The sequence below is a fragment of the Perissodus microlepis genome, chromosome 23 (assembly GCF_051167445.1).
Source record: "Perissodus microlepis isolate ML-2025 ecotype Zambia chromosome 23, ASM5116744v1, whole genome shotgun sequence".
Lineage (NCBI taxonomy): Eukaryota > Metazoa > Chordata > Actinopteri > Cichliformes > Cichlidae > Perissodus > Perissodus microlepis.
In genome coordinates this window covers 41,915,881-42,060,059 of record NC_140482.1, presented here as the reverse complement: position 1 = coordinate 42,060,059, position 144,179 = coordinate 41,915,881, and the positions used below count along the sequence as shown (strand labels likewise).

The 144,179-nt window shown below is 44.7% G+C and overlaps 4 protein-coding genes across 15 annotated transcripts in view; 1 reads left to right on the top strand and 3 right to left on the bottom strand.

The window, feature by feature from the left end:
• insrb (insulin receptor b) overlaps positions 1-44,190 on the bottom strand; it is an 82,214-nt gene extending 38,024 nt beyond the window's left edge. The window contains exons 1-2 of one of the 2 annotated variants that reach the window (XM_084921902.1): positions 42,820-44,190; positions 22,080-22,628 (exon numbers count right to left, since the gene is read on the bottom strand). In XM_084921902.1, coding sequence (XP_084778028.1) covers positions 22,080-22,628; positions 42,820-42,913 — 643 coding nt within the window. In that variant the 5' untranslated portion in view covers positions 42,914-44,190. Of the gene's footprint in view, positions 1-1,613; positions 17,501-22,079; positions 22,629-42,819 lie in introns of those variants that run through there. The other variant, XM_084921904.1, reaches the window with a different exon arrangement.
• Positions 44,191-64,886: 20,696 nt separating this feature from the next.
• use1 (unconventional SNARE in the ER 1 homolog (S. cerevisiae)) lies at positions 64,887-74,049 on the bottom strand. 2 transcript variants are annotated; one of them, XM_084922048.1, is made up of 8 exons: positions 73,899-74,049; positions 69,423-69,472; positions 69,121-69,199; positions 68,868-69,020; positions 68,704-68,719; positions 68,551-68,572; positions 68,304-68,466; positions 64,887-66,289 (listed from the first exon to the last, which is right to left on the bottom strand). In XM_084922048.1, exons 1-8 carry the CDS (start codon positions 73,995-73,997, stop codon positions 66,107-66,109), a joined length of 765 nt encoding a protein of 254 aa, XP_084778174.1. In that variant the 5' UTR covers positions 73,998-74,049; the 3' UTR covers positions 64,887-66,106. The 2 variants fall into 2 exon arrangements, with proteins under 2 accessions (XP_084778174.1, XP_084778175.1); XM_084922049.1 differs by lacking the exons at positions 68,551-68,572; positions 68,704-68,719 and having other exon boundaries at positions 68,304-68,492; positions 68,841-69,020; positions 73,899-74,048.
• Positions 74,050-76,842: 2,793 nt separating this feature from the next.
• Positions 76,843-131,136, bottom strand: myo9bl (myosin IXb-like). Of its 10 annotated transcripts, XM_084920555.1 has the most exons (45): positions 130,692-131,135; positions 110,965-111,185; positions 110,608-110,827; positions 109,724-110,233; positions 96,622-96,716; positions 94,788-94,850; positions 93,668-93,767; positions 92,329-92,429; positions 91,888-92,017; positions 91,712-91,801; positions 91,448-91,564; positions 91,198-91,332; positions 90,748-90,869; positions 90,504-90,645; positions 90,221-90,416; positions 89,688-89,763; positions 89,174-89,266; positions 87,754-87,867; positions 86,956-86,995; positions 86,733-86,855; positions 86,561-86,641; positions 86,303-86,413; positions 86,027-86,152; positions 85,785-85,934; positions 85,543-85,703; positions 84,348-85,448; positions 84,188-84,254; positions 83,959-84,074; positions 83,715-83,827; positions 83,440-83,624; positions 83,250-83,357; positions 82,979-83,149; positions 82,845-82,886; positions 82,660-82,771; positions 82,492-82,565; positions 81,168-81,360; positions 80,962-81,090; positions 80,764-80,869; positions 80,495-80,626; positions 80,063-80,186; positions 79,843-79,893; positions 79,118-79,233; positions 78,884-79,020; positions 78,719-78,773; positions 78,327-78,440 (listed from the first exon to the last, which is right to left on the bottom strand). In XM_084920555.1, exons 2-44 carry the CDS (start codon positions 111,120-111,122, stop codon positions 78,760-78,762), a joined length of 6,345 nt encoding a protein of 2,114 aa, XP_084776681.1. In that variant the 5' UTR covers positions 111,123-111,185; positions 130,692-131,135; the 3' UTR covers positions 78,327-78,440; positions 78,719-78,759. The 10 variants fall into 10 exon arrangements, with proteins under 10 accessions (XP_084776675.1, XP_084776676.1, XP_084776677.1 ...); XM_084920549.1 differs by lacking the exon at positions 78,719-78,773 and having other exon boundaries at positions 76,843-78,440; positions 130,692-131,133; XM_084920550.1 differs by lacking the exons at positions 78,719-78,773; positions 130,692-131,135 and adding an exon at positions 122,290-124,815 and having other exon boundaries at positions 76,843-78,440.
• Positions 131,137-141,301: 10,165 nt separating this feature from the next.
• s1pr4 (sphingosine-1-phosphate receptor 4) lies at positions 141,302-143,804 on the top strand. Its single transcript, XM_084922706.1, has 2 exons — positions 141,302-141,432; positions 142,085-143,804. Exon 2 carries the CDS (start codon positions 142,237-142,239, stop codon positions 143,479-143,481), a length of 1,245 nt encoding a protein of 414 aa, XP_084778832.1. The 5' UTR covers positions 141,302-141,432; positions 142,085-142,236; the 3' UTR covers positions 143,482-143,804.
• Positions 143,805-144,179: the final 375 nt, after the last annotated feature.

The window sequence follows — 144,179 nt, the reverse complement described above, 5'->3', positions numbered from 1 at the left end:
CTCGGCCGCCACAGAAAAAAAGAGTTTTTCAAAGGCCCGATTGTCACAGTTCTCCCTTCCTCCTGTCCTCTTTCCTCACTCCGTCCTTCTTTCTTCCCTGCCTCCTTTCCTCTTTCAGGCTTTCTTGTATTTCAGGGGCGTTGAGTTCGCGTAGACCTTCTGACCGAGGCGAGGGCTGCGTGTATTCCAGGATGCCAAGAAACTGGACTTTTTAACAAAGCCTTGAAAGGACATCAATAAATTGTATAAGTAATAAAAAGATTATCTGATTAAATTCTTGTTATTAAGACACAAATGAACCACTTAAACTTTTGCTTGTTGTGTTTTTCTCTGGTTGATAATATTTCATGTACAAACCAATAATGAAACTGGACCGTGTGGTCTTTATTCAGCGACACGATGAAAGCTGAAGCCAAGTTTCTGTTTTCCTTTAACTGGGTTACACTCGGCAGCACGGATGCTGCGTGTAGATTAAAAGGTAGCAGCGAGCATGCGGGCAAACGTGAAGACAAACACGCACAGAGCGTCTGCAGGTAAACACGACGTCTGCCTGAAACCAAAAGCAGGACAAACAAGGAAATGATTTCACACAAACAAATGAACAGACAAGAAAACACGAGCGCGCACGCAAAGCTCCGTGCTGGTGTGTTTGTGCAGGCCGGCCAGCTGCAGCGAGCAGTCACAGTGTGAGGCCGGGGCGGGATGGCTGCAGTGCAGATGCCGGCTGTCCTATTTCATATTCACAGCATAGCACTACACAGAGCCACGGTGCATGGGGAGAGGTGTGCGCACGTGCGTGCACGCCCAGAGAAGAGCACAATGTGGACGCACATGTCAATCGTGCAGCTTCAGAAAAGATGGGAGGGCTTCTAAATACTTGAGGAATTTCAAGGGAACGCTTCGTTCCGACAGATGGAAAAATATAGGCGGCAAAAAACCAAAACAGCTAAAGTTAAAGAGCTCTCAGTTAAAAACATGCCCCCTCTGCTCTTTTTGCAAAAATCGGAAGACTCCCATCCTGCCCGTCTCCTCCTTCCACTCGCTTCCCACAGGGCCTCAGGAAGAACCTTTTAGTCTGGGAGGAAGGAGGGAAACTCTTCATCACGACTCGGAGAAACAGGCCTGTCACATTCCCAAACTGAAAATACAGCACACGGGTCACGTGTTGCAAACATGTTCTAATAACGTTCCTTTGTTGGAAGAAAACAGACCCTTCCTTCGTGCCCTTTAACCCCTGACCCGACACAACAATGGTGGTGCTGTTGCTGCTTGACTAAAGTCTGGAAGAATTACATTAGATAAAGGGCACAAATGTGTTTAAAGCTTTGTAACGTAACAGGCTGACAGTAAATAAGATCAGGTGCACAACGTTGTGTAGAGAGCAGCCACCGACCTGAAACGTACCTGGTTCCTAACTGTAACATATACAGATCATAACATTTTTCCCAAGGAAAAATAAAGCTGTGGTTATCAAACGGCGAGAGCCATCTTTCCATCAGCGCAGCGAGCAGCCAATGAAAACAGCTGAGACAACCGACCGTGGTGTCTCCGGGGGCCGGTGTGGCTCGTCATGGAGGGTGTTAGTCATAATCACAACAGTGACTCAGACTCACATGGATCAGAAGACTTTGGGAAATATCGAGACATCCCGTACTCTGGCGTTTCATCACGTTCCCGTTTCTTTTGTCCTGATGACACCAGTCAAACCTCAGGACTGAATCCACCAGGAGAGAAATGCCTCTCTCCCACCAGCACCGACTCTGCTCCAGTCCCACCTCACTGTGAGTGGCGGCCGTGATGTCATTTCTATGCGACACAAACAGAAGCCAACGATGGAGGCGATGCTACACCGGCTTGTAAACGTCTGCACGGTGTTGATTTAGGTGCAGCCGTTACCCTCGTTGCCAGGTTTCAAAAAATGGCGGATTCAAGTCTTGCGAAGGAGTCGCTCTCCTGACTCATCCTACCACGTCACTTCCCGGCCAATCAGTGGCATGCAGTCTGCTGATGTGACATTTTTGGCCCAAGTCATCTCGCTTCAAACCTCAAAAACCTAGCACGGTCGAGTCGAGATAACTGCGACTGGAAAAGAGCGTTGGACGGGCACTGACGGGATTCCAACTACCGGCTACATGTCTGGGAACAAGCTGTGCGATCAGGTGACCAACAAACGGTTCAACTAAATCCAAGTGTCCCAAAAACATCCTGTTCCTGTGTGAACAGGAATAAAATGCATACCACAGAGTTACATGTTCAACAGGACCCTAACGTCAGCTGACTGGGATGATAACTGCTCGCCGATCCACCACTGCAACATTAATGCCGCGCACGCCGCTCTGAAACCTCCCCTAATTAAAATCTTAGTTTCAATAACTGCCAGAATGAAGAGATTTGCCATAAGCACACAATTAACTGCCAAACAGAGAACCGGGGGATTACACGCGTGTGCATGCATATAACGACAAGCTTTACATATGGAGGGGAGGAGATGCATCACTACAGCTTACCAGGAGCCACGCGTATCATGCAGCAGCACCTAGAGTGATATGGACGTGCTATGATAAGATCTGACTCCCTGTGCCCTGGCATGACGACGGCGCTGACGAGCGCCAGGAAGGAAAAGCAGAGGCCAATGCAGTCTGCGCGAAATGCATCTGCACGCAGCGATACGGACACACGGGAGAGGCGACGGGTGAACGGAAGGTGGAGGGCGAGGCGGAAGGGTGAAGCTCAAAGGGAGGAAAACGCGCTGAAAGGAAAGATCCAGAAAAAAGCCTGGGGTGCGAGCAGGCGGCGCAGGCACGCGGCCACTGCGGGGGAAACACTTAGCAAACACTTAGCGGCAGGACTGTGTCCCCTCCCCCAGGCTCGTTTTCCTCTCCTCGTACAGGAATTTGTGGGGCGTCTCCTCAAAAGCAAGATTAAGTAGCTGACATATTCACTTACAGAGTCATTACGATGATTCGTGACTCTTTGCTTTTGTTTTGCAGCTTAAATCAAAATCAATTACCAACAAACATGTTCTTGCATTTATATGGACACCTGGAAACCATAATTAATACATTCACTCACTCTGGTTTACAAGCTGTTATCTAAGTAAACGCCCTCAGATGTAGCAACACAGCTGTTTGAACAAATTAGCAAAACAAATAAAACTTTGCTTCAGCGTAAAAACACTATTTGTAAGGAGCACGACATGAAATATTGAAGCCCGTCATATATCCAGGTTAGTGCCACCCTCACCGTTTCTGTCAGGAAACCTGCCGAAGCTGCTTTTTCACCGTTGGCAGCAGAAGACAAAGAAACAAAACCTACCCTGAGTAATCCTGAATTCTGCGTTTGAAAATTCCCTCAAAGTATCCAAAAAACAAACATCCTCATGTTTATGGCCCACTTTCATGTCATAAATAAAGGAAACGGTATCCTCTCTTCTGTAAAATCAGAGTGAAATAAGAGTTGCACAATCAAAATAAGTGAGTCTTTGGAAATGACAGAAAGTGTTTTCAACTAATCTACATGTGCGTGTCGGACACCTGCAAACGAGCTCTTTAATTCGTCTACGACTTTATTCCAAAAGATCCTCCAACAACACTGGAGGTGCTCGCCTCTATTATAGCTGGAGTCTGGGCCTAACGTGGATCTTAAGCCAGACTGAGGCACATGGTGTCCCTTCGGGGGCCTGGGCTGGGGGAACAAAATCAAGCTGAGGGATTTTCCCAGCAGGCGACTTCTGGAGGAGAACCATCCAACCACAAAGGAGTACCTGTTTGTGTCATAACACCATACGTGTGTGCGTGTGTGCATGCACAGAAATAATGCATTCATACCAGCGTGAAGGACAAAAGAATAAAGAACACAGCACATACAATGTGAAGGGGAGGGGGGGGCTGAAGAGGCCCTGCTCATCCTTGGAGGTGCAGGTGTTGTCAGCAGAGGCCCCCTCCAACCGTCAGTCGGAATGAGTGGGTGGGTGTGTGGGTGGTGCACAGAGAAACACAGCAGCCAGAGGTAAACAGGGAGAAGCCGAGCTGACATTGTTATTTATCCCTGTTGTTACCAAGAGACGAAGACGGCTCTGAAAACTCAACACTGCAGTTTAAACACACCAGTTTATTTCTCTGTAGCACAAACTGGTGAACTGGGCCTAATTTCTGAGGCAACAGCAGCCTGTTTATCCCAGCGATTCTCACTCAAGCATGGATTTGACCTCAATGTTACTGCAGCCTCGTGTTCCAGCGTACACCGACTACTTTACTGGTTTCCATCCTCTCATCGTGCCGGATGCTGAGAGACCGTCACCCGAATGGCAAACACTGCATTCGGTGTAAGAAACGTGCTTCACAGGATCCTATTATTATAACACGGCACATTGTAGTCATACAGCGAGAGCATTTCTAAGAAATAAGCACCAGAGTCCACGCTTGAGCTCCTAAACTAGGCTCTGTGTCTTTTCCCTGTGATAGACTGAAAACGACAGCTTACGTACTTCAGCCAGACTCCATCCAACCAACGATCCTCGAGCCCCAACTGGCTCAGAATTTACCGCACCAAGGCCAGCGGCGTGATTAACATCACGCTCCTAAGTGGAGGTGTGAGCGTAACATCACACATTAGAGTAACTGAACCATAAAGCAGATTTACACACAAACGTAGCAAACAATGAAAGACAAGAATTTTCTCTCGAGCTGCTGCCAAAACAAACACGATGAGAGAAAACAGAGGAGCCCGGCTCCCTGCAGCTCCGCTGGCTGCTGCACCGCTGTTATTCTAAGAAATGCTGCTGGTGTGCAGATCCGTGTGAGCGGGAGGAGGAACGTTTGCATGTGATGCGCGGGGAGAAGTTTGTGGAAGTGCACTTTTTATATAAACCGCTCCAGCGCCCGTCGCCGGGGAGCGATGGGAAAAACGTGAACACGCAGCTCGCTCGGCTGCTCGCAGCGTAACAAAATAAGCAAGAACAAAGCGTTCAATGAGTTTTTAGTGTGCAGTAAAACCCGAGCTTCTGCGGCCAGCTTCTAAATATGATACTTGCTTCGACACCACAACGCCGCTGTACAACAGATGTGATTCTCCGCCGCAGAACATTGGACAGGCAGAGGTAAACAGCCGTGGATGTGTGCGTCTTGGTAATGAGATTGTAAAAAGTAGAATGAGGACTAAATTAAATCAGCACAGAGGGGAGCGTCTGAGCGGTCGAGGGGAGACGGTAAACAGGCGCCGCTGATTGATGGCGTCAGCAGCCGCGGCCGAGTTCACCTGTGGACAGGCCAAACGTAACAAAGAGGAGGCCGTCCTGTATCATCCTCGCCGGACACAGAACTGTGAGACCAGAAGAAAAGCCGACGCTCATTTCTTTATATTTTACTAGGAAAATAGGTGCAGCCACTTATTCAAACCTGCATGTAAAGACAGGATATAAGCGTGAACTCTGGGAGACGAGCTCTCTTTGCCTTTCTGTGAGAAGAGTTCGGCCTTCTTGAAGGACGTTCAGAGCTCTTTGTTGGATGCTGGCCGCCTTTCGTTCTCGTCTCTCGAGATGATCTCACACTGCTTCAGTAATGTTGAGGTCCGGGCTCTGTGGAGGTCATGGCTGATTTATTTACTTATTTTGGATCCAGGTTTGTCTGTTTTACTGCGTTAACAATGTTGCCGCCCTCCCTCGTAGCACATTTCTGATGCTGGATGTTTTTCCTGTGACCTTCAGATACTCTTCTGCCCTTCATTTGTGCTGCTTCCTTGAATCTGAGATATGGTTAGTGCAAAAATATTGCTTTGTGTCTTTTAAACTGTTATCTTTGGCAGAAATGGAACAAATTATTAGGTTACAATTAAAAACTTTGCGAAATTATCGGTTATGTGCGGACACAACACTGGTTCATCGCTTAGGTGTCTTTTTATGCTTGAGAGATTCATAAGCGAGTGCATAAGCATTTCTATGAAAACGGTCAGGTACAAGGACTAGACTGAACATGAATGGAAAAGCAGCCAACGTACAAAGAAAAACTTTATAAAACCTCGTGAAAGTCTGGCTCCTCTGACGCAAAATACTAAGAAATGGGAGCTGGCTCTAAAACAAGAGTAAAAAGATTTACAATGAGCTGAAACTTAATGTTGACATGAATCACAGTTCAGCTGGTAGCTGAACGAACATCACAGTTTGGTTTGCTTTACAATTCAGCCATAAAGGCTTTAATGGAAACAGGAAACATAATTATTAGTGTTATTATAAGTTTCAGTCAAATTAAATCAACTTTACCCTGTAAAAAAATGATTTCAACTCCAATAAAGATCAATTTCAATATTTTTCCTAAAGATCAAATGAACAGCCACCATGCAGATACGATCATCTTGAACTGGCGAGACGCTCCATGTGTCGTAGCTACTGACTCATTTATCTCTGTCAGTGGTATACGTGAGACAAAGAGCCGAGAGCATCTGTCTCAATCAGCACGTACAGTATAGCGCCAGACAGTGCCTCCTACAGACATACGTCCAGTCGAAGACAACTAGGAGCTGAGTTTGTCATCCAAGCTGTTCTCCACATCCATCACTGCTATCCAATAAGGAGAGGGGTCGCAACCGCAGAGGCGACCTTGAAGGCGCACAGACTCCGAGCTGCATCAGAGGGACCGTTGATGTTCAGAAGGACGCTGGTGGACGTCCATGCAGTCGCAGGCTGCTCCACTGACGCAGCATCATCTTCAATATTAAACAACCAGTGTACAAAGTTTCATGAGGTAAAATATTTATCGCAGGTGCAACAGATTATTTTCTGCTTTAACCAGCAAACAGGAACCCGTCCCAATGCTTCCACCTCCTTTTTGGTAATGGTGACCATCGCCCTCTTTCTAGCCCCGGCCCAGTACCTCAGTGTTCCCTTTCTTGCCTCCTGGGAGTAAAAGAGGCACAAAAACAGCCAATGGGACGCAGCTCTGGCCTTGCTCGCATATTTGCACATGGACATTAAAACTCAGCTCGCAAACTTGCATCCTTGTCCCCCATGAGCTCAGTGGAACCAGCCCCCCCTCGCTCTGCTGTTATTGGTCGAGGCAGGCAGCAGGAAGAGAGATGGTTGGCGATAAAGGCGACTTAACCCAGCATTCCTCCTGGGGGCTTATATTTTATGTGGGAAACAAGCAAAGCCATTTGTCAAAGGAACAGCTTGAACTTCACACTCATTTTGCAATTCCAGCACAGTGTATGGTGTAAAAACAGCAGCAGTATAAACTACAGAAGGATTCACTGGAGAGCTTTTTCCCCTCCTGGGTTTCTTATTTTAGAAGCAGCCACACTGAGGAAACAGCAGCTCCAAAATGGTGGTTTGTGTACTGGATTCGCTGGCTCGTGGCCTGCTGACGGACCGGTGTTGTTGTTGTCATGTGTCCGCTAATGTGCGCCGCTCCTCGCTCATGATTGATATGATTTACAGGATCACGTGCTTGTTGTCCACACACTGGAAATACTGGTTCCACCTGGTTCTCATTAACCTAAACTCAGAGTCTATAGGTCAGATGTTGCTACACATCACACACTAAAAGTGGAAAACTGACAGCGCGTGACGGCAAATTCCACACGAGAAAAAAAAAAAAAAAATCCTCATTCCACTCTGTTTATGTCAAGACGCAAATCACACGAGGACAGATGATATACAGGCTCAGTGCACGCACAGGAACACAGGTGCACCGCTCTTCATCCAAAATACCAGCAAACCACAGGTGTGTGCGGCGCACTGCGGACTGCAGCATGCATGAGTGACAGGCTGCGAGCAGCGCCACAGAGCACAACCTTTTTTAGTTGCAACAATGCCTTCACGAGGCTAAGAGCACGCTGAACATTAGCTGGGCCGGACGTCACTCTGCGGGTGATACGCGCACATTCATCGTAAGAGACTAGCTCACTAGTTCATAATCTAAATTAAGCAGCAAGCAACGAGCACTACTCAATGTCATCTTCAGTATATACAAGTGCAGAGGCTGTTTAAAAAGTGGCTTTGCTGCTTTGACAGAACTAATCCAGCAACACAACAGATGGTGGAAAAGCTGGTTTTTGCTTACGTTTGACTTTGGAGGCAATAAGGGAAAACCTACAACATATGAAGACATGACAGCAGCTCTTTTCTCCAGGGTGTCCAATGGGGCTGCTCGATTATGGCAAAAATGATCATCACGAGTATTTTCACTGAAATTGAGATCTCGATTATTTGACGATATTTATTTAACAATAACAATGTTTTGAATAATGACTTTAAAGATTGTCAAAAAATAATATAAAATAGTGCAAATACTGATAACAGTGCAAATGTTTGCAATATAAAAAACAAATGAAAAATGTAAACATCTGTGTTTAGTGAACTTTGCAGTGTTGCTCTGTGGTGCAGCTACGACACCGTAGCAAAGTTTACACACTGTGTCTACTTGATCCACGTCTGACTCCGCCAACCCATAATGTTTCCAACCACTGAAGTTTTTTTACCTCTCTTTTCAACCAACAGCAGTCACGCTCCTCTCCAAATAACTTCTGCTTAGCTTTCCGAGCTTCCCTCGGGTCCTCTTAATCAGCGGTCCCCAACCCCCGGGCCTCGGACCGGTACCGGTCCGTGAGTCGTTTGGTACCGGGCCGCGAGAGTTGAGGCTCAGGTGTGAAATGTCTGGTTTTCAGGGTTTTTATCGGTTTTCAGCGTTATTTTGTTATCGTTTTTATCGTTAACTCGGTTTTCCTGGGTCTTTTCACGTGTGTTATGAATAAATCTTCTTTTTTTCGGTACCGGTACTAGTTTTATTTTGTTGTATTTATCCGCGACACCTTAAAGGCCGGTCCATGAAAATATTGTCGGGCATAAACCGGTCCGTGGCGCAAAAAAGGTTGGGGACCGCTGCTCTTAATTGTTGTGACGCATGTTCGAAATGCAGAGAGGTGCACTCGATTTGCCACACGGAGCAGCACGAGGGTAAAGCACGAGGGAGGGGCTAATAATCGGCTCAGTCATTTTTAATGATCGTTGAAAGCCCAGATCGTAATCGTGATTAAAATTCGATTAATTGAGCAGCCCTAGTGTCCAAATTTCAAAGCATGTGTACACAGTGTCATGCAGATTAGGGCTGCCACGATTAGTCGACTAGTCACGATTACGTCGACTATCAAAATCGTCGACGACTGATTTAATAGTCGACGCATCGTTTGAAGCTTTGTAAGATCCCAAAAGACGCAGGAATAAGTAGTAGGATTTAAGAGTGTAATAACGGACTGAAACAGAAGATGGCAGCACTGCATGTACAAGGATGCCAGCTGCCGTTAAACCCCGAAGAAGAAGAAGTAGCTCTGTCCCAGAATTCATAGCGCGGCCCAGCTCAGTTTCCAACAATGGCGGCAGCTAGTTAGTTTTAATATTACTCTTATTATTCTTTCTGGGTCACAAAATAAACGTTTAACATATTTTCAGGCGAGAATGTAGCTGTGTAAACCTCAAATATCTGCTCAGTTTATCAAGACACCACATATTTTCAAAAGCGCTCCGACGTTTTCGGAGACGTCTGTTACCCACTAGCTCGATAGCTAGCCGGGGGCTAGGCTCACTAGAGCCGTGAGAACACCGGACTCCCGGCAAATCGTTTTCAAACCCACCGCCGTCTTTCGCTACTCAGGTTAAACATATATAAGTCACTTAGATAACTTAACAATGTTACTGTTTGGCTTTTTTTTAGTATTTTATTTGTTCCTGAGTAAATCGGTTTGGCTGAGATTAAAGTTATAGTTTTTACACAGCTGAATAAACGTCAAGCAGACAGCTGATTATCAGAAATGTGAGATGCTCCAGAATTTACTCCGGTGTCCTGTTATATTTTAGATAGCAAGGAGTTTATTAAACTTCAATGAAACAATCTGCAAATTTCATTAAAATTTAATAAACTATCATCTTGTCTTTATTTTTAGTTAGCACATACCTTAAACACTTAAAGCTGTAAGCTAATGATAGTTATATAAGAGCAGATGCTGCTGGTGCAATAATCTATATGTTTTACGTCCAATGGATGATGATCTGATTAGTCGACTAATCGCAAAAATAATCGGTGACTAGTCGACTATCAAAATAATCGTTTGTGGCAGCCCTAATGCAGATGTGCAGAGAGAGCATAGACCGGGTCGAAGCTGAAATCTACAGATGTTCCTGAAGGCCTCACAAACACACAATGTTAGGTGGTAATAGTGTATACAAGCTGCTGCTGTCACACATTTCATCATAAATAAATCCCTGAACATGACTCAAGTTTTTTTCACAGCCATCTAAACAAAAGAAACAAGATTTTGTATCATTTTTTTAGTTGATTTAACTCAACACATGACGACAGGTCAAACTCTTCACACTGGCCTCCCACTTTAAGATGCTGGTTTGGACTTTTACAGCTTTACATGTCCAATCATCCCCACAGGTCCCTGAGGTCTTGTGGTCAAGGCTTACACCCAATGGAGACGCAGCATTTTGCCACAGCGGACTCTGATCTGCCTCCCACCGACTCGGAGATCTGTGGCTGTTCTGTTAAAAAGCTGCTAAAACACAACTTTATCTCTCACAGTGGCTCTGAGGTGCTATATAAATACAACTTTTCTTACTTTGTTAGACTACTGTTAAATGTATCTTGAGAATGTCATTAAGTGATGGCTACATGATGCATGTGCGTCACTGTATTTGCTGATAAAACTGCACAAAAACTAAAAATGTACGTTTCTAAAATCCAGTATTTTTCTCATCTTTGTACAGAAACTCAATGGGGTCATTTTATTATAGGTATAACTGACACGACCTTTACACTACACCTAAACCCAGCGGTGAGATGCTCTACCCTGTGCAAGAACACACAGCAGCACATGTGATCCTAAATCACACACGCAACTGAGCCGCAGAGAAAGCAGAAGAAAAGGCTTTCAGCCACCGAGCGCTCGCAAACTGCTTCTGCCAACAACACATGAACTGTGGACAAACACGTTACAGCCAATCACATGGGGAGTAACTCAGACGCGCACCAATCGCCGGCAAACACATTGCCAAGCAGCCATCTTTAGTAACAGGAGCCAGGGCTGACAAGTTTGGTCTATCATTTTGAGGCCCAGAAATTCCTGCATGTCTGCATACCACAGCGTGCAAGGAGAGAGGGAGGGGAGAGGGAGGGAGAGGAGGGAGAGTACAAAGTAAAAGAACAGGGGACAGAAAGGAGAAGAAAGGGAAAAGGGAGGAGGTGCAGAGGGAGGATCCTGGCCATAAGGTGGAGCATCAGAAACAGTGAAGAGAAATGGAGAGAAAGCAAAAACATATTTTTGTCCTCTTTAGTGCTCCGTCTCAGCTGTTATCTCTTATACAGACCAGATATCTGGACACTGCTTTCACTCGTCTCGAGGGCAGAGGGGCCATCAGAGTGTAGCAAGAGCTCGAGGAGAGATGGTCAAGTGCAATGCATACGACAGCAACTACTCGCACTTCTGAGATAACAGGGAGACAGCAGCAGCCATTGTTACTGTCACCACTCTGCTATCGACAGAAGAAACGTGGTTATCAAAGCATAGTTATATTTGAAAAGCAAATTTATATTGCTGTTCAAGCTATCAGGCTGGCAGTAAAGATGACAAAAGGCGCCAAGCGGCCTCACGGACAGGACTACTTTTATTCTACCGGAGCCGTATGACATCACCAGGACTGACAAGTCAGAAGGAAGCAGGCCCAACACTAAAGCGCGGCGTGACGACACAAACACCGGTGCTACCGAAGTTTATCTTACAGGTTGCGTTCACTCACATGTGAACGTTAAAGCGTGTCACCCACTTTTGTTTCTGCGTAAACATTTCTTATCAGACGTGTTACGCGATAACTCGGGCAGATGGCCTCTACGAGCTCCCGATGCTACAAGTCTCAACAGAAAAGTGGTAGAAGGTGCAGGCCAGAGGAAAGCCTGCACATTGGACCCGTGCCAGTCGACGTACTCATCACCCAAAGAGCAGGGCTGATGAAGCCACCGCAAACTGGACGAGGTGGTGGGTTTCTAAATATGGAAAACTTTACTACAACCTTTAATGGCACAGCTTCCTCTGGAGCTCTGCTCATCTGAATAATGTAAGGATGACAGTGAAATCAGGAAGTTTACACTGCGTCATAAATCATCCTGGAAAAATATGACTAAGTTTAGATATGAAAAGTGCAGGAAGTCACTGTGGTTATGAAGAGGAGGATGACAAAAAGAACATTTGCATTTAAGCGACGCAGCCGGGAACATGTGTACCGCTCCACACTGGCACCTCCCGTCTTTGCGAGTCACACTGCAGTGTGCGCATGAACATATGCACCCATTTATGTGTCCGTGTTGTTGCCTCTATATATGCTCACCCCCAACCTCGGTGGTCCCAAATTCTCCCAGTGATCCTCCCCTGCAGTTACTAACTCATCTGAAGTTACAGAAGTATCACCTTTGACCTCAGACACAGAGGCCTAAAGACCGGTCAGCAAACACATGGCAACGATCGGTCGACGGGGAAAAATGTGTTTTCTTTGACTGGTTGGCAAACGATTGCTGGACGCTGCTGACAGATTGACTGCTAAAGCCCAATCACCCAGGCCGGGAGACCGGTCACTGACCGTCCGGCAACTCCGGGTCACTATGGAAACAGTTGACGAAAAGCTGGCGGATGGTTTCTGACAGTCACCAGATGAAATTGGTCACAAAGAGGTTTACGGTGGAACCCACTTTCAGCTTGCTTTGGTTGCTAGCAGGTTGCTGCTCACCTGCAGTTGAAATCTGTAGCACAGAAGGTGTGTCTGCAAACACTTGCCAACTAGCTGTAGCGAGTGTGAAAAGTATGACACAAACAGGAAACAGAAAACGTTCTCCTTCAAAATAAAAGTTGTCCCTTTTGAAACGTGTTGGGTGCAGCGAGGAGGCACCAGTTTGACCACACTTCAAGTTTCCACTTTGCGTGGATTTCTGTGCAAACACTAACCACAAGCAAACTGCGGGTGAACAGAGCAATCTGCTACCAGCCAATCAGAGGCTTTTGGCGCACTTTGCAACCTATTTCGCCTAGCAACAGCCAGCCACTTCTAGGAACCACTCAGCATTTGTCGGTCGCGGAATACAAATTTTTAATTTGTGACCAGTTGTTGCCAATTATCTGCTGATAGCCTCCAAGCCTGAGCGACCGGGGTCTTTAATAGGCTGACCGTCAACGCTCCCTTCACAGACACTTAACACATCCTGGGTACGGCAGGACTCTAAAGGACACTCTGGGTTTTTCTGCCCTAACAGAAAGCTGTTAAACAGTTTAAAGGAAAGAGGCATTTCTTTAAGGCCAAGGACATGAGAAGTGACTGATCCGAGTCTGGACAGAGCAAAGTGGAAAGAGTTGGGTTTGGAAGGAACTTCGAGGATGGCGAGGTCACATGAGGACAAACGAGTTCAGCTTAGGAGAAACAAAGTTTCATTTCCAGCACTGACTTTTGAGGTTTCTTTTTTTTTGCTACAGCGAATCAAGGCGCATGTATTTATTATCAAACAGAGTTCTCAAACTGTGGGAAACGGTACTTTCCCAAGGAGGTGATAAAAGGAAAAAAAAAACTCGGGAATTTTGAATGTCCAAACATTTCACCCGACCCCTTCAGTCGAGCCACTCTACCACCTCAAAGCAAGGCATGAAATTCCAAGTACTTAACAGAGCATAACCATCACGTATCGCAAACGCAGCACGCACTAATAGCCCCTAACAGGACTTTCTCAGATCACGTATGCATGAACACAGAGGATCTATGCTCCACTGAAGCCAGCAGTGTTTGTTTTTACAGCGAGTTAATGAATGTACAGGTAGGTGCTGCATCTGCTGCGGCTGAGGAACCCGGGACTTCTTCGAAAGCCGTCGATGGCGTAGGGAGGAACTGACTGTTATCAGGACCCGATTATATAAAAATACTTCAGATTTAATGTTGCACGTCTGTTTGGAAATACGAGAATCAAAACTGCAATTCTGCATGTATTTGTATCCAAGCAGTGCAGAACAAAATGACCACGTTTGTCTTGTCGGTGCAGTAACACTAAATGTATTTCTTTTTAACAGCTGCAGCAGCAACCAGGGCAGCCTGTCATGTGTTTTACTGCTGTCACCCTGGTTTCTGTCCTCAGCTCTGTTTCACTGACACTGAGCAAAACCCAAAGATGAGCCTGACATGTTAGCCTGACATGTTAGCCTGACATGTTAGCCTGACATGTTAGCCTGACATGTTAGCCTGACATGTCTGCTGCGTCATGACTGGAAAATGTAAAAAAAGGACAAAAGTCCTTCAGACATAAATATGAATAAAGTCGTCTCTCATGGTCGTTGCAATCAGAATTTTCCAAAGTTGCATCAAAAGCAAACCGCTAATGCATGAAAACAGAACAAAGTTGGTTTCAGCAATCATTTAGTACCAATACACTTAAGGTTAAAGGTCAAAGCAGCCTTCACTGAGCAGAAGGAAATGTCAGTGCCATGTTAATTGTTACAATGTACTGCGGTTATATTTGTCACCTGTCAGCACGTTGGGACAACTCTATGACGGCGGGCTACTGTTGATCACGGCGAGTTTTTACTGCTGCCAGTATTTATACGGTTCTATTTATGACGGCCAACGTGAGTTTTAGATATTTGGAACGAAGACATGGTGTGTGTGAGGATGTCAGGAGGGTGGCCTCGTTTTCTGGACCAGCTCTGCGAACCTGTTTGGGGTTTAAAGGCAGAACATTTAGCAGTGACGTGAAAGCTCAGAGCGAGGGGATGGATGGTGGCCCTGAAAGGTCAAACTCCAAGCAGAGAAAAGTGCTGCAAAAAGCAGACAAAACACAACGGAAAAGAAAATCTCACAGAGCACAATAGAAGTGTTTCTGGGGGCACATTAACGTGACGGACCAGATGACAGAAACCTAAAGACCAAAACACACTCTGAAGAGGCTGAAGGTTCATCGGTACAAGTCTCAATGATGATTTATAAAATACTGCAGACACACGTTTACTGTTAGCATGTTAGCATCTCCCCAAAAACGCTTTCGATACGTTTTTTTCCTGCTTATGTATTTGTGATATATTCATCATCTGCTGTGTTTTCTATGCTTTTGCAGCCTTTTTCCCCGTTTGACCCCTCAGGACCACCGTAGAATAGAGAATACTCACTAACAAATGTGTTTCTGATGTCAGAGCTAGAAGCAGCTGTCACCTGATCAGCCAAAACACAGCAAATGCAGCATTTCTCTGCAGGGCTATGATCATGTGACTGATCTTCCCTTTCCATCCACCACCCTCACAAGTACATAACCCTTCCTTCAATTCTCCAGCTTTTCCCCGGAGCTGTACAGCAGTAGGAAGTACTTCAGGACAAAGGCAGGAAGTAATGAGGAAGTCCCTTCAGACGCTCAGGCTGCAACAACTGTTTGCTTGCCAGCAGGCTTTCCTACACAGGGAAACACATTCGAGTGACACATTACACGCGGATAAACCACTGTTGTCCTTAAAGATGACGTCAAGTTCCTTCTCGGTCTCCAGCTGCACTGATTTAACAAATGATAAACGTGAGTTTAAAAACAAAACAAGAAAACAGTAGCCATGAAGGCTCGTATCCTCAGAAGCCCCGCCCTCTCCTCACTATATGAGCTACTACCATTTCTGCTAGCAGCCAGGCTCATGACGTGGGCAGCGGTGTCAGTGTGCTTAGTCTGCAGCCACGTATTTTTTGTGCATGTGTCTATGGGAATTGTACCATTACACAGTGTGTGTGTGTGTGTGTGTGTGTGTGTGTGTGTGTGTGTGTAGCAGGATGTGGAAGTGCCAATGATGAGCAAGCGGAGAGAGGAGAGAGAGGAGAGGGAGGAGTTTTCCTGATCCCCCGGGGCGCTCAGCTAGTGCTACTCTGTACTCATGAATGCACAAATGAAGGCTGGGACACACACACACACACACACACACACACACACACACACACACACACACACACAACTGATGCCAGCTTATCAAAGTTAATTTGGATTTGTTAACAAGGATGCAAGCTGCCGGGAAGGAAAGCAGGAGCCCGACTGCTACCTCTCCCATCTGTCTGTTTCTGTGCTTCCCTCTTCCTCCTCTCTTAGTGTTGCCTCTTGCACTCTTTGTCCCTTATAAGATATTAATGGTAATCCATCACTACAGCGAGTGAGTGCGTGTACTGATGTAATGCAAGCCACTACAGGGAAGCTTTAACTATCGCAAACAGAGAGCGTCGGAGAGAAGCGTTCCCGTTTCTATGGCAACAAACGAGAGAAAAACGAGAACACGTGCGAAGCGCTCCGATTTGTTTCGCTATCAGGACGGCCTCAGTCGTGCTTTAATCGAGAACTGATTATTATTTGTGTCCCATCGTTGGCGATGAACAAAACACCATCTTCGATTGAATCATTGGAGTCGCAGCGAGTCGGGACTCAGAACTAAAGAGAGCGTCTAGAAAACTGGACATTTGGCTGTAATCTTCTGTAAAGCAAATAAACGAAACCTTCAGAAACTCTCGGCGTTTGAGATTAACCATTTAGAGCTCGGCAAGATGCATAAAACAGCGCATTACGCAAATACCACCGCATGTTACAAGCGCAGGCAAATCCTCCACTTTCTGCTTCGTCTTACTGTGTACAAGTTATTTATTTAACCACTTCCAGGCAGCCGAGCTAATTCCAGTGAGGGAGAGGAGGAGAAAACATCTGGGTCACAGTTCAAGTCGCCCGGGGGACTCCTGACTGATTATTTGGTTGCATTTCCCAAACAGTTTTAACACAAATACGGCCTTCGGGTATTTACTCCATACATTTGTTCTTTTCCCTCCTCGTGGTACACCCAACTGTTGTTGACAGAGGGAAAGCAAACCTGTGTGTGTGTGTGTGTGTGTGTGTGTGTGTGTGTGTGTGTGTGTGTGTGTGTGTGTGTGTGTGTGAGCTCGACAGGTGACTGGAACGCGGCAGGCATATAAGACAAACAACCCGCCTCCTCCTCCAGATGGAGGCTTGTGTGTTGAGAGCAGTGACTCAGTAAATGTGCAAAGGTTGTCGCTTCGCAGATCGGCGACGCGTCCAATTTAACGAAGCATCTGAACGCACGTAAGAGTTGTAACAGTTTGCATTGAATCCACACGGGAAGGTTATAAACTGATACTTCAGCAGGGCAGCAGCTTTCTGCTGCACAGCTCCATAATGACCTGAAATGATATGCACCACTGACACTGTAGGACATGTGTCAACACAAACCATTGAAATATAGATAAAAACACACACACCTTGTTCCCTTAGAGCTTTTAACAGAACTGACACTCAGTCCCTGTGTGTTTGTATCCACGTCGCCTCCGTGTCACTGACTTTAATAGCTAATTACGAACAGCAGCTGCAGGAAAACTCCTTCGTTTACCTTTCATTAGAAACAACTGCGGAAACTAAATCAACTGAAAACAGCTGAGAAGGATCGAGAGAGACAGAGAGGAGAGTCAGGCAGAGACGCTTTCACAAAGGCCGGCGAGCAGAGCGCAGGCCAGCGGCGAGCAGAGCGCAGGCGAGCAGAGCGCAGGCCAGCGGCGCTCGGTTGAGCCCCTCCATCCTTAATACCGTCATTTCTGTCTCTCTGTAGCCGCCTGTAACTGGGCCGCTCACCTCTTTGGCAAAAGTGTGTTTGTGGCTTTCGAGTGTGTGTTTGTGCGTGTACCTGGGAGCCACACTTGAAATGCCCCGCCATGTTTGCTTTGCTCTGTTTATTTTGCCCCCCCCCCCCGATCTGGACCGTGTCTTATCCCGACCGACGCTCCGGCTTCATTTGATCGCATGAGAAGTAAAACACTGATGGAAATATCAGATGAAAAGGCCCACGAGCCGCAGCTAAGACAGCGATCACAGACACTCATATGCTCAGTGCACGTAAAACACTTCACATGAATTCAATATAACACACTCATTTTTTAAAAAGAAACACTGTGACACATGAGGAAACATTCGTACTCATTCTTATCTGTATGTGCAAAGATTTCTGCAGGATCGGGTTTCTTGGCCGTGCAAAGTAACTTCTGAAGTCTTTAAGTACAAAAATACCTGGTGCACTGTTGCCAGGACACCACTCTGGCAATAAACACACACAAACAGAAAAATGACACCAACTTGGTTAACTCTGAAACCTCACACTGGCTTTTTCCCCCTTTTGCAAAGAACAAAGCGTACAGCTTACACATGCCTACAGCGGCATGCTAAAATCCCCTCTACACTGTTTTACTACCAGTGAGAACACCTGCGTGCACAGTGCTTCAGCTGCTTCTCTCACAGCTTTTTGCTGGTTTTTAGACGTCTGTGTCACAAAGTTGAAAGCACCGCTGCTGGGCGATGTCCAACTTGAATTCGACTGTGGTCAGGAGGACCACAAGGTCATTTCAGATGACGCAGTCGGATCCATTTAGAAACACCGTTACGGGTTTAACCTGCGGTGGCCTCGAAGCGGCACGGGTAATCAGTTTGTCGCTACGAGATGAAGCCGTGACTAGCTGCGTGTATCTGAAAACAATGGCAGCAAACAACAAAGCGTGGGCAGAGTGAACTTTGACCCAAAAAGCTTTCCATCCTCCTGGTTGTGTGGATGTTTTTGTGTGTGCGAGTTGTGCAAGCAGAGCGCAGGCTGGTGTGGTTGAACACAGCGTGCCAGGCCTCTCTTTAGATAGAGCTTATCTAAACAGGAGATCGACTGTTTGCTCCTGTTCCCTCGTTCGCTCGTCGCTGACTGTTTCCCTTCCTTTACCTCCTTTTCCTTACTCACTTCAGACACCTGTAAATATCTGTGTCTCCTCTCAGTCAAACAGCTTTCTTCCGACTTTTCTGGGTGAATTTAAACCACTTTCGAGTGATATTTATTCTACAGTTCTGTGCAAAAGTCTTGAGTCGCCCCTTTCGTGTCATTTCTTTTTTTAAAGGTGGTCTTGAGGAGTAGTTCTCCAGGCCTCGTGGAGCTCCTTCAACATTTTCCTTTGGACATTTTCAGCTTTTCTACCCATTTTCAGTCCAGTCCTGACTATTTTCCACGGAATCACAGAAAGGCGCCCGACTCGAGGCATGAAACGGTGTCATGTCCACGCATAACAGAAAACTTAGCAAAGAACCGTTTTTTTAAATTATATTGTCACAAAAATGAAACTACAGAACAACAGTGTGCGATTCTGAATCTGAGGTAGGGCACATCTTAGCATTTAAGTGTCCTTAAAAAAAATCTGAGGAAACTGGAGCACAAAAGTAAAAATGGCAGGTTTAAAAATAAAAATCTATACTAACAGGATTCGACAGGCACGTCGCTTGTCTAACAAAGTTCAAGTGGTGTAAAAAATACTGCATTTTCACACATTTTGCATGTTTCAATAAATCAACAAAGCTCAGATGAAAACGTTCCAAATCAAAGCAGGTCCGTGTACGTCGGCACTTTACTTATCTTGGGTGAAACATGTGGGTGCACAGATTATCATCACACCTACACACCTTGTCACAGATGCACAAGCACCACTGATCCGACACCCTTTCCGTTTCCTTTCCAGAGGTGTGTTTGTGAGCTGCATTCGTCTTCCTGCCAATCCCATACTTGAGCACTGTCAGAGATTTTTTTGTCTTTACTTAAAAACCCTCAGCAGAGACACAGTTACTCTGACTTTCTGGTTTATAGCGCAGGGTCCTGCACGGAGCTGCAGGTAGAAACTAGGTGCAGAAAACCTGCCAATCGCTGCAGGACTCCAGAGCATCAGCTGGAAACGCAGACTGTTCATGCTACCGTTGGTCAGAAAGCAACCGACTGAGAAACTACTGTAGCAGAGCTCCACATCTGAAGCTGCACATACAAACAAACAAACTAAAGACGCACACCAGAAACACACAAACAGTACTGGGCTACGAACCTCAGAGGTCATACATGCGGTTTGAACAGGTTATTTAGGGGCTCTGCACGGCTCAAAGTTCCATGTCTCGAGGTGCGAACTCTCCCATACGCATCCACACACTCGCAGCAGTGTAAGATCAGAGGAATGCAGGCTCTCTCTGGCTCTTACCTAAGGCCACTGCAACCCTATAAAAACACAACAAAAACAACCCCACAGTTTCCACTCACACGTAAACTTTAATGCCCCGTCTAATGTTCCTCTGCTCCGCACCCGTGCATGTGTCTACGCTCACACATGTCCAAGTTCGTAAACTGCCGGTGTTCATTCACAGAAGCCCTCATTAGTTTCTCCGTCACGCTGCGGATCTGCAGCTACATCTGCATCAGTATCGAACGGATACAAAACGCACTGCTGATACTGCGCTGCTGTTATCGTTACGGCTGCAGATGCACGTCGGCTTATAATATTTAAGAGAACAGACGAGCACGTGTTTGCAGCTCCTGGAGGCTGAAAACACGCCTGTGGCGATGTAGCGCTCGTTTAGAGCAGAGCAGCATATCAGCCATACATCAGCGTTCACGTATCACCCCTGTGTGTGACACACACGCTGCTGCGGGGCAGCGCTGCAGGCAGGCACTGCATCATATTCTAGAAATGGCTCCAGCTTTGACACCCAGCTCTTCACTAAACTGGTGTCGGTCACGCAGCGTCAGACCTGCGCCCTGAAGCAACAGATGTGCTCACGTCTGTGTCAGTGAGCTTTTTGTCTGTGCTGTTTTTAATGGACACAGCTGTTTGACTTTTATTTAGGGTATACAGGGTAAACCTAATCAGCTGTGCAGTAAATATGGATTCTACTGGACTGATCACATGACTCACAGTGCATTAAAAAAACAAACAGTCCTTATTTATTTCATCCTGGACCCTCACGTCAACATTTTGAGTACCTCCTCCTCCTCCTTTAGAGACAGCCCTTCGTCTTTTTGAACAGCAGGTGGGCTGTTTATAAATCTGTGCGTCAGCACTTATGTACCTCCAAACTCGGATGTCGGGAGTGATGTCACGTTAGCGTCTCCCAAAAAATCCAGGAAACAGAATTCCTTTTGGCTCTTGGCGAGGTGGAGCCATTCGGGCATCACTAACAACAAAACACTTCAGAAACACATTCATGGATCAAACCTACTCGCTGCTGTGCACGTGACGTCTTTAATGAGTCAAAGAGTTTACAGTTTTCATTTCCTTTAGATTCAGCGCCACCATCTTGGATTGGAACGACGTTGGTCTGCTGAGAGTGGCGTTCCACAAAATTTCTGACTGGAAACTCGGAATTTCTGACTTCCAGCTTATTCAGGAAAGCACCGTTAGGGCAGCTCTGGGATTACTTGGGCACAGGCCAACATCATCATCTCAAACCTTTGCCACAGTAAAAAGCTGCACTGTGAGTTTAAATAAAACTGATAGCAGCCACGTCCCATTTCTTTTAAACATCCAGCGTCGTGAACGATCTGCACTCAGCTCAAGTCAAACTATCATGTTTGAGAGGAAGACTGAGACGTGGAGAAAGGCACTTCCTGTCTTATTTTCCTGACAGTAAGACCTGGCACACAATCGAGGAGGCGGGACTACAGGCCAGCTGCAGCGGTCGATGTTGGAGTACAAACACGGCCGAGGCTGGCACGCTTTGAAGGCTAGCCTGTCTGTCAGACACGAGACAGAAAAGAAAAATGTTTAAAAAAATAAAAAACAACACAGGCTATAATCGCCTTCAAAAATAATAAGCATCCTCTCAGTGAGTCTTACAATAGAGGACGATCTCTGTGTTTATGGCAGGAAAGAGCGAGCGGCTGCAGCGCTGAGCAAACCCACAGATGTTTTTTTGGTTTTGTTACTTTTTTACTAAACATTAAAACAAAACAATTTTATAACAAACGTTCACCTCAGCTCTAAAAGGGCATTTCATCCCATAACGCCTGCTTTAGAGGTTCCTGTTTTCTGACTCAGCATCTCACTCGAGTCCCTCCGCACATGAAGCAGATCCCGATCCTGTAATTACGGATCACTCGAATGCTAATCAGAGGGCGTGGCCACGACCCCTGGCTGCTTACACTAAGAACGCAGGAATCATCAGGAAGCATGTGCGCACGTTTAAAGACTGACCACAAACACTTACTTCTCTGGCAGTGATTCTGTGACCAGCATCGTCCCCTGAAGTGTCCGTTGATGGTGCTCTGAGGGCAGATGGTCTGACCTTGGGCTATGCCTGGACACACGTCTCCACACTCTCTCTCATTCTTATTGGCCACGATGAAGTTGTCCTCCACCGAGTCCAGGATCTTGGACCAGTCCAGAGTGGCCAGGTAACACAGGTCCGGATTCTTCTCTATCCTCACGGCGCCCCGGGTGATGTTCATGAGGCTGTACAGGCCCATCTCCTTCATCTGCAGCATCTCGTAAAGCACGAAAGCGTAGTTGAAGAAGAGGTTGTTGCCGCGGATCACCGTCAGGTTGGGGAACAGATCGCTGAGCGTCTCGAGGCCGTAGACCCTGAACAGCAGCACGTAGTCCGTCACCACTCGCAGTTTCGGGTAGCTCAGGCCGCGGAAGTCCTCCGTCCTGGTCTTAAACATGAGCAGGATTTTTAGGTGGCCCTCGATGATGGTGCAGTTCTCCAACGACTGGAGGTTGGTCACGTTATTCCGGATGTCCTTGCTCGAGCAGACTGAAAGGACAGACAGAGGGAAGCGCATAAGAATCAAGCAAGTTCAATTAATATAAGCTTATTACTTCTTTATTAATCTTCTTTTAAAAAGAAATGTTCAAATGTACTTTTGATACAGAACAATCAGTTTTCACAGATGACTGAAAATCTTCCATGGATGTCGTTTCTCACACACTGCAGCAGCAGCGGGTCATTTGTGACTTTATACTGGAAATGCTGTGTTTGTGACTGAAGCGAGGGTGCTGCACAGGTCAGGTGAATGCAGCACAATATTTGCCTATTATATTCATCCCTGTCATCACGGCGACGATGAAAACCTGTCCGCAGGACATTTGCATCCTTCAGAGAGCTGTTCATCTGGAAAATGTTGCTTTGGCTTTAATTCACATCAATTAGCCCGACTGTGGCAGGCTGAACAGACAAAAGGGCCTCAGTTTGCAGCTGCATTACAACAACTGGATGTGAACATCAGTACAAACTTCTTTCTCCCAGTTTCAGCCACAAAACCAGCGCCGATTTGCATCAAGGTGAAGAAAGACATTCATGAAGCGGCCACTCAAGTCCGAAAATCAGACTCTCCGCAATTGCCTTTCACACACACACACACACACACACACTCTCATTGGCTATAGCAGTATTATTGTACAGCAACGTTAGATCGAGCGCAGCAGCCACGAGGAGGTTAACAGAAACAATCCACTCTTCAGCTGGTGCACAATTCATCAGCAGACAGTAACTTTGGGAGAGAAGTGCAGAGAGTTTCTCGCTCCACATAATAACACATTAAAGGCAAATTACAGGAGGAAGAAACACTTCGTCGTTCTGATTATGCAAGACAGGTGTAACGATGAAAACAGTATTTCTGGTGTTGACGTGACAAAGCAGGTTTCGAACTCCAGGTCGGCAAAGCGGCCACAAAAACAACAACACTGACATTTGCAAACCTGCGGATCCAAACCAACAGCTGTCACACGACAGAAACCAGCTCGCACACATTTACTGGAAAGAAAGCTTTGCCATCCATAGCATCATATTTACACCCCAGCCTCATAAACACAGCCAGTTCTCCTTAAACGTCCTGTTTCTTTGAACTGCCTGCAGCACAAATGCCAGGAATAAGCACAGAGCGTGGATGTTTCTCCACCAGAGCAGGTGTTTGGTTCACATGAACAGACTTGCTGCATAAAGTGGAAGAGATGTGATTTACTGGGTCACACGGCGACACAGAGGACGACGGCTGACCGCAGATTCTGCCCTGTTGCCACACCCATTTACATTTCACGAGCACGCCCATTAAACTCAGTAGTTGTGAGACATAAAATCCTAATTTGCTCCCTCGATTTAACTATGCATGGACTGTATCAGCCATAACAGCAGCCATCACGGCCTAAAAACAGATGGTCGTGGACATAAACAGCACCGACTGATTCAAAGGCAGCCGTCTGACAGACGATAAAAAATCCTTTAAACACTTTAGTGACAGAAAAAAAAGAAAGCACAAAAAACTCTTCCCCATACTCAGAATAAAGGAAGCTCGTAGTAATTCATCTAATTATTCACTCTGTTAATGTTTCAGTTAATGTAGACTTTTCCTTTAGGAGAACGTGAACCTCACAGCCAGGCTCGAGCTTGTGCGCACCACGCCGCTCCCAGTCGCTCATCAGGCTCAGAGCTCCATGCAGCTAAATGCGTGAACCCTCATCACAACGCACGCACATGCACACACCATTTAAAAAAAAGACGTCAATAACACTGAACCCTGAATCCCAAAATAGGGAAGATTTATTGGAAACTGACTTCTCACCTGAGCACGCCATTTCCCCAGGTGTGAGCTATCCATTAACTCACCATTTGGTTAATGGTTAGCATGAAAAACATGTCAATAATTCAGGTTCAACCTACGACCAGAATCACACATCAACAAAGTGGCTGCTTATAACACAGAGCCGCCTATAAAACCAGTAAACTACTGAACCACATTTACTACAGAGTCACGCTGCTGAGAGGGGCAGGTCGAGTTAAACTTTGACTTGTAATCACAGGAACACACTTCCCTTCCTCCGAAAACATAAAGACTGAACAGTAAAAGTATCTGATGCCATATCTGCAGTGGCGTTACGCTTGTTTGCAGAAAAATATCCTTCCTTCCAGGCGAGACTCGAGTAAGACAAACGTCAGTGCAGCAGGAGAGAAAGAACATGTGTCGAGCTTTAAAAGAAACAAGTAAAAGCAAAATAGAATCTGTAACATTCAATAATTCATCTCCATGTATCCACTGGCCAGTACGCACATTTGTGCTTCACCTATAAATCACATCCTTCACTGTCTTTAGCTCAGTGCTGAGATTGCTTCCAGTGAGAAGACGCACAACAAGCTCAGAGAACAACACAAACTGTGCAGCTACATGTACCCACATTTGTGTGGACGCAGCCTCCACCAGCTCAACTTTGTACTTCCCCCTGCGGCGAGCCTGCAGCCGGCAGCCAAAAACAACTCATAAAAGTAGTCAATAAATCCATTTTAACTGTTAAGCATCTCATCAGATAACACTCGAGTTTGAAACAACAACAGTAACTCAATCAGCGAACCGGTGTGCCTTGACCACGCCTCGGCGCAACCTGCATCGCAAAACACCAAAACAGGCTACTTCCTCGGCCGTGCGGCGGTTGCTGTAAGTCGCAGTGATAACAGCAACCTTACACCTCTCTCTGCCCCTCCTGCCTTATCTCACGGACACATCGAACAGACCCACAGGTCACCCGCTCGCTGTCAGCCTGCAGCACTCACCGGATACCTATTGTGAAACACAACAACATAACTGTTACGCAACTGCACAGGGGCCAGGGTGCAACTCACCCCTGCCCAAAGTTATCTTCAAGTCACACCAAGAGGACTCGAGCCCTTTACACATGGAGGGCTCTCTTTATAAACAGCGCAGGTAAGAAATACGTGAGAGGCAGTGAGGCCTTTCTGGTCGCCCGGCATGCTGACATGCTTCCTGTTAGAGAAGCTTCACTGACACAAAGAAATGTTAGAGGGCCATGAGGGCAAGCAGCACATGGACGTGCACAGAGCCTCTACTGCAAAATGGAGTCTTGCTTTCAACTGACAGGAGTGAATGCTGGGGGGGGGGGGGGCGTCGGGGGTCGAGGAGACAAGAGGGAGGAACAGCAGGGCTGGTTGTTAGAGCCCCTGTGTCTGTAGAGTCTTCTCCTCCCAGGTTTGGTAGCAAGGAGATCCAGGAGTGAGCCAGCAGGGAGAGGAGGGGGCGTGGCTAGAAGGAAAGGGGGTCGCATGGAAAAAAAAACAAGGGGTGAAGGGGGGGCAGAAAAACGGTGGGAGGGAAAGGGGGGGGGGGGGTAACCTGAGCCCAGACAGGAACGCAGAGTGACGTAAGAGACCTACAGGACGGTTGGTGATCACATGCATGAATGAAGAGCCGCTATGCGCACACGCACACACGCACTAGGGCTGCCACAAACGATTATTTTGATAGTCGACTAGTCACCGATTATTTTTGCGATTAGTCGACTAATCAGATCATCATCCATTGGACGTACAGCGTACAGCTTATTGCACCAGCAGCATCTGCTCTTATATAACTATCATTAGCTTACAGCTTTAATTGTTTAAGGTATGTGCTTATTTATTAAACTTTAATGAAATTTGCAGATTGTTTCGGTGAAGTTTAATAAACTCCTTGCTATCTAAAATATAACAGGACACCGGAGTAAATTCTCGAGCATCTCACACTTCTGATGATCAGCTGTCTGCTTGATGTTTATTCAGCTGTGTAAAAACTTTAATCTCATAGTGGCGGCTAGCTATCGAGCTAGTGGGTAACAGACGTCTCCGAAAACGTCGGAGCGCTTTTGAAAATATGTGGTGTCTTGATAAACTGAGCAGATATTTGAGGTTTACACAGCTACATTCTCGCCTGAAAATATGATAAACGTTTATTTTGTGACCCAGAAAGAATAATAAGAGTAATATTAAAACTAACTAGCTGCCGCCATTGTTGGAAACTGAGCTGGGCCGCGCTATTCTTCTTCGGGGTTTAACGTCAGCTGGCATCCTTGTACATGCAGTGCTGCCATCTCCTGTTTCAGTCCGTTATTACACTCTTAAATCCTACTACTTATTCCTGCGTCTTTTGGGATCTTACAAAGCTTCAAACGACGTGTCGAGTCGTCGACGATTTTGATAGTCGACGCAGCCCTAACACGCACGCACGCGCGCACGAGAGCCCTACCCAAGTTCATCTACAACACATAAAAACATCACAAAGGTTTTAAAATATTTAAATATTTATTTCTATTTAAAGTATAAATAAAAGGATTCAACAGGTTCAATAAATCCACATTTTAATTTAACATTTGGACGCCAGCTTCTGGTGTTAAAGAACACAACAAATAAAACCCAATAAAACGAATGCAGGAGGGACAATGGCCGTGATCCCTCTACAGCCCACACAGACACAGAGGACCACCCACCAGGGAACAGCCTGGTGCCCTCAATACACGTACAGCATCTCATAATTACAATAACAACCCAATCAGCCGCTAATGAACAGGGGGGAGATAACAGAGCGCTTGCTGAAATGCTCTGCACCACACTGCAGACCTCTATAGGAGTCATGTGGGCCATCCACCCGCCTGCCTTGTCTGTTTGACACTTAATTTGGCAGCAGGAATGAAGAGGAGGAGGGAGGTATATTTGAGGGGGGGGGGGGGGGGTCAAACAAACAGAAAGAGCAGAGAGAAGCTTGGATTTTAAGTGAAGTTGGTGCGTTAGAGCCTTTAAAAGGAGATTAAAGGATGAATCAGAAAAGTCCTCTTGTTGCTTGAACAGTTATGAGGCTTATCAAAGTGAATAAACTGTTGCAGTTTAGTCGGTGGTTTCTGTTGCTTTAATGATAGTTTGGGAGCATCAGGAAGAAGCAGAGGATTATCTAGGAACAGCTTCAGAGGTTCTGATATTCCCATGTTGGTGTTAGTGTCCAGGATTAACGTCGCAACCAACCAATGACGTGTGACTATTCAGTTAGCATGAGCCTAGCTAATAGCTAATGCTGTGATGAGTGAGCCAAGTTTGGCTAACAACAAACCTAATTTGATACATTTACATTCATTGTATTCTATAAATTAACATAGAAAACACCGTTTTTACCTACATCGCAGACCTATGACATCACAGCAACATGCTGATCCTGGATTAACACCAAACACACCACAATCCTGCCTCAATACAAAAAACCTGATTTTTCTTTAGCTAAACACCAAATGTATAACTCAATATGCAAGTTATGAAGGATAACATATGACCTGTGCTGAATCACAGTAAACTCTGACAGCTTTAAATCAGCACGAACTGTTTTAATAAGTGTGAAAAAGTGCGCTCTGTGATTAACTGTCACCCTAAATCAGTCGTTCTCAAACTGAGGGCCCGAGAAAGATCAGGCGACTTCTAAATTGGGACATGCACGCTGCTCTGTTTCGTTACTGCCTCTTCACCTCAGACGTGAAGCAGAACGAGCCCAACATCCTCTGTCCAGCTCGGCGTGAGCTCGGCGTGCTCGGGTACGTCTGGTGCAGCCGAGGTCGTGTACCCGCTCTCTCGGACAGAAACTGCCGTCGCCGCTATTCGGCGAGCTCTCACAGCTGCGACCTGCATTATAGCGTAGCTACGGTTTCAGGCAGATTCTTCTCTTATTTTTAGAATTGTGCCCCCTGCAGAAAATGTAATATGCAGCAGCTAACGGTGATGAAAGCGTATCACGGTGGCGTGCAGGCTGCCCTCTATCGCCCGTGGACTGCAGCCTGAGTCCAGAGTGACGGAGGGCAGCCTGCACTTAAAGTGAAACCAGATCGGTCGAGCATGAAACCAGGTGGCAGCTAACTCTGGACTGTGAGAAGTTTCCTCTCGCTGTCAGCTTAGGCACATGCTGCCCCTGATGAGGTGATCTGCTGATTATAGATATGTCAGCAGCTCAGTTGCTGAACAAACCCCAGGGGAGGGAACGTGCGGTCGCGGTGCCAAGTGGACTGCCAGTGGAAAAATGCGTTTGTTTGTTAATACAACTGTGGAAAGTCCTGAGAAGTAAAGCCAGCTCCCCGTGCGCCCACTGCCAAGCTGTGGCTTCACAGTGAAAAACGATGCCGAGAAATTGCATGAAAGGCATTTTGATTAGCGTGTACCAACATGTACCTCCAAAACAAAGAGAACTGAGGACCAGAATAACAGTACGTGAGCCAGGGAGGGAGGGGGGCATTTGAATAGTGGAAATAGGCTCAGAGCCACCAATAACAAAAACACACACAGAAAAATATTCAAATCTATTTTCTATTAAGAAAAAGTGGGAACGAAACGAGAAAGCGGAGCTAACGCGTGCACGGAGACCGTCCTGTACTCAAGACAGCCGAGGACATCAGATAAAGGTGGAGCGAGGGGGAGGGCAGGGTGGAGGCAGTGTGTGGGTTGGAGCACCTGTTCCTCTATTGCCTCAGCTTCCCATTGAGGAACATGGCAGAAAGGAGTCGGCCTATTTATACACAACGCTGGGTCCCGTTACAGCTGTGGCGCGGGGCCAGGCTGTGGCAGATTGAAGCGGGTGGAAAAGAGCAACATGCGCTGCCCTGCGCTGTCAGATGGTCTGCCAACAGAAGAGGCCCAAATCAGATCGCACTGGTGACTCTGGCTCGCCTCCTTCCCTTTTACCTTCCAGCACTGGCAAAGAGTAGAGAAGGAAAAAAGGAGAGCGGGCGAAGAGGCGCAGACAGAGGGAGACAAAGAAGCGAGGTGCTGTGTGACGGCGAGCCGCCGTTTTCAAAACCAGCGGCGACTGCGTGAAATCAGCCACACGTGAGAGTGAATCCCGTCCTGTTGCTACCGTGTCAAAGAAACAAACGTTTCTGCCCGTGTGCGCAGCTTTTTCCAAAACGTTCAGTTTTACATCGCACTAAAAAGCAAACTGCACCTGCGAGCACACGTTAACAGCCACATACAATCACATGGATCTGCAGTCAGTTGAAAGTCGACCACACCAGGTGACACTGCAACATATAAAAAGCATCGTGGGCAATCCTGACATAGTCAAAGCATTTTGGAGCCGACGCAGGACCGACTGTGGAACGGGAGCAGGTAATCAACTGCAGGCCGGCCTCAGCTGAAGACACAGACAACACACAACACACACAGACACACACACACAGACTGAGTAATGCAAGAAACATCTGATGATCCTTTTCATCTTCCTACGTTAGCGAGCTCAGCGTCTTAGTGCGGTGAGCCTCGGCCTGAGAGGGAGGCAGCCGGGGCTCAGTTACCCTGTTTGACTTGCAGCCACAACGGCAGCAGCTGCAGGGCTCGGCCCCACCAGCCCCACCAACGCTTTGACCCACAAACCAGAGCTACACATGAGGCTGGAGGAGCTACGCCTGCCTGGTGGCCCTGCCAAATCTGCTCCTTCTATCCCCGTACGGCTCCCTCTCTCTCTTTCTTCTTCGACCCGTCTGCTGCCTCAGCAGCTGAAAAAAAGGTTGTGATGAGACATTTCCAACACTAAACTCCTTCATTAAGCACTGTTTATGCTTCAGCATTAGGAAACAAAAAAGAAAGACAATGCAATAGCTGTGATTACACAGCTGCCCGCGCCGTAGCTCAGCGTGGAAATGGCTCTTCTACACGCTGAGCTTCTAATGTCCGGCTCTGACAGTTTAGGGGTTTTAGCTGAGGTATTCCCCGTGTGGTGAATGGATGAGTAAGCTCATCCCAGGCATGGCAAATCCTATCGATTTGACTGGATTGCTGCTTGTCTGCCAACTCCAAGCTCCAGCTGAATCCAGCATTTGTTCCAAGCAAAGAGCAGGCGGGGGAAAGGCAAAAAGCAACACACAGACACAGAGAGGGGAAGAAATGATTTGACTCTAACTGCACTGAAATGAAACTCCAGCTGCTCGCGTAACGGGTGTGTGTGTGTGTGTGTGTGTGGCTGAAACTATGAGGGGGGACGAGTCAAGTTAAAACGCAGGACGTGGGAACGGAAGGACGAAAGGAAAGAAGCAGACAGAAGACGGAGAGCGCAACGACTACCAAGACATCAGATTTGATGTCCGAAGGGTCGATAAACACGGACGGAAAACGGTAGAAAGCAGAGGCCGGAGGGACGGCGAGCAGAGCGGCCGGCGTCCGTGTAATGGTCCGTTTGTCTGCACCGTAGGACCACCAGCTCTCACTGGCTGCTGCAGGAAAACCTTGAAGCACACGGACATTTGCACAAATATGCAGACACACATCCTTGCCTCCCTCCTTCACTTCTTTCCATATCTCTCCCTCCCTCCCCCTTTTCCATTGCTCGGGCCTGTGCCCGCAGTCTTGGTGCCTCCTTCCATTTACCGAAGCGCAAACACGCCGCCAATCTGCAGAAACCCAGCCTCCCACCTTTAAACGTCACGTTCATATCGGTACACACTGAGCAGCGGTGTGATCAATAAACTTTTCATTTATCAGAAATATCCCCTCGTCCTGTTTGTTTTTCCATACGGAACATCTACGAGCGTGCTATATATATATTTCTGGGATTTAATACTGACATCATGTTAATGTTCAAACAGCCCAACCAGCCAACAAATCACTGGCTGTTACCTAGCCTCTGACAGACAGGCCCCTGGAGTGGAGCGTCTGTGGCCACGGCGGTATTGTAAAACGACTTCCATTCATTACGCTGTCATTTAACAGCGAGGCATAATTCAATATGGCCTCCTTTAACTATAACGGAATTAGGAACGCTTGATGCGGCCTCATAAACTGGTCGCAGGCACTCCATCTCTATGTCCCCTTTCACAGCGTCTTGGCATCGGCCTCTGGCCCGTCTACAGCCTCAGCTCCTCTCAGCCGCTCCTTTTACTCCGTGCTGTTTACGGGGGGAGACTGTGTGGCCCTCTGTACTAACCAGATTTAATTTATTCACACCAAAAATCTGAATTCCTTTCGTTCCTTTCGGTCTGACTGGACCTCGTCTCTACAGGGAAATAACGCCCGTCCACGGGTCGGTTTGTGCAGTCGTGCTGTGACAGTTTCGATGAGGGAGACGCCGCCGGGTTTGCTCCGCAGGCCCAACTAATCAATGTTAAAGCTTAAGCGCGAGACTTAGAAATAAAAGTCTGCTCCGATTGGCTTATTCAGCATGAAGGAGCAGAGTTGTAAATCTGGGGCCCGTGGACTCACCTCCACGCTGACACACTAGCAGGGGTGTGTTTAACATGAGGAAGCAATGAGAGCTGAAGGTTACCGCTTTAAGGGTAACCTTCTCTTGAGGGAAACCTCATAGAAGTGGTGCATACGTATAAATATCTTGGCTTTTTAATTGATGATTCTTTGACCTTTAAATCTCACATAGACAATCTTGTGAAAAAACTCAAACTAAAATTGGGATTTTTCTTTCGAAACAAATTTTGCTTTTCTTTTGAGACAAAAAAGCGTCTTGTAAATGCCACATTTTTATCTGTTTTAGATTATGGTGATCTGCTGTACATGAATGCTTCCGCCCAGTGTCTTCATAAGATTGACTCAGTATATCATGCCTCTTTACGGTTTATTACAAACTGTAGGGCCTTGACCCATTGTAGTGATCTGTACGCTCGAGTGGGATGGCCTTCGTTGTCCTCCAGGAGGTTTGTTCACTGGTGCATCTTTATTTATAAGGCCCTGCTTGGACAAATGCCCACCTACATTTGCGATCTCAGGGCTCGCAAAATTTCAAAATCCCTGGTAGCCCTTCGGGCAGGGACTCTTCAGTTTTTGGTAGCCCAAAATAAATTTAAGCAGCCCGAATAAAAAAAGAGAGCAATTTTTTGATTGATGTTTTGTTTCCTGTTTTGTTTCTGTTACAATATTATACATTAAAGTATAATATTGTAACGGAAACAAAACATTAATCAAAAAATTGTTGAAACACAAATTACAACATTGTATAAAAATTACAATCATCAACTCAAATACTTGGTTCTAATTGAACAGAAATTTCTATGAACTTGTAAGAACTGTGTAGGACATGAATCAGTCTGTGTCAGATCCTGAATTTGAAATTTCCACTGAAGTCACGGTTAAGAGGCAAGTGGAACCAAGATCGAGGCCGTTTGCTTTTTGAAGTTTGCAAAGACTGCTAAATTTTGCCAGTGGTAGTTCACTCTTTGCAACATAGTAGCTGTTTTAAACTGATTTTTCAGGTTTATTTTTAGTATGTTATTTGCAATTGGTGTTTGTTCTGGGAAAGATATTGCAGACTGAGCAATAATGCATTTCTTGCATTTCTCATGGGTTCTAATGGGGGTCTTTCTTAAAATTACTGGTCCCAGTAACAAAGGCTTGTCGACTCAGAAATCGAGGGAAAACCAACAACACACCCGGCAGAACATTATGTTATTTACACGGGTGCACATAAGTGGTCCGCATGTGCGCATTCGCTGTCAAAATAAAAGACGCGCACCAGATAAGAAGTTGCAACGCGCGTTTGCGTCCATATAAAAGGCAGTGTTTTTGTCCGCTAGAGTGGGATTTTCACAGCACATTCTGCACCACATCTCTGTGCGTTCATCATTTGTTTGAAGCCAGCTCACCTCCTGCAAACACTTTTCCGAGAATACGCGCTTCTTTTGTGGTTCGGACTCCTTCTGACATTTCTTTGGAGGTGGAGGAAAACCAAAGTAATTGCTTAAAGGAGCTTCTTCGACATCTTTAAGAGTTCTAAACAAATGTCTGTCCTCCTCCAGAAAATCTTATGTACGCAAACACGCGTTGCAACTTCTTATCTTGTGCGCCTTTTTTTATTTTGACAGCGAATGCGCACCTGCGGACCACTTATGTGCAGCCCTGGTTATTTAGCTCGTCATATTGCAGCCACAGAAATTCTTTTGTCCATGAAACCATAAAGCTGCACTTTCTTTTTGCCTTATAGTCTGATTTGTCATAACTTTTCCGTTTTGTGGTAAGCTTTTCTTTGGCTGTCACTTCTTCACCCTGACCTGTCTTATTTGACTCAGCAGAACTAAAATATATATCCTGCTGCTTTTACACAGGCACTCACTTAACGCTCAGCGATTCTCTGCGCGATCAACCTCTCACATGTTTAAGCTGCGGGAGATTTCACTTGTCATGTTTGCGTAGTAAGCTAACGATTGATAAGACGACGTCAGAGGAATTGGTGCGCAAATTATCGTCACTCACCAATCAGTGCTGTCGCTCTCTATACACAGTTCCTGCGATTGCAAAGTGAAAGCAAAAAACAAGCAAATTCAAACGAAATTTCCGAAAGAATGCAAAAGCATTGACATATATTTTCCCTTCCTACGATAGCCCGACGGGCAGGGCAGAGATAGATTTTGGTAGCCCGACTGGAAAAATCGCTAGCCCCGGGACGTCGGGCTAGCGATTTTGCGAGCCCTGGATCTGCTCACACGGAGAAGTACTGTTTCTTACAGCCTGCGTTCAAGCGATCTTTTCTTGCTCAATGTTCCATTTGTCAGAACTGAACTGGGAAAGAGGGCTTTTATTTATGCTGCCCCTTTCACATGGAACATGATGCAAAAAGACTGGAAGATAGCAGATCTTATTTCATTAAATGCTTTTAAGTCCAGATTGAGAGAGCCAGAGAAAAATGTTTTTAAAATGTAATTGTTATTTATAATATGTATGTAACTTTGTAATTTTAACATGTTGTCGCCTCTTGGCCAGGACTCCCTTGAAAAAGAGGTTTTTAATCTCAATGGGACTTTTCCTGGTTAAATAAAGGTTTAAAAAAAAAAAAAAAAAAAGAACATGCAGGCCGAGCAAGCAAGAAAGTTTCTGATGCTCTGGATAAAAGAAGAGTGCAGCCAAAAAAGAAAAGACTGAAACAAATTCGGCGCCGACAGTGTTTCACGTACATCACTGTCACACACTCTGCAGACACTTTTATTAGATACTCCTTGGTAGTACCAGACCTTGGAGGTTGGTACACTGTGGGCATAAATGAATGTCCGTTCCAACACATAACAACCATCAGCCCGAATCGTGGCTGCAAGGCAGCATGGACGCACGCTTCCTTCTCGTTATGCCAAATTGAGACCCTACCAGCCAACTGCAGCCGCAAAAACAGACTCATCAGATCAGTGAGCCTATATGAATCAAACAATCTCATGTTCTTGGCTGACAGAGTGCTACCTGCTGTGGTCTTCTGCTGCTGTAGCCGACCTGCTCCAAGGCTGAACGGTGCTGCGAGTTCAGAGATGCTCTTCTACAGTATCAGGTCATCTCTGATCTCTGACATCAACAAGGCATTTTCACCCAGACTGCACACTATGGTTTAAATAAAAGTGAGCCAGGATAAGCAAATTACGTGTGCAATAAAAGGACCGCTTCAGTTGTTTTTGCACATTCAGTTCAGCTAAACTGCAGCCTGTCTGCACGTTCAATTAAGGATCTCATTTTCTTTTCTTTTCTACAGCCCAGCATCAGCAGGGCTGAACCTACAGCTGTTTTCTAATAACTCTCGTCAGTTTCCCTTAAATCCTCTGACAATATCGGTTTCTACAGGTCGAGAGTCATGACTCACTTATGTCTGTAGCTCAGCAGCTGTGAGTCATGTATCTATACACTCCCCACGGTTGGTCGTTTGATCCAGAACAAATCTGAGGAGGCTCAACTGATTAGCTGTAAATGTTCTCCAGATTTAACAAAAACGTCCCGAGCAAACGTATTCTGGTGTTAGGTATTACACACTGCACGTGTGACTGCCTGAAGGTCACCTGTTACCCAATGAAATCATCGACACTCCTAAAACGCAGAAACAGTTCACGGTTCAGCCGGTAGTCTTGTGAAGCGAGGCCAGATTCTGACTTTGGCTTCATGAAGTGGTGCAGAGGTGGAGCGAACAGAGGAGGGGATGTAATCAATTCATCCAGACAATCAAGATCAAACAGCTGTTGCCCTGCATTGTGTTATAAACCCAGCATGTTCTTTTGATTTCCACCATAAAAGCACAAACTCGCTCACTGATCAGTTCAGCTTCAGCCAACATGACAAAGAGAACCTTTGGTCGAAAAGGTCCATCTGGAAAATGGCTGTGACCTCCTCTGCTGGAGGTGGTGCAGGTGGTGCAGGTGGTAGTCTCCACCTCTGTTTCCAGCTGTTGTAACGCTGCTGCAGAGAAGTGGCTGCGCACTGCAGCAGCGGTGCCCAACCCCCGGGCCGCGGGCCAGTGCGTGAGTCGTTTGGTGCCGGGCCGCGAGAATTGAGCCTTCGGTGTTAAATTTACGGTTTTCAGGGTTTTTATCGTTAACTCTGTTTCTCTGGGTCTTTCCCGTGTTGTAGTTGTGCGTCTTATTTTGAAAGAAATATTTACCTGTTACCATAGCAACCAGAGAGGGGACGCTGCTAATAAACTTACACAGTGAATTCTCATTTATTATTATATTTACAAAATGCCAAAGTTTTTGTCTCGGCCGTATCATTTTGTTTTGTTGTATTTATCCACAACACCTTAACGGCCGGTCCGTGACAACAGTGTCCGTCCGTGGCCGCTGCGGTACAGAACGTTATCAAAGAAGATCTGCTGCAGCTGAGGAACCGCAGTCTTTAAGCAGGACTCCTGTGGGTGTTTGTGATCATGCAAAACTGAAGAGTGAATCACAGTCTGCATTTATCACAGGATTATTAATCAATTGCATCACTTCTTTTACTGCAGCAAGCCTGAGACAGAATTTAGCTTTAAGGTGCTGTTATTGACAGACCGTGGGCGAGTTAGGGCCCGATCAGTACAGGGCTGGTTGTGGAAGGAGACAAGATGCTCACACTTCAAGTGCTTTTAAATATAAAACAATCACAAACGATTAGGTTGCTTATGGTAGACATCTACCTTGGGTTAGAAGAGGGGGAAAAGCCACGGCTGGCACCTTAAATCATCAGTCTCCACAATCACACATTAAAATGTATAACCGGGTTCAGTGCAGTGGGGCTAGACGTGTCTTTAGACAGGAAGAGGCTGGGTCTGGAGGGCTCTGTCACTTACTGCCAGCACAGCTAGTGCTGTCACCATAGCAACGCATCTCATGCTACTTGATCAGGACAAAAACAGAGACCCCAACCCGGCACACGGAGTCGGCGAACACTAAACGTGTACGCGTGAGCTCTCGTAAAAAGGACACTCAAACATGTGCAGACACACGTAGCCACAACGCAGCAAACAACATCATCTTAGGAGGGCCACGTGATGCGGCGCACAACCTGCAGGTGAACACGTTAAGCATCACTTAGACCCAGCTGGAGCAGGCGGGGTTAATAAGAGAAAGCAAATAAAAAGAGAGGCGTCAAATGGATGCTGTTCACACCTTTAAGAGGCCTGAAAGAGGAGGCTTTCCCACAGCGCAGAGCAGGTGTGTGCATGCGTGGAAGAAAGGTCTGCAGGCTGTGTGCATCTGCAGTGTGAAGGAAAACAAACGAGCCCAGGACGGCGAACCCGCTTACCCCTGAACGGAAAACGAAGGGAAGGACGGGGCTCGAGTTTAAAGGAGGAGAGGAAGGAGGGATGGAGGGAGCTGTCGTGGAGGAAACATGAAAAGCTGCATCACTTTTTAACATCTTCGATTGTTTCACATGATATTTAAAAGGCTGAAGTATCCACATCACCCAGAAATGTCAAACTCATATGGCAACAGTTCATCTGTGTCACTTTAACCCAGACACTGGAATTAATAAAGGATTCAACTAGAAATGTGGCCCATACACACACTGCAGGAAAACATTTAATGAGGTCATATATTAACTGTAACGGTTGAACAGAAGAGTCTTTTCCCGCCTTTTCTTTTCAAACTCAGAAGCTTTGTTCATCTTTTATATACAGTCTATGCAGCTGTCATTCAAATGACCACAGATGTGATTCGTTGCCTGAAATCTGTAAAAACATTGGCTGCTAATGTTGTTGGCAATCAGATAATGTCCACCATTGATTTCTCTCTGCAACACTCGTCACCTTCGTTTATCATTTGGTCCCTCAGCTCAGTAACTGATCTGACAGCACGACTGTGTGCTTGCATTAACTGCCAGCAGCCTCACTGGGCGCCAAACAGGCACTTTTCAGTCACATGACAGGCCTCCATGTTCTGTCCATATCGCTCCAATGGCCTAAAGCGGGGACGTGACAGTAAATCCAGACGTGTGTCACAAACTGGAAAGATTTTTGATAAACGCTTCGTCTCCTGCTGGGCTTCATGTCGTCTCTGATGCAGACGTTACCAGTACTTTATAAACTGGCCCAAACAGTATTGCAGATGTACAAATCTGTAACTGGGATCAATTAAGCTGCTACGCTTTTTTTGAAAGCCAAAGAATGAGAAATCAGTTGCACGGCCTTATTCGGTTTATTGTCTCATCTGCAAAACATCCCTTTGTTGATCCCTGCGTTACGGGACTGGCTCAGCTTGGAGTTTACAGTGTGAAGTCCCCAACGGTTAAAATAGGGCAGATCCAAACAGCAACAAGGACTATCAAATCAGATTGTTGCAGCATGGCGTAACGGCGCTCTGCGTGTTCATGTGTGTGTGGGTGTGACCCCATCCCTCCCCTCTCAGCTAGACCACATTTCTGTGCAGTGAGCAGGGGTTTACATAAACGGTCACACTCCTCTATCTAGGAATGGGAGTCAGGGAGGAGGGCATGGCTAGGCTTTGTGTTTAAAAACAACAACCTATCACGGAGCTGGCAGCCTGTGATGGGCTGGAAACACGTCACCTGATCACGCCGACGGCCGTTAGATGTTACAGCGTGGTTTTCTCTTCATAATGAAAGGTTTATGTCGGGATCAACGTGTTTTGACTGTTTGCTTATTTTGCAAGGTGACAGCAGCGGGAGCAGCAGCAACATTTGCCTCCTAGCATGTTACGACTGGCTAAAATTAAGATTAGGGATGATTTTTCTGACATCTGGCACTTCTGAGCAAATTCCCAGGAAATCAGTGTGGTGAGCTATCGTCCCTGAAGTCACAGTGAGCGTAAAATCATTCAGAAAGTCCGCCTAAGACTCATTTACCAAATACTTTCATGCTTTGTTCTGTTTGGAGACAGCATCTTTAAAAGCAACCTGTTTTTAGTGTGGACACTAATACAGTTTTGTTAAACACACCACAGCAGCCGTTATGTTATTTTCAGTGTTTAACATCCAATAAAATCTGCTGCTCTGCTTTGGGAGGACTTTGGCTGAAGACTGAAACCCATCGACTGTATCGATATCAACACTGGTATCGGTATCGGATACCAGTGGTACGAGGTACGAGTGCACTTGTTGCCAAATCCAGTGATCTGATTGGTCAGATCTGTTTATTCAGATGTGCAACACCTGCATTACAGACAGGGGAGTCTTTTTACGCATGAAATATTCACACAGATTTTACAGGCCTCTCTCTGGGAGAGACACCTGTCAGAGGAAACTCATTCCCACTGTTCATATCAGCAAGCTCCTCCTTTCAGTTACTACCCACCCACCCTCGTGACCACAGGTGACAGTGGGAACGTAGCTCGACAGGTAAAGCGACAGCCTTGATTTCACGCTCAGCTCTCCCCTCTCTCGTGAGCAACACCCTAAAATTCTCCTAAACTTCTCTAATCGAGGTAGCAACTCGGTCCCAACTCAGAGTGGGCACTCCACCTCTGACCACCTACTACCTGCAGGTGTCTGAGGCTACCAACCATAGCCTCAGACAGCTGCAGGTATGTAGTGCCAATCAGGCTTTATGTTTATTGCATTTGAAAAGTAAATCAGACATGTTAGCACAGTAATGATGTGCTGCAGAAATGCATTTACTTGCTGGCTCATCAAGCTGTGAATTTGTGGGAGTCAGAAGAGTCGGCTCGTGTTTTCCATCCCCCACTTGTTCTGCTGTTGATAAAAACTGCCGGGAACATGCACACAGTGGCAAGTTAGGAGAAGTTGAAAGGGATACTTGGAAAGATAAGAGCAAAGGAGGAAGCACTTAGCAAAGGCACCCCAACAGTTAATTTCCTGTAGCAGTACATATCGCCTTCCTGGCCAACACTCAGGACCCAGTACACAGCCGGTGGAGGCTCAGTTCATGACCCCGATTGTCCACTGCCTCTGTGAACGAGGAACCGTGCGAAATGAACGGCAGCAACTTGCAAGCAACGTCGGGCCGCGATATGAAAGCCTTAAAGATTCTGTGTGTTGCCAATGAAACAGGCAGCACAGGCTGTTCCAGCAGCAAGCTATGGTGAAGTGCAGGTGAATGCTAATGCTAAATTAGCCTGTACATACAGCTTTCTGTGTTTACACTTCTGTCTGACCACCTCAGACGTGAAGATTTCCTCTTCTTTCTTATCCAGAAGTCCGAGGACGTCCACACACCTGCGGTGTTTAGTCCCTTAAAATCAAACTCTTCTTTCTTTTCACTCGTAAAGATGTGAAAGCAGTAATCGCACCCGGGTGCCGACCAAACAACCATACTGAGACCCTGTGGAGGACGTGGTCTCAGCAGCGGCTGTTTACCAACGTGAACCGACCTCAATCCGAACCGACGAGCAGGTTTACGCTGCAGGTTTGAGGAGAAATAACATTTCATAAGGATGAAGGTACTTTTAACAGGTTTGCAACCAGCCGTGAAATGAATGGAAATTATCCATGTTGCTCCCGCCTCAGACACGCAAACTGAACGTTCTCGTGTGGTGACGTAGTGATGCATTTGGGTTCACTTGGATTTTTCTGCGTCAGGAAAAAAGCCACAAGTTTCACTTATTAACTGATGCGGACCAGAGGAAACGACCTCCGAGCGTGAAAACACGCCAACTCAGGCTTTTGTCAAAACAAACTGCCCATTTAAAAATGAAAAGAAACACCCATAAACATGTGGATGAAGCCTAATACAGTGTTCTCATCAACGCACACACACACACACACACACACACAAATAAATATAAATAGAAGACATACATTGCTCGGAAGTAGGCTGGTCAGTAGCTGAAAAATGAGATCCTGCAGACAGCAAAGGGCGGCTGGGGCACATACTCGTAGTGAAACACACACACACACCTACATGGTGGGCCACTTCAAAGACATTCCACAACGTGCACAGCATTGTCGGAAAATGCCAATGTGCACTTCACTGAAGAGTGCCTGAGTGTCCAAAAGGGGCTACAGACAAACTCGCAGACAAATGGAGGCCGAGCCTCGATTTTTACAACAGCACACGGTTCTCCATTAGCTGAGCTGTCAGAGCAACTCTTCAACCGCTCCTCCTGAATAAATGACACCGCTCTGGAGATTTGATTGAGACCGCAAGAGGGGAAGAGCCAATCTGTGCGACCACGCTGGTTAAAGAAATACAGACGTGCACGTATGTATATTCATGCATGCTCACAAGCAGCACAGCCGTGCCTGACGGGAGCCAGAAGTGGGCAGTTGCACAACTTGTTTTTCACAAGTCAGACCAGGAGACAGCTCAGCAGCAACATCTGAACAACCTTCCCTGATTAACTGTGACAAATGGGCCAATCACAATCAAATAACAGCCTGTGAAAGCTGATTTGTTACATGTTTTCTGAGGTGCAGTCAGCTACGGCGTGGGTTATTTATCAGGACAGCTTCTTCTCGTTCTTGTGTCTGAGATGGAGGTATCAGGCAGCGTGTGGATCCAGAATGAAATATTCAAAGTATTTTGGTTGTTGCCCCGACCCCACCCCCTTTTTTTGGCGTAAACATCTCAAAAGTGCCAAATATGGTCACTTCCCAGAGTCCTCACAGCCAATGACATGTACCCCATTCCCTGAGAGAGAGATGGCGAGAGAGGGGAAAAAAAATAAAAAAGACCAGGAAGGAGGGGGTACCAGCAGCCCGTCTCATAAGACCCCCTTTCAGGGGCCTCTGTTCTGTCTGCATACATGACCTGTGTAAAGTAGCCAGATCGTTTCCTTTGAACCTGGCCGCCGGGAGCCATTTTAAGCAACACAACCTGAAGCTTGGAGAGTCCCACCATTGCTGACAAAAAGAAAAACAACAGGTTCCACTTTATGAATGGGTGCCCACACATTTACATAACACTCAGGCTTGGGCAACACATCGTCCAAAAATCACTGAACACAAATCTCACAAGGATTAATGTGGGCCAAAGGTTAAACCGCTGACAAACACGCAAAATGTTCAATAATTGATTTCAGAGCCGCTCCAGACTTTGTTTGTTTCACAACGACTCGTTCATTCATTTAATTTGAGATATAAGACACAAGTGACCTGTTAGACAGTGAAATGTATCATCTAATGCCGGCCTCAGAGCTGGCCCTGCAATTCTCATTTCACTGAGATCACCCTTAAAAAATAAGAAATAACACAAATAAGAAATACCAGCGTGGGTAACAGTGCTCGTTAACTTCATTCGGCCCATGAAATGTGGGCTCAAGTATGGTGCACTGTGTCCCTGTGTTAAAGCACCAGCTGAAAACAAAACAGCGCACAGCTGGATCGTGATTATTCTGTGGCAATGCACATCTGTATAGCCGTAATCACCCTCCGCGCTAATTCATTGATAAAAAGAAATAAAACCGAGGCGCAGACTCTGGGGAGGAAGATCTGGAGCGGAAGGCAGATGGAGGCTGTCCCGCCACCTATGCAGACACTTCTCAGCGGCTAATTTGTTTACATTCAGGCTGCGTGTGCGCGTGAGAGGCCTAGCAAGCCTCGCAGGGCCAATCCTGCCGCCCCCAGTTTAGACTCGCTGCCGCGGACCACCCTCGTCCAGTGACAGCCACTAATCTGACCCTCGGGTGGCGCATTTAGCGCGGGCCGCTAAAATATGTAGCTTTAAGAGCCGGCACGAGAGGGGCGGGGTTTATTAGCCGATAATTAATATTTGTGCGCCAAGTTATCAGCCACACGCACAAAGCTGAAATTACGAGCCCCTTAATTAGACCTGGAGGAGAATCTGAGCATGCGCCAAAATGAAAGCAACAGTCCCGTGACTCACATTATCACGCTGATTGATACAAAGAAGAATATGCCCCTCCAGCAGTGACTGCAAGGTTCAAGAAAAACACACTATTGTTCATGTTATAATGCAAACATCTGCGCTTAGGACAGAGTCATTTCCCGCGAACACACACTTCACACTCACGTGAAGTCATAAGTTATAAGAAGTCATTAAAAATGAAATAATACTCACTTTCTCCTTTTATTAGTCCACACTGGCATATAATGCAGGTACACATGATAAACAACACCATCTGTGCTCGCAGTTTAAGCGTCAGCCGCCTCATTTTGGCTGGAGGATAAGTTGTACTCTCTTCTTGAAGTCGTTCAAAAAAACAAAAAAACTTCCAATCTTCAGGGAGAAATGTTTAAAGTGAACTAAGAAATTGCTAAAAACTTAAAAAGGTCCAATAAAGCCAGCCGATTTGAGGTTTCCTCCCCCTGTCAGGGGGGTTATAAATTGATAATTGTCTTCTGTGCCAAATTTGTTATGTGCGTGAGACACTAAATAACGTGATCCTGGGTTCTGGCGACACATGTGCGAGTAAAAAATTTCATTTTCCAGAAGTGAAGTCGACAGTCCACGTTCATCTGTTTGATTTGGTGCCCCGCTAAATCAAGGGGGGAAATCGCTATTATTATTATTAATAATAATAATATCCCACACACAGACAGAGCTAGTTTGGAGATCCCCTACGAAGGTCCGCTGGCCCCGGGCTCATTTCCCTGTAATGTGCTGCTCCAGTGAGGGAGGACCCCGGGAGGTATTTCAAAAACAAAACGCTGTGTTTTCCTCACGCAGACACGGGCTGGAGTTATGAATAGCACCCCCCAAAAAACACAGGCAGCCTTTGAGCTCTCGTTTTCTTTCAGAAGTCTTTATATCACCTCCTGCGTCCTGGTGTCTTCACACAAGCTCGTCTCCCTTTTCTTTGAGCAGGGAGCACATCCCAGGAAACTCCGGCAGGAAAAACGTGCAGCTTTCCTCGCTTCGACCTTCCTCTGAACTCCTTCACCCCCGCTGACCACCGCAAGCCCGTAAAAACGACAAAACGGCGGAGAGGGGAAAAAACTAACTTGGAAAGGTTTGAAAAAACGTCACTTTGCTCTCACATTCCCCGCGAGGAGTAAAAGAAGCCAGAAAATAACAACAACAATGCCCGCATTCACCGTGCACGCTGCCGCCGTGAGGTGAGGAAAGTCGCCACACCACGCCGCCCGTTTCTTCCCTCAGATTAACGTTAGCTGGAGGGGGCTAAACGGCTAACGTTAGCTAGCTAATCCAAAACAAACGAGGTTTCGGTGTCGGCGATGAGAGTTCAAAATCAGAATAAAATCAAAAGCACGCTTAAAGTGAACAGTCCGAGTCCGCCAGCCCAGAAGAAAAGGAGAGGAGAAAAAACCGATGAGGTAACGAAACGTAAAAAAGACTTAAAAAGACGGGTCAAGTGTAAAAACTTGGATTCCCGTTTAGCGATCGCTCTCCCTCAGGTTCCCCCTCTTTCCGTCTCTCTTTCTGCGAGCCTCCCCACCAGTAAACAAGTCCTGCCAGTCACCTCAGCTGGGCCACGCAGGGTCTGCGGGAAAACCCGGAACGGAGCGCTCTGTGACACTGCGCTGCTCACTGCGCTCGCCGTCCTCGCATAGCAACACGTTTTTATTACAAAAGCAGACACAGCACAGGGAAATAATTAAAAAATATATAATTAATGTGGAATAAAATCTGATGAAGCAGAGCGAAGAGTCTGTGGACAAAATAATAGGAACACACTAACCCAGACCAGTTTTACAGCTGCAGCAAATTATTTTCAAATTCTCTGCCTTTTATTTTATTAATAAACTGTTAATTAGCCCATCGGGGAAAAAAACAAAAACATAGGAAATACAAATAAACGCACTATTTTCTGTAACATAAATGAATAGAGCTGATATTTAGATTAAATTTAGGGTTTTCTTCTAAAATGAGAGATAGCCACCAAAAGAAAACACGGTGTGTTGTGTCAGTATCTTACCCACTATTCACTATATTTTCCCAACATGCCCTTTAGACAGACAGATAGATAAGAAAAGATCACTTTATCTTTTTATTGAAGTAATATTTTGTACTTTAAATTACCAAAATAGCTTTCCTATACTGCAGGTAATCCCTTATACAAACATACTCTACACTCACCGGCCCCTTCGGTAATTACACCTGTTTAGCTGCTCAATAACGCAAATATCTAATCGGGGCTAGCAACTCCTGATGACCTGCTGAAGTTCAACGTGAGCAACAGAATGGGGGAAAAGGTGATTGTTGGTGCCAGACGGGCGAGTCTGAATATTTAAGAAACTGCTGATTTGGGATTTTCCTGCACGATCATCTCTAGGGTTTACAGAGAATATGCTTAAAATGCCTTGTTGTTTTCTGAAGTCAGAGGAGAATGGCCCGACTGCTTGGAGCTGATAACAAGGCAACAGTAAATCACATAAGCACTTGCTACAACTAAGGCATGCAGAAGAGCATCTCTGAATGCACAATATGAAGCAGATGGACTACAGCAGCAGAAGACCACACCGGGTCATTCTTGTCAGCTGAGAACAGGAAACTACAGTCCACACAGGCTCACTCAAACTGGACAACAGAAGATTTGTAAAATGTTTCCTGGTCTGATGAGTCTTCACATCTGCTGCGACATTTGGATGGCAGTGTGGGAATTTGGTGTGAGCAACATTAAATCTTGGATTCGTCCTGCCTTCAATCATTAGCTCAGGCTGGCTGTGTTCGTGTAATGGTGTGGGAGATCATTTTTTGGCACACTTTGGATCTCTGAGCATAATTTAAACACCACATCCTACCAGAGTATAGTTGGTGACCAGGTCCATCTCTTTCTGACCTCAGTATACCCATCACCTGGTTGTACTTCTATCAGGATAAGATGCCATGTCAGTTCATCAAGTTCAAATAATCTCACACTGTTTTCTTGAACGTGACTGTACTCAAAAGACTTCCACAGTCACCAGACATCAATCTGGTAGAGCAGGATGTGGTGGAAATTCCCACTGTGGATGTACAGCTGACAGACCTCAGCAGGACCGACCAAAATCTCTGAGGAACATTTCCAGCAACTCGTTGAAGGCAATCCTGAAGACAAAGGGTGGTCTGGAGAACGTGTACCTAAAGAAGTGGCCACCAATAATACACTGTACATGATGATTGTTATTACATCTATACCATTCTGATAGAGATGATCAGGAACCCCTCCACCTCACTCACGAAAGCCACTGCTCAAGCAAACACTCACATTTATATTTGATTACCTGAGATGGACCAGCGCTTAAAGACATCACACAACAGGATCGTACGCAAGTGCCTGATGGGAACATTGGTCCCATTGTCATACACCAGTGACACTGTGGGCTAAACAAAGTGGGTCAGCGTCACCGAGGAGTGTAAACATTACACGCTGCCCAGGTTTTGGCAACCAGAACATACCTGCAGTAAGAAAGCTAACATTGTTCCCTCAGATTTGCATAGCAAATATCCTTATAATGAAACCAGCACTATTGACGAGGCTTATCCTCACACAATACCTGGAAGTTTTTTTGTTTTTCCTTTTCCTCCTACGGGATAGCCGACTTCTGCCACAGTTTTTATCCACCTGAAACCGAGGCTGATATTTGTATAGAGCAGAACAACGGCTTCTTATTTATCACGCAGAGGTGCAGTGTGTGTGCTTGGATGGGTACATACTGCTCTGCTCCACTAAAGGCTTGTGGCGCGGGCTCGTTGTTAATCTTAGGAATGTTGTTACCCGGTGAACAGAGTAAACGAGGTCTTAGTGAGATTAAATGTCACAGGTCTGAAGGACTAAGTTTGTGGAATCTACTCCAAACAGATCTCTTTGTGGTGGTCACGCTGTCTGACGCCAGCTGGAGGCACACACATGCCTCCTCTCCTCACGCTTGTCCCGCTCGCTCTCAGGTGCTGTGCGTAGCGCCAGTTCATTTTCTTTTTCAGTGGGAGCAGAATAGGTTGAGTGAATGGCTTTTTATCCCACTAACCTACCTAGAGTGCTGTTAGATGAGTCTACACATGCAGCTCCTGCTCTGTACTATGAATTCATTTGAGTAGCACCAAAAATAACCGCCAACTGCAAATGTCAAACAAGGACAAAGGGACACAACGTTGTGAACAAACAGGATTAAATCTGACCCGAGAGGCCAAGTGAACGGAGCTTTGTGCTACATCGGATGAACGTAACACACTTCTGAGGTCGTAAGGCTTTTTTCCGAGCTTTTGAAATTCCTGCTTATTTTCTCACCTCTCGCTCACAGTCAGTGCTCTCCACTGAGATATTGTGAAGCAGTAGCGCCTGCCGTGAATGGATTGACATTTCTCTTTTTATCACAATGTCAGGGAAAAATTGAGTTTCCACCTGTCATTCAGACTAGATGACATGCAGTCATGGCTGAACCTCGACTCCCACTGCATCAGAAACACTATTCCCCAAGCCTCCTTCTTTATTTTATTGTATTTCTTCCTCTGGAAACCCGGCTCCCATATCCACATAGAAAACTGTCAGTGTTGCCACAACAAAAGATAAGAATTTCCTTTCTTTCTTTCTTTTTTTTTTTTATCAAGGTCTGTTTTGTTCACTCATGTTCTAAAACAGTATCTGAAGTATAAACAAGTCAAGTGTTATTTTCAGCCAGACAGAGTCTTCTTTGTAAAACCCAAAACAGAAATGTCCTAAAGCAGGAGGCGACTGTGCCGAAGTTCAGCACGAAGGCCAGAGCTCCGGTTTGCCAACGACTCCTGCAAAGCTTCTCATTCGATAAGCCAGTTGGAAAGTTGTTGCTGACTAATTTGTACCCAGCAGTGGACATTCTGGTTTTGTGCAACGATACCTTGCTCACCGTATGTTTACAAAAAAGATGACTCTCTGTGTAAAATAAGTACAAAGAAGGACAAAAACAAGCCTGTGGCAAATGCAAGAACTCACTGTGGAAACTGCAACATTTCAAGCTCGCCTCCTCATTGTCAGACGGCAGCACACGTAGCATCTCTGTCTGATCTATCAGCACGATGTCCAACGGGAAACTGTGGATCCACCGTGTATCGAATAAAGAATTTACAAAGAAAAGAAAAATAGCATATAAGGAAATAGGAAATGATGTTACATGTGGGAAATCTGCTGGTTCTTATACAGCACTTTTATACTCTGGCCCTTTATACAACATGTGTCATTCACACAAGCACTTTTCATCTCAGGACTTTCTGTCTAATATTCGCGCACACTTACTCACCAATAAACTCAGATTTCCTGAGGATACTTTGGCACACAGAAAACCAACTTTCTGATTAGTAGATAACCTGTTTTGCCCGATCATATGGGATCAATCTTATCTTTTGTGCCACAAAATGTCTTTTTTTTTTTTTTTTGAAAACTGGAGAAAAAATTGCTGCAGTTTTCAAAGCCACCGCCTGGATTTAACTAAACAAACAAATGAGGGCCTTTCATTGGATAATTAATGCATTCATTAATGTGTTTCAGCTGTGTTATGTAACTCCAACTGATGCAGTGAATAGTTTCTCAAACAACCACGTTGGAAGACATGGTCGTGGACAAAAACAGCTTCACGTGGGGCAAATTATTGACCTGAGTCAAGCAAAGAAAACAACTGTGATGATTTAACAACTAAAACTGGGCTAAGAACTATCCAAGTCATTACTAACACCTGAATGATGGTGATGAACCACAGGTTCAGGTAATAATTGTGGTCAGAATAAAGTTTTGAGTGACTGTCATTAGAGAAATCACAGAAACTCAACAGCAGAACTCACGGCCATGTTTGACAGTAAAACCATTTCCACACACACACATCGAGGAGCTGGGACTAAACAGCTGTGTAGCCTTAAGAAAACCATCAGTGACACTTATTGAAAAAAATCTTCAGTGTTTGCAATGGAGAAGGTTATGTGGCCTGGTGCAAGCTGTACAAGCTTGTGGAAGCAGGTTGGTCAGCTTAGGTTCAGCAACATTATGTTTCCAAAAACTGAGGCCAGCTGACCGCCTGAAAACACTGAATGGCAGGTTTTTCTATCAACTGATGTTTTTCCCCCTGATGGCATGGCCATATTTGAAGTTGACAATACCTCGGTTCACTGGGCTCAAATTGCATAACAGTGGTTCAAGGTCCTTTTTACATACAGGATTCAGGTCAGTTTTATTTATACAGCGCCAAATCACAACCACAGCCGCCTCAAGGGGCTTTATACTGTAAGGCAGACCCTACAATAACACAGAGAAACCCCAACAATCAAATGACCCCCTGTCGCAATTGGTTAGGGGTGATGAGAGAAACACGACTGATAATGGACGACTGCAAAACCTCCCGCACTATACTTATAGTCCTCTTTCTTACTAATTTACCAAAATCTTTTTAATCTATGACAATAAAAACTGAACTGGGCTGTCAGTTGGTCACAGATGCAGATGAAGAAGGCAAAACAAACTTCCTCTTATTCTGGCAGCAGCCGCCTCTGCTGCAGCATGTAAACAGAGTGGTTAATATGTTTGAATGGAGAGCGATTTTTCTTTTTGTTGGCGTGGAGGGCTCAGTAATCGGCTACATAAGGAGCCAGGAAGCATCAGCCTCCATTCAGCCTCTGCGTGTCAGAGTGTTTATGCAAAAGGGCATCTGGGTGTGCGTGTGAGATAGGCTGTGACCGCAAAGGAGAGGGGTCATGAGCTTAAATGGACAAAGTGTTCCCAGAGAATCGTCTTCGAATGGCTCCCTGCTCTAGTTATTTATTCGGAGTGTTTAGTTTTTCAGGCCTTGCAGCTTGCAACCAACACAAAACAGACAAACAGCAGGATTTCTCACCATCTGATTCACATGTCGTTTCACACAAACACAGCATAATCACACACAGTTTACTATCATTCAAGCCAAATAGTCCACACCTTTTCCTCTTATGTCCACTTCACACGAGAAAACTCCTGTGATGTGGAGAGAGTGTGCTTCCAAAAGTAAATACAACATAATATATGCCTGACACCGTGCATGCTTATCAGTTCAAATAGGATGCGGTGGGTTTTCATGCATCTGCAGAACAGATGTGCATCAAACGAGTGGATTTCCATTTGTTTCATAGCACAAGTGAAGAAACTGAGGTTCAGCTGTTCTCAGCACGTAAAAACAATGAGCTGTGTTATTACACTCATGTTGGAGAATACATAATCAGCTCTACACTACAGAGGTTGCGCAGGTAGTCCAACTTCTCCAGAATGGCAGAAGGTTTCCCAGCACAGTCTGAAGAGCATGGAGTTGATTCCAGGAGACAGGCAGGTCCTCTAGAACAGCGGTCCCCAACCCCCGGGCCTCGGCCCGGTACCGGTCCGTGAGTCGTTTGGTACCGGGCCGCGAGAGTTGAGGCTCAGGTGTGAAATGTCTGGTTTTCAGGGTTTTTATCGGTTTTCAGCGTTATTTTGTTATCGTTTTTATCGTTAACTCGGTTTTCCTGGGTCTTTTCACGTGTGTTATGAATAAATCTTCTTTTTTTCGGTACCGGTACTAGTTTTATTTTGTTGTATTTATCCGCGACACCTTAAAGGCCGGTCCGTGAAAATATTGTTGGGCATAAACCGGTCCGTGGCGCAAAAAAGGTTGGAGACCGCTGCTCTAGAAGAGCTGAACAGGAGAGCTAACCCATCAGCAGGACCTGTATCTGCTCCTTTGTCCAAAAAGGAACAGGACGACCACTGCCAGTCCTAACAAATGACCTCCAGCATGTGAATGTCTCTGACAAAACAATCAGAAACTAGTGGGCCCTGTGCTCACTGCCAAGCACTGTGGACCCTGATTGGTATTTGCCATATAATGCCAGAAGTGGCAGGTCCACCACTGGCACCGTGGGCTTTCCACAGATGAGAGCAGGTTCACCAGAGCCCACGTGACAGATCTGAGAACGTCGTGCTGGGTCAGTGATTGTCCGGGGAGGCACAGACCTGTACAGGTTAAGCAAATCTCCAGAGGTTAAGATGGAATTATCACTGGGTCGAATGGCCAACCGCTTTCATCCAGACTGAAATATCTTTGCTGTACTTTGAATAGATCCTGACTTTTGTGACTGTAAACTTCCCATTCATTCATGTTTTGCTCAGAATCAATACTGACCTCGATCACCTCTTACTGGTGCCATCGTGAGGCTGAAAATTAGTCCAATGTCTGGGTGTATAACCTACAAAACCATTCCCATCACCCTCGGCTGTGCTTCAGTCCGAACGTTTGCCAAATTTATGATGGACGTCGGTTTACAACATGGTAACTGGAGACCTTCTTGGACCCGAATGAGATTACACCGTTTGTTAAGTTAAGCCTAGATTGTGGTGTCAGCTACACACCCGCGAAGTGTCGTCAATGTATCTCGCACAGGTGTGACACCAACCCGATGCCAAAATCTGTCCGCAGACAAACACGTGCATTAGCGCCACATTTTGCCACGATGACACACACGAAGACTCACAAGATGAAAACAATGTCTGCTATGCCGCTGCGGTTGGTAAGAGTGAACATACTTTATATGGGAAGTCACAAATACACCCTTTATTTAGTACTCGTGGCTTAGACTGGATTCACACTGGTGAGGTTTAGTGACTGTTCCAGAGTTGTGACACTATCACACCCAAAACTGTCTTTGTGGTTATTCCGGCTTCAGTAGGTTCTCCGGGATCGGGATAATTTGAAATTAGTCCCAACCTCCCATTGCTCAACGTGTCATGCTGAACAAGTGAATTGTCAAATCCCTCTGGAGGTCAGAAAAGAAGAGTTTTATTTTCTAAAGCAAAGCCTTTACTTCCTGTTTCACACAGCTGTCTCTGACAGTGTCACCGGCCTCACTCTTATTATAACCTGCTCCATCATGTGTGTTGCATGTTCCTGTGTCTATAGAGGCCCGTCTGTGTGTAAGACACTTAACCCTGGGTCACGCGCTTGTTCCAGAGTGCCTTGTTTTCCCACACATGCATCACAACACACTTATCTATAAACAGATTAGACTGTCAAGGTCACTTCTGCTGTCCACTCCTCTGCAATTCCCCATTCCAGCTCTTATCACCTGCTCTTTCCGGTCATACTGCCAAGACTGAATTATTTTTTGTCTTCTGTTTTTTTCTTTTGCTCCTTCATCTCTCTTCTTTGTCTCTTCGCTCCCTCCTCCTACTCACAAGAGGAAAAAACGGTCTCACACTGACGGGCAGTTCAGCAGTGCGCAGGCTTGAACATAGATAAGGAACTGGGGAACAGCGCCTCGATGCCTTTCCTTAGAGGATGTGTCAGCGACAGCTTTATCCAGGTATTGTCACAGTGACATTAAGAGCAGCACATCCAGGGTAAGAGGCAGAGAAAATGCGTAGCGGAGTCAAGGTCAGTTCAGAGTTACAGGTCCAGCATAGGCTTGAGTGGAAAATGTGTGTTGGCTGCAGGAAACTAGTATGTGCTGCACAACATCAACGTATGGCCATGTACTTCCTCTCGCACTGGGAATCTGTGGACAGTGTTGTTTTGTTACTTCCTTGCCACGTGTGAATATGCATGCAAGCTCAGTTCTTGGAAACGTTTCCTCCGGAAAGAGTTGAGATAGAAGAGGCACAAAGAGGTGAAGAGGAGCGTTGTCTGTGATGAAAAAGAAAATGAGACGGTCATGTGAAAATGAAGGTTTACACAGGACTCTATGCACGCATGTGAAAAACCTCGTACACCCCAGGATTCAGTCAGTATTAGAACCACATTAGCAGCACTGTTTCCTGTTTGACTTCATCAGTGGACACATTTTGTCTCGCTCTTCTTTTAATGAAGTTCGCAGACATTTGTTTATGCACAGCCCTCTGAAGGTCCGGGACTTTTTCTGGCCGTTGAAGCATCTTGACTCTTTTGTCTTTCCTCCATATTGACTCTAGAATACTTTGGCACACAGAGCAGTTCATGGTTGACTCAGTGGCTCCAAAATATCCACGTCCTGTGGCTGAAAAACAAGCCCAAATCATCAGCCCTTCACCAGAGTGCTTGACAGCTGCTGTGAGGTGTTTTGTTTTCACCAGATATCTGAGATGGAGCTCTTCTCTTCACACAGCACAATGATGGACTTCAGATTGTTTGGAAAGGGGTTTATAACCCTTCCCACCAGGGTCCAGGCATTATGTTAACAAACACGTGACAAAACCTCAATTTTTATAGAGATCCTCACACTTGCTGATAATTGGTTAATAAAGAGCATTTGATTAACAGCACCTGGTTGCTGCTTGTGCTGCTTACCCTCTTATAATCTCTATGTATGCAGGAAGCGTGCAGTGGGTTTTTCACACACTAGTTGTGTCCAAATTCATAGGCTGCATCCTCCTCAGGCCGCATTTGTAGGCCGATTACTACAGAGGCCAAACAGCTCGATAGCTAGCCGGGGTTCAAGGCTCACTAGAGCCGGTGTTCTGGGAATCCATCCTACCTGAAAAAACCTCCTACCCAATGTTTCTGCGCAGACGCGGCGCATGCGCACAAAACCAGCGCCGAATTAACTTCTTTTTCTCTCACCCATCCGGAATACTTCTTAAGGTTAAGGTTATGGTTAGGTTTAGTCGCAAGTCACCGTCAAATTATAATACGGGTAGGACGTTTTGTCAGAGTAGGATGGTTCCTCAGAACACCAGTGAGAACAGCGAACTCCCGGCAAATCGTTTTCCGCGGTCTTTCGCTACTCAGGTTAAACATGATGTATAAGTCACTTAGATAACTTAAAATGTTATTGTTTGGCTTTTTTCAGTGTTTTATTTGTTCCTGAGTAAATCGGTTTGGCTGAGATTAAAGTTATAGTTTTTACACAGCTGAATAAACATCAAACAGAAAACTGATTATCAGAAGTGTGAGACGGTCGAGAGTCCTGTTATATTTTAGATAGCAAGGAGCAGACGGCCGAGTTTATTAAACTCCACCGAGACAGCGGTGACGCTAATCTGAAGGCTAGTCCCATTTCACGCCGCTCACTTCCAGCCTACCCGGCCTTCGGAGGACCTGGCCCACATAGACCGCAAAGGCCGGGTCCTCAGGAGGGTGCAGCCTATGAATTTGGACACAGCTGCCTTGAGCCTGGTTCTACCAGACTTTTCATCCTGTTCCTGTTCTTCAGAAAAGGGAGTTTTTCCTTCCCACTGTCACCAAATGCTTGCTCAGAGGCTGTTGTCTGCTTGTTGGGGTTTCCCTGTATTATTGTAGGGTCTTTTCCTTATAATACAAAGCTCCTTGGGGTGACTGCTGTTGTGATTTGGTGCTGTATAATTAAAATTGAATTGAATTGATTTTCATTAAATAAGTCCAGTGATCAAAAGTCTGTTGTGTCATTTCCCCTCTCAGTCTCTTTCCTCAACTGCATTTGAAATCAGCAGTGTGGAGACTTGTGAGTGCAGATCAGAGTGGGGATAAAAATTCCCAGGATTCCAGTGACGTGGGGACCTGACAATGACCCACTGTCTCCTCGCTAAATGGACAGATCCTGCACTTCAAGGTCTTAAATAAATGTCTTAGCATGCAAACGCAAATTGAAGCTGGTGTTTATTTGCAGAAAGGAATCTCAAACCAAAAAAATGAACACATCGTGCTCATTTCCAGCACCAAGTAGCTTTGCATGATTCACAGTTTTAAAAAAATCCTTATTTACCTTATATTGAGCCTTGGTGCAAACACCATTTTTGTTCCTCTTCCTTTTTTGTGATTGGTTGCTTCGTACAAACAGGAGATATGAACATGGGTGTGCTGGAAGTGACCATGTTAAGGATACCTGTTCTCGATGACATCTAAGAGGACACAAAACCTCTGAGTTTGTGTGTTTGGAGCAGTTTGACATCTGAGCTTTGCTAAAGACATACACCGACCTTATCATACAAAACTTTTGCCATTGTTATGTATGAGCATCCACTACGATAAGAGTATATATGACGTTAGAAAATACAACAAGTCCCTGATGATCAGGGTAGGAATTTCATTTCCATGTCCAACACCTTTTCAGCTTTTCCAGAATTTCACTGGTCGCCAGGGAAAAATGTGTACTCCTTGACTGACTGGTCGCTAGAGGTTGGTGGCAATCATTAGGTGAAACTGGTCACAACAAGGTATACGACCAGACTGACACCACTGCCTAAAGTTAGTAGTTAGTTAGTAGTTAGGATGTTGACTTGTCTGCCAACCTGCACCAATCTGTGAAGTCTGTCACACAAACTGGAAATAGAGACCATGTGCCTTCAAAGTAAAAGCTTTTTGAAGTACATTTCAGCTCCAAGGGACAACTTTTACTTTGAAAGTGAACATTCTGTTTCCAGTTTGTGTTGCACTTTTTCCAAGTTATCACTTGGTGACTAGTTGGTGAATGTTTGCAGACAAGTCGGCATTATCTGTGGCCACCAGCACGCTCCAAGCAGCCAAACCAATGAGAAAGAGGTTTTTGGGGGAGCACATTCTTTGCAACCGATTTCAGTCTATGACTGCCAGCAGCCACTCGCAAATCAGTTTTCCCCTCACAAGAGATTCCCAAGGGGCCGCAGACCAGTCTAGGCCTGTGTGGCTGACGTCTTAAGCAGCACACGGCTACCTGTAGTATTTCAGGAAGTACCAAGAGACAGATTCCAGGGTTGAGACTCCAAAAGTCAGTCCCCACAGACGGACAGCTAAACCAGCTTAAAAAGTTTATAGTGTGTTATTTCTGGATAATTTAAAATATCTCTTTGTAACATCTGTTCAGTCGTTGATTTTTTGGTTTGGGTGATAGGTGTACCAATATATCCTCTAATTCAATTCACTGAACTACAACCTCTGGTTGGGTACTCTTTGGACTCTTCCGACAACCTCCTGGGACTGACGACTACTGGTTGCTTGGTCAACCACTTCCTCAGCTTTCCATTTCCTCCCTGTTCATACCTGGCTGCTAGATGCTCTTACCAACTGGTCTGTGGTTTCCCTACACTCCAGGCCAACGCCAGACACTTCTGGATGTAACAGCCCATCTTCTGTACTACAGAGAGGGGGACTTTGCTCATCTTCAGAGGCCACATCCCTCTTTGAACGAGGATGAACTTGTAGCTCCATAACTTGTACTTGCCGGTGAGCTGGCTCTGGTCTATCTTGGCCAGTCCATCTGAGAGCTCCTTCTCTTGACTTCTCTCCCCGTGTGTCTGTGTGAGAGCTCTGTGTTATACACTCTCCCCAGGCTTTGGGGGGTTTGCTATGACAGCGAGGGGCTGTCCTCCCTTACATGTCCGTTACATATGTCTGTGAACTGGAATCATGCAGTGTGCATACACAGTGCTAGCTTTGAGTTTTCAGAACACAGAGACTAAAACCAGTGGGCTATCTGTGGCCATCTTCCATGTACAGTCTATGGGCAGCTGCTGTCATGTGGCAGCAGTTTTCTGTTTTCTTCTAATCACTTCATGCAGCAGCAACAACACTGACAAAGATCTAAATATTCATTAAAAAGCATTTTGTGTGTTTTCCTGATCCACGACCTGAGTAGGAAGTTAAGAAGATCTTTTAAAATCCTTCATCTAATAATAATAAAAGGAATATAGCACAGTTTGCTCCTGACAGCAAACGGCACTGTGTACTGCAGAGATGTGTCGTGAAAGAACTATAATAACAATAATACAAAAAGTCAAGTTTCAAGTTTTCCTTGAAATGTATTTACAAAAACAAAGCCGGCGGGCGTTTGCAGGTCTGAGCACGGTGGGAGTTTTCTCTCACACGATCGAGTCCAAATGAGAGAAAGGGGAAACACTTAATTGCTTCCTGAGTGACAGAGGCATGGTTATGGGATAAATGCAGCAGCATTGTATTAGTGTTTACAGAGGAAACAGACCCAGTGCACACCACCCATCTTGGACGTTGCAAACGCCACATCGAAGGTGAGAACTTGTACTTCTCCGAGGATCAAAGACAGATTGCAGCGTTCACGACAGCATCAATTACAGGGCAGCGGGAGACTAACTGCTACTCTTGATTGTAACATGGGCCCAGTGGCTGCAAAGCTACTTCCTCCACGGACTCTGTTCCACAAACAGAGTTAGAAGAAACACAATCACCAAACTATCGGCCAAAGTCTTTGATTAGTTTCTCCAGTTTGCCTTTTACTGTTGTTACTGACATTGAGGAATGAAGCCTAAGTGCTGGCCCTGAGCTCACGTCACATGTTTGACGGAGAGGTTTGTGTGTGGGGGGGTCTGTTATTCTCTGACCCACAGAAGTGGTGAAGCCAGGCATCGAGGCTTTAACTGTTCACTTTTCTCAGGTCCTATTTGTAGACACAGCCTGGAGGCAACTTACTTCAACATCCTGCGACTCAGGCCTGACTGACCACAGCGCTGCTCTATGACCCCAAGGGCCGGCACGCCGCACACTGGGAACAGGGAGGGACCACGGTACGGATGGGGGGGGGCAGGGGTGTCTTGAAACTTCCAAGAATGACTATAATAAAAACACTGTTTGTTTATGTTCTCACAAGGGGAGAAAGAGACGTGAGGAAGTTGGGGATCAGGGAAGTAGGGTGAGTGTAAAAGTTCAGCGAGAGGTCTGAGAGTCAACAAACAAACTGCGGCTGCAGACTTACGCAAGCTGGAATTATTGTAATGCAATGGCAGTGGTGCTCGCGTGCCTGAAAGAGGCCGCCTGCGTGAGTATAGTGTGTCTGCTCAACTATAAATAAACCTCAGTTTGAAAACATTAGAGAAAAATAGCTCGAATTAGGACATAAATATTCAGAGTGTGCAAAAATGAGCACTTTGACCAAGCGTGCGGGCTGAGGAGCACGCTGTTACGACACGAGTGTGGCATGTCGCTGCATTCATTAAATACTGACGTGTTAGGCAACTTTTTTCTGTGACACTGTGATTGTGAAATTCACTTATTTGTCTGAAACAAAATGCACCCTGATTACGCCCAAAGGTCACACCTCCCTGCAGTGCTCCCGACGCATACGACACACAAGTCCAAATTCTAAGGTTACATTTTAGCCAGAGTGCTATCAAATAACACCCAAATGGCTTTTGCAGTGGCAAAAATAGAGTCACCGTCACAAAAACATTGACTACTCCCCATAGACTGTATAGAAAAGATGGATGTAGCCACCACGACTTCACCTGTTGGTTTGTGAAACCTGAATATCCTGAATATTAACATTTTGGCTTTTTGGAGCCCAAACTGACAGCAAGAAGGCTGTGTTAGCCAGTAATTCTACCAAACTCGGTCAGAAAGGTGCTTTCTTCAGGTTTAAGAGTCCAGTGCACGGACACGTATCGGCACGAGGTTGGACATAGCTACCACCCGCAGGTTTGGGACTCGTTTTTGGAACTTGGTGTTTGGAAACTGGGCGTGGCAACGAGGCGTGGGTCATTTCCTGGATAATCCTCCTTTCGGACACTTGCAATTACCAAAATTTACAAAATGGACTTTTTTGCAGTATGACCCAATCGAGTGAGACGATAAACTCAGCAAGAACATGTTTATGGAGATAAACGTCTGATCTCAGCTGCATGTGTATTTGCTCCTCAGTGCCACGTAAAAAATAAAGCTATTAGATACCTCACCAACGCTGAAGTACGAGCTAGCTGGGTCGTCTGTGTCAAACACTAAGCCGTGATATTAGTCAGAACATTTCTAAAAAATACTCCAAAGGGTCCGATAGCGCACAGGAAAGAGTAAAGAGTTGTGACACAGGCAGAAACTTTCTGTGGAGGTGAGAACTGTGTATTGTTTGCTTTTTAACACTTTACAGATATTTTAACAGGCGAGTCCGTGGAGCTGGCGTCAGGAGGAAGTTGTTGTTACTTCCACGTTGCATTTGCAGCTCCTGAAGCTTCTCTTTGGAACAAACTCACCTGTGTTTCCATTTGAGGAACATTCGTACACACAGTGGGAAAAACATTTCAACTTTGTTTATATTGTTCTTGTTTTAAATGGGAGAAAATATCAAGTGTCTGACGAATGCTGGACACGCAGCAAAACCTCCTTCACCTCAATATTCCACTGCAAGGTGATGTTTGATGGCATGTTTGAGCCGTGAGCTATGATCACCTGCCTGTTTCAGTTGCTCTGAATATTTGATATCGTGGCAGGAGTGCAGTTAGTCTGTATGTGCTCAGCTATCAGCCGTGGTAAGGATTTAACCTGAAGATCTCTGAGTCTCTACATTTAAAAACACTCCACTCTGTTTGGCTTCTTCCAGCCTCCTCACTCATCCTTTGAAGTTTTATTTCGCTTTAACATTTCCCTTCTTGCTGTGCGGCGATGTGAGATAGATGAAGACAGAAATGGTGTAGAGAGTAAAAGTACGCAGGGAGACGTGAGCACGGCATAGGTGGAGGAGACGCAGGTGGAGAGATGAGAGAGGATGAAAGATCAGTGGCAGCAGTGGTCGAGGTCAGCGTGACATTTACTGAGAAGTGCAATTTCTCACCAGGCTGTGCAGGAAAGCCCCCAAAAAGACACTTAATAAAGTCTGTGGTGAAAGAGCTTAAAAATACTCCAACTTCGACATCAAAATACTACAAACAGAAATTTGTATTTAAAGTATTTGCTGTGCGATTGCTTTACATGCATTTACATTTTCAGCAGAGGTGTTTTTGACATGAGCTGTTGTGTCGCTGAAGATGTCGTTATTGCCTCCAGGAAAGCCTTCGGCCAAACTAACACCTCAGCGCGATTTTTGTGAGTTCGCTGACAGACTGTCATGTTTTCTTTGCTGTTATTGTCGCTCTTATCCTCTCATTTGGGTTTTCAGTCCTGTTGCCTGGTACTAACCCGGTAAGGCCCAGATGATTTTTTATTGTCTTCGCTAAACACAAAAGGCCAGACTTCCTCTTTGACATGACTGCACCTGTGACATTTGCTTCTGATACATCCAGTCATTTGATAATATTTAGAGAGAAGAATAAAAACCAGACTACAAGAGCTGGTTTTTGTCTAACGTTTGAACAAGTCACCTCAGTTTTGTTCTGGGTCGTAAAATGGGTTCTGGGTTTGTAAAATAGAACTGTTGAGTTTGAAATGACATTCATGATTCGATCTGCGCTTTCTCGAAGGCTTCGCGTGAGAAAGAGACAAGTTGTTGAAAACCTTGGAGAAGAATTTTGTGAAAATGTAGCATGTTTGTATTTAATCGTGGATCGTTTGGCCGGCCTCGACATACCACATCTGATGAATGACGCTCACGCTCACCTTGAAAGAAACCTTGGCTTGAAAACATCCTCACAAATAACAGCACAGCCAAGGATTTGGTCCTTGTATCAACAAAGTGTTTTGCATCCATGCACAGACGTCAGTTTTAGTGTTTCTATGTCAAACATTTGTTTCCGAACAAATTTGGTCTTTTTCTGCTGGGAACCTGGAGAAAACCTGACAGATGAAAACAAAAACAGAAAGCTGCCTAATCTGCAGCCTCCCTCATGTCAGGAGGAGCACCTACTGTGGTAGACTGGGACACCGGGGGTTTCGGAAAAGGGGGCCCAGCGCAGGTGTGTCTGCACACAGCCCAGTCTGGCTGAGGCCTCAGCGTCACCCCACAGCATAAACACCTCGTCCCATCTGTAGCACATTTGATAGATTTTATCCTCAAGGTCGTCTCCCTGTCTGAGCACAAATCCCCAGTCCGAGGCCCAGTGTACCCACAAACAAATGAGAGTGGCATCTGAGCCAACTGCAACTTCCTGTCGCATTCACTTCTAGATCTGAAGGAAAAAATCACCAGTTTGTGAAACGGCGTCTTTTTCCTACGAGAGTTACAGAGGAAGGCTAACGTTTTCGTTTTGTGTAAACTTGGTACCATCGAATGTTGGAAACAAAAGACTAAACTTGTTTTTGTTATTTTACACTTTATGCTACTTTCCAAGGCTGATCCCCCCCGAAATATGACTGACCCCTCACCAATTCTGTGGGACTGTAGTACAGCTAAGCTAGCATTGCCCAACACCACGGACTGGATGAGAGCATGGATAGGACCAGGAATAGAGTAATATTTTACTTTCTACTTCTACTCCACCATATTTATTATTTATTACTGTAAAGCTTTAGTTACTCATTATTTTTCAGACACAGTATATTGTTAGATCCTTTTATCCTTACATAGCAATACGTAAACAGTTCATGCCAATCATAAGTCAAAATTTGGAGCCTTTGTTATTTATGTGTGGGTTTCTGTTTTTTAACATGTGCCTGTGTTGATATTGTGTCTAAACTGTGTACATTTGGTACGTTCAGCTTCATTTTTCTGGTCTGGAGGTGATGTTTTGGTCCACCGGTTGACTTGTTAGCTTACTTTAGCTTACAGACTGGACAAAGTGGGAAACGACTAGCTTAGTGAAGATAACAAACCTGTTGTGTTTACACTTTGGTTCAAAAATGAATGAATAAATGAGAGACGTGTTAATAAATAAGCTTTAAGTTAAGCTAGCAGTTTCCCTTTGTGATTTGTTTTTTTTTGCTAGGCTAATCTAAAGTAGTCCCCTATTAAAGTGCATTAGTTCATCTCTTTGTTTTGGCAAGTTGATAATAATCTCTCTCCCGGGATAGTTAACAATGAAATCTGCTGTTTTGTGGCCAACAAGCTTGTCTTGCCTGCTTCAAGCCTCAAAGCCACCAGTAATACCAGCAGCCGCCCTCCCACTGGGAGATCTCGAATCACTAAAAGGTGAAGGAGCAAAGAAACAAGAAATTAAGCCTCCCAGCAGCAGCACTACCTGAGCTCCTTACATCAAAGGCTGAGCAGAAACCAGCCGGGAAGGAAAAACCTCCCTGCACAGCGCTGCCAGGTTCAGCGCTTTAACCCACAGCAGAGAGACGGAGGGCGATAGGTGGCTGCAGGGAAGGACGCGTGGCTGCAATTCATATGTGCATATGCACGGAAACAGACCAAAAGCAAAAAGGTTATGTCTGCCTGGGTGATCTTGTGGAACTCTTACTGTAGGTGAAAGTGTCCTTCTAGATGTTTTCTTTACTAAACCCACAACACAGCTCTGTGTGTGTGTGTGTGCGTGTGTGCGCGCGCGCTCGGAGAGGAACCCTCATTAGGCTGTTAAGACTGAGGAAGCGCCACAGACACAACACAACCACACAGTCAGACGGGTGCTGCCGAGGGAAACAGTAACGGCAAAATGAAAGCACACAAACTTCCACGACACCTGTGTAGACGAGAGATTATGAGATTGTAATCAGCGCGCCTCACATCAGAAGACACAGTGTGGAAAAGTTGTTCTACAAAAATGCACGTTTGTTTCGTGCAACTTGTTTTTCTGCCACAGAACGATGAAAACTACTGTCATGGTTTTAACACCAGCCTTTATCAACACTCACACAGGCTTTCCATGTCTGGTCTAAGAAATACATAAAACTAAATTAAAGCTAATAGCTGGGAAATGAAACCATAAAAACAAACAATCACTAAAAAACACATTGAAGGGCTTTATTGACTGGTGGAGATTCCGCTATAAAATGTATAAATTCTGCAGCTCCGAGGCCTGGAGCTGGAGTGTGTGTGTTCAAGACAGTGAGTCAGTTTATAAGCTTAATAAGTGCAGCTTTCTGCGCTCCCATTAGCTCATTAACGTTACAGCACATTCAAAGCATTGGCAGAAAGAAGGAGAAGGAGGGTGGTGGTGCTGGTGGGGGGAGAAAAATCCCTCTTAACCTCTTTTGCTCCCTCAAAGGAAGTGCATGGAAAAAAGAAAAGAGAATGAAATAAAAAGCTCCTTCATCTCTGTAGGCAACCCAAATCCTCGCCGAGGCCGCGGCCAAAAGCCAAATTAAAAAGACCGGAGTGTTGGGATGTTTGACAGGCGCAGCCCTGAGCTGAGCAGCCGGAGGTTCCCCCGCTATTTGTCCCCGTGCTCTCCGGCTTTTAGGGGCTTCACACCAATTAAAAGAAAAACGAGCGCACACACGTTGTTCGTGTCTCCGTGAGGACTTTCGCTGACGCATTCCCAGCTAATTCCAACCTTAACTTAGAACCGAGTCACAGATATCAATCAGCCCTTGAAGGGTGTGAAGCTTTTGTTTGAGCTCAAGCAGCTTTCGTTTTAATTTCGGCGGCTCAGGAGTTATTGTTGGCGTCAAGGTTTATAAAGCGCTTGTAAAATATGTAATGGACAAAATAAAAGCCACAATTCATCGGCCGTGCAACACGACAACCATACTGAAACACAAAGTAAACCTCAGATACAGATTTTGATAAGAAAACATCATAGACCCACCAGCAGAGTCCAAAATCACCTGGACAGTAACACCGTCGCTGCCAGAGCGCAGCGTGATCTGTGAATCACCCTGGAAGAAATATCCAGTGAGCAGCAGCTCTGTGGCTGAGAATCCACACATCACAACCAGGCTGCAGAAGAGCATCTCTGAATGCACACGGCAAACCTCGAAGCAGATGTGCCACAGCAGCAGAAGACCACACTGGGTCCTGTCAGCTAGGAACAGGAATCTGAGCTACAGATCACAAAAACGTTTCCTGATCTGATGAGTGGTGGTTTCCGTAGCAACATTTGGATGGTGGGGTCAGAATCTGATTAGAAAGATTGGATCCATCCTGCCTGTTTTATTGGTTCACGTTGCTGGTGATGATGTAATAATTGGGGGTGGATTAAGCATCATTTACACACAGCCTACCTGACTACTGTTGCTAACCGCGTCTGTCCCTTTATGAATACACTCACCGGATGTCATTCCAACAGATTAGTAGAGAACAGGAGATTTGCATCTGTGTGATGCTGTTGAGTCAACTGGTCCAAAATCTCTGAGAAATGTTTCCAGCACCTTGTTGAATCTTTGATTTAAAGCATTTCCAGGGGCACAAAGGGTCCAACACGTTACCAGCAACTAACAAAATAAAATAACGAGTAATTAAATGACTGGAGAGTTTATATCAGAAAGTAACCGCAGGGTTAGAAGCTGTGCTCACTGTCGTTTGCTTTTCTCCTTCTGCTGGAAGCTGGAATTTTACAAAGCTGACTGGAAACAGTAATTTGAAATGAAGTCTGAAATGCGTGACCCATTAACACCCATGAAGAAAGTAGCTTTTGCTGGTAGCGCGTGGCCATTAAATCACGCAGTGCTTCTGCAGCCGTCGATGCTTATCTGCACTTGTAAATGAACTTTGTAGAGTTTGAAAGGGAAGTATATAAATTAGCATGAAAAGTGAAGCAGTTGTGTTTTGTAGCTTTTTTTAAAGGATTGCTGGTTAAGCCCCTGTAATGAGCACCCTATTAGGAAATGGCACTGAATTAAGCTAAATTTACTAAACATGTGTGAGTGCAGGCAGTCCAACACTATTTTCAGCTCATCCCTGTGGGAAAAGACTCCAGGAAGGAACCCATTCAGCTTTCCTGGGTCAGAGGTTAAAAGCGCCCTCAACAGGCGTCACAGGAGATATATTTTCTGACTTTAGGAACTTCACACGTCTCAGTCCCTGCTGAACTTTGGTTTTCTACGTAGCCTCCGGTCTCGTTCGGCCGTTGGGGTAAAACCATAATGAACATGGGAAACCGCACCAGGGATGAAGTCATGCGCTGCCGTTTCGGTTCAAAAGCGGCAGCGCACGCTCGCAGGGCTGATCACACGGCCAAGAGCATTAGCGAAGGCCTGAGAATGGAGGCGCAAACAGCTGTGATTAAACTGAGGGATGACGATCCTCTGCTGAGACACAGCCTCATTTGGTCTCCCGGTGGCCTGCATACCTTGGCTTCCAGCAGGCGAAATGCCCCCCAGGGATCCTAAAATACACAGCAGGCCAGGTCTGGGAGAGGGGAAGAGAGGAAGGGCTAGGGGCAGAGCTGCAGCCTTACAGACCTCAAACAAGAGTCAGGCTGACAAGAGCAACTTTAACCTGTGAGAAACGTTCAGACGTGAAGCTGCTGTCAGGCTAAATTAAGGAGGAACAAAAGCTGACAACGCACAGACTCACACACGATCGCCGTGCGCTTTCCCCTCTGCAGCCAGCGGCTCTTATTTAGCTTTACTTCATCCTTGGAACACTCCTAAATGAGTAGCAGGTTTAATTTGGGAATCACCGCTCGCTCGGGCCACCGGGGTCACAGAGGTCATTGCGTGCGTTGATACTCAAAGCTCACGACTGACGCACACTGGCCGTGTGATGCCACTGCATTAGTTAGTTCCACACTGACAAGCGGACGCCTTCAGGCATCTATCAGAAAAACACAAACACACTCTGGACTCACAATGACAACGACAAAGGCAAATTAAATTATTTTATTTCTCTCTTGAATCAGACGACATTTTAGTGATACTACGCACAACACGTGAGCCCTCAAACAGGACGTGAACAAACAGGATCACCTGACGCAGGAAACCGACTATAACAGGGCTGACGACGCTGGCTCTGAACCTTAATGACGTTTAAACATTTAAATGATAAACACCAGTGCGAGTTTACCGAGCTGCTTTCAGCAAACAGCTGGTGATGCTTTACTTTAAAGAACATCACCCTGTGGTTTGTGATTTTGGTCATCACTACGTTGTTGTGTTTTTTGGACTGGAAGCCACCACATGTGAGAGCAAACTTCACTGGAGGTGAATCACAGACACAGGCCTGCAGCTGCCTGTCTCACATTCACCTCGGCCCGACTTTAAGCCTCAGCAAAGTTTAAACAAGTGAGGTAAGAAAGAAAAGAAACAGTAAAGTTGTCAAAAAGGTCAAAATGAAACTGTTTCTAGTAGCAGGTTGTTAATGTGCTTACTTCTACTGTAATGCTGCATTTTAACATGCGAGTCTGTGGGTAAATGGCTCAATCTGGGAGTGGGCCTCAAGTGGCCACTGGTGGAACTGCAGTTTTTGACTCTTCTTCATTTTTCAGCCCCACGGGTCAGAACTGGATGGTGTAGAAACGTGAACAAGCATAAAAATGTACAGCATGTTTCTATGATGTTTATCAAATCAAATATACTAAACTGGGGATTTAAGGTAAAACATTAGCAAACGATGGCACATTTGTTACAAACTGAGTTACAGCTGACGGCGGACGGTCCATGAACGCCTTTCAGTGTGCACGAGTACTAAACAGATGCTCCACCAAAGACGAGTGTGTGTTTGTAGTTTCACTTGGTGACAAAGTGCAAACATGTGTTGATTGGCTCGCAGCCGTCCTGATGGGGGTTAAAATAGTTAAGGCTCAGGTCCCGCCGTCCGTGCATTAAGACTTTGCCGTTGCTCCCAGCAGATTCTGCGGTGTCAAAAAAAGAGAATTCTGGCGCTTCGAGTCGTGATTTAAACTTTAATGTAGAGGAGAAAGATTTCAGTTTCAAAAGTGTAAAGTGACAGTCCGTGAAACTGATTTGTTTTGGTGCTGACAGCTACTGATCTGGATCGCTGTAGCTCTACGGAGGCCTGTGAAGACTCTGTTCTTGTAAACACGGGAGCGTGTCGGGACTAAGAGTTCAGAGGATGATCACGGTCATCATCTGAGTCTGGGGAAGATTCTGATGAAGAGGATCATGCTGATAAAGGTGAAGGAGACTAGGATGAGCATGAGCCACAGCAGCCAGTTCACAGACTTCTTAGTGTGCTGCTCCAACCGCTCGGACTCCGTCTTCAGCTTCTCGAAGTTCAGGTCCGCCTGACGCATGGACTGGTTCAGAGTCTGGAGGCAGAGGGAGACGTCGCCGATATAAATATCAAAACCACAGACAAACAAGCCTGCTGACGGGAACACTCACAGTCTTTATGCACAGTGTGGCTCCAGAGGCTGTTCGCTGGCTTATACTGCCCCCTTGTGGCCAGAATCAGTTAAACTCCTCCAAGTTTCTCAAATACCTCTAGAGGTTGCACAACTTTTTTTCTTTCTAACAAATAAATAAATAAATCTTAAAATAAATGATTTCAAAGATTTAATAAATGTAAATACTGCCAGCACGAGAGGAGGGAAAAGGATCTTCAATAAAAATATCACAATTAGCACTTTGTCACGTTTTTATGATGCCCTGAATTCGTTAAGTGTGGGCTTCACTCATGGAAAACTATTTTTTATTTAAGCTGGTTCGAGTTTTCCTGACGAGCAGTTAAAACAAGTTTTGTTATGGACCAAGTTTTTTCCAAGTTTCCATCATAAGATTTCAGTCGGACTCAGATTTGGGCCGGTTGGCGGCCACATCAGGTCCTTCAGCACAAATCTTCTTATTAACGTAACTAAAGGTTTGGAAAGGGCAGCTTTTAGCTTTGATCCCCAGCTGCTGAGAGACTCTGCAGGAGGACCTGGGAGCAGCTGGAAGCCCACCTCTTTCTTCTTCAGGCTCTGGGCGTGCTCACATGAAACATCATGTGACTCCTCTGCACAAAACGATCCCTACGAGTGTTCCCTACACCAATCAGGGAAGCTAACGGATAAAAAATCTATGTCAAACATTAAAAAAAAGCCCAAAAGCTGTTCTTCTTAATATATTTATTCTGAGTGAATAAATAAATAAAAATACAGCTTAAACGTTGCTCCTGTCCTGCAGCCTGATGCAGCAGCTGCAATTCCAGCAGCGTGAAAGAGATTCGGCAGCAGATTAGAGCCAGTTTTTGGCTTAACAGCCTACCTACATAAAATGTATATGGGTACAGCAGAGGGTCTATACTGCACTAAATGGCTGTTGTAAATAATAAGTCAGTGGAAATCTGGCCCCTCCAGCATCCTCTGCTCCCACAGAGATTTTCATCACAAGTGATCTCTGTGATTTAGTAAAAAGAAAGGTCCTTCTGACCATTAACCTCCCCTCATAGCACACCCCTCTGCTTGGGCTTTGTATACTCTGACTTCACTTTATTTGGATTTAATTTCTTACTTTTAGCTTGTATTTATATTGGGCAGGATGCATTATCACCCTGAAACAACTTGAGGAAAGTGGCCAAACCTCAGCTAATCATTCCCATATCTTTTACCGACCCAACCATCATAAAAGTTTGTTCCCAGAGTCAGAAGTGAATCAGGAAGAAAGGCTTTGAATGTGTCGCCCCCGTGTCCTACAGAAATCGACAGAAGCAGCTCAAAGTGTCAGAACTGGTCATGATCGGCGAGTTTAATATATATTTAAATGGGAACTGTGCTCGTTGTGCTTCACCTCGACACAGCTACAGTTCCAGAATCATCTCCACATTCAGGACGCTTCTCTTTAGCCCACTGTGTGTTTTCTGCTGTTAAGTGTGGGAGCTGACTTCCTGTTTAGCTTCAGCGCCACACTGACTCACTGTTCTGACTACCATATGTTCCCGCAGTCTTCCCATTTTGCTCCTGAGTTTAGACACAGCTAACTGGGAGCAAACAACATTTCCCCACACTCTGTGCTGCATTTCCTTCTTGGAGGACTCGCACTGTTTCAGCTGAAAGCGCTGCAGCTTGGGGGCGTGCTTTGGCTCGATCAGCCAGGTGCAAGAGCTTGTTGTGGTCTGAAAAGCGTCTATTTGAACTGCTAACTATTTTGTGCGTTTAGATTTGTGCATGCATTTGGTTTAGAGATGCAAATTAAAAGGTGAATTTTTTCCCTCAACTTCTTCATGTGGAAACAAATCTGCCATTAAACTTCTTTTTTCCACAAACCCAGACTGTTCAGCTACGAATCAAAAACAGTTTTGCATCAAATCTGTGATTTATTTATTCCATATATCTGTTCTCTTACCTGGTTGTCTTGTTTGATGATGTTCTGTGCAGCCAAAGTGTTGTTCTTCAGATTTCTGGCCAGGTTCAGCATGTCTTCAGCCAGCTTCTCCTGCAGGTTGTGGTGATGCTGCAGGACGGCGTCCAGCTCTGCGGCAGACTGACGCTCGTCCAGAGGAAAACATCTGCGCAGAGGTGACACAGGTTGAAGCTTTTACACCCAAAAACAAGTCCAACACACGAGATCGTTTAGAAAAGCTCGACTTTACCTTCGGTTCCTCAAGTCTCCGTCTAACGTGAGAAGAGAAAAGAAAAATAAAATCACCTTGTCTTAAAAACAAACAAATACAATCCTATCGAAATATAATTTGTCATATTTCCATCTGAATGTTATTAAATCCAAGAGGCCGAGTACTTCGTACCTTTTCCCGACGACCCCTGCAGTGACAGAAAAGAACATTTATGAGTTCAAGACAAAATGTGGAAACGTTTTATTTAAACGTTTCTACCACACTGTTGTAGTTTAGGAGGCGCACTGCAGCTCGTACAAAGAGGTCACGTCTGCAGTGCGGTCAGAGCGTCCTACCGTGCCGAGCAGCTCGTCCCTCATCTCTCCCGTGCACCGCGCCTTCGTCTGCGTGTGGACTTTTTTAGTGACAGACATCCTCTCGTTGGCCATCGTGGCCGTCCGACCGGGGGCGAGGAACTGATTAGCTAAAGCTTTTTCTGTTGGTGAAGACTGAAGCAGAGCGGGAGGGACAGGAAGTCAGAAAACTCAAAGCTTCACTTCAAAATAAAGAAAACACAGTTGTGTCGTGTTAAAAACGGGAAAAACTGACCAGCTTCTCTGCTTCTAGAGTTCCTTTCAGAAAGTTGACTTTTCTCGTGTATTCAGCCAGGACCTCTGGTGTTGGTTTGCTGGAAGGACACACAACCGCTTACTGACAAAACTTTGTGTTATTAAGCTGCAACGAGCAGATCAAACATCTGCGCTCATAACACGTAAGCCTGATGTGACCTGTTAGAAGATATACTCTTTTCCCTAAACACCAAACATGTTTAAAATAGGTTCTTAATAATATATGTACATTTCAGGCAAAAAAAGAAAACATTGAGACATAAAAGTGGAGGCTGGTGTTACCTCGGGCTTTTCCTCAGAGCCACCAGCATCTCTTCCAGGGCGCCCACATACTGGAGGAGACCAAACAGAAACAGTGATGCTGCTCACATGCTCTCGTTTACCTCATCAATCACATCTTTATTTCAAAGTAACAAATGTTAAATAAATATCCGTATATCATAGAGAACACTGGGCCAAATAACAGAGTTTAACTGACGAGGTTCTTGTAAAAGTAGGCTCAGTTTCTTACAGGGGGTGGGTCACAAACCCACACAGAAGCCACTGAGACCAGCTTAGGATGACTGTGGGTGATGACAGCACACACTCACTGCTGCAGGTGGACACTAGTGTAGTCTTCATCGACACACACACACAGATAATGCGGAAAAACAGCTGTGACCCTGCAGAGACGGTTCCTGAGAAAAGCAAATGACTCTGTGCCAGTAAACAGCATCAAGTGGAGGATCCTTAAATATATCTTTAATAGTTCCTGTTTGTAGCAAAGCATCGTTGAGGTTACGCTAACACCAGGCCTGAACACACCTTCAGTTTGCAGCTGTTAGAGAATAAGGCAAAATGCACCGTATTTCAAACTCCCGCCAACGCCCAGTGGTTGCTGATCTCCACCAACCAGTCAAGCTGCAGTTTACAGCCACGCTGGCACGGATGAGTCAAATTGTTGATTTGGTGACGTCTGCTGTCACAGCGAGTCGGTTCACTGAGAGAAACAAAACAGACTCTCACCACATCAGACCAAGTGTAAATGTGGACTAATGACAAATGTAATAAGGAGGAAGCAGTGCAAGATGAAAGTCGTACTGACTGTTGTTACTTTAGTTACTCTAACCTTTCATTTACTCTAAAAGTAAAAATCATGCAGCTGATTGGTTTATCCTGCTGGTTCAGATTAAAGGGTCTTCACTGCTCAGCTGTAGGGAGCCACTCGGTACACCGTGACACGAGGTCACTGAGAAGAGGCGTCTTGATTTATTCAGTCCCAAGTGGCCTGCCGACGCCTGTTGTTACTCGTTTGCGTTAAAGCTACAGGTCACACATCTAGCTCAGCGACTGTTCCTTTAAAGCTGCTTATTGTTCATTCTTGGGTGTAAAAAATATTTAAACCTCATAAACTAAATTAAAGCTTTCAGTGGAATTTAAACGGGCAAATGCTCTGAATTTAACCAAACACGTGTGCTGTGTCAAAGATAAAAGCTGCACTTTGTTGTAAGACCACTTTGCACCACAAGAGGGTGCAGTGTGTCACCGTAACCTTTATTTAAAAACAGGCACGTATTTTAAATCAGCGGTCCCCAACCCCCGGGCCTCGGACCGGTACCGGTCCGTGAGTTGTTTGGTACCGGGCCGCGAGAGTTGAGGCTCGGGTGTGAAATGTATGGTTTTCAGGGTTTTTATCGTTTTTATCGTTAACTCGGTTTTCCTGGGTCTTTTCACGTGTATTATGAATTAATCTTCTTTTTTTCGGTACCGGTACTAGTTTTATTTTGCTGTATTTATCTGCGACACCTTAAAGGCCGGTCCGTGGCGCAAAAAAGGTTGGAGACCGCTGATATAAATGACAGCCTGGCAAAAGACGAGATCTCACGAGGCTCTTTACTAAAAAGAAAACTGTTAGCAGTGCTGCCCCCTGGTGGTCAAAGTTTTAGTAACAAAAGTTAGCCGTAATTTCCCATCACCGAACAACCACAATCGTCCATGAAGACGGTGGTACAAATCTCTACGTTACAGAAGTGTCATATCACGACATCAATCATATAGCAACTCTATGCATTTATGTTTCCTAGCACACAAGCCGCACAGAGAGCCGCGTAATTAATTGAAAATAAATCAAAACTGATGTTCTGAACTCTCAACAGATGTGATCTGGTCCATGTCATCTTTGTTTTAAATTTAAATTCTGTTAACATTTCACCCAATGAGAGTTCACACAGTAACGTGTCTCCACTAGGGCTGCCACAAACGATTATTTTGATAGTCGACTAGTCACCGATTATTTTTGCGATTAGTCGACTAATCAGACGTAATGCATCCATTGGACGTAAAACGTACAGCTTATTGCACCAGCAGCATCTGCTCTTATATGACTATCATTAGCTTACAGCTTTAAGTGTTTAAGGTATGTGCTAACTAACAATAAAGACAAGATGATAGTTTATTAAACTTTAATGAAATTTGCAGATTGCAAAGTTTAATAAACTCCTTGCTATCTTAAATATAACAGGACACCGGAGTAAATTCTCGAGCATCTCACACTTCTGATAATCAGCTGTCTTCTTGATGTTTATTCAGCTGTGTAAAAACTTTAATCTCAGCCAAACCGATTTACTCAGGAACAAATAAAATACTAAAAAAAAAAAAAGCCGAACAATAACATTTGTAAGTTATCTAAGTGACTTATATATCATGTTTAACCTGAGTAGCGAAAGACGGCGGTGGGTTTGAAAACGATTTGCCGGGAGTCCGGTGTTCTCACGGCTCTAGTGAGCCTTGCCCCCGGCTCGCTATCGAGCTAGTGGGTAACAGACGTCTCTGAAAACGTCGCATCCTTGTACATGCAGTGCTGCCATCTCCTGTTTCAGTCCGTTATTACACTCTTAAATCCTACTACTTATTCCTGCGTCTTTTGTGATCTTACAAAGCTTCAAACGACGCGTCGACTATTAAATCAGTCGTCGACGATTCTGATAGTCGACGTAATCGTGACTAGAGCATTTACAGGTCAAACCCTGTCAGCAAACTGTCGGGGCAAGAACAAGTACATAAAGGAAACTCCTTCGTTAATGTTAATCGAGGTAAAATGTTCAATCGTTTTGATTTGAGGCCCCGCCCAAGCATATCTGAGTACGAGAGCAGTGTGAGGACTTAATAAGGGAGCTACTCAACAACCTCACTGCTCTGCAAAATATGAAAGAGAGCTGTTCCTGATGAAAATGGCAACAACAAACATGTTTCACCACTAGAGGCACAAATACTCCGAAGGAGGAGACGCTAGGAGCTGGTGTCCCGGGTTGGAATCCAGTGTGGGGCCTTTCTGTGTGGAGTTTACACAGCACAAAGACGTGCATCTGTGGTTAACTGGTGATTCTAAATCGGGCCAGTCCCCTCACCCATCGGCTCTAAGATCTCCACTGCCTACTGGTTAAGACTCAGAGATCAGATTAGTTAGACAGGGAGTCGATCCAGACTTCCTGTACTGGGGGTGCTGGTTCCACAGATCAACAGTGTGGGTGTGAGTGGTTATCTGTCTCTCCATGTAAGCCCTGTGACACACCTCACCTGGCCAGGATGTACCCTCCCCCTCATCCTTTGACAGTTAAGGTTAGCCCCCCGAGGAATATTGATGGATTGTGCAGATACTTAAGAATTACAAGTTTAAGTTACTTTAGTTTAACAAAAACTAAAACTACATTTCCAGAGAAAACTCGACCCAGAGTATCTCACTGCAACTCTGCGGCTTTCAAAGGAGTGAGGAGGAAAGGAGGTCATTTATGTGAAAAGGGAAAGACCATCTCTGAACCGAGGAGGGGGCCTAAGAGCACGTCTTTCACTTTCTTACAATGCTGTGATTGCAGCCATTCCCCTGTGACCTCTGAATGGTTCTCATGCCCACCATCAATGATTATAACAATAGTATATCAAAGATCATGAAACTTGGCTGGTGCTAGTTTTGGCTGATATGCAAATGTTTAAAAGGCCGGGAAACTGCAGTGAGCTGAGAATGAGGAAGTCACAGGTGAGTGATGAAATGTTTCTCCCACTGAAAACAAAATGCCCAGATGAACAGAAACAACTTTCTGGGACTACCTAGAGTACCTGTGTGCTTACATTTGACTTTTGCTGTGTCACTGCTGCTTAATAAGAGTCACACTTTAAGGTCACCAGCTCACTGGAAAAGAAGAAAGGATGGGTGGATGGATGTCCTTCACCCAACATGATGCGCACTATTTTTCCATAGCATAATAAATATTGTCGCAAATATTTCTCTGAAATATCGCGATGTGATTTAGAGGCTGCATCACACCCCGCTGGTGCGCATAAGCTGACTCTGCAGCTCCTGACTAGGTTAACTGTCGATGAGGCAGCAGGAGGAAAACTCGGGTTGTAGCTGATTCTCAGCCGATCGTTTTTATTTTAAAAAAGAAGAAGCTATAAATAAATACAGTTACTGTTAAAGATATGAACATATGGAGGATCTTCTGTGAGGAACAGAGGTGAAAGGAAAGCTTCGGAAACGAGATTAAACACTAAAATACAGCAAATCTGCTGCAGCAGACTGCGCAGACTCGCCGTGTGTCGCTACAGTGACATCTCGGCTGTGATTGAACCTGTGCCTGAGGGGTGAACAGCTTAAATGTGCCTCCCGACACCAAACAGAAAGAGGTTTGCGCGACGACGTGGCTAACAGCGGCTCACAACAACAGTCAGGCTAACGTCGTCACGACATGGTCGTTACAGCCGCTCCGAGCCGTGCCGGGTTACCTTTTCAAGCCTCCACTCCGTCTCTCCCCGTTTCTCCGACGCCAAAGACTCACAGCGAGACAATAACCTGATGAAATTGATTTCTAGTCTGGAAGCCATGTTTGGTTTGAAGCCGACACAGCGGCGCAGCAGTTTGACGTCAAGCAGAGCGGCGCAGACGTCATGGGCGGAGCGTCGCCCGCCTCTTTTTTTTTACGTTGTCAATGAAAATTTTAATTTAAAAAGCTAGACTTATTATTATTATTATTATTGTTATTATTATTATTATTATTATTGTTATTATTATTATTATTGTTATTAATAATAATAATAATAATAATATCTCGTTAGATCCCAAAGTTTTATCTTAATCTATTTCTCTCTATTCGAGAGAAATAAAATAATAAAATAAATATAAAACACATCATTCTGGCACGAAAACCACAACATGTCTGTATGTAGTACTTTTTTATTTATGTATGTTTTGTATGTGTTTATATACAGTTCTTAAAAAAATTACTGCCATAAAAACACTAAAAGAAAACTAAAAGTTATTATAAAATATTGTTTTTAAATTTTATTTATTGGGCAAATAAAACACTACATTCACTTTTTTATACCCCAATTTGAGGCGCCATACTGGACTTCTCTGAGAGTCAAGCACAACGATTTTTTCTTTTATGCAATGCCAGTAAATAATAATAATAATAATAATAATAATAATAATAATAATAATGTGCTTTCCTATTTTTCTGCTTTTTTGTAAAAGATTACATAAGTAAAATTAAAAATATGATTTTTGATTGACAAGCTTGGACAAACTGGCGTCTCAACCGTTACAGAAACATAGAAAATGAGTTTGATATTTTCAGTACTGTTAATTACGGTAATTGTGGCATAAACATTACACTGGGTGGTGGCCTGATAGTTTATCAAGTATCCATGTATGCCTATATTGACTGTATTGATTATGTTTTGTTTTATAATACATGGGTTATTTTGCTGTACGGTATCTATGACACTCAAACTGCTTTACATGTAAACAGACGGAATGAAAGATTAGCACTGGATATAAAGTCATGTTGTGCTTATCACTATACTGCAGTGCGTAAAGTATAATAGCCCATTTAGTACACTGTCTGCATCACTTTATTTAGTGGCGCAGCAAAGATGAGTCAGGGCACTCAGTGTTTAGACCTTTTCTTATGGCCTACATCATCTACAGCTTCCAGAATCATAACTATTTTTGCAACGTGGAGCACCGATTGGAGACAGTTGACTGAATCTTCTCACCAAGGTTTTAATCTGTAGCTCGGAAACTTCTGCACCACCAATGGGCTGAAGTTGGAGCTGCGTTTTCCAGATATGAGGCATCTGTGGATCAAGTCCAAGAAGGAGGTCTATCTGCAGTCCGGCAGGTCACATGACACAGCCTGTTCAAATCTTCAGAGCAACAATTTTAGTCTTCATGTCAAAAAATAGTCCCAGTCTGTTCAGGCCTTGAACGCTTCAGGACTTTGTTTGCACCTGTTAGGTGGGATAAACACTTTTTAATGATTTGTTAACCTAGTTCAAAGACCCCACATACCTATCACTGCAGCGCCCTTCCACCTGAGCATGCCCAGCTGTGTGGGTGGTGCAGAGAGGAGAACAATCATCTATCAGACTCACGTAACCCAACCCGCATGGAGGTACGTGAAACTACATAAACTTTCATTTGCTTAACAGTGGATGGTGTGCGAGGCTGGTAAATCACCCACGGCCAGGAAGGAAAATGCTGACCACAGTTCAGGGCGTAAAAACGGTAAAAATAAATGTAACCACTTCAAGGGGCGCTTGCGTGACACTGTTAAAACTCATGTTGGTGTAATTTCCTGTGTGCGGCTCTGGTGCAGCTTTATGAAGTCTGAAGAAATGACTCGTATGACATCACTTGAAAAACAGATCTTGCATTGTGGCAGCTGATCCTGAACTGTGGAGCCTTTGTGTGCTCAAGGTGCATTAACTCCACTCCACACAAAATCAAAAGCAGCGAGGTCTGTGCAGACGGCTGCAGTTTACTGTGACAAAGAAGCGGCTCATTTAAGAAGACCTGACCCGAGTTTTAATGACTGTTTAATGCAGGAATGGCTCCGCGAGACTGTAAAATCATACCCACCTCTGGGAGTTTTAGCCATCTTAAAGCAAAATGTTAAACATGCACACTCCGGCCACTTTATTAGGCACACCTGTTCACCTAGTGGTTAATGCAAATATCAAATCAGCCAAGTCAGTGCATTTAAACACGCAGATATAATCAAGACGACCCGCTGAAGTTCAAAATGAGCATCGAAATGAGCAAGAAAGGGGATTTAAGTGATACTGAACAGGGCTGGTTGTTGGTGTGAGGATTTCAAAGACTGCTGATCTGCTGGGATTGTCCCACACAACCATCTCATTGTTTTATTTATATTTTGATATCGCTAGGGATGATGCAATGATCGGGGACCATTCTTAATTTCGTTGTTCTCGTGACAATGACAATAAAGTTTCTGATTCTGATTACAGATAAAGATCCAAATAAGAGCAAATATCCAGCGAGCGGCAGGTCAGAGGCTGGCCTGACGGCTTGGAGCTTATAGGAGTGCAGAAGACCATCTCTGAACATGTTAAACCCTGAAGCAGATGAGCTACACCAGCAGGAGACCACACCAGGTGGTCTGTACCCAGTACTAGCAACATGTACCTAATGTAGTGCAATGAAGGGAGTCTATATGCAGTATTTCTAGTTTCATGTTACTACATATTGTCTGTGCTGAAGGTCCAAGTCAACCTATGAACCCAATTTGGAGCAGACTAACTCCTGGAGAGTTTATAAACGTCCTACAGTTTTATTTTAATAACTCTTGTTTATCACCAGCTTCTGTTTCCAGCGTAAAAGAAAATCGTTCTAATTGTGCGTGAAGGAAACACAGAGCAGCGCACGTTACAAGCATCATGTACTGTATTTTCATGTTAATACTAATAAACATTACAGCTCATTCAGTCAAAGTCACCATGCACTCTGTTACACATCAGAACATCTTCCTCATAATCCAGACGAACTAACATCATCACACATCATCATCATCAGCAGTCACAGAGGAACATTAGTATTACATTTCATACAAAGTTGGCCGGAGCTGTGCTTCAGCAGACTTTTCTAATAATGGGACCGAGGGGAAGTTCAAGGACACGTGGTGGCACCGCTCTTGGATCACGGCTGGGTTTGTGTGGGTGTTTTGTCGTTTCCGTGGAGAAAGTGGCGTGTGCTGCTCCCGTTCCCTTTGCTGCGTGAATGCAATGACTTCCTATTTGGTGTGTGTTGTGCGGTGGGTAAAACATGAAGGCGAACAGAGAATGCTGTGTGTGTGCAACAGTCACAATGTGCAGGTTTAGGTCCTTGTTTTCCACCACAAACACATCCCTCCCTCTGCGAGCACCGTTCCATCATCGTGACATGAGAATGAGCTTCTTTATCAAGTCAATGTACAACATCAAGGCACTAGCTAATGTTTCAGCGAGCGGGTTTCACTCACTGGGAGAACTAAGAAATGAAAAGTGCGACTGAAACCTGCAATATTTTCTTGAATTAGCACAAATTTAAAAAAAAATCATTATGAGGCTGCGGGAGGAAACTGCCTCTGGTCCCACTGAAGTAATCAACAGTGAGGACAACATATTAAAAAGATTGAAAAGGTGCTTGGCAACATGTGGTCCAGTCCTTTTGACTAACGACACGTTAGTTCCCTCAGACAGCAGCAGCTGCAGTTTGTGCGAGCTGGGTTCATGCATGTGGAGCCGCAGCAGCTGCGCGTGTCGTCGCGTCTCTCCTTTCCTTTCATACACACATCAAGTTCCAGCCTGTCCGAGCGCTCTGCTGCGCCTGCGTCGAATCTGAGAGCGTTTGAGTTCGTTTTGTTTGTCTGCTTGCGGGTCGCCGTCCTTAATCCTCTTCACCGTTCCAGTCGTTTGTGCTCCTCCCCGCTCAGACCTCATCATCCATGTACGGGATGTCTGGGTCAGAAAACCGTCTGTGGACGTTTGAGACTTTCGTGTCGCTGTGCTGGAGCTGAGGAGTGGGCGCAGCCGTGGAGATGGAAGAAGAGGAAGAGGCGGCTGAAGGAGGACAGGAAGAAAAACGCAGCAGCAAGTCGCACTCTGACCCGTCGAGGTAAAGGGACTGGGTGCTGTCTTTACGGCGGCCGGGCTGCTCTCGTCTCTTGACCGAGAAGGCGGGCGCTCGGCTTCCGGGAGGGGCGTGAGACTGAGGTGGACTCGAGGTTGCCGCCTGGGAGCAGACTCCCTGCGGGAGTTTAACTGTGTTTGGGATGATGGGGTTGCGACGCTGAAGCGGATGCCTGAAGGAGGCGTTGGAGGATTCAGAAGTTGAAGAAGTGCAGCTGGCCAAAGAAGAGGTGGAGCTAGCAGGGGTGAGGGTCGACACAGAGATGCGTCCACCGTGGACTTTAGGCCTCTGGGTCAGATCTGAAGGTTTGGGAAGACAAAGCGGTTTGGATCTCCTCAGCTGATGAGCACCGCGTCCTGGAAGAGAAGAGGATAGAGGAAGGATGAGGAATATTTAACCAAGAGGCTCACAGCAGTGTGAAAGGGGAAAGGCAAATGGAAGATCATGCAACCATGTTATGCAAGAAGAAAAATCAAAAAATACACCCAGTGAGTTACAATTACAAGCATCTGATCTGATCTGGACACCAAATGTTCAGCAAATCAACTTTGGGTGAAACGTGAGCATGCAGCCATGCCACACATGCATTTACATGCACACAAACACACAAAAACACGGTTGCCGTTCCTCCGACCTGCTTTGCTACAGAGCAGACGTCACCGCCCACCTTCACCATCACTGGTCCAGACCTGTGCCACAAAAGACAGGAAGGGCCCCGCCCAGCAGGCCCCGTGGTCTGGTCAGAAACCCGCAGGTGACAGAAACAGGTAGGAAGTCCCGACTGTACCTTACTACTGACCTTCAGGCTCTGAGCTGTGAGCTGAGCGCTGCTGCTCGTCCAAGAGGCTCTCAGAGCTCAGCGAGGCTTCGGAGTCGAGATTCTCCTGGTCTGAACCAGGCTGCTCCATCTCTGGCAGGCGACAGGCAAGATCCTCTCTGAAGGTGAGATGAAGAGGAAATCACATGCATTAGGAACTGGACAATGAAGACAGCACACACGAGGAACTGAAAAGTGCTGAGAGCGCAATCTCACTTCTCCTGTTTGATGGACTTGATACGTTCCATCAGGTTCTTCTCGGCCTCCGTGTCCGAATCCAGAGGCTCGTTCTCGGGGACCACGCTCAGATCAGTGCTGACCTTCTCGTGCATCTGCGCAAGAGAGAGGATCACACCTTCACCCAAACTGAAAACGGCCACAGTATAACAAACGCTAAAGAAACAGACACACATATGACTTTAACCCAAACCTGAAACTGAACCAAAAGGTGTTAGTGAGGTCGAGAGAAAGGCAGGGTGATGGTGAGGTTTTCATGCACCTGCATATGAATTCTTACAGAAAGTATTCAAAGAAATCAAAGTGAATGCACACTTTTACTCTTTTCACCAAAATGTGTTGCAGAGTGATTGCTCTGTAGATAACACGACCTGCAGAGCTCTGTGACCTTCTTTCCTCTTAAGGTTGAACAAATCAGTCACAAAACAGCTGCTCTTAGGTAGAAACAGTCCTTCAAACCTAGAACCACGGTGTGCTCTCACATCACAAGCAGGGCACAAACCAGTTAACAGCAACATGCAGTCTATTCCCAGTTAGTATGGAAGAATAAACAGTATTAAGGAAAGAAAAACCCCCAAACACACACACGACAGCCAAAGTTTGACCCACATCTTACATGCCATGCACAGGCGCCTCGACATGGCAGACCACTACAAACTACAACTACAAGGTCGACTCTACCAGGAGAAATCGATGATACGTACCACCGCTCCTTTGTAAGGAGCTGGTAGCCTGAGCGGTAAACGCCAGTAGTGCTAAAGAGAGACAAGGAACATTGGACACGTTACGCACGGAAGCTAAAGATATCAGATTCTGACAGCGGGGTCGACTTTATTATGTGACCTTCATCCAACTTCTTAGTGTCGACTTAATTTGTCTAAATGGACGCGGACGCGGACAGAGGCGAGCGGCGCTCTTCCTCACCGTGTTCTGCCTCTTGAGCTTCAGCTGGTTAACGGCTAGAGCCTCGGCGTACTCCAGCTGCTCGATTTCCTCCATCTTCTCGTTGTAGCGCCGGATCTGCTCGTTGATGAGCATCTCCACACATCTGCAAACAAAAGAGCGATCAGGACCCACACTCCTTCCAGCCTTTGGGAGGTTTTGGACCCTCTCACGGGAGGGGCTCATGTGATTGGTGGGGCTTCTTTCTACCATTTTAGCGGCTTAACATTACAACATAAAGCATCTTGAGGCAACTGTTGCTGAGGATTGGTTCTAAATAAAATAAACTGAATTAACCGAATAAATTAAAATGTAAATGTTTCCTCTTTCAGAGTCCAAGTGAACACAAGGACACCCCACACCCACCCAATTCAACCCTCGTATTACATTCATGAGATTTCTTGGCGGTCTTACGTGGTTGTCTTGGCAACGTCTTTCATGCTGAGCAGTGGGTCTGCGCTGTCCGGGCAGCGGAGGATGCACGGTGCAAACACTATGGCCAGTGAGTTGGGAGACATGCGGTTGTGAGCCTCTTCTTTGCACACCCTGCAGGAGAATCACACACTGCTGTAAATGATCACCTCGCCGTTTAACTGAATACACGCAAAACAAATAAGACAGGAGACAATGAGCCATCTCAGCGCAGTAGAAGTGATCAGAATCAAACAAACGAGGATCCCTGCCTGACGAGGTGGAAGACGAGCCTCTCCAAGGTGTTGTAGTTTGCAGTCGGGAGCTCATCCAGCACTTTATAGATGGCATGAAGCTGCTCCTGCTTCTCTGGAAGGTCTGACGAGAGGAAAATGCAACAAAAATCAATTCTTCAAATACAGACAAAAATGCAAAGACACGAGCGCACTAGTGAGAAACGTCCTCCTCACCGACTGCATGCAGGAAGTCGTTGTAATGTGTGAAGGTCATCAGTGGGTCTGGCAGTTCCCTCAGCCACTGCTTTACCAAGCCTGTCACTGTGTGGATGGGATAGTCTTCGAGGCAGGCCGAGTTGGGGTCTAAACACAAAGTCGTCGTCAGCTCAGCGATGTCGTTTTAGGAGTCAGAAAAAGCAGAAACCAAGTTGATGTCTGACCTGTGTCCAGTTTCTGGTGAAGCTCTTTCATTCGGTTGGCAGAGCCCGATTTGCGATAGATGCCCTCCGTGTAGAGGCCGTGCATCTCCACGTGCTCCAGCATCATTTCCAGCACCATCGGTACCGGATTCTTTTCATTGAGCAGGTGACACACACGCACCCCGAAGTGCTGCCCGGTAAACTCGTCATCATTCTGTGGAGTCACCAGACGGCAGCGGTCAGTCGGACCTCGCCATGATCCACCCACAACATCCGAATCACACATTCTTCACTACAAACTTCACTGTGCTGTTATATATAAAAACATGTTCCCAAATATTATTGAACACGTGGAAGCGTGTTTCCCAGGCAGCTGCTTCCTCCCGATGGGCCGCTTACATTAATTTTATTTAACGTTTTCAAACACTGCACGTCTATGATCAAAGATAAATATGCAGCCGACGCCGACAGTGCAAATAAGCTTCTTAAAAAGACCAGCAGAAAAAAAATTACTTGATTAGAAAATTTTATTTTTTATTCAAAGCTAGTGGAACAGGGGCTGGATTAGAAACCTTTTTATGCACAGTGTTTATAACTAATCACTAACCCAGCCCTGTATTTTATTTAATGCACAACACAGACTGTATATAAAAGATGGATACCACTGCAAATCGAAGCCAATGTTCTTAAACTGTATTCTCTCCAATGGCCAGTAGAGGGCAACGCTGATGGTAACAAACCTCAACTGGAGAGAAAAATGACTCGACTTTAGTTCAGTAAACGTCTCGTGATGAGTTTATGGTCCCAAACATGAGCTTCAAACTTCTTCATGATGATAGGAAATTATGGTTACATTTAAAAACAAAAGCAAAGTGAGGTTTGATTCTGGGCGTGGCTACTTTGTGACTGACAACTGGCTGTGACATGAAAGGGAGTGACATTTCGTAGTCTTCCTGACCTCTCCATGCAGGTTAGACTACACACCACCTTTAAACATACATTTACACACAATGTCTGTCAACTAGTAGCACATCATTTTTATTATGTTTGTGTTTTTTTAAATTAAGTTAACAGGAACAGGAGGTCATTTTAAGTAGATGAGAATCATTTAAAACACTGGATTAACTCGTTTACGGTATTCTACAAACTTTAAGCACTTCGTCTTCCTCTCATCCACGACTTCAAATCACGGATTAACCAGATGTGAATGTTTTCAGACGGTGGGAGGAGGATAACCACTGCACCGACATGCTGCAGGAGTGTGCAGGTCTAACCTTTGGTGGGCAAATGCAAACCAGCAGGCGATACAGCCATCCTTTACTTACAGTCTACGATGAAAACCCACCTTTTTGGCACAGAAGGTGGAGCAGTCGGTGTTTATCTTGGAGATGCACTTCTTGTGGCACACCATTTTACAATCTGTGAGAAAAGATTAAGAATTGAACTCAGTCGAAGCTGAACTTGAGTCTTTTACAGCATGCTGTGCTGAAAACGTTTCGTCGGGCTCACTCACTGCTGCACATGTAGGCCTTCTCCATGCCCCAGATGTAGGAAGTACACTGGTCACATGACTGCATAATGTTGACCTGATAGTTACTGAAAATGTGATCCAGCGGATTTTCCACCTGAAAAGACAACCAATCAATTAAAGACAAAATCATTACTGTGATAAAAGACGTCAAACGCCGCATCACTTACACTTTTGTCTTTCTTCCTCCTCTTCTTTCTCGCTTTGGCAGGCTGACGACACACAGGCACAAATCACAGGTGTAAACACTGTTTTTCTTATTCGCAGTGACCAGGCTGAACAAGTCGAGTTGCTTTGTTTTTACCTTTGCAGGTTCAGCCTCCTCCTTCTTCATCTCTCCTCTGATGAAACCATCCAGCACCGACTGGAACAGGTTCACCACCAGTTGGACTTCTTCCTTCTTTTTGCTCCCTGCCAGGTGCATCACTTTGTTCTGGTAGCCTGACATTAGACCTTTGTAGCCGATGGTGGGTTTCTGTTAGGAGACGGGAGGGAAAACGAGGAAGAAGAGACGATGGTGAGGGTGAACGTTGATCGTGTGATGAAGCTGCTTTGATGGCAGCTCAGAGACTTACTGGAAGAGAATACATGGCTTTGATGTTCTCTCTGAACTGCATGGTGGCTGTCACAAAGATGTTTTCCGTCTCTGACAGCGTCTTGCTCCTGGAGCGGAAATCATTCACCTGCAGAGGAATAAAATCCTTTTAGAAACGTGCGAATCTCATTTCCTACATCGAGTCCGTCATCTTGTCGCCTTTCGCTCACCTGGTTGCCCAGAAACTCGTCGAGGTGCCGCAGCTCGTTGGCGTTGGTGATTTCTCGATCCAGCGAGGCGTTCCACTGTTCAGAGACTCGTGTGGCTCGGCTGATTTTAATGCTGGGATTTCTGCCTATAGCTTTGCCGCCGCGGTCACCGGATTGAGATCGGGGCGCGTGTCCGGATATCGGGGCTGAAAGAGAGAACGCGTCCCGAGTCATTAAGGCCAGAAACTACAGCAGGTGAGCAAAGCAGCTTCAGCTACTCCTCTTGTGCGATTTACCTTCCCATGCGGTCGGCTTCTCGTTGAGAGTCTGAGCGAAGGTCAGCTCCCCGTTGTCTGGAGTCTGGGCATCTTTGCCTTTTTTAAAGATTTTGCTGAAGAAACCGCTGGGCCTGCGATCCACAGAAGCAAAACACATAAGAATGACCACACACTTGTTCCCGTCACAGACACGCCTGACATTCATTCGTTTCTTTTTATGCAACCAGAACATGTGTTTGCACTCCATCAGCAGCTGTGGTACCTGTCAGGTGTGGATGCGACTGAGTGGGCTGAATCCTGGTACCCGGCAGCCTCCTGCTGTCTCTTTCTCACGGAGCCTCCCTTTGAAACATCACCAGAGCTGTCAGCCGGGGAAAGCTGCTCAGCAGAGAATATCGAGTTACTTACACGACATCAGAGCGCAGATGTTTCCACAAACTGACAAACGTTTCTCTATAACGGTCACTTTACATTGAATCGACGGAAAATACCTCTTTGATGGAAGCGCCGGCATCAGAGCCTGGAGACAAGCTGTCGATCGATGAGAATGTTTCATTCCTGAAACGGAGACAGAAGAGGAAGATCGATTAAAGAAAAGCCGAACTGAACCAACTGTTGTAAAGTAGCTTCAGCCAGCAGACTGAGACGTACAGCTTTTTGGTCTGTTCTCTGCTTTGAGGTGGAGAAGGGCTGATGTTCTCAGAGAGCTCCCCGTTACTCCTCCTCCCCCTCCACTTTTCCGGCTTCTCCTTTATCGCCCCAGACCGACGTTGCAGATTTACCGCGCCGACATTCTCGCTGAGGCCATTTCTCTCCGACAAAGAGTCGGTGGGCGCCAGAGGTAATGAAGACGGACGGACAGGACCGGCGGAGGGAGGAGAACTTTTTGCCTCCTTCTTCGCTCCCTTGTCTTCCTTCACTTTCCAGGCCACAAAGGTGTACTGGTCCAGCTCCTTGCTGTCTGAGCGCTCTTTGAGCTTCGATGTCTCCTGGTTTTTGCTCTTCGGCGTGGTGGTTGGATCCTTGTTGGTGGATGAAGACGAGGCAACTCGCTCGGACTCTCTGCGGCTGTGTTCCAGCCCTCTTTGCCTCCTCTGCTCCCTCTTCTCCTGGCTCCTGGTTGACGGGCCCCTGTTAACAGTCGAAGTTTGTGGTCTCTTTTGTTCAGCGTTTGGAGGTGTGGAGGTTGTGCTAGCTTCTTTATCCTCGCCCTCAGCTGGAGACGTGGGCGTAAGTGCACTGGAGATGAGCCTATCAGAGGGCAGATCAGCTTTTGACTCTTCTAGTGTTTGGCTCTCCACATCCTCCTCCTCCTCATCCAGCTGGGGTCCAGCCTCAGCTTGGTTACCGCAAGCTTCCGAATGCATTGCCTCACGCTCCAGCTCTTTCTCTTTGCCACGTTCTTCCTCTGAATTTGAACTTCTATTAACATCTTCACCCTCCTCTTCCTCCTCTAAACCCTGTGCATTGAGGTTTTTATCCAGCATCTCCTCAGTGACCAGCTCTATATCCGAGTCCTCTCTCGTTTGAGGTTCCTTTGCAAGTCTTTGCTCCTTTGCTTTCCTGGCTGCCTCTTCTGCCCTTCTCCTTGCTGCTTCTTCTTCTTCCATTCTTCGCCTTTGCTCCTCTTCTGCTTTTCTTCTTTGCTCTTCCTCCTCTTCCCTTCGCATCCTCTCTTCTTCTGCAGCCCTCCTCCGAGCCTCTTCTTCCTCCTCCTCTTTCTTCCGTTTCTCCTCACGGATTGAATGGCACCTGAAATGCACAGCAGATAATGCGACATCAGACTGTCAGCGTCACCTCTCACGCAGCAGATTACACAGGCAGCCCTGCCGAGTGTGTTTTCTACCTTCTGCGTGCAGAGTGTCCTCTGACCAGGGCCTGGATTTTGGTAGCGCCTCTTCTTTGCTTGGCGTACGCCGATCTCTGTCTGTGGCCTCTCCACACCGCCTGGATCAGAGTGGCCGCCTGCCGTCTTTGCTGCTCTCTGCGGTACCGACGCCATGAACGCTGAGAGAGAGGACGACGGTGAAAACAATCAGGACCGTTCTTAAAATACCTCCCAGAGTTTGGAACCAGGTCTGTGTTTACCTGGATCGTGACGGCCGCCTGCCTCATTTCTAGAAACTCTTTCCTCTGCAGGTGAGCTCTGACCCAGCGCTGAAGGAAGATGATCTTGCGCATTACGTCCTTGTGCAGCACGTCCTGCAGCTGCTGTCGCTCGAGCTCTTTCAAGAACACCTGAAAGGACAAAACACACCAGGGTGGCATCACGAATGTGGATGCTAATGGTGTCTGCAGGACCACGTTTATAGGAGCGTAACAGGTTGTACCTTTGTTTTGCCTATCTGGTATGTGGTCGGGTTGAGGCCCATCTTCTTCTCAAGCAGCGCTGAGATGTCCTCTTTGCAGGCAGTCGCGTTCTTTGGCAGCAAAACCCTGAACTGCTCCATGAAGTCCTGCAGGAACAGAAAAGCATATGAATGCAGCAGGTGGAGCAGTTTCACGTGTGCCCTGACGCAGACCAGAATATTAACATCTAATCAACATGAAAATATGAACTCAGTGCCTGAAGTGAATTTCCCAAAGGAAGGGCACGTTTGCAATACCTGGAATGTGTACTTGGCTCCGTAGCCGGACCTCCTGATGCGAACGGTCTCCAGCATACCCGTGTATCGCAGCTGCTGCAGCACCAAGGCTTCATCCAGATGCATCTCCTTCTGCTCAGTTTGACATAAATACCCACGATCATCATTTACAAAGTGGTAATAATGTGACGAGTTCTTGTTATTAAAAACACCAAGAATTTACGCTGTTATTGCATTTAAAAAGAAAGAAAACATCAACGACTAAAGAATCACACTTACCTTCTCAGCATTGGAGCGGATACACCGAATGAAGAAAGGCTCGGCTCTGTTTAGAGTCTCTAAGAGTTTGGTCAGAGAGGTCTGAGGACAACAAAAACAGCGGTTTGCCGAAGCTTCGCAGAGGCGATTGTTTGCAAGCACAATGTGCAGATAAGGTTACAGGTAAAGTTACCTGGAACTGGGCACTGATGCTGGGAGGCTTCTTCTTCTTGTGCAGGTGGAGCAGAGACTTGGTAGTGCGATCCTGCAACGTCAGGCTCACGATGAACTTTAGAGATCGAGAATCCAGCAAACTCTGCAGAGCAATAAATGGAAGATGAATTCCTTTGCTTGCAATCTTCATGACTAAACTGAGGAAGAGCACAATCTCAGGTTTATCTGCCTTTACACTTTACCTTTGGGATGGGTTGCCTTATTTTGATGCCCTTGTTTTTCCTGCAAAAAGTGAAGAAACAAACTCTGAGTCTGACGGACAGAAGTGCTGAACGCCTGACGACTTAATGAGGAAGCGGATGATGTACGTGAAGGCCAGGTTAGTACGGATGGGTGACTCCTTCATGCGCAGACAGCGATGAACATTAGGCTTGGACCTGAATCGGATGAATGACGAGCGCGAGAAGCAAGACTGATGAGAAGGTGAGTGACGAGGGAAGGACGACAGACAGAGGAAGAGGATGTATGCTGCAGGAGACGGGATGTAACTCTACACAATGAGCCCAGCAGAGGCTCGTACTCAGACGTACTCTCTCTTTCATCACTGCATAAAAACAAAACCCTAAACTTCAAATCCTCGCCGCTGCTTCTGCTGTAAAATGTAACATGCTGCAAGGCTGCTGGGCCATTACGTCACAAGATGCTCTGAAGGACCTTGCATGCCAACAGTCTGGAAATTCATGCAGCAGCAAACAAAAGTATTCATGGCGTTTCAGCCTTCAAGAAACCTCAGCACCTACACACCAGAGCTAACAATATGAAAATGCAATAATGAATATTTTATTTGATCAAATCACATCAGACTGGAATCTTTAAATGTGACCGCGGAAACTAGTCACTGCTGGAAATATCGACTCCAGCTCCAAACACGTGTGATCTACTTTATTAATTTAAATAAAACAAAGTTTAACATGAGCATGGTCTGCCTGAGCTGCACTGATCTGAGCAGGAGCTGATGCCAGGTCTGTCTGCAGACTCACTGAAGGACGTGTCGCGGGAAGCGGAGGCGACCCCAGGACTGCAGCAGTTTGCGAGGGTCCTCACCATCCAGCTGCAAGTTCTTAATGGAGCTGATGATCTCTGCATGCATGTTTCTGATCACACCGCACGCACACGCACAATCGGCGTAAACAGGGGGGAGGGAGGGGAAGCAGGAGAGGGGGGGGGGGGACAGAGAAGGGGCAAAGAAGGAGGGAAAGAAAAGAAGTAAAGCGGGGTGTGACAAAACATCTCTGTTAGGAAAACAAACCACCAAAAACACACTCAGGAGAAACGTCAGCTTTCACACTGTGAAGAATAACCCACAAAACCTTTAGTGTTCATGTAGAAGGAAACCACAAGACACAGACACACAACCAGGAAGCTATGAAGCCCTATAAGAGCAAAAAAAGGACACAGAGAGGTCGGGAGATACAGGGTTGGACACACACACACGCACACACACACACACGCACACACACTCCTCGTGCCTATGGTACGACAACGTTTCTCCGTGCCCCTGGTACACTGCGCAGAAACACCTTGCCACACACCCCCACACACACACCCACACACACACACGCCTGGCACTGTGGTGAGTTCACATGCAGAGCTGCTGTTCCATCTGTTTCCATGCTGCGACTGTTACTGGCTGTGTGGCTGTTGGACGTCCTCTGGTACTTTAACAGAGGCCGGTGAGGTTAATGGTACACGGGGCTTTTCCGTGCCTCACATCTAGTCCATGCATTACTTTTGCAGTACTTACCACGACTGGACAGGAGAACAGGAGGTCAGGCAGTGAAGGAACAACAATTAATGTGCCACAGTGAAACATAACCTCTGCAGCTCACTGCTGCAGATCTGGAAAGCGTCGGGCGATTGAATATTGGTGAAAACTGAATTTGAAACATAATTTCAGACCTGCAAGCAGGAGGCAGAGGTCTCAGCAGACCAAAAATATCTGTTGTGGTTTTGTTCCAGTCTCTGAAAGCTCTCAGTCGTCTTTGTCTGTGTGAGCAGGGCTGTCGGCACCTGCACCAGTGTCTGCGAGCGCTTCCTGATGCAAGTAATCCAGGTGGCTAATCAGAGCGGACCAGCTCAAACACTGTCCTGCGCTCTACAGCAAGAATAATAAATACGAGGAAGAGGGATTATTGCAGCTGGGGGGTTTACAGTAAGGGAAGAGGAAGCACGACTCTGCTGAGCTCAGTTCGGCTGCTGTGCTGGGCTGACTCCATATTTAAGGGAGCAGACATTTTAGCACGTAACGTATCCGAGTGCTGTGGTTGGACTGACAGCTCGGATTGTCGCTTTGTTTGTAAACGAGAGCAAACTCAGAAAACGGCACAAAACAAAACACAGTTCCTTCCTGTTTGGCCTCGTGCTCTCTCGTGTCTCACCTGGCCAAACAAATTCACTTACTTCTTACTGTCAAAGCTAGCAAAGATGTCTTCAAAGGCCTCTAGAGGGCGCTCCTCTGAGTGATCAAAGTAGAAATCGAGCATAGAAGCTCGTCTGTGGAGGGGAAACGGAGAGGAGAGAACCGCACACACAGAGGATATGGGTGACGGAGGTAAAGTGAAGGAGGATTTATCTTTAGTGGCGCTGGTGAGAGATGCGTCTGTGCCAGTGCTGAGGATTCAATTCAAATTAGACACAGTAACAAAGCAGAAAGGATCAATGTGGAGGTCCAGATCTTTCACCTTCAACAGGAAGCTGGTGTGTGTGTGTGTGTGTGGCAGCTTCATGAAGGGTGAGCATTATGTTGACCCCGTTTAAAATAATCAGTCTGTGCTTCGTGACAATAACACCGTTATTAACTGCCACGTCCACAGGCACAGATTTCCTCCAGAAGAGCCTGAAAGTTAAAAAACCAGCCCGAGCACGACACCCAGAAGGTGAGTTTCATAGTTTCGTGTTGAATTACGTTACTTACTTGTACATTCTTTCTATTGCGGTATTGGACCGCTGAAGCTCTCCTAAAGGAGTTCTGGTGACTGGACGGATAACACCTGACACCCCGAACAAACACAAGAGAGAAAAATCATTATTAACATTGGGAAAGCGTTTCGATTTCAAAGTTTCTGGCAGGAAAAAGGTGTTATCAAAGCCACATGACTCTTTTTTCCCCTCTTTTTTGTGTGTTTAGTATATTTAATCCTGATAATGCAAATAAAAAGGCACCAAATCAGACTTGTGGGAACAGTTTTAGAGAAACTTTAGCCTCAACTCTGCAGCCTGCATTACTTCTATGTGCACAATGACGGAGCAGAGACCCTGCAGCAGTGAAAGTCATCAGATTGCTTACTTTCACTGAAACCAATGCAGTCTTTTATAATTATCAGCTTAACAATTAACTCATCTGCAGAATTCAGATTATTTTGCAGACGATTCATTTCAGTTATTAAGATTAATCATGTGCTAAATAATTAATCTGGCATTCAGGAAGTCTTCACACTAATAACACACCTGCAGTTTTTGCTGCCCAGGTGCGACCGGCCTCGTTGAAAGCAGCGAGGCCCCTGATCGTAGCTCTCAGGATGCCCCATCGAAACATGGCCACCGGGTCCATGCCTATGAGCTGCCGCACGTACGCTCTGTCGCTGCTCCGCAGCAGCGCCACAATGTCCGGGCGCATGTGGTCTGTGTTCTTCTCCCGGAAATCCTGGTGAGGTGAGAGGCAGTTACGAGTGAGACACAAACCCTCGCACTCAAACCAAGGTCCAATCGTCCTTTTGTCTCCACTCCCTACCTTGATGTGATATTTTACTTTCCCAGCAAAGTGCTGGATGACGAAGGCGGGCTCCATGACCGGCGTGGGGACAAAGTATTTGTTGCACTGGTGCTGCTGCTTGAATTTGGCTAATAAAGTCTCATCTGTGGCATGTGGAAAGCTGGGTCACGGACACAGAGAAGGAGGAACGACGAGAGAAGCACAGATTAAGGAAAAAGAAAATCAGAATAAATCGACGTCGATTAAAATAAACTTTTCTTACTTGCTCTCCTCATCCAGGAGGTAGAGCAGGCCAGTGGGTTTCTTGCTGATGAGATGGATGCAGCCCACGTTGTCTATGTAGTCGATGTTGTGCCAGGTGATGCCCTCTGCTTGGTACTCCTCCTGGATGTGACAGGACAGAGCATTAAGAGGTTAAACGTGTCGCCGCTGCTCTTTTAACCCAAATATCTGGATTTTTAGTCTCAAAAAGAAACAAACTGCACCATCGTGTGACTGCAAAGTCATGTTTGACTACAAAAATGCAATATTATTACAAAAACTTGATTTATAAAGCAGCACGAACTCCCACATAACGGTTCTCCTCCGCGGAGATCGGGTAATGTTTGGATGAGTCATCCTTCACATGCTCGCTATCATAAACAGAGATTCGCTCGTCTGAGGCGCTCGAAGGCAAACCTCCTGACAGTGCAGCGTCCACTGCACGTCTCACCTGCTCCAGATTGAAGATGTGATGGTTGAAGTAATACTGCAGCTGCTCGTTTGCATAGTTGATGCAAAACTGCTCGAAGCTGTTGGTCTCAAAGTCCTCGAAGCCAAAAATGTCCAGGACACCGATGGATAAGCACTGGAAAACAACCAGAACGCCAAGTGAACACCAGCGCCAGCACCAAGGGAACAAAGGGAGGCGACGTAACTGGACTTTTCATGTCTTTGCACTTTCTGATGTGTGTGTTTCTTACTGGAACAGACTCCTCCATGTCCTTCTTATTGAGCAGTGCGTGATTGATGCGCAGGACAATCCAGTCAAATAAGGCGCTGTACAGAGATTTGGCCATAGAGTCTCGTGCTGTGATCGCCTGATAGAAGATAAAAGAGGGGGCGATGCACAGAGCGTTAGAGGCAGAAAGAAACCCAGAACACACCAACAGGAAGAAGAAATCCAAAGCACGAATAAAGAGGAAGTAGACGCTAATGAGAGACTGCACTGACGCTCCTGAGCCCACCTCAGAGTGTCTGTAGGGCAGGATCAGCTTGTCGTTGACCGTCACCGTCTTCCTCTTAGTCAGCGCCTCCACCAGCAGCTCCTCTTTAACCTGAGTGACATCAGCAGTTTAACAGTGGCAGCCGCACACACCTACACAAACTGAAGCACGGAGTCACAAACACACATTCAAGTTACCTTTAGTAGGTCAGAGAGGGTTGCCAGGACCTCTGGTGGGCCCACGTCCAAGCCTTCATCTCGGCCCGTTGCCTTCTTCGTGTAGGTCACGTTGCCAAGGTACAGGATGGCGGAGAGCACAGAAAAGATCCTGCGACACAATAATAACAATGACACACTTTAGAAAGAAGACAAACATGAGACACGTGTGGTGCTGGTCTTCAGCCCGAGCGTCCCTTTGAGCTGTGAACTGAATAGAGCCATTGTAGTAGCTGCACGCCGTCTCTAATAAACTGCTTGATTGGCTCATTAGCTGCAGAGACTGCCAGGCTCTGAAAAGTATCTTTGTTGTAATCTGGGGCTGGTAACGTGACTCAGTGCTCACACTAACATAACTCGTGTTTACAGGACTGAAGGCAAAGATGCTTCTGCGTGGAACAGCGAGGCTTTCACTTCACTTACTGTTTCTTGGTGGCGGGAAGGAAGCCGACCATTTCCATCGCCTGCTGCAGCCGTTCAAAATCGTGACGCAAATCTTCCTCATCTTCAATCTTAAAATTTTGCTGCGAGGAACAAGAACGAGGCAGTTATCGAGAGTGTTTGGAGATGGAAATAAAAAGGTGAAGCGCAAAACGGACACGCGGGTGAAGGACGGAGGCGTGTGAAAAGGAGGTGGAGGAGAGGGGAATAACAACAAGAGAGAGAACAAAGAGCGGCTCATTAACATGCAGGACACACGGACTGCAGCTTGGCTGCATTCATGAATATATCAGGTCACTCAAAGGGAAGCACAGTGTGACTGTAGTGCGGGGGTCGGCAACCTTTCTGATGACGAGCGGCGTCTAAAATTCCCTCAGAAGTCACTGCGCCATAGCAACCGTGGCATTAGCAATAAATGTAATAACGCTCTATATCAGTGGTTGTATTTGTGTGTATTTCCGTGGTGCTGATGCTGAGCAGACAGATCCCTGACGCGTTTGAAGTGTCAGAATGTGAAAATTTCAACATCGCTTGAAAAAACTGCCAGCTAGCAACGCCTCTGTCACCGGTAGGCGGAGTGAATTTTAGCCAATTACAAGCTGAATCTGGTAGTTGGGGTTGCTAAGATACCGTCATTAAGAAGCGGCACAACTAATGTGTCTACGCGAGCTAATCTGCGATGTGCACCGCTCGCCCGGCCATTTATTTTTGATGCACCTTCTCAGATTAACTCACTGCGTGTCGTGCCATCAGTTAACCCTTCGCGTGCCAGCTGTGGCACGAGTGCCCAGGGTGGCCGACCCCTGCTGTAAAGGCCACGCCCATGACCAGGTTCAAAGGTTAAAAATCAACAGGAAAGTTATTTGGTGGGCCGAAAACAGGAGACCGAAATTAAATGGAGAAAATAGTTTAGAAAGTTTGCTGATTCCTGATCTATCAAAAGAGACGTCACACTATCTGAAAATGCTTCATTTTAGGTATAAATGAGCTCAGCAGCCGTCCTGATAAGTGTAACTCAAATCTGATTCCTTAACACTTAAGAAACATTTCCATTACTGGTGGAAAAAACCAAAAGCGAAACGTGAGCCTGCTATGAAACATTAAAATGATGCAGGCAGCTTCCTAAATAAAACCTGCTTTAAATGTTATTTTAGCTAAAGCCCAGCTGCAGATCGAGCAGATGCTGGGGGCCAAAACACCAGACAAATATTTGAAGTAAATAAATGTTGTTCATTTCCATATTTATCACATTTTGTTGCCACAGGGGGCCCTGGAGGAGGGCGACTGAGGCCCCTGTGGCGCCGGAGCAGCGACTCTGTACCTGCTTGAGGTAGAAATAGTCTTCAGGCGGCAGCAATTTGAACTCCTTTCGTTCTTCCTCTGAAGCGCCCAGCAGCAGGTAGTAAAACACGTGATAGTTCCTGGAAAAGGAAAAAAACCCCATGAACTTTACACCAAGTTATTACTGAGGGAAAAAGTTCCCTTCATTTTTATACCATTGCTGTTCATTAGTAGATGTACGAGCTGATGGCCATAAACAGACTGAGTCAACACACTTTATAAAGTCTGAAGCTCAGTGCTGTTTACAGTAGTTTTCCACTGGTGCTATCAGCGAGCAGGTAGCTTTGTTGTACGAGCACACGGGAGTAATGAGTTTCCACACTTATCACTAGGAAACAATAACACCACCCAGCAGACGCACCGTCAACTGTAACTGCAACTATGTGATTAACAGCGCACACGGAGCGGGCGGCAGTGGGCGGGGGGTAACGTGACGTAATCGGCAGCAGTAGGTGAACAGATTTTCCAAAACTAGCTGTGAAAACCTCGACAGGAAGCTCGTCTTCCCACCTAAAACAGCTACTGGAGGCTTTTCTACACACACGAAGCATCAGCTGAGCTCCAGAGTTTAAAGTGTGTTTTTAAGGACAGATATGCACACCTCCATGTGGGAGACACACATATACACAAAGGATAAACTAGTGTCAGTCTCACTTTTTAGATTATACTCTTTTAATCTTGTGTTTCTTTCAAAGATCATCATCAGCATTCAGCAGGAACCACTGATGTCAACGTCAGGTTATCTGTGACAGTCGGCCTCTTCCTTTGACTCACTGATAGATCTCACAGAGAAAACTAAATGATGAAGCAGGATTACGTCGCTCTGACTGCGTTTCGCAGTTACCAAAGTGAAATAACTGTTTGCATATTAGTCACACAAGCAGCAACAGACTAGCAGTCTAGTTGGTAGGAAACAGTGCAGTGAGTAACACGAGAGGTAGCGTCAAGGTGACGAGTTGGTTTCAATGTGCAGCAACGAATCATTCTTAACTGTTGGTCAAAACTTGCTTTTTAGTGTTTATTATCTGCAAATAAACACAACTGCAGGTCCTGGGTATATAAGACGACCTCATGAGGGTCAAGACCCCGTCATTCCTCACCTCTCATTCTTCTCCCTAGACACCAGGCGAGACTTCTCCAGGAGGTACTTCTCCACCACTGCCCTGCAAGATGGAGAAAAACACAGTGAGGGGGGAAGGATGAGAAAAAGCAGAAGGAGGAGGATGAATCATCTGATCTAAAAAAGGTCACTCGGCTGTGTCTGTGTCTCCCAGGTCACTTGTGAAAGTGGGCTGCTAATAAAGACTGAGGGGAGGAGCAGGGGAAGTGAGGGCAGATGGTCAGAACAATCAAAGAGGGAACAAAGCTCTCAGATATGGTTGGACGTGTGTCATCACACAGCAACACGCCGGCCACAGACAGCTTAGGATTCATGTATTTGACTGTATAGGAGACGGAGGGCAGTGAAAAAGCAGGCTGTGTTTTCACTGCAGTCGACAGATACGCAGCTTTATTTACCTGCTGCACCAGGCCAAGGCCATAAAGTTTGCTAAATCAGATTTTATAAGTCAAAGTTGGTTTTTCAGTAGCCAAGCAAAAACAGCACTGACGCCAGTCCTCCTGACACACTAAGAATAGAGCTGTGCTGTGAGAAACCGGCTTGCAGCTTCGACTACAGATCGACAACGTAAAGTTCAAACGCTAACTTACGTGGTCTGTGACGTCGGGGTGTAATCAGTTGTGCCCATCATAACCACAAAAACACCCACAAAATGCTGTTTATCACTATTATTGTAACAAACAAGATCGTCTGATGGGAATCCTGATCACGCTGCCCACAGATACTGAGGTAAGTCGCTCTTGAACCTGTTAGAGGCTTCTGCAAACGTCTGTGAATGTGCACAGGCATGCAGGGGTGTCCGAACAATACAACAGATGGTGCATCAATAACAATCCCTACTCATTAGCTGATCTGAGAACAGCTGATGCTTGCTGAACGTGAGCTGAAGAAGGTTCAGAGACGGAGAGCATAAAAACATGCAGACTGTCGGTCAGCTCAGAGAGCCGAGGCGAGCAGCAGCTTCCTCTTTGCTGATCCACTCCACTGGAGACGGAGAGACACACAGCCTTTGTCAAGTCTACAGAGCAGAGCTGTGGTGGCCTCCTGAGTCCTTAAACGCCTAGAAGTGGGAGTCTACACTAGAAAGACTAATGGTGGTGAAATATGTTGGGCGGTGTGCTTTGAGTAGATATGATATTTTCTGCAAGATAACGATCTTTGGTGGGAATCACAGAAAAACCTCAGCCTGCTAAAATCGACTCCTCGGATTGAATTACAGAGCTGAGGCTGAGCAACGAGAGCTGGTGCTATCGGGCTGGGGATACCCACTTAGCGTGGAGCTGAACATCTGTCAGCACAGGCATCAACGGGTTTATTCACCGCCTATTTTTAGGACCAGAGAATGAATCTTAGAAATATCACCGTGTCAGTCATTAGTCTGAACACTGTACTAAATGTTCGCTGCAGTTAAAGCTCGACATGTTGCCTTTTTTTAAAGACGCTGAGCATCTGTTCCTCTGCCTTGATGAGAAAACGAGGAAGTGACACGGCTGACCAGACTTTGATGCAGCTCCTAACCAGAGTCTGGCTGCTGAGAAAAAGGAAGGACATGCTAGTGGTTGAAAGTTTCAGTCCATATACACACACAGTGAACATAGGAAGAAGCATGTGACGCGGTAGAAAAGTAAAGAGGAAGACGCAGCGCTGTAGAGAAGAAAAGCAAAACACTCATTTGATTGCTCCAGTATTTTTCAAAAGGCTCCAACACACACGCACACACACACACGCACACACACACACACACACACACACACACACACACACACACGCACACACACACACACACACACACACACACACACGGTGCTACTTACCCTCTGACCACGCCGCTCTCCAGATAATTAACCTGGATGAATTTGCCAAAGCGGCTGGAGTTGTTGTTGTGGGCTGTCTTGGCGTTCCCAAAGGCCTGGAAGAGAGAAGAGGCTTAAAGTCAACTACACAGAGCGCATCGATCTAACCAATCAACGATTTAGCCCAATGTTCGATGTTCTGGTCAAATAATGAGAAAAAATGAATTTAAGTGGTTAAAACTGCAGTCGGACTTGTGTACATCAGAACACACAGCACTACCAAAGTCATTTAAACCTCTGCAGCTTTTCTTTAAACTGTTAGCTTTCAAACCATCAGTGGAATCAGGACCTTTGCTGAAGTCACCAACAACAGCCCTCAGTAACTACAAAGAGGCTGCACAGTCCTGGGTTAAACCTTGTTTTGAAGCTGAAACCGTAGAAGCGGGTGGGAGTGAGTGGGGTAAGCATCTGCAACTCATCTGAATTTGCCCTTTTCTTACTCTCATTTAATCGCTCTTTGCACCTCCTCGGGGTCAATGTGTGTGAGAAAGCATAGGTCAGTAATGATAAATGAGGCTGGGGCAGACCCTCTGTACGGCCGTGTCACACCAACGTTTCTCTCCAGGTCTCGGGCCAATTGCAACCCAGCCAGAGGCGCAACGACCCCAGGCTTACCCAGCCTCTCTGAGGCGCCTTTTTATTGCACGGATACGTTACGAGAATAGCACGTTTTCCCCCTCTTCATGATGAGATGTTCACATGGTCACACACAGACACAAAACAAGGCCACCACAGGGGAAGTTGACTCAATGCATGTTAAATAGGAAGTACATTCTGTTTTGTAAGGCGGTCGCAGGGTGAATTTGATACACTGGTGTCGGGGAAGATTGGAAAAAAGACTGCAAGTGCGCACACACACACACACACGCGCACGACTGAGATTCCTTAGGATGAACCGTTGACCCATTTTCTTTTCTTCTGCACAATTACACCCCTGTGCTTCAGCTCTGTTCGTGCACGCTCATCTGCTCTTTTTTGTTCTTTAAGCAACAACTTTGATCAATTTTTATGTTTTAGTGCAAAAAAAGAACTCAAAATGTGATTTTAATATTGCCTTGAAGGAAGTGAGGGAAGAGTTGTTACTTGTTGATGGATGATGAAAGATGCTCATATGAGGTGTGTGTGTGTGTGTGTGTGTGTGTGTGTGTGTGTGTGTGTGTGTGTGTGTGTGTGTGTGAGTGAGAGAGAGAGAGACCAGAACAGGCTGCAGCTCTGAACTTGCTCCGACGGGGCCTCCACTCACCCACTCACGAAGGTTTTTCCCCCTTTTTTCTGCACACAATTTATCCAAGCTGTCTGCTTGTTCAGATCAACCATGCAATTGTTTTTATTCTGTTTGCTTAAATGGTTTTCTTTCCATTTCTTCTATTCCCTATATGAAGGTCAGTAAATGTGTTCGGTGTCCAGCACCAAACCCTGGGAAATCTGTGCAGGACCCAGGCTGCTGCACGGAGGGAATTCTAAACATGTCGCAGCATCATTCGTATTCAAACATGCCCTTCATCAGATCGTCTGTTTGGTTTGAAGCGCAGCAGGTATGAGGAAATACAGCAGCCGTTTCGCTGCACGTTGTCTATGGAAAGACGAGGCCTAATAGGAACTCTTACGCAATATGGTTTGCCCTCAACAAGTTCATAAAAGAAGCAGAAAAAGAACGAGGCAGAAAAAAGGCACAACTAGGTGAAAGGGACCTTGGCAATCTACAGCGAGTGCACGCGCTGCATACAGAGAGCTTTCAGCCCACTTCTGTGTGTTTAGTCATTTATTTTAAATGAGCCCACAGACAACATCCAAAGTATGAACTCCAAATGTGAATAGACAAAGCAGACAGACATTTAAATAAGCATTCAGAGTGTTTGTAATGTGTTTTTGTCCTTTCTCACATTCAAGCTTTAATATTGGTGAAACGATTCACCTGATATGAACCTTTTAAAAACATGATGTGGTTTCGACTGGACATCAAATATCTTTGGGACTTATCCTATGTTAGCTTCAGCAGAGCCAGACAGGTGCCTTTAAAGGTTAATCAGCTCCATAGAGAATGGAATTTTAAAACAGTCCCTCAAAAATGAAAAACATTTTATGCAATTCCCAGAAGATTTCTCACCTGGAATTATGTTTTCATATGAATTTGTGACGTCAGCTGGGAAGTTTCTGTTAACACTGATGAACTGACTGAGCGGTGAGACTTCGGCGCTATCACAGGTTTTTCAGTGATACTGTGTAGCTAATAAAAACAGCAAATCTGAAAGTATCGTGGAGATGTGAGAAACCTGAAAGCGATCTATGGGGAAACATACGCAGAGACCGTGTCATCACACAGCGCACATTTCTCACTGATTTCGACCTGCAGAGAGCCGGTTTCACTGGTATCCAGCTCCCAATACATTCCCACTTTATCAGAGCCAGACCTACCAGTCTGAAGACTCACATCCCTATTTAGACAAGCTCGTCCCTCCCACACACACACACACACACACACACACACACACACACCCTTACAAAGAACACTAGGGGAGTGTCTTTCACTGTGCAGTTTATGAGCAGTTTGTCTCAACAAGCAAGTGTGACATGATATAATTTAAACACAGCTTAAACTTGAGATGTAGTGAAAGCCTGCATAAACACGAGGAAACCAAAACAAAAGAAAACCCAGCGTGGAGGGAAAGTTTGATTTTGCACAAGATTGGATGTTTTGTGACTTTGCTGCCCTGAAAGTTGTTGTATTTCCCCATTTTCTGCATAGTTTTAGCGTGCACACTGACGCCAAAGCAGAACGTTAAGACAACTTGATGTGTCCCGGAGCATCGCTGCATCCTTTCAGGTTTTGCAGTTCAAAAGAGCTTCAGTTAAAGTTTCCACAGGCGCTGCCAAGGCCCTGACACCGACACCTCGCTACAGCAACTGCCAGTTCCCACATTCACAGCGGACAACGGCAGTCACTCATGCAGAAATGACTCAAACTGCTAGGTGGACATGTTTACTCGTTTGGCAGCAGAAAGTTTAAACTAAAAAGTATATCTGTCGTGTTTTTGAAGCCTTAGACACACTCATCTATTACCGGTTACATTGGAAAACCAAGCAGCAGGGATCTATATCATCGCTGGCATAACGCTGAGGCGAGGCCGATCGGTGCTTAGAGACAAAATAATCACTTTGTTGTTGACATGAATGTGAGAAATGCTTTGGAGAGATCACATGATGTTGGCAGCGATTGAATCCAACCACATCTCTGCACAGTTCTTGCTCTAAGCTTGGCTTCAGGCTGCCAATATATCCCACTGACTACGCTTAAACCCTTCGAGCTCGTCTGAACCGCCGACAATGAACGGATTCTTTCAAGTATCACAACGCCGTCGACGTCAGAAACAAATACTTCCACCTCCTGTAATCTTTCTAGACAAAACAAACACAATGATGCCGGTTTGGACAGAGAAAAGTTGTAGAAGTAATTTTTGGGAGTTTTCTAATTAGATTTATTGATTATTACAACAATCGCACACAGAAATGGCAACTTATGCTTTTAAAAAGTAGGGCAATTATCACCTGGCAGCTACACAGCACTAAATCAATTACTGGATGCATGGTGGTAATAAAGCGGTGGTGGTAGTCGTGGTCGGGGGGAAAAAGTAATTGCTTCAGTATGCAAAGGCTGATTGTAATAAATTCTCCCTATTATTAGCAAAGCCTGGAAAGCAAATCAGAAACTGACAGAAACCAACTTAAAAGCTAAATGATGGAGTTTTGCTCTGGTGTAAAAAGTCATTTTAACTCTAAACCATCTGCGCCCAACTTAAGTTTCACAAAAAACTGCACAATTGTCTATATTTTAGGAACAGGATCTAAAAATACTGGCACGTACGCAGAAGCACAGGCATACTGAATCTGCAAGCAGGAACAGCTACCACGAGAGGAGCCAACCGGCGGGGTCACGAGGAGTCATTCTGCACAATCCATGAAGGAGGAAACGGGCACACACAACTTTTTCTCCGATTCTCATTTAGTGCAAGAATGTCAGCAATTCTGATCTTTGTGAAGTGTGTTTAGTCTGAACTAGGGTTAAGTGACGAGCGCAGCCGGCGAGTCGGTCGTGGAAACGGCAACAAGCGGTGACGAAGGAGGCGCCGAGTTAAAGGATGCATCAGCGGGAACATCGTTTCAGTCTGCGCGGGAGCATTTTGTGCTCTCCAAAGATGACGGCGGATAAACTGAGCGTGCTACCACTGTGCAACACGTGGGGCTCATGCTATCGGCGGCACGGCACCTACGGAGACATCGCCACGGTGTGTTTACTGGCAGCGCAAGGAAGAGAGCCGGGTAGGAAAGAACAACGTCTACTCCCTGCAGCTTTTAAACAGACAGCTACAATAAAAGCAGGAGTGTGGGAGGTTTCACAGCTGAGGATGCAGCCTAAAGCTGCTGCAAAGTATTCAGGATTTCAGGGTATCAAAGTAACAATATCCCCTCCAGATGACGCTTCAGAAAAGACACAATGGGGAATTTTTACCACACCACGTGGAGCTCTTACTAGAGTAACCCCTGACCCTAACCTGCAGAACCACTGAAAGCTTTCTGTTTACATCGGAGCGGAGATGGACCGTGTCACTCTGCAGGCTCGGCCACACACGTTAGCGTCTCGCTGAAGCGCCGACAAACGGTGATGGAATGGAAATGAAGGGCAAAAGCACATCCCTGTTATTACAGACGAAACAACAACACAACAAATGCAATCAATGCAGCAGCTGAACTGGGGCGTCAGATTGTGTGTCTCAGTAAAACAGGCTCCTGTTTGTCCACTGAAGCACAGCAGCCAGCCGTGCCCTGAAAACCGAGCAGGAGAAGCTGGAATGGCCTGTTCACAAGCACGTGACAGGCTGGAGCGCTATGTAGAACAGCAGGAGAGTCTCATGCACAGAAACTATGTCAAGGATACTGGAGGACCTAATTAAGGTTCTCAAACCTCTGAAGAGTACAATGACTGATGAGCACAGAAACCTATCAGCCCTTTGCAGAAGGTTATATTGAAATCCGTGACAGCTCCACCATCACAGAGCTAAAGTCCTGGAAGGCAGACGCAAAGATCTGCACAGAGCCGGATCCTGGATCCAGGATCTAAGTTAAAGCGCTTTTAGGGTTCACAGATTTCAGAACTATTTCCTCTTTTATTTAATGAGACAATCTAAACCCACAGCAGTTCATTCTGATAATCACGGCCGATATGCCACAGTCAGTCCAGTCTGTGTGATGACCTTGCACAGAAGGCATCAAGCCTGCTGTCATAACTGATAACGCATCTGCAGCTTCTGAAGGAAGGCCTTTGGTCCAGAGCCTCGGCGCCGAGTTCAAGAGGAACCTCCCACTGCAGTCGTCAGATTTCTGACATGCCTTATTTTTTCAGGCTGAATAATTTTTGATGATCATCTTTGATGGTCATAAAACTTTTTCCAGTGTTGCAGTCTGCAGAAAAAAATGCCGCTAAAGCCAAAGTGCTGCTCCCACCCCAGAGCCTTTTTGGGTCCATCTAAAACAATAGATGTGAGTCGGCAAGGCTGATTCATCAGACTGAAAGGTAACATTAATGAAACATGAAGTGAAAAGGTTCAAGAGGTATGTTAAAGTTTTCATGCACCAGTTTTGCTCCTCTTGTGGTTTGGTGTTTTACCAGATTGGAGTCATTTTAAGCCACTCCACCCATGTCTAGATGGGGACCACATCAAACCCCAGCCTGTGCTGTGGTCACAACACACGAATAGACCCTGAAGTGGCACAGCTGACATGTAGCAGAACATGTCAGCTGTGTGCGGACTGCAGGGCGAAGCATGTTCTGCTTTTCAGCAAGATGCTGAACGGTATGATTACAGGAGGCCTCTGCATACGTGTGTGTTTATAGGACGGTTGACTCATGGGCTGGCACTGTGACTTAATCACAGTAATGCCAGCTTTTCCCAGACTCACACACAATGCCACCCAGCCTGAATAACTACTCATAAGCAAGAGATAAACAATGGATCAGCAGATGCTATGGCCTCCTCTGCACTTCCTGAACTACAATACAATACTCTGGCCTGCCCACACCCCCCAAGACTCTGAGCTAACAGTAGACAGAGCTACCGCTGCTACTTCCCATGTCGTAGCGACTTCCTGTTTGGTGCTTCGGGATAACAAGAACTTCCTGTCTGAAAGAGTGAGCGTGGCAGGAGGAGGCTTAGGATCTGAAAAAGGCATACGTGCTTAAGTAAGATGTTAAGCTTCCAGCACAGAGCTTTATATTACATAACCAACAGGCCACCTATATTCACGCCTCTGCCTTTATTTAAACTGTTCAACATTTCTCAACTAATTTCTTTGAATATGTGTCACATTTTAGAAACGACCACATTTAGAAGAGAGAGCGACACTAAAAATAAATAAATAAAAAAACTAGAATTCCACTCAAACGCCGATCTGTGCCCTTCTTAGACGGGCTGATTGTGCGATTAATCGCACAACGACCCACATTACTCATCACATAATTGCATTAAAAGACACTGAGGCCACAAAAAGACAGCTATTTGCCATAGCTGCCAGTTGTTGTCCACACCGTACGGTTCAATACAAGCTAAGCCAGCACATATTCCACGATAATAACTGGATGATTATTAGTGTGATGACAGAGCAGTGCAGCATTGTGCGTCTGTAGGAATTCACTCACTTTCAGAGGCAGCTTCAATTAAAAGAAGTTCTGCTGGTTTCATTATCCATTATGTATTACAGCAGGCACACATCCTGTTGCTACTTACAGTGCTGAACACATTCATTAGACCACCTGTCATAAAAACACATTTTTCTGTTTAGGAATGCAAGTAAATAACTGATTTGGTATCTAAAAATAACAATGTGCTTTACTATTTTTCTATAAATTCACAGATGGCAAAAATTATATTTTAGCATTAAACATTAGGATCTTGCACACACTAGTGGACTGACCATTACAGAAACAACATTTATGACATAACTAAGGAATAATGGAGTCTCTCATATCAGGAGCTTTCATCTGCATGAGAAAACAAACTGTTTGCACAGCGTTGCCTGGCTTTCTCTGCATCAGTCTGCGGGACCACGATTGACTCAATCATGCTTTTATCCTGAGCAAGCTGCTTAACTGCTAATATGCTTGAGTTGTTGAAATGAAAAGTATTCAAGTGTTGCAATGGACTGGAAACAGTTTGTATTATCACTTTTTTTAAATAACTGAGCGACTTTAATTCTCTTTCCAGCATGCATGAATCTGCACCAGAATATAATCAAAATATTTTGTCTGTTCTAAAGCTTAAAGCTGCATATTTCACCCTCTCAGGACTATAAGATCATTCTTAACCACAGCTTTTAAACGCACAGTTCTCCTATATGAAAGCCAGCTTGCTTAAACAGAGCCAGGCCCTACTGGCAAAAAAAGAAAAAGATGGCTTTAAAGTCTGGCAAAAGAAAACAAAGAAGCCAAAAGAACCACGTAAGAGAGGATCAACCAGTCGAACCGGTTCACGAGTGGAAGCACAGCTTTATTGCTTTTCTGCAGCTTGAAGCTTTTATTTGTTCCATTATTTTCAGGACAGAGGCTGAAAAATTAAAGAACAGAGCAGCATATAGGAAAAGGGGGGCGCTAAGTAGGACAGGAGCTTTGCAGATGGTTTCAGGTTGTGGCCATTCATTCTGCCGGCAACAGCACGCAGCCAGCACCACACATGATGATCTCACCTCATCAAAATGTGGGCCGGACCTTTAGGCCTCCCCTATAGCTCGATGACACACACGTGTTCAGATACACAGTCACACACTTTCCACTGCTGTAACCTGACCAGCCTCCAAAAAAGGAACCAAATTAAATCCTTTTGTAAAAATTCCTCCATTTGGGCAAAAACACTAAAAATAGTATAGAACCCTCTAACGACGTCGACAGAGCCGTGAGCGCTACGAACCTTAAAACAACCAGAACTTCTACACTCATTACTTAGGAGGTTCATCCAGCTCAAACACAACCTGACTAAAGTAAAAAAGATGATGAGTGCAGGCTGAAAGGGTGACCAGTGAGATTACTGAGGCCAGATTCTTCTTGTAAAACAATAAAGAGGAGGAACTATTACGCTATGACAGTTTAGTTATTAAGAATTCTTGGATGAACGGTCGTCTTTGGGTCGCGGGGTTAAGGTGAAGGCTCTGACTTGGCCGTTTCCTAAAATCCCTTCTTTGTCAAAAATCACCTTATTGATTTACTTCTGTGCTTTGTGTCATTATGTTGGTGACTCACCCAAACACGCCTAAGCTTCTGGGTTTGGACTGCTGCTCTGACAATCTGTAAATGTTTGGATTAGAGCTGGGCGATAGAACCATAACGATACGTATTGCGAAATAACTTTTTCTCCATAGAAAAATGTAACTATTGCGATAGGCCTCACCGCTCGTCCTCTTAAAAAAAACAACAACAGCCAATCCAAATTAAGTAGCGCAGAGCCGAACCAATCACAGCCGTAGCGTCACGTCACGTGACTTGTTACGTACAGGACAAGTGCCAAGCCGCACATGTGTATTTGTTTGGGAAGCAGCCAGCCGCCGTGCCGCCGGGTAATGGAGGAAATGAGTGTGCCGACTAATCAACCGAGAGCGTGACCGAAGGTTACCGAAGAGAAAACCGATGATGGTTCCAACGCCGGAGAGATTGTTGAACGGAAGAGCCACAGAAGTCCCGTAGTGTGAAGGTGTTTCGGCTATTTCAAGTCTGACAAAAAACAGAGCAGCGCGCACTGTAAATGTGCCGAAAGCAAGTCTGGAAATACAATAAAGCGGTGCAGCTCAGTCTCTGACTGGAAGCGCTGATTCGTCATTCGGCTTTTGTCAGACTAAAGTAACTGTTAAAACTGTTTGAAAAGCTCAGCTATACAACAAGGAGAGATGGAGAATTTACTTTTAGTTCTCAGTTTATTTGATATTGACAAAAGTTAGTCAATTTTGTCTGTTCTTCTGTAAAACAAACAGATTTATTTTTAGAATTAATATTTTGTTTCTAAGTGGAATTGACAGTTTAGTCTGTTTCGTTTGTTTTATTTTGAAACTGCCTTTTGTGTAGTTTGCAATATTTGCCTTTATTTATCTGAAAAAGTCTCATGTTCCTTAAGTACATCTACCCTGTTGAACTTATTATGGGAAATAAATATTTAAATCAAAACAAGCTGCTGATTATTTCACATTTTACTTGTGAGCAACGGCACATTTAAATCTTACAAATATAGTTATTTGGCTTATATCGTGATATATATCGTTATCGCCTGAAATGGAAAAAACATATCGTGATATGAAAAAATCTTATATTGCCCAGCTCTAGTTTGGATGCAATTTTTAATACTTATTCCTTGAAAGACTGCGAGACATCAAGTCTGTAGAAGGAGAGCCCGAGTACCCAAACCGCGATGCTGCCTCCGCCGTGCTTCACAGCTGGGTGAGATCCTCCAAACATCTTTGTACATTTTTGCCACAAGTTCGACTTTTGTCTCATCTGTCCAAAGAGAATTGTGATGCGGGACAGCCAGGTGGCCGTTTGTGCCACGGTGGTTTCCTTTGTGGTCTCCTAACACCAGTGTTTTTTCCATACTGGCCAGACCAACAAGTATTTCAGCAAGCTGCAGATATTTTTATTCATGAGGTTTTTCATGTTTAAAGGACACCTTCTTACAAATTAACTGCATTTTCTACAGAAAGGTTTCAGCTACATGTATCGTTGTAACACTTTTTCTAAGACCCTTCCTAAGTTGTTGCAGCATTTCAACCATGCTTTAATCTTATTCCCACAAAGTGGCACCAGCACACCTCACACATTCAACCTCATGTCCTTAATTGGAACAAATAACTACAAGAAGCTTTTAGAGAAGTTGTTAGCACAGAGATCAACTCAACAATTCAGCCTGGACTGCATGTTCGCCGTGTGCCTGGTACACCTGCAACCTAAAGACGCACACATTAAGGTAACAGGTGATCTTAAACTGGCCACCTTCCTCTATTAGCCTCATATCCTGCCACCTGCCCTGAATTTGATAAGCAGGAGAAAAATGGATGCATGGCATTTGGCCCATATTTAATAAGTAAATACTGCAGAAATCCAAAGGGTTCCCATTACATTTGTGTGGTATCGGTATACAGGGAACGTTTGATTCATGTCAGCGGTCTCAGCTGTTTTCACATGAAGGGTCTTCCAGCAGGCTAACGCTAAGGAGAAAACCTTAAAAACACTAAAGTTTCCACGTCTCTAAGTAAAACCCATCTTTAGCTGCTGTAATGATGCCAAGAGGAAATGCACAGCTGGTCAATATCCCGGGCGATTGCGTGACCGGTCCCAGATGCAACCCAACCCGATCGCCATTTCCTCTGCTGACCAGGCCAGTAAAGGCCAAACTCGTCTCCCTGTCTGGCCCTGCAACCACAGCTCTGGACTGACATAGCACACACGCATTGCATTCTGGGAGTAAACGGCAGAGAGGCACTGTGTTTGCCAGAGGGACCAGAACTCTGCTGATCGAGGGGGAAAAGCCTCTGCTGCCTCCTCCCCTTCTTCCCTCAACCTGCCATCCAGAACCAAAGACTCTGACAGAGTGACACACATCAAGGGACCCAGGCTGCGCTCATTCAAATGCATCTGAATAAAGCAGCAGCAGTTCTGTGAGGAAGAGCTCGAATACTGAGTCATCTGTCAGAGATGGGACAGATGATAGATGAACACACTGAGTTACTGCAAGTTATGGCAAACCCTCTTTTCTTGCCATTCAGCCAACAGCTTGTGGCCAGTTCTTGTTAAACTTCTTTTTTTACTTAGTTCTGTTTCCAAGCAGTGCGTGCTCTACAGATTTACTTTCAGAGATCGGGGTGGGGGTTCGCTTCTCTGCACCATTTTGTACTCTGAATAAACCACATTCCACATACGGCTGTTCTGACTAGAGCTTTATTTTTAGCCCCACTTCTGCAACATTAAAACTGAAAAATATGTAGAGATTTACTTCCAATTCAGGGCCGAGAGTAATCACTTCCCCACTCTGACGAAGGCTATCAAACTAAAAACAAGTAGTGGGATTTCTGCTTTTTGTCTACTTGGCATTTAGGTGAATGTGCAGCAGGGCTTTCCAGCCTGAAATCTCATTGCAGCCGCAGACAGAAGCCCTTTATCTGTCATCATCTGCACACAGCATCATGGTGAATTCGGCAGAGTCGATGCTGCAGGGCTAACACTGCACACTGTGGAAAACATTCAAAGCTGACTTAATCTACAAAATACAATGTAAGACAACGCTCCCTGCTTATAAGAGAGTACAAAGAGACGCAGCGATGTGAATGCTGAAAATGACTTGACAATAATAATGCTGCTCGAGGTCTGACCAGAGGTAAATTCTTCCATATGTGAAAGTGGAGGAGAGCCCGTTTCTCATTACGCCGATGAAAAATAAACAAAACCAAGTCGACTCTGTTCTTTGCCACGTAGCTCGGAGTTTCAGCTCGAGCAGAGGCAACAGCTGCACGTTATGCTGCAGCGCTTTGTTAAAACAATGTAAAAGTAGGCAGCTGTTAGCTTTTACCTACATATTTGCATGTTTTATGTTTTTTATGTTGTTTTTTAAACTGTGACAGCAGCCTGACGGACAGAAGACTTCATGTAATGAGCTCAAAAGTGGACATTTGAATATGTGCATGCATATCGTGGAGTTCATCTGATTAGCACCGCCCTTTCCTGTCCTGAGACGCGCTGTTCAAAGACCCGGCCACGCCTCTGTGCTGTTTTTATACTATGGAAAATTCTTTTTTTTTAATCATTCGTAATTACCCACCAGCGACTTACGCCAAGTGTTACGTTTCACTTTGTTTATCGTTTTTGTTCAGTCTCAGCTGTCAGCGGTTGTAGAGCGAGTCAGTACAAGTATCCAGTTTCTCACAGCAGAAAGCAGGAACACGTACGGTCACCTGACCGAAACTTTGACAAAAGTCTGTTTGGTCAAAGTTTAGCTCCAAATTAAAAGTTTAGCTCCAAATTAAACGGGCACATATTTCTGCTGTCAAAGACAGAAGTCAGAGAAAAGCTGTGTTTTATCTTCAGCTATGTAAACCAGCACTGCAAATGTAATCGAAATCATCTGTGCGCTCAAAAGCAGATAGGAAACCAATACAAAGCCTTTTATCTTGCCTGGCTTCCCACAGCATTTTCAAAGGCAATGAAGCAACATGATGGTGTCAATAAAGCAACTTCCCTTTTTTTCATTTCTTCTTTCTTTACCTGCTTCTTTCTTTATGCCACAGACATTTACACTGTACAAAAACAGGCTCTGTCATGTTAGCCCACGCAGCAGCCTGAAAATAGATTTCCTCAGTTCGACATCATCAGATGTTTTCACCATTCATAACTACAGACATATAAACCTGTGAAATATCTCCAAATGTAGCTCGCTGCAGTTTTTTCATCTCGTGTCTGTGCTTTTGTACGTCTAAGCAAAATCATGAGTCACTTCTGAGGAAGTGCTCTCACCACTCGATGTGACCTAATCAAGAGAGCAACTGACTGAAACCAGTGCAGTAAATAAGTATGGCACTCTGAGGAGCGACGCCCATGTGGAGGCACCTTAAACCTGCAGTGGTTCTAAGGAAGTGGAAGTGAGATCGTGTAGAAGTCTATGGGAAAACCTTTGTGACCTATTACTTCGGTAAACACTTTCCTAACGAGTTTATAGTCTCGATTACTAATTTCAGGTCTTCTTCGATACAGACTGATGCTCATTTTGTAAATTATGGTCCAATATAGATTAAAAAATGACAAAGAAGCGTATGCCTAATGATGTGGCAACCTGTGTGGACTTCAGCTCTCAGTCCAAACCATCTTTTTTCTGCACCCGTGGGTCTATGTAAACATTTTTAATATACTTTCTTTAGTCCCTGCAGCTGGATCAGCTAAGGTTTAAGGCATGGCAGGGCTAGGCTAATTCAAATTAGCTGAGCTACAGTTCAATTAAATTGTCCACTGGAGTAGAGACACACCCAGCCATCACACATAGCATCTTACCTCCAGAACTGGTCCAGCACCCAGGATGGTCCTCTCCACCCCGCTGGCGTAGCCCTTCTGGCTGAGAGCAGTCAGACAGTGGATCAGGAAGTTGGTACTTTGGGTCTTGCCTGAGCCACTCTCCCCAGAGATGACAATGCATTGGTTGACCTTCTTCCTGAGCATAGCATAGTAGGCCACATCTGCGATAGCAAAAATATGAGGCTCCAGTTTGCCCAGCTGGTGGTTCTCGTACATCTTGACATACTTAGGGTTGTAGATGGGCAGGAACTTAAAGGGGTTGATGGCGATGAGGATGCTCCCTGCATAGGTATAGATCTTTTTCTTGTGAAACCGTGTGCGCAAGTTGTTTAATATGCTGTCCTCATTGAGGACGGGGAGGTTGCAGAGGTCTGCAAAATCATCCTGGGGAGGGGGAAGGAAGCCCCTGGCAGCGAGCCGCTGTGCCTCCTGTTCCTTGGACAACATCGGGAGGTGGACATAACGGATTGAGCCATCACGATTCCTCTCCTGGATCAAATTATAAAGACGAAAACAGCACGTATTAGCCGTCAAACTGACACACTGATTTCTTGAGACTGTTAAAAATACTCCGGGCTGTTTGCATTCCTTAAAACCGGCCAAAATCATCAAGGCCAGGGCCAAACAGCACTCGTCTCACACATGCTGCTGTTACATGTGCTGGAAAAATGATTTTCTCGCCTTTTCTGTTACATTTTCCATAAATAGTCTGCAAACTAGTGTCTAGGGTTTAACAACTTGCTGTTTTTTCTCACTAAAGGCGAAACAGAGAGTAGAAGCACGTTGACTGGAACGGTCAAACAGCCTTCAACAGTCCACACTCAGTGAGCTGACTGTAACGCGTCGTGTGCTGTCAACTCTACCTGTAGTAAGAAGTAAAAGCCAAGGCTCTGAGGGTGTTGCTCCTGTGCTTTTCGAGGCCACAGCAGGAACCTCTGTACCGGCAGGTCTCCGGCCTCCAGCACCCACTCTTCCCCACCACATTCCTTCACCTCTGCCAGCACGTACAGGCGTCTGGGGTCCAGCCCCAGTGCCGTAGTGGCGTCCGAGATCACCGAAGCAGCCGTTGCATCCTTCTGCACTCTGATAGAAGCAGGGCAGATTAAAAAACAATTATAAATAAGTTGTGCAATAAGTTTGTGGACATAAAAATAAATGAAGCAACAACAAACTAACTAAACCGTTGATGCTGATGTTTATTTTCCAGGTGAGATACTCACTTGAGGTTGCAGCAGGTGGATGGGTAAGCAGCCAACCTCGGATAGATCTGGATCGTGTATGAGCGGCCATCCTGATCGACAGGGTTAGCTTGCCCGCCTCCCCCGCCTCCCCCACCTGCAGTCGTTGCCATGTTGGCAGCGCCATCTCTGACACTCATTCTGAGCCAGGGGGTGTGGCCTCAGCATGCCGCACACACCGCTTCTCTCTCACTACGCAGCACCTGAAGAAGACAGATTAGCTGATGAACAACAAATGTTTTCATCTGTTCGACTATCACTGTAATTACTGATCAGATAAACATTGGTGTCAAGCCTAAAGAAGACCGTGCTGAGTTTCCCACAGAATAAGACTACACTTGTGCAGGTGAGGCGTGTTCCAGTGCAAGGATGAAAGGATTGACACTACCTTTGCAGACATTAACAGGTGATGGTGCATGTGTCCAACTCAATCATATGGTCACAACTGCACGCATCCATTTGCCTCAATCTGAGTGTGGCAGGCAAATATCTTCAGTTTGCCTCCTGCACACCTTCACACAGGGAGTCAAAGTATTTCCAGTATAGTCACAAAGTATGTGAAACAGGCCACCTCCTCCCACACGTGACATGTTAAAATAAAAACTCTTCTCACATTGTCCAGAGCTTATTTATGAAAATGACTTTTTGAATGCCTTCCAATATAAATCGTTTTAGCGTTTCACAGGTCTAAACAACGAATCAAGCACAAAGTGAAATAGTTTCTTTTCAGTATCAGATTTCATCTGTGGAATTTCACCCACAGAATTTCACTCCAAGTATCCTGCTGATTAACCTAGAAGACAGCTCTATACAAGTAAATGTAAGAGTTTGGTAGATCAATATATGTTGATTTAAATATATTTGACTGAAAAAAAGCCCTTCCATGTTTGCGGTCTTTAAAAACAGCTCAGTCATCTAAGTAGGTCAGGCCCATTTCAACGAGAGAAAAAGACGCGTTTGTCAAGCATCAGATGCATATTATTGTCACACCACTTACGTCACACGGCCTTGCTAGGGAAACCATAAGTTGCAGCTGCAGATGCTGCACAGAAATTCAACCCTTCCGCTTAGTGATAGCAACAAAGACACAAATGCTGAGAGCACTTAGGGCAAGCCACAACTGGGCTAATGACTGCACATGATTCAGTCTTAAAAAACAACTACAGTAATGTATGCTGCACCACTTGGTTCAGGTCTAATTAAGTTAAGCAACTCTGGACCACAACAACTCATCTCTCTCTGCCAATGACTTGATTTTCACTGCTGACATGTTGCCAACACAAAACAGTCTTTGCACAACTTCCAGCAGATCACTGAGAGTTGTTCCCTCCTTACTATAGACTTGACTGATTTCATCACCACGGGGAAGCTCCCAGACTCGCCCTCATGCTGTAAGGGACAAACGTCTTCATGACAAATCACATGATTGGCACAAGTGCAGTAACATTTACTGCAGTTAAACTGCAACACAGTCAGGCACCGGCTCTTTGAAACCTCTTTCATGCATCTAAACCGTTTAGATGTAATATTGCAGTTCAACAGCATCATCTCATCGTTCCAAAGGTTTATTTAAAAAGAAAAGAAGAAACCACGCTCTCATTTCAGGTTACCAGTGTATTAACCAGTGAAACCTGCTTATTTTTAATCACAGTAGAAGATATGTGTATTTAGGCTGTAAGTATGGGACGTAGGTTATTACCTGCATTAACATGTTTTAATCTAAAATCTATTTAAAAAGAACAGCAGACCCTGAGTGGAACTTTCTGCAACTTCTTGTTGCACCATGAAGTGATGATGATGATTTTAGTGCTCTGGCAGTTTAAGTCTTTTAATGGAAACACTGTCTCCATCATGGGCTTTATCGCCCGTAAAGCAAAGAAATACTATTTAAGTGACATAGTGTCCATGTGTGAAACTATATGAAGGGAGGCGTGACTGAAAACAGGAACAGGAGAAAAACAACATTATTACTCCTGCTGCTGGAGACAAACATCGCTGTGACCATCATAAAAAAAAAAGATGGTGATCTTAATTCTCTCAGAAATAAAGTTTCTTTAAAGTTTGAGGGCATGAACGAGGTTTTCAGTCAGAGTTTTTATTGGTTCCTTGATGTCTTTTAAATAAACTTTGTATGGCTTTAAATCTGTTTGTGTGTGTTTAGCTGTATCTTGAAGTGAATTGTTTTTAACCAGTTTTTGTGTTTTAACCCCACCCCCAAGTTAAGCACTTCTCCAGTTGGTGGACCACACGTGCTGCCACCCGGGTTTTCTATTGGCGGTTCCTCTGTTAAAGTCAACAGCGTCCACGCCCCAACAGCATCGTTACAGACTCATGCAGAGCCTAACTGCATCCGAATCATTGTAAAGTGTCACTTCTTTGTATCCTGCCTGTTTACTTTAGACTAAAACAACTCTGGAGATGTAGTGAGTATCCCAGGCTGGCACGATGACAGCTTTACATCACTGACTCAAAGTCTGGCTGTTATTGCAGATTCATTAGAAGTCAGCTGGAGCAGAACTGAAGTAGTGCTGAGCACTGATTCACTGTAACATCCAGCTGGGTCACAGCCAAAGAATATAATCCAAGTTAATGCTGTCTATCACAAACGTAATGCAGAACAGTGATCTACAGGTCAGCTGAGTGTGAATCACAGGAGAAGCAGCTGGGTAAAGTTTGCTGGTGATGGATCACGCAGCGTGGCTGTGCATCAGTAATGCACGCTGCGTTCGCTGCGAGCCCCCTCTCGGGGAAACGTGAACCTGGCTTAAATCGCTGCAGGGTGAACAGCCGGCGCTGCTTTGGTAAACCGATCCTGGCTCGAGTCCTGTAAGTACCAAGACGGATAGTTTATCATTTCTGTCATTGAAGCAGACGCAAAAAAAGGGAACGTTTTACTCACAGAAATGCCCAAATTAAGCACCGCTACAGAAAGGAGGCACTGACACGCGAGGTTTCTCAATTATGAATGATTAATTTCCCCCATCATAAAGTTTATTTTCAATTAAACTCTTTGGTGAATGACAGTCTACAAAGAGGCATTTTGCAGATAGTTGACTCGCTCAGATAAGATGACATCGCATTTCATGTGCACAAATATCCAGTTGTGTAACGGTAGCAAAGCCAATGTTCTGGCTTTTGCTTGACTCGTTAATTGCAGGAGTGTCTGCTGAAGAAAGAATAATTACACAACAATTAGCATCTCATGAAGAAATTAATGTTTTGGATTAACTAAGAAAGCAAAGCAAACCACACGAGGCTACCCAGCAACTGATGTGTTCTAACCAGTTAATCTGGAGCCTTCATTGGTCGTTTGTGTTTCCTGCAGTTTTCTTTTGCCTCTGTGATAAATGAGCATCATCTGTTCACTTTAAGTTTAACTGGAAAAAAAACATACAGCAGGGATTAACTCTATAACGCGTACAAAAGAAACTACATAATATAAAATGGAGAAATACAAAAATGCAACAACAAAGACATCTTCACGAAGCCAAGTCTGTAATTATCGAGGCCACAGTTGAGAATTAGAGGAAAAGGAGAGCAACTTAAGACTCATGAGCTTGTGGCTCTGCCAGGCTTGCTGACCACAGTCCCAAAAACATGCAAGCCTGTAAAATGCCAAGGCATGCAAAACTTTAGAGACCACAAAGGACAGCACAATCATTATCCTCCATCATGAGCTCCGTCTGGTTTGAATCTTTCAATAACTCCTGAGCGGCTCTCTCTACGCTAGCTTTAACAGAGAAAGCACACGGCTACAGTATCTGTATGCAAGGCACGAAGATTTGCAGCTCAATTTGTGCAGCAGTGCATAGAAGGAAAATCAAATATATCTTAAAATAAAAAGGTAGTGACAGAAAAAAGAGAAGAAAAAAAATCTGCAGACACAGGCAGGAAAAAGTAAACGTCTATGAGTGGTCTCAGGGGACAATCATAGGAGAAAGAGGCTTTGAGATAATAAAGCTTCCTCCCTGCAGAGGAGATCCTCGGTGACGATGCCACGCATTCCTCAGATAAGACTGTGGGGCGTCTGCTTTGCGTAGGCTTAGCCTGGCACTTCAGCTGCTTACGAGGGGCTGATGGGAAGACACCACAGCAGAGAGCTACAGATGAATAGAGAGGGGCTTTTTACCTGCTTACTGTGGGCAGCAGAACACAGTAATAACAAGCTCTGCTGCTAATTAAAATCAGACACCACTCATCCCCACCTCTGCATTGTCCAGCCAAATACCAAATACAGCTTCAAATACCTCGGAGTTCACATCACGCAGGACCTGTCATGGTCCTGTCACATCAACACCGTGGTGAAAAAGGCCCGACAGCGTCTCTACCACCTCAGACGCTTGACAGACTTCCGACTGCCCTCCAAGGTGCTCAGGAACTTTTACTCCTGCACCATAGAGAGCATCCTGACGATAAACATCTCAACCTGGTTCGGGAACAGCACCATGCAGGACAGACGAGCTCTACGGAGGGTTGTGCGGTCAGCTGAGCGCACCATCCGCTCCGAGCTCCCTGACCTGCACTCAATCTACAGCAGGCGGTGCTGGACCAAGGCCAGGAAGATCGTGAAGGACCTCAGCCATCCCAACAACGGACCGTTCTCTCTGTTGAGGTCAGGAAAGCGATTCCGCTCCCTGAAGACCAACACAGAGAGACTGAGGAGGAGCTTCTTTCCGCAGGCGACACGGTCTCTCAATCACACCCCCACACAGTACTGACCCACACATATGGTTCTTACACACACACTGGACATTGTTTACACTAGTGGCTGCTGCACAACTACACTGCGTGGTCATCTAATCGAATCCCTTTATCACTTAAGTCACTTAAATAAATCACTTTAAGCATATTTGCACTGCACAAGACACTTACACATGTGGATTGGACAATCCCGGACATTATATTCTTCATTTAAAATTTAGTACTTGTACAGCTGCTGTTATTGTTCTATATTTCTTCATATATTCATATATATTTCTATATTGTGTATTTTGTTGTACAGTTATTTTATTTTCAACTTTAACTTTTATATTTTATTTTATTCCTTCCTAGTTAAATTTACCCTTTTTAATTTTCAGATTTATTTCCTCTCCTATTCATAGTCTTTTTTTCTTTAGGTCACGAGCAGTTGTCTAAGCATTTCACTGCATATCGTACTGTGTACGACTGTGTATGTGACAAATAAAATTTGAATTTGAAAATGGGCTTGCAGTAAATTGACTCAGCTGCACGAGCAAAATGTGACTGAGCTGATTTGTTTGCATGCAAAAGCATGAGAAACCCAAGAGAAGTGACCCATTTTTTTAGTGAAAAGAAGCCGACAGACATTTAAGTGGAGGCTTGCATCAAATGTTGACAATAGGGATGCAGCCCTCCTGACTCAGAAGGCTAACGTGGGCCCTGTGGTTACTGCGTCAGGCGTTAGCAGGAGCTACAGTAGCAGCGGAGGAAGCCAACAGCAAAGCAGACATTTCAGGCTGCTACACAAAGAGCTCTTTGGTTGTTTGCAGCAGCTTTGTACTCAACGACACTTCTCTCTTGCTCAATTGCTCCTTTACACGCTTTTCAGGAAGCTTCGATTCCACTTATGTTACCATAAGTGGAATCGAAGCCTCGGTTGTCAAGACGATTAAAATGATTTCACCTCAGCTATCTCTTGTCACATCCAAAAGCAGAAGCTGTCATGTCTGTAAATGACAGCAGTACACGACCGCCTTATGACTAGACCAATGCAAATAAATCTAAATTATGAAACAACTCTACATTTTCTAATTTTCAATGCATTTATCTTTTGTTTAATTTTAAACAAAGATTAGGAGAGCAGTGGTTAAGTCATTCATTTAATCCTGGTATCTGCAGATACTCACAGCCAAGGTATCAGTATCATATTAAAAACTGAAGGAGCCCAATTATTTTCATTTCATGGGAAAATAACAAATAGAAATTCATAAGTAATTGTAGCAGGTGCAAAGGTTCGGACATCCAGGGGAACATCTATTTAATAAACCACCTTCTGCAGATATTACACTATCTCAGGCCAAGAGGCTTTCTAATGTTGATATATTTATTTTCCTCGCCCACTCATTGCATGTTCATGCACAGCTTGCACAACTATTCACGTCAGTTGTGTGGTTAACATTTCATTGAGCTACGCTGTTTATACTAAATATTTCGGTTCTTCTAATACGTCATGTTTCAGACAATTTTAAAAGAGCGATGATAAACACGATCCAGGAAAGAGTACAGTAAAGAAGTCGATTACCCCTGTGACAGACTGCACAGAGACCAAATAGCTTAATAAAACAAGCACTTCATCATAACAGAAGCAAGACTTGGCAGTAAAACAAGAATTTTTGCTGGAAAAGTGAAGTAAGCCATCCAGGTCTTAGTCTCTCTCCTGCCTCCATCCACTTCAGCCACATTCAAAGAAAGGTCCACCCAGAGAAGACGAGGAGGAACGACGCTCATTAGTGAAGAGAGAACATAAATATTTTGCCTTTATATGGAAAGTTAGTGTAGCCTTTATAATCCTACTTGGAAACTTGTGAAAGCCTTGGACATTGTGCTCTTTGCGCTACAGACGGTAAACCGGACGCCTAATGGAGCTCCAAACACCAACACACACCCTCACAGGACACACACACACACATCTCAGCCAATTAGTAACACCACACGAGCTGACAGGAAGTGAATGGTTTAATGACACATATGATGAGGCAGAAGGCTCATGAACTTCAAATACTATGGGACTCACAAGGACGCAGGCTATGATGTCAGCAGTGTGTGTGTGTGTGGACTCCCAACATTCCTCTGCAGCGCCATGAGAAGACGCCTGATGCTTCCCATGAGTCATAGCTACAAGCAGCTCCCACCTCAGACATGACGCTCCACGGACATGACCGTTAGAGGAGACTGAACTGAAGCCGAGCCTTAGGATTTTTTTTCAGAGCTGGAACAACCAGGTTGTTTACATTACATTATATTACATGGTCTCCATTATCTTTTTTATTCTGGTATATCACACATAGCACTTTACTATTGCTATTCTTGTTTGTTGAGAAGATATTTGCTTTATATATCTGGGATTTTTGTTTTTTTAAATATACACACACACACACAATACCATGAGATTTAGCATCTTCTTATACAGATGTAGTGACGCCACGCTTCAGTGGCGCTGTAACAGATTTGCACTCCATACATCTTATATGTATGATGACTAATCGCCAGAACATACGAGACCTACAGCTCAGTGCTGCGCTCGAACGCACCGTGTGCAGACCCATGAGCTGCTCACACTACACCTACTGGCTTTATAAAACGTACTGAGTGATTGTTGCAATGAGCGAAGATTACACTGCTCATCGTGAGTGTCAAAAGCAGACACTTTTGGATGTGACTCACCAAGTGACAGCGTAACAAGGTTCAGGGGAACGAGACTTTGGCAGATTCATACGTCCACATTTCAGAGTGGAACCAAACTCATGAAAGGTCGGAGAGGTTCAAACAATCAAAGCACGATAAAATGTTTTCTGCAGTTTTGTAAAAACTTTGCATACAGCTCTGCACACGTTTGCACCCCCTCCACAAAACCGTGACTGTGCACTTTAGGTTTGTATAGTTTGCAGGTGGGAATTTGCAGAGTTTTTTTCTCCTTTCAGGCTCATTGATTTCTTACTTCGACCACTTTATTTTTGACATAATTCTGATACAGATATCCTGAAAATCACCAAACCTCCACAAAACGTTAAATAAAGCTTTGCATTTTGTTTTTAGATGTGTTTGTGAAGTGGAGGAAATTGTTGAACAATCTGAACATCTGTGTTGAACTTAAATGTAATCATTTGTTTTACGATGATTTTCTAATGACTTTATCTTCTCGAGTCTACGTGCAGCCGTTACGGGGAGCATCTGCGCGGCTGGCCTCCATGCTGTCGAGAAAAGTGCCTTTGCCGTCCCGAGGGAAAGCGGAGCTGGGGCCGCCGAGGTATCCATCACCGCTACGCTGTCTCTGCGTGACCTAACGGGGATGAGAGGATCTGGCTCTTTGCCAAAGCGAGGCAGCATTGTGCTCTGTGACACCGACGAAAAGGAAGTTGAGATTCACCGGGTGTGTGTGCGTTTGTAACTTTGTATGTGGTTTCTGGCTAATGCTCACAGACGCACTCAGAAACACAGACAGAGATTGCTCCTGCTGCTGCTGAGTGGTGGTAAATCAGCCTCAGGGCTGAGGCTCCATAGGAGGTGCAGTTGCACCCAAAATGGCAGTGAACGGCTCCTATTAGAGCCATGTGGTCTATTCAAAGACGCAGCCTTTTGTTTAAAGGGACCAAAAACCTCAATCAGGGAATTAACTCATCCAACAGTCACCAACTGGGCTGAATAAGACAAGCACAGATATAGAGAGAGAACTGTGGAGAGAGTGGAGGAAGAAGAAGAAAAGGGCACTGAAAGCTCATCTCCTCCCCCTCCGTCTTTAAGTCAGCTCCCAGGCTGGCCAGCCACAAACAATAAAACCAGAGCCGAGGAGCATCTGCTGCTCCGTCTAAAGAAGAGGATAAAGGAGAGAGGAGCCACAGGGATCCAGTCTTTGACTTGATGATATTATCCCATTCATTCAACAGAGCTCACGGTCACAGTCATCTTCCCCGCTACACGGAAGAGAAGAGGAAGACATTATTAGAGATGATAAATTCAAACTCCGCTGAGAGATGATAAATATTTAACATGACAGCGAGCGCCCAGTTCTTCAAAACCATAACCAAATGAGAGTTAGCCAGCAGTCCACAGCCGTGATGGACGGTGCTAATCAATTATAACATGGTCATCTGAGTGCACCGCATTGATCTGCTACTCCCAATATCATGTGTCTGAGTCATGTATTGACAAACGGGCAGCTGTTCATTTGACATCCCTCGGAGGAAGGTATGACCCCAAATCCCCCACAGAGGTTTAAAAACAACGTTACAGTCTTTGCTGTATTCCTCGTCTAAGGCCTCCTCCTGTGCTGTGGAGGAGAGCTGACATTTGTAAACTATTACTTCATGTACATTTCACAGCGCCGCAATAATCCAGGAGGCCCAGGCCACGGCCTTACACTCCCCCTCGTCTCACCAACCGTCAGCCTGATCTGCACTGCTGGGTTTGTAACCGCTCCCTTTGCTGTGCCCCTTTGCCTCCGTCCTATCATTGTCTGTCAGAGAGTTACCTCCAGCTCCTCCCATTCGACCCCCCGCTGGTCACCCCCTCTGCTCCCCACCGTCTAACATTTGGTGCTGCTGGTTTAACTCGGTCCAGATGCAAAGTCTCCTTGAGTAGAGGAGAGCGGACGAGCTTGAGGAAACGCTCCGTACTATAAAAAGCCCGTGTTCAGGTGTTTCTGATTTACATGTAATGCCTCTTTACTAGTCTGTAACCCGTGCGGGTCAGACCAGAGGGCAAGCACCAGCGAGTGAAGCAGAGAGGTCAACAAAACAGTTACGAATGTAACACAAAATATTAGGAGTGTTTTTTATTTTTCAAACCTCGGGCATTGAGTTGCAACAGAGCAAACGTGATCTTAATGCAAATAAACATGCAAAGAGTATCCCAGCTTTCGACGTGTGCACTGCACAGCCTCAAATCCCAAGGATGTGTCACCTAGAGATTAATCCAAGGAAAGGATGGAGAAATATATGTTTCCGATCAGCGCGATGAGCCGAAACGTTAGATTCAAAGCAGCAGCATGCACATGAAGTACACCAGAGCAATGAGGCTGTTGCATGTCTGACATAATGCAACCCAGGAGCTGCTGCTCGGTGTGATTGGCTTGCTGTGGGAACCACGCGGGCTGGTGGCGACACGTTATTCCGGAGGGCTTTCCGGACAAGTCATTGGAGCCACGTACGACTAATAAACCAGTTTTGGTCGGCAGTGAACTCTTCCAGGATGCTGGCTGTTTCTCCTTCCTAGACTAAAAAAGTTTATTACGGTGAACAGAACAACAAATACCAGCATAACATCCTTTAATCCTTGAATATATTCTACATTTGACAAAATCGTCAATAACTAATAATGAAGTAAGATCCCGCTAAAATGTTTCCACTCTAACTGTTACATTTTTAGTGATTTATTAAAAAACAAACACTAGCTTCATTTGATCAAATGCAACTTTGATTTCAGAAGCTATTATTCACCATTTGCTGACATTTAAATCACCAAGTGATTAATAAGACTAATCTGATTACTCCGAATCATTCACGAAAATATCTGCTGACCTACATGAATTTAGTGTCCTATGTCATGGACCGGTTTATAAGGTTTGAGCATTTAATGAGATTTACTTGGAAAAACCCCGAGTTCACCAGAGTTCAAAATAAAAGTTTCTATTTGGACTTTTTCCCGCATTTAAAATAGGAAGTCATTATTAGCATCTTTCTGAGGGGCTTTCTGGTGTGAAATATGGTGCTTTGTGTTGCTGTGTCCACCTTCTGGATGCAACCTGGTTTACACAAGCCCATTTCGCTTGTGTTTATTAGATAGGAAACGCGTCGCCCCTTCTTAGCGCAATAAACTGCTATCGCAAGCACAAACCTACAGTATGTCATCTGCAGATGTGGGGCAGCTGCAGACAGAAATCAGGAAGGAGAGAAAAGGAAGCAAAGGGAAGGCGGCAGACAGAGGGGATTATTGTACACGCTCACTCATGTGGGCTACCAGCACTAAAAACACCTCCCAAACACATGACTCCATTGTAACACCAGAATAGTCGCTGCTCTGCACCAACTATATGTAAAATCCCTTACTCCCACAGCCAGTTCACATGCCACACTCAAGACGCATGCCTTTGTTCATCAGGGGAAATTTAAACAGCCAGACAGGTGGGAACAATGCCACGTACTACAAAGCTGATCATAGTAGAAACAACACAGCAGGAAAGAAACTGAGATGTAGTGTCTGTGGTTCACAACAGCATCTTTGAACCATTTGGATGCACCTTAAAGCCACTAACAGTACTCATCCAGTGTCTCATACACGCTTTGACCTCAGTTTCAACTTCGAGAATCGTGTTGTTCAAACACAACCCGCGTACATTTCCGCAAAGCTTAACGAACACAAACGTAAGAGCAAAACGACATAAATTCATGACCACTGCCACAAGAACCCCGAATTACGCTCAACTGACGAGACACTAAAGCTATTTTCCGAACAGCACATGTTCTTCTCCAGTCCTCGTCTTCCATCCTTAATGGACCGCATCATGTCTCCTAACACTCCCACCTGAGCCAGACATCCTGAATGATTTCTGCGAGATGAAATGCAACTTACATATGGAGCCATTCATCAGTGACCAGTGTCAGACTGCACGGTAAAAATAGAGCAAAAACAAACACGGCAGACCGGAGCACAGCCAATAGCGTAGCCGAGGTCTACTGTTCCTGCCCTCGGCTCGGCTCTTTCTTTCCATCTCTTGGCTCTTCTATGCCTCCCTTGTCTGTGCTCTTCTGTCTTTGGTTTTTTCTCTTTCCCCTCTCTTGTCACTCTCCACAGCCCTTCAGGCATCCAGTGGTGAGACTAAGCTGCAGTCGGCACAATGGGACACACAGTTCAACCCTTAAACTACAAAGCTGTGCCAACATGTCCACGCTACACACACGAAAATAAAATAAAAAGCTAACAAACGTAAGAAAAGCTGTACCAAAAAATAAATGCAGTTCTCATATGTGGTATTGCATTTTCCAAAGATCAAACTACGTCATGTTTAAATGGACATCTGCTCAAACTGAACAAACAGGATTTTACTTGTGTAAAATTCCCCGTGCTTCACCTGGTGCTGTAAGGAAAAGTCTCCATCTGTGCCACTTTCCCAATGTCCTCTGTAACACTGGCTTCTTTCTACCCTGGCACAGGCAACAGGAATGATTTGTCATCTAGACTGCCCAGCCTGGATGAAATAATCCTTTTCGTTTTCCCCTCAGGTCATTCCAAAAGGAATGACTAAGGAATGATGCTAACGTCCTCTTCCACCAACATATAAACAAGTCCAACCCAGTTTCTGCTTTTTGCTCTTTGAAACTTGAAGAATCTGAGTGAAGTTGTTTAAAATGAGCTTGTTTTAAATGGTAAACTAAAAGAAAAACAATTTAAACTGACCTTTCGTGGTAGCTAAACTACAGAGGTGCCTTCAGTACAACAGGGGCAATAGACACACATTTAGCACGTGAGATAAGGGACAAACGTGCTTTTTGGAAACAGCAATTAAGATTATTTAAGTATTATTTTTAAGTCAAATGTATCTGTGACAAAGGTGATCCTGCTGGTGAGCATACAGGAGAACCAAACAGGTAGAAAAACTAAGATTTCACCTTGTGAACTAGGGCTGCCACGATTAGTCGACTAGTCACGATTACGTCGACTATCAAAACCGTCGACGACTGATTTAATAGTCGACGCGTCGTTTGAAGCTTTGTAAGATCCTGAAAGACGCAGGAATAAGTAGTAGGATTTAAGAGTGTAATAACGGACTGAAACAGAAGATGGCAGCACTGCATGTACAAGGATGCCAGCTGCCGTTAAACCCCAAAGAAGAAGAAGTAGCTCTGTCCCAGAATTCATAGCGCAGCCCTGCTCAGTTTCCAACAATGGCGGCAGCTAGTTAGTTTTAATATTACTCTTATTATTCTTTCTGGGTCACAAAATAAACGTTTAACATATTTTCAGGCGAGAATGTAGCTGTGTAAACCTCAAATATCTGCTCAGTTTATCAAGACACCACATATTTTCAAAAGCGCTCCGACGTTTTCGGAGATGTTTGTTACCCACTAGCTCGATAGCTAGCCGGGGGCAAGGCTAACTAGAGCCGTGAGAACACCGGACTCCCGGCAAATCGTCTTCAAACCCACCGCCGTCTTTCGCTACTCAGGTTAAACATGATATATAAGTCACTTAGATAACTTAAAAATGTTATTGTTTGGCTTTTTTTAGTATTTTATTTGTTTCTGAGTAAATCGGTTTGGCTGAGATTAAAGTTATAGTTTTTACACAGCTGAATAAACATCAAGCAGACAGCTGATTATCAGAAGTGTGAGATGCTCGAGAATTTACTCCGGTGTCCTGTTATATTTTAGATAGCAAGGAGTTTATTAAACTTCACCGAAACAATCTGCAAATTTCATTAAAATGTAATAAACTATCATCTTGTCTTTATTTTTAGTTAGCACATACCTTAAACACTTAAAGCTGTAAGCTAATGATAGTTATATAAGAGCAGATGCTGCTGGTGCAATAAGTTTTACGTCCAATGGATGATGATCTGATTAGTCGACTAATCGCAAAAATAATCGGTGACTAGTCGACTATCAAAATAATCGTTTGTGGCAGCCCTATTGTGAACACACCATAGATTCACTCAACATAGAATGCGACTGGCTTTTATTAACCGTGCTTAACCACAACATTTGACACTCAGGCGCAGAGCAACAGCAAATAAAGCCTCAGGGTGTGTCCCTGTCGCCCATAATCCAGAGCCAAGGGACGGGATCAGTGACCACGCAGAGGATGGAGGGAGAGGTTACAGCTCGCCGCAGCCATCAACCAGTCAGGCTGACAGTAACCTCCTACACAGGAAGGAGTGACAGAAAGACTCCAGCCAGACATGTCAGACTGGAAATCAGAAAGCTGGCTAATATAACAAAACAGCCTCACAGCAGTTTGTGAAAGAAACACAGCCTCTAATCTATTGATTTGTATGTTTTCTACTCAGAGAGTGAAAAGATCCACATTTGATGGCATGAATCATTTCGCTGCTCACACCAGAAGCCACAGGGTTTTATTTTCCTTAATTTGCATCACTTTTATCACCTTATGAACTTAACAAATTGTCATTAAAATCTACGATGACAACGATCCGGGTTTGGGCTAAAAAGCTGCCGCGTCTCTAAAAGCCTGTTGGCATGGTTGCCATAGTGATGCAAACAGTCTCTGAATGTAAACAATCGTGATGCAGCACGTTGACTTGAACCCAATGCCATACGAAATCACTGTACTTGAACTGCTGGAGGTTTAAGTGCACCTTTTAGACCAATTTGCACTTTTACTATGGAAAATTATTGATTTGTACATTTTGGATAAACCAACAGATTATTACTGCGCCTACACTTAGAACATAAACTGGCACATTCGTCATAATCATAATAATCCAAATTAGACTTCTCATCTTGACGTGATGTGTTTGACAGCTGCAGTGATGACTGAGCGAAGAATAAGACGCAGCAAACAAATGCACTGTAAGTAGGCCATCCATAAACGATCAGCCTGCCTTTTCCTCACTTGTACCCTATCATTACAGCTGGGACTATTTATAAAGCCCATAAATTGAGCTTACCACATTGAAAGAGCAGACTAGGAGAGTTACCAAGGAGTTTTTGGAATTGAAACACTCCACCGCTCGCCTTCATTTTGCGTCTCTTCGGCTGCTTACATAAACCAACTTGTTCACTCACTCCCTCGTTCAGTCTCAACAAAACCATGACTGCATGCTACAAATGTCAGCTAACAGTTTCTGCAGAAAGCAAAGCTTTTTGCCTGATGTTTGCCACAGCAAGGCCGGAGCTTTTCTGTAACAGACTGCAATGCACAGAAAGCACAAACATATGGGCGCATGCTGGTGTCCCAGTTCTTCTTTCTGCATGGATTCGTACTCCCAGTTTGCTTTACCAAGTGAAAAAGTAACACTAAAGGGAATCAGAAAGTTGGACTCATCACAATCAACTGATTGGTATGTTATCTTTGAGTGATGATGCTATAAAACTGCCTGAGCCCACAAAGAGTCAGAGTGAAGCCCCTCCTCTTCAGTAGCATTGTACGTGCACGCATGCACGCACACGCACGCACGTCTCTACATGTCAGGCTCTCCTGGCCAAGCCCTTATCAGTGCCTTCACTACACCTCACGCAGTATAAAACATTCAGGTTTTATACTGCGTGACTATGCTGCAGTATGTAGACCGGGTGACAACACACAGCACGAGCATGTTCAACAGCTAGAGAATAAGAGTGATTCTGTGAGCGTATTTAACAGACATCTGTGCATTTTCCTTTTATTCATGACCTTTTGATGAACAGATATTATACTCAAACAAATCAAATCCCTGCTAACAAAACCAGTAATGAGATTTGATTACGACTTATGAGGAGAGAGTAAGGGATTTTCCTGTGAGGAACATCTGCTGTGGGTGCAACAACTTCCTCTATATATAATCAGTTTGTACAGTACAGTTTATTATCCACAGTAAAAGTCCCCAAAATAAATCTGTGATTCTTTTGGTTCAATTCAAGTTTGCCCACTGCTTACAGGATATAGAGATGGCCACGGTGGCTGATCTATTCGACCTACTGAGGCTGCTCTGCAGTGTCACGGGACTGCAGGTGTCTGCATCATTTCACAGGTAGCCTGTATATGCCAGTACACCAGCTGCATGTACAGACGACGCATGCTGCAACAGTGACTTGTTAGGAAACACAGCGGTACCACAGCCCGCTATAGCTCAACCTGTTCTCCTGTCCTCATTCTGTCAGAAAACTTTAAAAGTAAAAGAAGGATGCAGACACTCTCTGAAAAACTGAAAACGCAGTGGATGCAGTGGCCATTTTAACCCAATTTCTCACTCTGATCATGAGTAGTGTGAGAAACCAAATAGCTTCTGAGTAATTCACTTTTAGAAACCCTCCCCCAAAACATGTGACCATGAAAACAGTTGAGATAAGATATACTAGGCAGAGGTGCTGGCCGATCCTCTGCAAGCTACACTGCCGCTTTAGCCGAGTGCCAAGAGAAAATAGCCTCACACGTCTCAAGTCACCAGTTCAAAATAAGATGATTATGAGTAACTAGCTAACCAGAAGTAATCTTACATCACATCAATGTAAAAATATACCAGTATATTTGTATTTGCTTTCTACCCCTTCGTAACCTTGAAAAGCAACTTCCTGGCTGTGGTGTCGCTGCAAAAAACAGCTTGATAAGCGCAGCGTTTAGAAACAACAAAAGTTCCTGTAATGTGGTTCACTTTAATGATCCCAATCAGCCACAGCTCTGCATTTATTTTACATACATTTAAAAAAAGTAGGCCAATGGCTTTGTACAGCTCTATCGGTTTACAAACTGATATCTGTGGGAAGAACTAACACACCGAGTGACATTTCATCAGTCAAAGCCGAATATGAAAGCTAGCTCTCCCGCAGTCCTCCATGAGAAATAACAGCTCAGCGATATAGAAGAAAATCTTTTACATTCACAATTTTACGCAATTACATCCAACAGGATGTTTAGACAATTAAAACTGAAGGCTGATCTGGAGATGTGGCTGGCTTTAGGTCCCCTCCCCCATCTTTGAACCACTGTCAGATCTGCAGCGGGGTTTGGAGACAACAAACCATTAGTGGGGGCCATATGGCTCTTTTCTTTCAAAGGATGGCAGAGGGCCATTCTGTGGACTGGCTGAACATTTACATGCATTTTAAAGAGGTCTGTATAATTTTGGGGGGTTTGGCCGTTTGCAAAAATTTAAGTTGGTGGGAATTTGGGTAAAGTGGGGGAAGAGTCCGAGTAATACTGCATCTCTGCTTTGGATGTGATTTATGTGAGAATAAAGAGCACGGTGTGTTCACATCTGAGTCACAGTGGCATTCATCCCATTTCTGGAAATAGCCAACATTTCTATGAATAGCTATAAAACAGGAAGCATTTTTAATAAATGCAAATCGAATCTTTGAGCTTTCTCTCGGGGATCGGGGGGTTCATTTAATTTTGAATGCGACAGACGGGGACACCGACGATATCCTGATGTTTAACTGGCATCGCTGCGCGGTCAGCAGGTCCCATATAATCAGATCTGTAGGTGCTGTACACACCCACAAAAGCTTCCCATTACAGCTGGAGAATGTGGTTAACACCTTGTTTCAGCAAAATGTATTACACATGCAGTGACTGTGCACAGAATAAAATTATGAGGTGATGTTTATCGGCTGAGCGGCACAATAAACAGCATTAAATCTAATGAAGTCGTGCACATTGTTGTAATCTTACTCTGAAAACTGGTTACAGGCTGTCACTAAAGCATTTTTGTGGCCTCGTAAAGGACCTAACCAGATGAAATTTACAGGGTTAAAAAACTGCACTGTAATCAGTTTTGAGCTTCAATATTATAGTTTATATTTTCAGCTAACCAGGTGATGCAGACTAACACAAACAAGCACTAGTCCCCTGCATGTTGGACCTGTTTTAATAATTCACTGGAGATAATGTCACAGGTCCATGTGGGATCAGCCAGTACGAGATAAAGAAAGGGCTCTATTTTTCTTTTTAAATCCACATGTTCATACAAAGCTCATCTTCCAGTCATGATTCCTTCTATCCCCAAATAATGTTCAAATATAATGATCCAAGACCCCGCAGTTCCCACACAGTCTGTACTTTAGACAGATATTTATCTAAATAATAAAACTAATAATAAATATAAACTATTCTTAAAGGGTCCAAGAGCTGTTCTGACACACTTTCTTTTTGCATGCAGAAGCTTCATACTTCTATACTAATGATACTGTACAAGCGAGTAAAAGCTACTCACACATGTCATTGGGACCGTTTTCAAATGTGTCATTTAACACGTACAGCAACATTATTAATATTTCTATACTAAACCTTTTAATTAACAACATGTGAAAATTGTGACACACATGCTCATACAATGAAAACACTGTGAAAGCCTCCTGTCAACAAGTTTTTCCCCCACCCACTTCTATAATGCCTGGGTCACAAGGTAACAACTTGAAGCTGTGCACCCCTACACCAGCTGACAGCTGACAGCTATAATTTTCAACTTTCTGGTCTGTCCCCTTATTTCAACCCATTCCTGAGCATGTGATTGCCAGCGTGTCAAAAGGAAGTGTGAATGCAAAATTGCAGCAAAGGACTTTCTAGTTAAACCACAATTCAGTAAATGAGAAATGGAAAGACAGAAACAAGGAGGGAGTAAATACTGCGCTGTATGATTACTTTTTTCCCACCACTGAGACGGTAGCAGTCGTCACAGAGGCAGTGATCTGAAAGGATCCATTAAGGTTCTGCATACATTTGGACATGACTATACTTAAACAATACTGGGAAACCTCTTTATAAATGTTACCCAGATAACACCACCAGGCATTTCCTTTAAACGGAGTTAACAGTAGTTCCCCAAAGCAGATGCAAATGAGAGGTGGGAAAGTTATGTAGGGGTTATGATTAGTGATATTACTAAGCCAGACAGTCAGTTAACTGTTTGAATCTTGGCTCGCTGCAGTGCTGTCCTGAGATAAAGGCAACATTTAAGCTTGATATGAAAATAAAAGTGCCACAGAATACTTCAATACTACAGCAAAAGTATGAGGTCATCTCCCATTTCTTTATATTTTGCCTCCAAGGAGCTAGACTTTCAATTTCTAAAATAAATAAATAAATATCTAAATAAAAGTTTTCTGGAGTTGCCTGCAGGCTTCATTCCAGACCATTTTCAGACGAATGCTTCTTATTGTTTGTTTGTTGTGTCACTGACCTATGAATCACTAAAGCATAAAAAAGGTACATAACTCAAAAGATGAATCAGAATCATCCCCACACAGCAAACCTGGCAAAGAAGCCGTTTTCAGCTGTGTCTTTAGGCACTTGTTGATAGCAGCCTGTTGCAAAAACATGTCATTTGGTCCCATTTCTTCAAGCATGAAGTAGTATTTTTGTACCAACAAGGTGATTCACAAAAACTACTATCACCACCCCAGAGCCCGAACCTGAACATTACTGAAACACCGCGGGACAAAAATGGAATAAAAAGCGATCAACATCCAAGGATGAACTCTGAACAAGCCTGGAGAACTATTCCTGAAACTACTTTAAAGAAATCATACCAAACACTGATTTTCAGGCTCATTAGAAAATTGGGCCATCTCTGGTTTGCCCTGTATAATGGACTTAGATTTACAGTTGCACTTTTCCATAAATCGCTGCAACTTTTCCTTCGTTTTCCTACCAAAATACAAGAAACGAGGGTCGACTCGAGCTTTAGCACAGCTCTGTGTACGAGTATACGTCACCTTTGATTGTGCAACCATAATGAATTAGGGCTACAAACTCATGTCTTCATGTGCCACATGCACGACAGTTTGCAACAACAGCTGACACTTCCTGGATAATTCTGGCTGGATTTATGTCACCCAACACAAAACAAGTGGGATCCTTTCATTGTGAGAAGCCCGGTGACAGAAACCTAACCGGGCCCGCGAACACTCACTGCACTGCAACGAGTCTGCCTCGATTCTCGGACGTTCACACAACGGATGCAGCTCCGCTACTGTGTGTCACTGACATGCTTTGACAAACAGACATGCTGCTATCACCCGCGACCACAACCGGTCCAAAAACTGGGAATGCTGCCTGATAGCGTGTCTTAAAATGGGGCTTTGAAGGGGGACGGTGAAAGGGTTAACGCATTATGAGCCGCCTCACATTAACTTCCTATAACAGCTCCGTCAATGTAGTGCCTGGTAACCCTAAAAATAAAACACATAGCAACAGCAACTAAAGTAAAAACACTGCAACACATTTAGGACTTTACTGTAACAACGTTTTCATTAAAAAAAAATAAAAGAAGGAGCTCGTAAAAAGCTAAGAGCTCAAGCAAACTGACTTTAACGTACCTTTGCCGTCTGTTTTTCTCATCGTCGCGGTGTAATCCTCAAAAGCATTCCCCGCGATTCAACCAACTGCTGACAAATAATAATAATAATAATAAAACAAAATAATAATCTACTCTTCTCCCCCCTCTCCTTTCTCCTCTGGTGAAAATAAGGCTGATTTACAGCACGCAGGCTAAGAACGGTGAAGTCCCAAACAGACAAAGCTCAATCAGTTTGAAGGTTTCAATCCGAGGAGAAAAGAACCTGAAATGAAAGAGAGGGAAACGCGAAGACCACTTAAACGCGCTCATTAAACAGCAAAGAATCGTTTGGGGGGATAAAAATTCCTCCTTCCTCGCAGGCGGTGTGATTTCAGACCGGCTAACCAGCTAGCCTGTCGCTACTTCCTTTCTCTGTGCCTAAATAACAGCAGCGGCAGGCTGAGCTGAAAAAGTTGAGGAAAAAGGCACACACACCAGATTCTATACAATAAAGACACCCTGTTGCTCACAGGGGTCTGTAGGAGAGCAGCGCCCCCTGCTGTGTTAGCGGTGGTACTACAGGTGTCACACAAAGGCTTTGTGTTTCACCCGCGTTTTCTTGTTGTTTGTTTGTTTTTTCCGCCTCAGTGAGGAGGCACAATTGACTAGTTCACGTAAGCTACATGAAATAGCAGCTATATAGCAAATAGCAGCTAAAATAGCTAATCTCCACTTTGTTTTGTATTATTTGTATTCTGACACCACTAGTTTTAGTGGAGCGTTCCGTTGTCCTAGCAACAGCGTCTGATTTTTTTTTACCCAATAAATATACTCGGGATTCTTTGGACGTCATCTCTGTACAGTCCGTATGTATATGCTGCTGGGTGATCTTTCGTTTACTATTATTCCAAAACCTTTACACCTAGCCTCACATAGCAGAACCTTTCAAGGGTCAAGAGGACAATTTAGGCTTCAAAAATTGTATTAAATAAATAAATAATAGTAATACAATTGAACTGAGCCTCTATTTTATAATTTTAATGATAAATCCATCAAACATATATATAAACATATATATGAAGATATATGGAGAGAGATAGGATAATATCAATGTAAAATAATAATAATAATAATGGTACTGGATTGCATTTATATAGCGCTTTTCGAGACCCCCAAAGCACTTTACAATTCCACTCTTCATTCACTCTCACATATATGCAGGCAAACCACAGTTGTAGCCACAGCTGCCCTGGGGCAGACTGACAGAAGCAAGGCTGCCATATCGCGCCATTGGCCCCTCTGGCCATCACCAGTAGGCGGTAGGTGAAGTGTCTTGCCCAAGGACACAACGACCAGGACAGCGAGAGCTGGGGATCAAACCGGCAACCTTCCGGTTACAAAATGAGGAAATAAAATAAAATTTTAAATAAAACATAAATAATACAATTTCTTTATTCTATATTACATTTTACTTTAAATATTAAATTCTATCTTTTCAATAACCACACACTTTAGTTTCAAAAAAAATTATTTTCATATATTTGCCCAAATACACTATTCATATAATAATTCACACTTATGCAAAGGTGCTGTATTCAATTCTTGTGAGTTAAGAAAAACATTTATGACTATTTAACTAAAAGTGATAAGAGGGCTGTACAGGATAACATGGCTAAGTGGCTATAATAAATGTATTTTTAGATTATCACATTAATGTGACAAATAAATACTCCGGGCCACAAATTTAATAATATTTCATATGCTTTTAACATATATTTATAACGTATGGTATCAGGCTTGCACATCAGTGCTGGTATTAGTGTTTTCTCTTAAAAACATGCGAGCAGTGGATGGTAATGTACTGTGAAAGTCAAGGACAAATGTAGTTATATAAATAAAGGAAGGAAACTTTGACATTTATTTGTCTTCCTTTGGTCATACGGGTCACAGTGGTTACAGTGATGCTCGGTCTCATCAGAATATAATGGCGAAATACAAAATGTGTCAAAGAGGACTGACCTTTGACCTGCACTGACCTGCACTGAGCAAACGACTGGACGTGTCACCTCTTCTTTGTCATGCCATCTCACCGTTTTTGTCTCTTCCTTAAACAGCCTGAATATATTTTAGCAACAGGGTCGCACATATGTTGTGGGACACAATTTAATAGTGCAGAATTATAGTTGATGTTGATGTTTAAAAAACAGTTTAACAATTATAATAGATGTGTCAACAAAATCAAAAAGAAAAAGATTGGATATATAATTGTTTTACTGTTGTATCTGACATGCAGTTTTGGTTTTAGATTACAATTTTCTGCTTATGTACCTACTCTGTGTTCAATCCACTTAAATGATCTTTATTAAACTGTTATGCTATATATTTGTTTCAGTTCCTGCTGCTCTCTTGGCCAGATATCTCTTGAAAAACACATTTTGAGTCTAATGACACATTTTACCTGGATGAATAAACGATATATAAACTTCACTTTGCCAAAAACGGATCCACCTTGAGACAGGACTGTTCATTCTGACTTAAATCAACTGATATCATTCATATACTTGACATATAGCTGACAGATTATAGGCCAACATATTCAAAGTTTATGTTGGTCTAAAGTTCATGTTGTCCTGTTTACAGCAGCTTAAATAGCAGAAATAACTTTTTGAAGATCATCACTTTACTCTTTAATAATCTGGCCTTCATTTCCTCCTGTAGCAATTTATGCTAAAGACATCATTCTCACACCAAAACGACTGCTTGACTGTGGGATGAATGCTGTTAATTTTTTTCATGTACATTTTAATGTTTTTGAATTATTTAGAAAATTGTTGAAGCTGGAGTGGAGAGCACAGAGCAGGAGAAAAAGAAAATCCATCTGATTTTCAATCTGCCAACTAAAAAACAAAACAAAGCAAAACAGAAATTTCTACAGCTAATAGTGAAAAAAAAAATTTTTTTTCTTTATCTCTTACTTAATTACTTTGGTATAGTAATAATTGTCACAGCTGAGCTCTTTATCAGCAGGAAAAAGCTGTTAAACATATTAAAATACATTTAAAAGTTGAAAATTATCCTCTCTTCATTCTTCATTGGGCCAAATTGGAATATTTTCCAGGCCCCCAGGCCTAATGTTTGAGACGCAGGTTCACTGTATTCTGCATAGGACCCGAGCTAAGACGGACAGGCACGTGGCTCAGTTCTGAGCACAGAAAGGAATTTGCAGGAATACCAGAGGGGCCAAAACCAGCTGCTGGTAGAGCAATTGTTCAGACTTCAAGCCAATAGCAGACGTCACCATCAAGTGTGGGATCTACCAAGGTGCAGCTATACCAAGTGATAGCAACATCGGGAAGAAGGAACACCAGAAGCTGGAGAAATGCTAAAGACTTAGAGAAGAGCTTGAAAACCCAACTCACAGCAGACTGACATTAAATACAGTGTTGTGTACATTCTGTTCTGCTTGCTACGTCCTGGTAGGAGGGACAACAAAACTCATTTATTTTTATTTTCCTTTATTCATTGCTTTAGCTTACTTGGCAGGCACCTCATTCTTATTAGCACAGGGATTTTCCAGATTAAGGAAACTCACCAGGATTGTAATAAAAATGCACACAAGAAAAACAAAGCACAAAATACACGTTTTCTTCACTTAAATGACAAAATGAAAAATGCACAGACTTCGTTTGAGTAAGGTAAAGCAGATGTATTGTCCCCGTTCCACAGGCCCATTTTGAACTTGTTCGAACTTGTGACCATCCTTTCTTTTACCATTTTATCGCTGTCTCTAACAAAGATTTTAAACACAAACCTTAAGTCTTTATGGGGGAATATGCTTAGCATAGCTCTATTGTGCATTTGTTTTATTTGTCAGAGTGTGGCGGTTTGTGGGGGGATTTTCCCACAGTGTGATAGAAAGTGTGCTGAATTTACTATGAAACCACTGTTCCAAATATACAGATGTGAAACTGTGAGTTAAAATTGACCTTTTTAAAAAACAAAACCAAATCTGCCATCCACATCTTAAATAATTCCAGCATCCTAAAACAGTCCAAAAGCCAAATTTGTGGCTCATTATCTGAAAATTTGAACTTGGTAATTCAAACTTTTCTGTTATTTTCTCAATTTTGAGTTTTTTTCTCAGATGTTTGAGTAAGTAAGTCAAAATTCTGAGATAACTTACTCAAAACTGAGATGATAAAATTAGATTTTAAGATAAGAGTTCTTCACACAGTCCAGCTGTTTCCTGGATTCTTTTATTCTTAGCAGGAACATCGCTTTTCCACCACCAGATGTTGCTCTCTCAACACCAAACAGTCATGTTCACCTTCTGAAACATCTGTTGTGACACCAGCTGGTGTCACCTTCATAATCTATGGTGACAAATAAAGGCCATGAGTCATTACACTCACCTTTCTGCTCCTTCAGGCTCTTTGCACCATCAAGCTGTTTCTACGTTTATCCCGTAGATGTCAAAGGTGACATCAAAGACCCAACAATTAGAAGGAAGGCAGGTCTCAGTCAGTTTGTACAGTCTAACAATGATTCAAGTATGTGATCTGAACTAGCTGGTGGAGTGCTACAGGTTACAGGCAAGTGTTTACCAATATGTAAGCTAATCTAAATTTGCAGTACGGTGTGAAGTTTTCGTGTTCAATTAACTTCAATTTTATTTACACAGCGCCAAATCACAACAACAGTCGCCTCAAGGCGCTTTATATTGTGAGGTAGACCCTACAATAATACATACAGAGAAAAAAAACCAATAACCATATGACCCCCTATGAGCAGCACTTTGGTGACAGTGGGAAGGAAAAACTCCCTTTTAACAGGAAGAAACCTCCAGCAGAACCAGGCTCAGGGAGGGGCGGGGCCATCTGCTGTGATTGGCTGGGGTGAGAGAAGGAAGACAGGATAAAGACATGCTGTGGAAGAGAGACAGAGATTGATAACAGATATGATTCAGCAAAGAGGTCTATAGTGAGTGACGGAGGTGACTGGAAAGGAAACACCCAATGCATCATGGGAATCCCTGGCAGCCTACGTCTGTTGCAGCATAACTAAGGGAGGACTCAGGGTCACCTGGTCCAGACCTAACTATATGCTTTAGCAAAAAGGAAAGTCTGAAGCCTAATCTTGAAAGTAGAGATAGTGTCTGTCTCCTGAATCCAAACTGGAAGCTGGTTCCACAGAAGAGGGGCCTGAAAACTGAAGGCTCTGCCTCCCATTCTACTTTTAAATACTCTAGGAACAACAAGTAGGCCTGCAGTGTGAGAGCGAAGTGCTCTAATAGGGTGATATGGTACTACAAGGTCATTAAGATAAGATGGGGCCTGATTATTTAAGACCTTGTATGTGAGGAGCAGGATTTTGAATTCTGGATTTAACAGGAAGCCAATGAAGGGAAGCAGTGTTTGTTGCTGGTTTTCAGGTCAGCCACTGACTTCAGAACCAGCTGCTTATCATTACAAGGAGTCCTTATAATAACAGTCTTTGACTGGAGTTGATTAGACTGTTGGTTGATGATGGGACATGAGTGTCCATCCCCGAACTTACAACATGGAGAAACACAGACGTGACTTCTGGGTCAGAAAAAACCTGAAACCTGCATTTAATCTGACCACCAGATGGCGATAGCTGTGGTTGCCAAACGACTTCTTGTCGCGTAGAAGTCAATGGAAAAGTAGCTCTCTGAATTCAGTGGCATCATTTTGGGTCATTACAGCATTTTTGTCAGTTTTCGTAAATGGAAGGCTACCTTTGGGAAACAACACATTGTCAGTTACAAACTGATATTTATTGAGCATGCAGATTTACACTAATGTGCAAATGTCTTGAGTCACCCAATGTCTTTATATTTTGCTAATCTTTTTACAGTGCTCTTCAGCTTTCTGGAGAAGTTTTCTTTAGACAGTCTTTGGACCTGACTATCTTCACAGAAATGTTTGGCGTGAGTAACTGTGAATACCTAACTGAAGGGATAAATCAGTGTTGTGAGTGCACATAACAGACAACTTTGCAAAGAACACATTTTAAAATGTTTAGACTGTTTATTGCAAAAACACATGATGTGTCTCCATTTCTCTGACTGAATCTATGGAAAATGCCAAAACAGTCTGACAGGCGCAAAATGGTATTTTTGCACCAACAAGGTGATTCCCAATCAGCTGTTTGCTGAAAACTCGGCATATGTTGATTCAGTGTGTGTCCTTACAGAAACTGAGGAAACAGGACAAGTGGAGAACAAAAGAGGTGTCAGCCCTAAAAATGATCAACAGCAGATAAAGTAAAAGTAAAGTGAAGTAAAATTTTATTTATATAGCACCTTTCAAGATAAAATCACAAAGAAATAGGGAACCACCCTCCACCTCATGATGCTTAATCGACGTAATCAACTTTAATTTGATGCAGTGTGGGAAAAAAATGCACAGAAATCAATTATTTTTCAAGAAATATTAAATAGATTCAACATCTTTCTTCAACAGAACTGCAGACTGCACAGATGGTACCTTCCCAAAGGAAAAAGTACTATAGCTTACTAGGGTATATTAGACTTAACAGTTACTATATACAGTAATGGACTTCTGTACATCAGATTAAAATTTTGGGTGTAAGATTCAGATAATTATTTATTAAAAGCTCGACATTTTAAATGAGAATAAGAAAGAAAAGTATGTCTCTGTGCCCCCTTTTCCCTGTTCATGCCCTATCGGCCCCCCTGGCTAAACTTTGCTAGATCCGCCCCTGCACAGTTACCAGCCGTCAGCTGCATAGAAAAAGATCCTGGTGTAGAAAGTAATATTAAATAAATTCTAACAACAGCTTATCAAGCTTAAACGTGCTGCTGTTGTTCAGCCGCTGGTTTCCTCTTTCTGGTGCAAAGTGGGCCAAAAACAAAGAAGAGGGACGGACTCGCGACAGAAAAGCCGATCAGCTGATCATTGATCAGTTTGGTGATTGAAGTAGCAGCAGGAGAGAGAGAGAGAGAGAGGCAGTCGCTCCATATATCGGTTGTTAAGCTTAATGCGGGAATGCTTTACAAACATTCAGAGATGAACTTACACACTTGCTTTACTTCTCTCTGGGAAAACTTCCTGGGAGATGAAATGCTGGTTTGGTAGCGAGGCTACAAATACACACAGCTGCTCTATCACCTGACCCATACTGCTGCAACGCGCTACGGTTATGAGCCGAGTTACGCTGTGTCCAAGTTTTGTGAGGTGCTTTTCTGATATTTAATGGATCGATTACATTTTTTATTTCTCTCCGATATCGATCCAGTGATTTAGGTCAGTATCGGACCGATACCGATATGTAATATCGGATCGATCCATCTCTACCTGAGACGTGCATCTAGCCCTTCAGTTGACCCAATTCACTGACTTTCAAGATCAGTCGAAGTGTTCACACTATATTTTTGCCTCATACACTGCATTTCCATGTATTTTTGCACCTGTTTCCCATTGTGGGGTGGCTGCAGCTCAGGTGGTAGATCAGCTCACCTACTGCTGGTGGTCTGATCCTAGTCTGCTCCAGTCTACCTGCCAAATATCCATCGTAGTATGAATGATGTGTGAATGTTAGTTAGGAAAAAGTGCTTGTGCAAATGGGTGAATGAACAAGTTGTGCTGTGAGTGCTCAGATGAGTAGAAAAGTGCTATAAAAGAACAGGTTTTATTATTTCCTAGCAAAATATAAAGAAATGGGCCACCCCCTTTTTTTTTTTTTACAGCCAAAATGGTGATGAAGCAAATATCAGGGTCAAATCAGGACTTAATAAGATGGGTGACATAAACAGCTACGTCCACCCAACAGACTGTCTATCCACTTAACTTGGAACCTGCCCAGTTTGTATCACAGGTGGTTATTTTAGCTGCCGAGTGTCATCGACTCACTATAGTGTCTGGTGGTCACGTCACTGTGAATCTCTTCCTGTGTGGACTGCCCGTTTCACCTGCATTCTATTAAATGGTCAGCAGGGGAGCGACTGGTTGCAAAAAGAATAGTAGTTGTACAGGAATCGATGGGAGCCCCCACCCCTCCACCCGTGACTTCAATAAACCTGATGTATTGCTGGACTCTGTCACTAGTTTCAGGTAACAGTGAATATAACTTTTTATATTCTGGTTATAAATGGAGTCAAAAAGGGAGACTGTCAAGGCTTCGTCCATCAGCTGTGACTTGTTGATTAGAAGTTGTTAGCCAATAAGCATGGAGTGTCATCACTGATTTCACAGGCAGATGTGCTCCTTCCTCATCAGGTCCACTTTAGAAATACCGAAATGTTGATGGTAAAACGTTCAGCTCGAGCTTTCACAACAGGTGTTCTCAAATCAGCAGGTGACGTCAGCCGGTTACAGAAACATCTTTCACAGGGTCTGTGTTGTGGACCAGTCTGTCTTCCTTTGTGCAGTGACTCTATAAACGACTTTTCTACTGTCAGTTTCTGTCAAAAGAACTTGGACTTAAATAAAATGGAAACACTGCATTGCTTGTCTTGAAACTGCACTCCTAGTCCTTCCTTGGGTGAACTTGCATCTTACTAACGAATACTGCTGTTATCACTACTTTGCTTTTAAGAATGCTTCACGTGTGATTACGCCATCAGCGAAGAAAGCGCAGGTGTTTTCAATCACTCGTATCACTCATCAAAGGTTACTGATGTCAGTGACACTGGCTGTGGTGAAAACAGTCAATAATCTGATGTAAAAACTGGCACAACAGCAATTTTCTGGGTTTTTTAATCTTTCATTGGTTAACCACTGCAGGAAAAAAACAACAACAAAAAACAAGCCAAAGTGCACAACTCCACATTTGTGTTAATTTCAACAGAAAACTTGAAAAATGCACAAAAGTTCACCATAGAAAAACAGGCCTTCAGGACGTTGTGGATTTCCTAACAAAGTGTTTAAGGCATGAAAGTGCTCACCGTCGATTATATTTTCACATGAAGAAAGAGAGGAAGTCTGAAATCCGTAAACAAAGACCTGGCAAGAACAAATTTCGTGAGTATGATATTGTAGCAACATGGTGACTTGTTCTTTAGAATAACTGATTCCCTATTGGTGACCCATCAGCTGCTCTCCTCTGCATTCATGCATTTTCACCTTAGCTTTAGTTTGCATGCTGGTATAGGTTTTCCTCTGCAGGCCTGAGTCTGCTGCACAGGCCCTTTGTAATCCTCAGCAGACACACACATTTAAAAGATGCTTGGCAGTAATTTGGTGGCTGTCACTGGAAACACAGTAATATCGCTGGTCATAGTTGAGGACGCACTTTTGTTTAAATCCCTTGAAGTGGAGACCTGCAGAGCTGGACTGCTTATCAGTGAAGAAGAAAAAACACACACTCATGCAGTTGTGGCCAGATACGCACATTGTGGTTATGGAGTGCTTTGAAGTTGTATTTTCAGAGTAAGGGCGTTTTCAACAGTCGTGGGTGTTGTTGACACCTCAGGATGTTGTAGCTTGTTGTACATTTTCCGGGTGTTTTTCTTTTTCCTCAGTTTATTCACAATAACAGTTTCGCCACCACCTTCAGATATACAGAGTAACACAAGTCCTCTATCGACCATGATGGAGGACGTGTCTTCAACACTAAAAAAGGAGAAGTTGTGTTAGTCTCGCAGGGGGACAGCACAGAAATTATGTAGTTAATCACAGTACACACAATGTAGGTCAAATATATATGCATGGGCGACCTTGTCTCGCCGTTTGTTAAAGAAACCGTGCAAACTGGAATAATTCATGCAGACGCAGGCGACTGCAAGAATGAAAAGAGATATCTGCTTATAAGAATAATTGGGCGCTAGTATGATTGGTATCATTTGACTTTTTTTGGCATTTGATAAATGATAATTACAGTGCAGCAGCACAATTACAGCCTGCTTGGCTCTGGAGCATTAAATGTATAACAACAGCTCTTTGAAAACGTCACTCGTGTTCGGCCACGAGCTCTGGTTTTGCTCATATCTGAAATTTGGTTTCTTAATTTTGGGGTCTGCCACTGCTTTCTGCTTCTTGCAGGGCGTCTCTTGTGTTTGTGTGTTTATGGTTTGAAAATGGCCACAGCTTCAGCAGTAATGTCTGCCTCGTGGCATGTGGTTGGGGGCCCACTGGTGCATGGCAGGGGGTTTGCTGAAGACAAGGGTTTCATGCGTGGTGGCTGTGTGTGAACAATGTAAGTGCGGCCTGCACACCCAAGCCAACAGCCCCAGCTGCAAGGGAAGATATATAGTATGAAACCTCACTATCTACAGGGAGGGGCACCTGAGTTCCTGTTTTTCTCTTGTATTTTCCCTTTTATTTTACTTGCTTATATTTGAGAAAAGAAATTGTCATAACTCAGCAAGAGGCCAGTGCAAGTGGGTCTTTCCCCATATCCTTATTGCATAGCAAAAATTTACAACTAGTTTACAACTGGCACGGGTTTTGAAACCGTCTTTCCCGTTACAGGCCATAGAGCGACTTAAGCAATAGATTTGATTGGCAGTAGCGGTAACAATGTGCGACGTCCTGGGAAACAATAAATAAGAAGGTTAATAAACCAGAAAAAAATGTTGGAGACGAGTAAATGATCACTTGTTTTTTCTCGTTACACAGTGATGGAACATGTGCAGCCTCTCTGTTATGCATGTGTGAATGTGTGTGTGAATGTGTGTGTGTGTGTTGGGTGTGTCGGGCTTACTTCCCCATGTAAGTAAGACTGTACTGCAAAAAACTCTTTAGTCAGCGACAGCAGCTGCACTATCACACACTCAGCATCACCAAGAACGGCCAGAGGTAAGAACTCACCACTGCACCTTCACCTCACTGCAGCTCTGCAGTGAAGTCAAATTCAAATCGAATCAAATTTATATTATAACAGGAAAAAAAATTTACACCCATAACTTTTAAACATAAATTCCAATTAAACGCCAATCAATTAATTAATTATAACATTTGCTATAAAGATTAAACTTGGTGTAAAATGTAGTCAAATATATATTTTTTCCACTCAGATATTATTGAATACAATTTCAACACAACGGCAAAGCTGCATTTCTTCAAATATTTTTGAATATATTCACATATATATATATAAAAGAAAAAAACTCTTTTTTTTGTTGGTAATTATTTATTATAATTTCGCTAATTTTAAACGTGGGAATTTTAAGCAATTATTGTTTTGCATTCTTGATAACAAAAACCCCATGTTTTTCCTTCATGTGGTGATTTAAATGCCCCCATTTCTCACTCATCCTGTGTTAACCGCAGATAGGTGGAGACTGTAGCGTTCGGGAGACATTTAAATGAGGCCTTTTAAACTGACTGAAACTTTGCAATGAAGCGTCTCAGAGTGCAGTACTGAGAGTGAGGGAAATTTCGTTCATGGCTTTGATTTTCATACAGAAATCACTATTGTTTCTTTGTTTTCTTCTGCTTTTATTCTCAGGTGTTTGTTGCTCACAGGCAGCGAGCTCCAGTGGTTAGAGTGCGCCCATAGCCTGTTTACTCACAGGAGTTTCGCACTAATTCCCGTGCAGCTCAGTTCAGCCTGTTCTCACCCAAATCCTTCATCCGACCGGCCGGCTCAGTTTTCCCATCATGTGTGCCTTGGCCTCCCTCACGTCCCCTTCCTCCTGCCCTCACATGTACAACATACCCACCTACCAGAGCAACAGCACCGCACCAAATGCCACCAGCGCTGCAACTGGGATCAACCACGTGATCCTGAGGCATTACAACTACACCGGCCGTCTGCAGAACAGGACCATCGCGAACTCCCAGAACCAGATCAGTGTCTCCGTGGCCGTCTTCCTGTTCTTCAGCATTTTCATCATCCTGGAGAATCTCCTGGTGCTGGTGGCCGTCATCTCCCGCATCCGCCGCAGCCGTCGTTGGGTATATGTTTGCATTGCCAACATCACACTCAGCGATCTCCTCACCGGAGCCGCTTACCTGGTGAACATCTGCTTGTCTGGCAGCCAGACCTTTCGCCTGACGCCTGCTCTGTGGCTCTTCAGGGAGGGCATGCTGTTTGTGGCCCTGGCAGCCTCCATATTCAGTTTGCTGCTGATTGCTGTGGAGCGTTACACCACTATGATGAAGCCACTTCCCCAGAAGTCAACCAGAAAGACCTACTATCGAATCTATGGCTTGGTGGCGCTTTGTTGGGGTTTGGCGCTGGTTATTGGCTTTCTCCCCTTGCTGGGCTGGAACTGTGTGTGCAGCCTGGATGGATGCTCCACCCTGCTTCCTCTCTACTCCAAGACTTACATCTTTTTTTCTCTCATTATTTTTTTCCTCATCCTTCTGGCTATCGGTGTGCTGTATGGTGCCATCTACTGCCACGTGCACAAGAGTGCTCAGCTAGCGCCCCAGCGCAGTCGGAAGCGCTCCTTAGCTCTGCTCAAGACTGTTATCACCATTGTCGGGGTCTTTATGCTCTGCTGGGGGCCGCTCTTCATGCTGTTACTGGTAGATTTCTTCTGTGTCTCCCGCCAGTGCGCACTTCTGTTCAGTGCTGAATTTTGCATCTCCCTGGCCGTCCTCAACTCGGGCCTGAACCCCATCATCTACGCCCTGGGCAGCAGCGAGATGAGAAAAGCCATCGCTGAGCTGCTCTGCTGCTGCTGCCTCAGGGTTGGCCTCTGCCACCCAGACACATTCACATCAAAGGAGACCAGCAGCACCTCAGAGAGCAGGAGGGACAGTCTGAGGAACAGTTTTAATAAGGTCAGGAACCTGAGTGTGGCCTCCCCGCCATCCACCCCAAGCAAAACTCGCAGGGCACCTAGAAAATATAGGCTGAGCACCACCACCAGCTGCCTGTCAGTTTCAAGTGGTTAAACCACAACGCTCCCCTCCCAAGTAAACCAACCTGTGTGCACTGATGCACATCTAACCGTTTCCTCACAGTTTTGGTTTGAATGTTCACTGCTTCATGAAATGCACATGCACTGCTGACTAAACGCTCCAATAATATCCTCAAAATATTCCAGTTTGCAACAATGTTACAAGAATTTATTATTTTTTTTGCATAACAATACATTCTTTTGTAACTGTAAATGATAATTTACATTCACCGTACTTTTCTATTATTGCACTTATTGTTTATGTGAATATAAAATATGTACGTTTAAGTTGTTTTTTGTACTACTTCTGTTTAAGAAATATAAATAAAGTTTATTTTGCTTTATCCATGCGTGCCTGCTCTTTTCAGTAGGATAGTACCTCTGCTTACCTCTGGAGGGAGGCACCTCATCAGAGCTTTGACCCCCTCCTGCAAATGATCAGATGATTCAGTATCACTTAAACCTTCATAGACTGAAAGCAGACATTATACAGACCTTAATATCAATTCTAGATTTGCTAAATATACCAAATATACAAATTCCAGCTCGTTTAAATGATTATTTTAGTCTGCCTAAAGAAGGCTTAATCTGTATTCTGCAGGCATGTCGCTGTACATGTAATGCTTCTTTCTTTAGTTTCAAAAGCTTTTCCTAACAGGCTTTTCAAGAGGCCATTTCCAGCCTGCTCACCAT

Excerpts from the sequence above, each read along its gene's own strand:
- use1 (XM_084922049.1), bottom strand. The coding sequence starts at position 73,997 with ATGGCTTCCAGACTAGAAATCAATTTCATCAGGTTATTGTCTCGCTGT. Across the intron at positions 69,473-73,898 it reads CGGAGTGGAGGCTTGAAAAG|TATGTGGGCGCCCTGGAAGA; the intron begins GTAACCCGGCAC and ends GGTCTCCTCCAG. Across the intron at positions 69,200-69,422 it reads GCTCTGAGGAAAAGCCCGAG|CAAACCAACACCAGAGGTCC; the intron begins GTAACACCAGCC and ends GTGTCCTTCCAG.
- myo9bl (XM_084920549.1), bottom strand. The coding sequence starts at position 111,122 with ATGAGTGTCAGAGATGGCGCTGCCAACATGGCAACGACTGCAGGTGGG. Across the intron at positions 110,828-110,964 it reads TCCACCTGCTGCAACCTCAA|AGTGCAGAAGGATGCAACGG; the intron begins GTGAGTATCTCA and ends TGCTTCTATCAG. Across the intron at positions 83,358-83,439 it reads ACGAGTTTCTGGGCAACCAG|GTGAATGATTTCCGCTCCAG; the intron begins GTGAGCGAAAGG and ends ATTCCTCTGCAG.
- s1pr4 (XM_084922706.1), top strand. The coding sequence starts at position 142,237 with ATGTGTGCCTTGGCCTCCCTCACGTCCCCTTCCTCCTGCCCTCACATG.